The sequence below is a fragment of the Anas acuta genome, chromosome W (genome assembly GCF_963932015.1).
Source record: "Anas acuta chromosome W, bAnaAcu1.1, whole genome shotgun sequence".
In the NCBI taxonomy this organism is placed as follows: domain Eukaryota; kingdom Metazoa; phylum Chordata; class Aves; order Anseriformes; family Anatidae; genus Anas; species Anas acuta.
The window spans coordinates 22557023-22701201 of NC_089016.1; the positions used below are offsets into that span (position 1 = coordinate 22557023).

General features: G+C 45.9%; 2 protein-coding genes and 1 long non-coding RNA gene across 6 annotated transcripts; 1 reads left to right on the top strand and 2 right to left on the bottom strand.

The window, feature by feature from the left end:
* Window positions 1–8555: 8555 nt before the first annotated feature.
* On the bottom strand, window positions 8556–86721 carry LOC137847011 (zinc finger protein 131-like). Of its 4 annotated transcripts, none has more exons than XM_068665211.1 (7): window positions 85354–86721; window positions 31879–32017; window positions 30193–30294; window positions 29754–29898; window positions 23006–23694; window positions 18503–18633; window positions 8556–10749 (listed from the first exon to the last, which is right to left on the bottom strand). In XM_068665211.1, exons 1-7 carry the CDS (start codon window positions 85504–85506, stop codon window positions 10132–10134), a joined length of 1977 nt encoding a protein of 658 aa, XP_068521312.1. In that variant the 5' UTR covers window positions 85507–86721; the 3' UTR covers window positions 8556–10131. The 4 variants fall into 4 exon arrangements, with proteins under 4 accessions (XP_068521312.1, XP_068521314.1, XP_068521313.1 ...); XM_068665213.1 differs by lacking the exon at window positions 85354–86721 and adding an exon at window positions 37892–38938; XM_068665212.1 differs by lacking the exon at window positions 85354–86721 and adding an exon at window positions 34254–37459.
* On the bottom strand, window positions 80772–83324 carry LOC137847030 (uncharacterized). Its single transcript, XM_068665296.1, has 2 exons — window positions 82330–83324; window positions 80772–82290 (listed from the first exon to the last, which is right to left on the bottom strand). The coding sequence occupies exons 1-2, from the start codon at window positions 82515–82517 to the stop codon at window positions 81486–81488; spliced, it is 993 nt and encodes a 330-aa protein (XP_068521397.1). The 5' UTR covers window positions 82518–83324; the 3' UTR covers window positions 80772–81485.
* Window positions 86722–96601: 9880 nt separating the features above from the next.
* On the top strand, window positions 96602–97118 carry LOC137847065 (uncharacterized). Its single transcript, XR_011090773.1, has 2 exons — window positions 96602–96830; window positions 97053–97118. It is a non-coding gene; the product is annotated as an uncharacterized lncRNA (long non-coding RNA).
* The last annotated feature ends 47061 nt before the right edge of the window (window positions 97119–144179 follow it).

Consider the following 144179-nt stretch of genomic DNA (forward strand, 5'->3'; position numbering starts at 1 on the left):
GCCACTTCACTTCCCCCACCTGAACATGAAGCAGAGGAACAACGACCCCCCTCTCAACAATAGACTGCGCAGCCTCAGCCAGTTCAACAAGTCCTGATAAGCCGGAATTTGACTGCTATAAAACAGCAACCCTGGAAAGGGAAGTTGCGTGCTGTGGTGGAGCGGAGACTCCCCAGCCGCCCAGCGCTGTTTTGCTTGTGTCTGCTTACTTGATTAATAAAATAATTTCAATAGACCAGAAAATTGTGTGGTCTAACTTATAACAGCCTGTACAAAAAGAAAACGGGGGAATTGTTGGGAATTGGCATAATTGTTCGATCTAAGCTTGCTTTAAGCAACCAGGGGTAGGCCTTAGAAATCTCAGGGCCTGCTGTAACTGAGCAAACCAAGCTGCCAGAGTAACTGTGAGAAGCTCCTACTGCAATGACTCCCACAGTACCCAATTAAGGAACTCAGATAATACTGTTATCAGCAGCTGGCCTCAAGGACTAGGTCTACGCGACCGTTAAGCACAAAGGGGGTTGTTTTCCTAACTTCTAATCAAAAGGGGGGTTCTTTTCTTGCAGGTAATGTTATTTTCTTAACGGTTTTGTCTGGGTGCTTTTGACCAATAATCTTGCGTGAAACACTGTTCATCTCTGTAAAATTCACTATAAAAGTTGGGCTATTCGGGCAATAAAGTTGAAGCATGATCTGACTCTACTGGTGTCTGTCGTGCTTTCGGCCATGCTTCGCAACAGGAATCACTCCTGTGTATCTGTCAATATGGGGGTTTAAAAAGGTATTGACGCCTAAATAAATTCACTCTCCCCCTTCTTACCAAATTCTCAGGGCTCAAGCCCGAACCACCAAAGAAATGACTCTCTCCGTTCTACCGCTTTGATAATCAGTCAGCCCCCTTCCCCCCCCCCCCCCCGCCAGTACTTGGGAAACTGACCAAACACCGCAGCAAATACACCAACAGTTCTCAACTGTTAGTTACTTAGATAATGTTCCCACCTTTTTCTTGTCACACTCAAAGCATTTAAGAGCAAAAACAGGATCACAAGATACACCGCCAGGCCCATATATTAGGCACCACAACTCAAAACTTGGATAAAACAGCACTTCTTTTCGGTCTGTCACGCACTTCTTTTGTCTCCGCCCACTCCCCTCGCGGAGAATACGGAACCACGGATCAGAACTCCTCACTCGTTTTGCAGCGACGCTGCGTCTCACTCACAGCACAATCATGCAATCACAGAGAGAGGCCTCTAGCACATCTCACTCATACCACAAGAATATAATTTAGAATGATAACCAACCAAACAAGTATTATCTCTGACTGTGTTCTTCGTGGAGTGACTTATTCCACTTTGTTTCAAACCCTTACACTTACACAAATACTTTCAACACAAAATACCTGGACATTTAAGAATAAGACATGCAATTATTAACACTCCAGTTAGTATCCCTCCAGCAGCTGAAAACATACCGTTTGTCCGCAGCTTCAGGAGATCTTTGTCTGCTCCTGCGGTTAGCGGCTGAGAGTGGAGTCCCCTCTGAGCAAAACACTCAGGGTGCACCTAGGGGCATCTGCTCTGCAGCCAATCCCGCAGCTGAGCAGAGTGCCTCCTGCTTGGCTCACCAAAATGACTCACAGAAAGCTGACTCCACAATCAGTAAGAATGTAAAGTAGGTATGTTTACTCAGTTCTGGGTGGCACGGGGGGGGGGGGGTAGTCCCACCAAAGTCGTGCACGCCTAACGTGGCAACTTGCTTTGGTTATATCTAGTAAAGAGTTACATATACATGAAGTTTCCCAACACTCCTATACATATGCATAACCTGTTCCTTTGTGAACAGTCCTCCTTATCTCAGACCCCTTGGTTGAAGTCCGAATCATGAGGTTATTTTGATCTGGTTCTCGGGGTCCGAGGGGCTCCTGTTATCTGGAGGTCTAAGCGCAGCACAAACACAGTACATCACAAATGTAGCACATATTCATTCTTAATCAATTGCTCTCTAATTTCTAATTCCAATGTTTCAGCTGCAGCATACTTGCTCTCTTCTGGATCCACGGGTATTCTACTATTAACATTAATGTTCAAAGCCTGACAGACCCAGTCCTCCATGGACCCAAATATTGATCAAAATACATGGGGTCTTAAGGGTTCTTTTGGTCATTCTATCATATAATAATGGACCATTTTTAATTTACTCTTTCATTTTCTGGGGCCCCTATTGTTCCAATTTCTAATCATTACTCCTAATGGACTTTCTGGTAATTTGCTCCCTTTCTTCTGGTCCTTGGTCTTCAATTCTGTCTGACCCATCTAGGAATTTTACTATGGCAATTCCCACAGCCCTTGGTTACCTTAGTAAGAGTGTCTTGCAGGGGGTTTAGGACCTATCACCCACCCACAAATCCTATAGGAATCCCTTCCTTCACCGGCCAAATCCCTCACAGGAGATTGGAACCACGGTTAGAAGACCTCCACACTTGCTTCGGAACTAAGTTCCATCTCATTTACACTCTTACACACACAGGCAACCGAATCCCACCCAACCAAATGGTATACGCCTTAAAAACTTACGACTCCGTCGTCTTCGTTTGGATCTTCGCACGCAGAATTACAGGCAAAATACAGTGCTGCAGCCGGCAAGGGAGCTCATAACAAAATCAAAATATTTGCTTACCTTTATTCAGGTTCAAGATGGCATTAGTCCCGACCTGACTCAAACAGGAGCCACCAAATGGTGGGGCGCCTCTCCTAGATCAAATCAGAATTCAGGAATCAAAGCCATCCCAGACGAGCCCCCATTTGTAATAAATGGCTCAGTCTTCAAAATAGGACTATCATCAAAGTTTACAATTTATTAAAGGAATAGAGGTAAGCAAACAGCGCTGGGTGCGCCGGGAGTCTCTGCTCCACCAGGACTCACACCAGTTACATCAAGCAGCTGGTTTTTATGCTCCTAAGCTAATACATATTCATTACTACTTCTAAAAAAACAGGGTTATTATAATTAGTTTCCGGAATCCAAACCCTCCTACTGGAGCATGCGTATCAGTCTCTGGTGGTCCCTCTGGGGGTCTCTCGTGCTGGAGGCTCATAGTCTTCCTTCCTCTTGTCCTTCTCCTTTGTCCAACTTGGCTGTATGTCAGAGACTTGTGCAGCGTCCTCTGCAAGCTTTGTCTTTTAGTTGTTCTTCAGCTCTCCCCGTCTCCTTAATCTCCTGGCCAGATATCAGAGACTTGCATAGTGTCCCATGCAATAGTCATAATAGTTAGCAGTTATTCTGAAACCCCCCCAGATATCAGAGACTTCAAGGAAAAGCCTACAAATACATTTCCCTTCAAGCTCTCTATTGACAAGAGTTGCTAAAACATTCCTTTGCAAGATACAAGAACTATATACATTAACCACTCTTTTTAACCAGGCTTTTGACACGGTTTCCCATAGGATCCTACTGGACAAAATGTCCACCATACAGCTAAATAAAAACATCATACGATGGGTGAGCAATTGGCTAACGGGCAGGGCCCAAAGGGTTATGGTAAATGGGGCTGCGTCAGGCTGGCGGGCGGTCACCAGTGGGGTCCCTCAAGGCTCCATTTTAGGGCCGGTACTTTTCAATATTTTTATAAACAATCTGGATGTAGGAATAGAAGGTATTTTGAGCAAGTTTGCTGATGACACCAAACTTGGAGGAGTTGTGGACTCTGTTGAGGGTGGAAAGGCCTTGCAGAGGGATCTGGATAGGTTGGAGAGCTGGGCGATCACCAACCGCATGAAGTTCAATAAGAGCAAGTGCCGGGTCCTGCACTTGGGACAGGGAAACCCTGGCTGCACGTACAGACTGGGCGATGAGATGCTGGAGAGCAGCCTAGAAGAGAGGGATCTGGGGGTCGTGGTAGACAGCAAGTTGAATATGAGCCAGCAGTGTGCCCTGGCAGCCAGGAGGGCCAACCGTGTCCTGGGGTGCATCAAGCACGGCATCGCTAGTAGGTCGAGGGAGGTGATTGTCCCGCTCTACTCTGCGCTGGTGCGGCCTCACCTCAAGTACTGTGTGCAGTTCTGGGCACCACAGTATAAAAAGGACATGAAACTGTTGGAGAGTGTCCAGAGGAGGGCTACGAAGATGGTGAAAGGCCTGGAGGGGAAGACGTACGAGGAACGGCTGAGGGCACTGGGTCTGTTCAGCCTGAAGAAGAGGAGGCTGAGGGGAGACCTCATCGCAGTCTACAACTTCCTCGTAAGGGGGTGTCGAGAGGCAGGAGACCTTTTCTCCATTAACACCAGTGACAGGACCCGCAGGAATGGGGTTAAGCTGAGGCAGGGGAAATTTAGGCTTGACATCAGGAGGGGGTTCTTCACAGAGAGGGTGGTTGCACACTGGAACAGGCTCCCCAGGGAAGTGGTCACTGCACCGAGCCTGTCTGAATTTAAGAAGAGATTGGACTGTGCACTTAGTCACATGGTCTGAACTTTTGGGTAGACCTGTGCGGTGTCAAGAGTTGGACTTGATGATCCTTAAGGGTCCCTTCCAATTCAGGATATTTTATGATTCTATGATTCTCTGCTTTTCTTAGACTTGTGGTTATACAAGGCAATGTAAGACAGAAGGTCACATTCATCATACCATGCGGCCCTAGCATTGTTCCATACTGACACAAATCAGATGAACATATCTCACACCTCCCTCGACACGTCTAGGCACGTTTTGAATGTCTCCAGAGAAGGAGACTCCACAACCTCCCTGGGAAGCCTGTTCCAGTGTTCTGTCACCCTCACTGTAAAAAAGTTTTGTCTCATATTTAGGTGAAACGTCCTATGTTCCAGCTTGCACCCATTGCCCCTTGTCCTGTCATTAGATGTCACTGAGAAGAGCCTGGCTCCATCCTCCTGACACTCACCCTTTACATATTTATAAACATTAATGTCACCCCTCAATCTTCTCCAAGCTAAAAAGACCCAGATCCCTCAAGCCTTTCCTCGTAAGAGAGATGCTCCACTCCCTTAATCATCCTTGTGGCTCTGAGATGGACTCTCTCAAGCAGTTCCTTGTCCTTCTTGAACTGAGGGGCTCAGAACTGGATGCAATATTCCAGATGTGGTCTCACCAGGGCAGAGTAGAGGGGGGGAACCTCTCTCGACCTACTAAAGACACCTCTTCTGATACACCCCAGGATGCCATTGGCCTTCTTGGCCACAAGGGCACAGTGCTGACTCATGGTCACCCAGCTGTCCACCAGGACCCCCAGGTCCCTCTCCACTGCTCTCCAGCAGGGCAGTCCCCAACTTATACTGGTGTCTGGGGTTGTTCTTGCCCAGATGCAGAACTCTACACTTGTCCTTGTTGTATTTCATTAAGTTTCTCCCTGCACAATTCTCCAACCTGTCGAGGTCCTGCTGGATGGCAGCACAGCCTTCCAGCGTGTCATCCACTCCTCCCAGTTTAGTGTCGTCAGCGAACTTTCTGATGGTGCACTCCATTCCCTCATCCAAGTCATTGATGAATGTATTGACCAACACCGGTCCCAGTACTGACTCTTGAGGGACTCCACTAGATACAAGACTCCAACTCCACTCCATCCCATTAACCACAACCCTCTGGCTTCTTCTCTTCAGCCAGTTTACAGTCCACCTCACTACCCAATCGTCCAGACTGCACTTCCTCAGTTTAGCTGCAAGGATGCGGTGGGAGATGGTGTCAAAGGCTTTAAAGTAGCATTTTTATTCTCAATTGCAGTGGTGGGCATCCTGCAAGCAGAAGCACAGAGCAGAAGTGTATTATAACCTTATATCCCCTATTACCAATGCTTGATTCCTCCAATTTCCTCATTGGCTGAGTACTACAGGTTCACAACCTATTCAATACTTATTACTATACCGTATATTGTACAATTATATTTGACCAACCGTTAATTTCTCCTTTACATTTTTTTCCTTCTTCTCTCGTGACTAGAGAGCCCGTGATTTTTGTTTTTACTGATTTGACATTGCTTATCTTGTTTTTCTTAGCTATCCTCCTTATTTTGGGACAGTGGGACCTTCCTCTTATGTGCTTAACATACTCCCCACTGTCATGCCTGCACAATCACTTTTGAACATGCAAGGTTACTGGAGTTTTCCACTGCAAAAACACAACGTAATTCTCACAATTTGAGCTGGTGAATCAGAAAAAGGTTCCATTGTCTGTGAGAACTGCCTGAGCTGGCAACTGGTTGACAAAAACAATTGCTATAAAAAAAGTGTAGCTCCAAAGTTACAAAATATTTGTACATATAGCAGCAAACACAAGTCTAAGAACAAAGCTGTTAGCAACAACAAAGATCCAACTGCATATTACATTTTCATATGATAGTCCCTGTTGAGGAGATGCTTCAATCCTTAAAAATAAGCAACCAAATTAAACATCTATTATAAATGTAATATAAAAAATCATTTGATATAATAATCAATTACAGAATCTCTGTGACAGTACCATATCCCGCACCATTAGCTAGGTAAAAGTTCTACTGCAGATTCACAAACAAAAGCAGAGGCTGCAAGATCCTCTTCTAGTGACTGTTTTGCACAAGAATGACATTTGATTTCATCCTCATAAGTCTGCAGATTAAACTTTCTTTAGCTCAAGGAAACTGTTTTCCAAAAAAGCAACCAATCCTTTCTTATATTGTCTGAATAATTCAGCAGCTCTCAAACTGTTGATCAGCTCCCTTTCCCTTCCTTGCCCTACTTTCAGAAATAGTTTTTGGCTTTTCATGAGTATCACATATAAATCCTGAAGTCTACCCGTAACCTCAGTCTGAATTTAATGCTCACATTTTATAACAAAACACATTTCTGCCTCATTAAAAAAGGGACTTTTCAGAGTCCAGTGCTTGGCTGTTTCAAAGCCCTGCCAAGGACTTTCACTGAGACAGTTTCACAAAGTTGAACATATTTAATAAGGTGACAGATATAACAGATTTGGAATTGCTGTTGATAAACACACTTACTGCAATAGCACTGATATATGATAACAGTGCTAGCAGAATACTATCCCAGGTATTTCTCACCAAATGGTGAAGGCACAGAGCTTACCAAGACGTCCCTGTTTTGGTGGAGGAGAAAGGGCACAGCCTCTTTTAGTTTTCCAATTTCTTCTTTCTCCCCCCCAGCTCTTTTTTTTTTTTTCTCCTCACTAAATTCATCTTCTCTTTCTACTTCTCTCTTTTTTTTTTCTTTCTTCTTCCCCTATTTTTAACACTGACTCCTAACAGTCTTTTATATCCTAGCCTTATCTGCTCCCTCCCTGGGGTGACATTTTTCATGATTCGGATGAAGAGTTGAGTACTATAGTTGCATATGTTTAGCATCTACTTCTTTAAGCTCATTATCATATTCAGGGGTGCAAACTTAATATTCATTTTACACATAACAAAGCAAAAGGTTTCACTTGGGCACCGTGTATTCTCAAGATTCTGTTCTGCCTCCAAAACAGGGCTGTCCCACCAACACAAGACTCATAGCAATCTTAAGGACTTCCATCCACAAAGTTTGTATAAGAGATAAACAAGAACAAGCTGCTCAACTCCCATTTGCCCAAAGCTGGTGCTCATCAGTCACACTAACAAGTCTATTCTCCACAACCTCACGTGTTTCTGTTCATTCCGTCTTTTCCATTTCTCACTGCCTAAACCCCATTGCTTTATCTGATTAGTTTCATTCTGCATAAATTCAACTATTGACTCTATACGCCAAGACATACTGCAGACTGCAAGCATCAAGTGCTGCTGTATGCTGACCTGTTGCAAGCAATAGAACAATACAGGTCTCTGAGGATCAACAGTATATACGTATTTATAGGGAAGAACACCTATGGTGCTGGGTAGTTTGGAGAGGTCTGTGTGTCTATAAAGACGTTTGGGGTAGAAAGACCGTAGCAAAGAGACCACTACAGAGAGCAGCCACAACTTCTGATTCCCAAAAACTTCCCCCCCCCCCGCCAGTATCAGTTGCAGCATGGAGACATGGGGGCTTCCACTGGACTGACTCATGAGGTAGGATCAATTTGAACTTCAGACATTTGGGAAGGGAATTATAGGTAGGGAATTGGGATTTGCAAAGGGAAAAACTTTCCAGTGGAGTTATTGCTTGAAGAAAGCCTTTCACCCTGTCCCTAAGGCCTTCCCCCATGTTGAACCCAAACCCTTAACCCAGCATAGCCTCCACTCACACAGACAGGCACTGAAAGGCAAACTCTGCCTTGCTCAACACCTGGGAAAGGAACTCTATGGGTACAAATCACAGTTAGGATCTGAGACTGCTTTCATCCTGTGTAGAGGAGGAGCAATACAGTCAGCATCCTTCTCCTTTCTCCAGTAAAGGCAGAGATAATATGTTCCCTGCATGTTATCAAAAACTGGGCTTCTTATCAAAAGCCAACTATAAATACAATTACCAACGTTCACTTGCATGATTAACATTGGGCCACATTCTTCCCTTAGCACAGAATTACATCACATACTACTTGAATCTCAGGAAACACAACACGTCATTAAAAAAGAATGCAAGTTACATTAATCACATTGTTAAAAATTTTAATTGAGATCCGTGTTTGTTTTGCAACAATTTCTCAAAGGGTAAGATGAAACACAAGAATTGTTTTGAATGAGACTAAATAGAAGCACAGATTTGAGGAAATATTTCTACCTTAGGAGAAGACTGAATAGAAAAGCTTGATTTTAACTAAGATCTACAGGATTACTAAGTGCATTAGGGAACTTCCTTGCAAGAATTCCTCCCTTCAGTTAAGGCTTTGAAAAGAAAGTTTTTCATAAGTATGGAATGACTCTAATCTCAAGGTAATAATTGAGAATTAGAAGTCCTTAGCATGGCTGAAAACAGAGCCAGACCAATATTTTCTAAACAAACCACAGTAATGAACTATTTATCTCATTAAAATGAGATTGACTCTTAACACTGGGATCTGGCACTGTAATTGCCAGTCACTCAATTGTTCCTAGTTTATTGGATGAAGCAAATAATGAACATTTCATGGTTGGTATTGCTTTATTGTTTAATATCGATTAAAATATTTACTCCTACTTTTAATCCACAGTTTAGCACTCATACTTTTACTTCTATTTTTAGCGTGTCATCTTTTTTGTCAAGTGTCAGAATTTAATTTCAAAAAAACAGGAACCTGATACCATAGAAATGAGTCTTCTCAATTTGTTTAAACACATTCATTTTCAAAAATGAAGATTTATAAAAGAGTATGCTGATAGCTTTCTTCCAGCTCATGTTTAGCACAGATTCTACTGAGCTTTTCCTATTTTAATGTGTTCCTTTTAGAATGTCCTATTGCCTCCATATGGAATGTTTCCTCCCTCAACCTGCCTCATTCTAAATTTAATGCAAAAAAAAATCAGTAGTTGACAATTAACTTTAAGCAAAAATATAAAGTATTATGACATTACTTACATTGCCTTTTACTGAACTAGGTTCTTGAACACACTAGGACCTTTGTGGAAATTTAACCAGTCAGTGTTGAAAAGGCACAGGATTTTTGTGCTCCAGCAAAAATGGTTTTCTCCCATACTGAAAGTTCAGAAGTTCCAGCTTGATATAAAGCTTCTCAGATTAAAGAAATGCAGGGACTGCTGTTAGATACAACACTGCAGTTGGATGGCAAACAGCCCACCCAGAAAACTCACAGGTACCCCATTGGTCATTTATATTAGAACCCACCAGATTTTACTAATTCTTCTGCCACAGACACTCTGCAAATCTATAACAAGAGTTTGCTTCTATGGCAAGAAGAAAAGAGGTTACTCTTACATATACCCAAGGATGGTATAACAATAATTTGTGAAGATTATCAAAATCTTCACAAAGCCGTCCATCTCTATGGTATTTTGCTCTGTGTTATTACATGAGTGAGTTATTTTTCACATATGAGAGAAATTTAGTTGTACACAAAGAAAACTAACTTTGGTCCACTTGTCCATATTTCTAAGGAAATAACATCGGAAAGATGACCACTGATGGTTCAAAAGCCAATGTAAAAGTTAACAAATATAATTTGGCATTTCATTTGTAAACCTGCACAGTGTGGTTGATTGTCCTAGTCATCCACCTTTTCATTCAGTGTCCACTAATTGTCTTCAGCTTGTTCATGATCTTCCTTATCTACATCATCTATGTGACTGGATTTCCTTTTTTCTGCTTCTCCTTGATCAACACTTTCATATTCTACTTGTTCAAGGTTTGTTCCATCTATAAGTTCAGCCCGTACTTCTTCCATCTGTATTTGATTTACATGCTCAACATGCAACTCCTCCGCATGAACTTCAGCACCTTGTTCAGTCTGAATGTGCTCAACTTCCAAGTAACTAATTTGCACCTGTTCTTGCAGTTCATCCATCTGCATGCCTTTCACTCGATTGTCCTGTATGAGATCCTGGTGCATCTGTTCCACAGTTACCTGTGCAGGATCCACTTGTACCTGAATTACTGGTAGGACGTGGACTTGCTCCACCTGTTCTATTATAGTCATTGATGTTACTGGTTCAATATCCACAGCTTCCACTGGAAGAACCTCTTCTGTCACTAGTTGTTCTGAAATATCATGCATGTCTTTGAGATGCCTTCTAAGCTCACTGCCTTGCATAAACCACAAATCACATAAGGTACAGTGGTTGGGTTTGTCACCAGTGTGTGTTACCAAGTGATCTTTAAATTGATCCCAACTGTTAAACATGCTGTTACAAACCTGAAACAAAAGATACAGTATGTTAAACAGTGCCAACAGAAACATGACAAAGCATAGTGTCTATTTAAGACCACGGCTTCACATAGTGTAGCTTCTTGCCACTTAAATTAAAAAAAAAAACAACACCAACAACAAAACAAACATGTTACAGGTAAAAGCTCAGAAGTCAGTGCAGTGTCCTGCACTTGGATTGGGGTAATCCTAAACATGAATACAGGCTGGGTGATGGGTGGATAGAGAGCAGCCCTGTGGGAACTTGGGGGCGTTGATGGATGAAAAACTCAACATGAGCTGGCAACATGGGCTTGCAGCCCAGAAAGTCAACCATATCCTGGGTTGCATCAAAACAAGCAACTCGGCCAGGCACGCACAGGCCAAACGGTTCCTACAATGCACTGAAGACAATTTTCTGATGCAGGTGGTGGAGGAGCCGACGGGGAGGGGGGTGCTCCTTGAACTTGTCCTTACCAACAGGGATGGGCTTGTTAGGGATGTGAAGGTCGGGGGCAGCTTGGGATGCAGTGACTATGAGGTGGTGGAGTTCAAGATGGAACTTGGTGGAAGAAGTAAGGCTAAAAGCAGGATTGTAACCCTGGACTTTCGGAGAGACAACTTTGACCTCTTCCGGGACCTGCTTGGGAGTATCTCATGGGCTAGGTTGCTAGAAGGCAAGGGTGCATGTGAGAGCTGGGCTACATTTAAACAGCATTTCTTCCAAGCTCAGGATCGGTGCATCACTAAGAGTAGGAAATCGGGGAAGGGGGGCAGGAAACCCGCATGGATGAGCAAGGAGCTCATCAATAAGATCAAAAGGAAGAGGACGGTCTATGAAATGTGGAAAAAGGGCCTGTCCTCTTGGGAGGAGTATAGAAGTGTTGTCAGGGCCTGCAGGGACGCGACAAGGAAGGCTAAAGCCCACCTAGAGATGAGGCTTGCAAAAGAGATAAAAGATAATAAGAAGGGTTTTTTTAAGTATGTAAGCAGTAAAAGGAAGACTAGGGATAATGTGGGTCCCTTGCTGAACGAGGGGGGTGTCCTGGTAATGGGAGACGCTGAGAAGGCGGAGATACTAAATGCCTTCTTTGCTTCAGTCTTTGCTTCAAGGACTCCAAGGACTCCCCCCCCCCCCCCCCGGGACCCTGGACCCTGGAGGGAGGAGAAAGAGTCTGGGAAATGGAGGTCTCCCCCCTGGTTGATGAGGGAGTGGTTCGGGAGCGTCTGAGTGGGCTCAACGCACACAAATCCATGGGTCCCGATGGGATGCATCCACGTGTGCTAAGGGAGTTGGCAGAGGTGATCGCCAAACCGCTCTCTATCGTCTTTGAAAGGTCCTGGAGAACAGGAGAGATGCCTGATAATTGGAGGATAGCCAATGTCACTCCGGTCTTTAAGAAGGGCAAGAAGGAGGATCCAGGAAACTACAGGCCAGTCAGTCTCACCTCTGTCCCTGGAAAGGTGTTGGAACAGCTCGTTCTGGATGCCATCTCCAAGCAATTGGAAGAGAAGAAGGTTATGAGGAATAGTCAGCATGGAAGGGAAGGGGAAGTCGTGCTCGACCAACCTCGTTGCCTTCTATGATGGCATCACCAGCTGGGTAGATGAGGGGAGACCAGTGGATGTCGTCTACCTTGACTTTAGCAAGGCTTTCGATACTGTCTCCCATGACATCCTGATAGCAAAGCTGAGAAAGTGTGGGATAGAGGAGTGGACAGTAAGGTGGGTTGAGAACTGGCTGATTGGCTGAGCTCAGAGGGTGGCGATCGGCGGCGCAGAATCCGGCTGGAGACCTGTGACTAGCGGTGTTCCCCAGGGGTCAGTGTTGTGTCCAGTCTTGTTCAACATCTTTATTGACAGCCTTGATGAGGGAATAGTGTCTGCCCTCAGCAAGTACGCTGATGACACAAAGCTGGGAGCCAGAAGGCTGTACTGCCTTTCAGCAAGACCTGGACAGGCTGGAGAGCTGGGCAGGAAGAAACCAAATGAGGTTTAATAAGAGCAAGTTCAGGCGGGGGACGACCTGCTGGAGAGGAGCTCTGAGGAGAAGGACCTGGGGGTCCTGGTGGACGACAAGTTGACCATGAGCCAGCAGTGTGCCCTCATGGCCAAGAGGGCCAATGGCATCCTGGCATGCATTAAAAGGAATGTGGCCAGCAGGTCAAGGGAGGTGATCCTCCCCCTCTACTCTGGCCTGAGGTCAGGCCTCACCTGGAGTACTGTGTCCAGTTCTGGGCTCCCCGGTACAAGAAAGACAGGGATCTCCTGGAAAGAGTCCAGCGGAGGGCCACAAAGATGATACAGGGCCTGGAGCATCTTCCTTATGAGGAAAGGCTGAGAGACCTGGGTCTGTTCAGCCTGGAAAAAGGTAGACTGAGAAGGGATCTCATCAATGTGTATAAATACCTGAGGTGTGGGAGACAGAGGGATTTGGCCAACCTCTTTTCAGTGGTTTGCAGGGACAGCACAAGGAGTAATGGTCACAAGATAGAGCACAGGAAGTTCTGCACCAACACGCGAAAGAACTTCTTCATGGTGAGGGTGACAGAGCACTGGAACAGGCTGCCCAAGGACGTCGTGGAGTCTCCTTCTCTGGAGATATTTAAGGCCCATCTGGACACCTACCTAGGCTGCCTGCTCCAAGGAACCTGTTTGGCAAGGGGGTTGGACCTGATGATCTTTCGAGGTCCCTTCCAACCCTTTCAATTCTCTGATTCTGTGAAAACCTCTAATGAGCACACACCTTAAATACTGCGTTCAGTTTTGGGCCCCTCACTACAAGGACATTGAGGTGCTATAGTTTGTCCATAGAATGTTAACAAAGCTGGTGAAGGGTCTAGAGAACAAGTTTTATGAGGAGCAGGCAAGGAAACTGGGGTTATTTAGCCTAGAGAAAAGGAGGCTCAGGGAGATGTCTCTATAACTACCTCAAAGGAGGTTATAGCAGGGTGGGGGTTGGTCTCTTCTCCTAAGCAACAGGAGAAGAGCAAATGGCCTTAAGTTGTGCCAGTGGAGGTTTAGGTTGGATATTAGGAAAAATTTCTTCACCGAAAGGGGTGTGAGGCATTGAAACAGTCTGTCCAGGGAAGTTGAGTCACCACCCCTGGAGGTATTTAAAAGACACGTAGATGTGGTGCTTAGGGACATGGTTTAGTGGTAGTATTGGCAGTGCTACATTAATGGTTGGACTTCATGATCTTGGAAGTTTTTTCCAACCTAAGTGATTCTATGAAAAGATGCGTGACCAGCAGATAGAGGTGGAGAATGACCTCTCTCAAAAGGTACTAAGCTACTGTCCATCATATTTGAGAAATTATGGCAGTCCGGTCAAGTTCCCACTTAATGGAAGAGGGGAAACATAACTCACATTTTTAAAAAGAGAAAAAAGGAAGACCCAGGGAACTACGGGCCAGTCAGTCTCACCTCTGTGCCTAGCAAGATTATGGAGCAGATACTCCTGGGAACTATGCTAAAGCATGGAAAATAAGGTTATCAGTGATGGCTAACATAACTTCAGTAAGGGCAGATCACACCTGACAAATCTGGTGGCTTTCTACGATGGGGTTACAGTGTTGGTGTATAGGGGAAGAGCAACTGACATCACCTACCTGGACTTGTGCAAAGCATTTGACACCATCCCACTTGATATCCTTCTCTCAAATTGGAGAGACGTAGATTTGATGTGAATAGGCCACTCAGTGGATAAGGAATTGGCTGAATGGTCACACTCAAAGAGTTGTGATCAACTGCTCGACATCCAAGTGGAGATCAGTAAAGAGCAGTGTTCCTTAGGGGTCAATATTGGGGCCAGTGCTCCTTACCATCTTTGACACTGACATGGACAGTGGGATTGAGTGCACCCTCAGCACGTTGGTTGATGACACCAAGCTCTGTGGTGTCATGTGCAGTAGACAGGCTGGAGGGAAGGAATGCCATGCAGAGGTACCTGGACAGGCTTGAGAGGGGGGCCTGTGCAAACCTCACGAAGTTCAAAAAGGCCAAGTACAAGGTCCTGCATCTGGGTTAGGGCAATCCCAAGCACAAATACAGGCTGAGGGGAGAATGGACTGAGAGCAGCTCTGAGGAGAAGGACTTGGGGGTGTTAATTAAAGAGAAGCTCAACATGAATCAGCAATGTGAGCTTGCAGCCCAGAAAGTGAACCGCATCCTGGGCTGTGTCAAAAGAACCATGATCAGCAGGATGAGGGAGGTAATTCTCCCCCTCTACTCTGCTCTCATGAGACCCCACCTGGAGTACTACATTCAACTCTGGGGCCCCCCAACATAAGGTTGATCAGAGGTCTAGAACATTTCTTCTACGAAGACAGGCTGAGGGAGTTGGGGTTGTTCAGCCTGGAGAAGAGAAGGCTCCAGGGAGACCTTATAGTAACCTTCCAGTACCTAAAGGGAGCCTACAAGAAAGCTGGGGAGGGTCTCTTTAAAAGGCAGTGTAGCAATAGGACAAGGGTTAATGGTTTTAAACTAAAAGAGGGTAGATTTAGATCGGACATTAGGAGGAAATTCTTTACTATGAGGTTGGTGAGGCACTGGAACTGGTTGCCCAGAGAAGCTGTGGATGAACTCTTCCAGGGATGAGGCAAGACCAGGTTGGATGGGGCGTTGAGCAACCTGGTCTAGTGGGAGGTGTCCCTGCCCATGGAATTAGATGACCTTTAAGGTCCCTTCCAACCCAAACCAGTCTATGATTCAGATGAACAGAGCGTCTATTATTACTATTTAAGAAATAGTGCCATTTCATAGAATCATTAAGGTTGGAAGAAACCTTCAAGATCATCTGGTCCAACCATCACCCTACCACCAATGTCACCCACTAAACTATGTCCCTAAGCACCAGGTCCAACCTTTCCTTGAACACCTCAGGGACAGTGATGCCAACACCTCCCTGGGCAACCCGTTCCAACGCCTGACCACTCTTTCTGAGAAGAAATGTCTCAGAATTTTCAACCTAAACCTCCCCTAGAACAACTTGAGGCCATTCCCTCTAGTTCTATCACTAGTATCACTAGTTACCTGTGAGAAGAGACCAACCCCCAGCTCCCCACAACTGCCTTTCAGGTAGTTGTAGAGAACAATAAGGTCTCCCCTGAGTCTCCTCTTCTCCAGACTAAACAACCCCCATTCTCTCAGCCACTCCTCATAGGATGTGTGTTCCAAGCCCTTCACCAGCTTTGTAGCCCTTCTATTTATACATAAACAGGATACTTACTGAATTTATGAGTTTAGTACAGATTTTGAAATTTTTCTTATTTCAACCTTATGTGAAATTCACATACAGAAGCATGCCCCAATAAACATCTGTTACTAGAATTTTGAGCAGAAAACTGTATTTGTGTAATAATATTGCATGATGAAAGTATGATACAAATTGTCCTGTTACTGAAGTTCTAGATGTAGTACCACTAGCCCCCTTTTCCTCATCATCTTTATTTTGTTCACAGCAATGTGAGGTTTAACCAGCTAGAGTAAACTCTCCTATTCGGCTATTAAAAAAAATCTCAGTAGATAAAAATCTCTTAAAAACTCCATCCCTTTAAGTCTTCTCCACCTAGAAGTACTGCCTAGGCTGCAGAGGCACTATTTTCACAAAGCACTTGAGCACACTTTCATTTCTTCCCTTCAGCTGGCACTGACTGAGGTGAGTAGCCTGAAAATAATACACAGAAACACTGCAGAAACAAGGTGCCAGAGAGAGAAGAGTGGGATAAAGTCGTACTTGGAGTAAAGAAACAGACTCAGGAGTCTTTTTCAACAGAACTGTTCTCAGTTGCAGAAAGAAGCAAAGAACATGTTTCAACACTCCTTCACTGTCAGCAAGCATTTTTGAAACAGTGTTCCATCTCCTCTTAATTTTTGACAACAACACATAAGGATGATGGAGTAACTGACAGGAATTAACTCAAGGAACAGGTCATGTAATGGATCTGAATATCCCCATTTTACTGTTGAAGTCTGTTAAAAACAGGTTTATGATGCTAGTGCCAGGCTTCCTTCTGCCCAGACTCATGCTTTAGAAAGATCATAGAATCATAGAATCATAGAATATCCTGAGTTGGAAGGGACCCTTAAGGATCATCAAGTCCAACTCTTGACACCGCACAGGTCTACCCAAGTTCAGACCATGTGACTAAGTGCACAGTCCAATCTCTTCTTAAATTCAGTCAGGCTCGGTGCAGTGACCACTTCCCTGGGGAGCCTGTTCCAGTGTGCAACCACTCTCTCTGTGAAGAACCCCTTCCTGATGTCCAGCCTAAACTTCCCCTGCCTCAGCTTAACTCCGTTCCCGCGGGTCCTGTCGCTGGTGTTAATGGAGAAAAGGTCTCCTGCCTCTCGACACCCCCTTACGAGGAAGTTGTACAAGCATTTAAAATATTAACCTTATAAATAAACACACAAAATTACTTAGTCATATATAAAGGTAATAACTATTAATAATGTCCAAGCACATAATTACCACTCTTGTCACATGTAGCCTAGTTCAGTCCTCAAGACATACACTGAAAAGCAACAGAAGTGCTCATCAAGCAAGTACAATTTTGTTTTCTCCTCGTTCTGCAGTGAGCCAAGATTTTATTTATTGAATACTATTCAAATTTAGTTCTAAAGATAAAAAAAAAAAAAATCAAGAAAAAAATATCCAGGAATTACTGCTGCTGCTGCGGGCTGAAGTAACACTAATCTACATTTACAACATCTGTAAGAGAACATGGTATCAATTTAGAAAGAAAGAGCTATGACACAATGCAATTAAACCAAAGGGTTGCAAAGACAAAACAGTATATTCAGTCTGATGCTACTAGATATAACTTTGTGTTAATAGCAGTTCTCATGCTCAAAACAAACATCTTTAAAACATAGGTATGCTCACAGAAATTAACTTTAGACTAGCATAAAAACTAAATGATGCAACAGAATCAGTGAAACTTCTAATTAAAGTGTGAATTAATTGCGTGTTGCTAATCATTCATCTGCAGTATTCGCTTTCTGTGAATAAAAAATGTTCTCTTTTGAAACAAATAAAACCAATGTCCAGCAGTTTTCTTCACTACACAAGCCAAATTAACTTCAAACCACAGCTTATCTGTCAACTGAATAGGATGAGAGCCTTGTTGGGTGGGGGGTGGAGAGAGAAGTGTATTTGAGACTGTTGCAGAACTGAAGCAGCAAAATGGCAAATAAAAAAAAAATGCTACAGCCAACCTTAGTTCTCATATTATCTAGCTTTTAAAAGCTGATTCTTAAAAGTTAAGTAACTTTCTTCTGAACAGCTTTTTGAACCTCAGTTACATATAGTGACCAAGTACTTCTTATGTCTATCTACAGCATTTATATTTGCTTAAAAGATATGGATTGTCATCATAAGATAGAAAGACTTTATAGATCAAGTCAATATATTGGGTATCAAACAGAAGAATAACAAAATAGGAAAATAAAATAGTACTTCGTAATTTGGACTTTAGTGAAGCATGCTCACAAGCGGGAAAGGCCTAGGTCAGTGCATCATGAAAAGGAAGCAGAAAGTATTATGAAGATCTATATCAGTAATTCCATGTTTTAAATGGAACTACTTGGACAAAATAATTTATCTGCACGTTGTGGTTGAATATGATCCTTATATTTATTTTACTAATAGTAGTTCTTGGAGATATGAGCCCACTCTTATTGTCTTTCCTGTGTAGTATTCATTCCCTCAACACAGGAAGGAGGTATCTAACCTCAGACTGCAACTTCCATTACCCACCTGACATTCATATAGCTTCTTTCTTCCCTTTTTAGCTCCAGCTCCAGACTGACAGGCTGTCAAGTGACATTTGAGTGTGCTATTCCTAGCAAAACGTTCGCGGCAGTTTGGACATTCAAATGGTTTTTCACCTATCAAGACAAACACAGGGGTTTAAGTGTATAAAAAAAATGGTTTTCTGTCAGCTCTTCCTTTGTCCTCTCTCCATTTTGCATAGATTGATAGATATGCTGTAAAAACTTGGCCAACAAATATTCTACAGAAGAAAAAGACATTGCATGCAATCTTTATTTATGTAACTAAAAGGTAAAAAAACTAATGGGGAGTCATAATTCTCAATTAGACAATGACAATCTAATATAATTGCTAGTGCTGTTTAAAGTACATTCATTTTTTTTATGGAAGTTAGATTGCTATCCTGTCAAAATATCTTAATGAAATAGCAGCTATATAGTCTTTTCACCTGATAATATTTATACTTAAAGACTCAACATTAGAAATTATACAAAGTTACACATTACAGAAAGTATTAAAAAAAAAATACAGTTTTATTTTTAAGAACAAAAACAGCTCATGCTCAAGAGCTGAAATTGAGCTCCAGACAAAGAAGCTGGCACAGAATGACCTGCTGACCATGAAGTAACAATTCATCAGCATTTTAAAAACATGCAAAGAAAAAGCACAGAAGGACATAGATGGGCACAAGCAAGATAAAAAAATCTTTCTATTTAGTCACTTTCTTTCAAACGTAGTACCAAAAAGAAGAACATTTTCCACTGGGAAGCCAGCTAAGGACAACAGCAGGGAAGGCTGAAAATAGGTCCTGTTTTCTTTTTTTCATCCGAGGTAGTATATTGTTATTACTGTCATGAAGTAGTAGCCAAGTACAACTGGTGTCTGTTTACTAATTTAATCACATACATACACAATGAAATTCAAAGAAATTAAAGTACAAAAAATTAGGAACAGTATGTTTCTTCTGAAAATCTGATAATTAATCTGTGAAGGTACTGGCATCAATGTAACTACTGAAACAAACTGCTTAATGAATTCCAAAAGAGGATGAATTCCAAATAAGGATTATTTCAGTGAATAATATAAGAATATATTCTAACTAGATAAAATTTAAAAGCCTACATTTTTAGGAAGATGGTAGTTACGAACTGGGATGGAAAGCCAATAAACCTATATTTTCAGAAACACCCAACTAGCTTTTCAACAGAAATCCATAAGTAGCCTATAATTCTGGCTTACACACCTAAAGGCTATCAAAAAAAGTTAAATGGTATGAATATTCCCCTTAATGATTACAGAAGGCTATGTTTATAGAGACTGTTGTAAGGTAATACAGAGGATACTGAACTGCCACCAGTCTCTAATGTCAAAAATTACAGACTTTGCATGAGCAACCACATACAATGGCAAGCCAAGAAGATAAAACAGCACAAAACTCACACCGCAGAACTTCACCTGCCCTGTGATTTAGGCCATATTTAAATAGTTACTTGGAGTAAGCCACCACACAGTAAGGGACAGATTTATTCTATTCTTACTGAAATTCTTCAGTAATCTTCAACAGATTCTGACAAAAGTAACTGAAAGTGACAATTTAATGATAATGCTAGCAATATCCAAGGGCCAAAAGAACTCACGTGACTTCTTGCACAGCACAAATCAGCACTGTGACCCAAGTTGTACATCTCACAAGGGTGACAGAATGCATGCACGGCATGCCAGGCCGCCATTACCTTGAGAGAGGCATTGGCAATGTGAGCAGGGGGCTGAACGCCTCTACTAAAGATGACAGCCTGTTTCTCTTCTCCTGAGTATGATTCAGCTGCAAGTTTAACCTCATCTAATTGAGATATTCTAAAGAGGGAGGTTTTTGACTGGATCTAGTGTTGATCTTTTTTTCACTGTATGAAGAAGAATGAGATTTCCCTCACCAATTGTGAGTAACTCACAGGACAGAAATTCTGAGAGAAGACAGTCTGATATTGTGCTGGTCCCTTTGTAATCCTATAGCCACAGGAAGGAGATGGTCCAAAATAAATATTGTTAACCCAAAGAAATGTCTAACAACACTGATTTTTATTTGCCTAATGTGTAAGAAATACCAAGGAATACATCCCTAACTATAAAGCTACCACGTCATTATTTGTGTTTAGAAAGAAAGAATAAACCCAGCTTTTTATTTTTTCCCCCCACAAGTACCCCAAAGGTAGGCATTTATCAAACAAACTCTTTGCAATTATTTATTCAAGGTATTCAGAGTCCACTTATTCACAACTATGGAAGATGTTAAAGTACACTTCCTGTAAAAACATATTTTAGATTTACCACACAATAGCAAAGCCCTTATTTTTTTCCTAACAAGTTCGTATAATCTGTATACAAATCACTTCACTTACAGAGTTTTCAGACGTTTAGCTGCTTGGAGCACATCAAAACTCCCTCACTTCCATCTTCACTCATGTGAGCAAACTCATGCTCCATAAAAGTTAAAATAAATAAATAAATTTGAGAAATATTTAGAAGTCAAAATTCCCAGTAAAATCAGAGGAAATCAAAGCTGTCCAGTGTCTCTTTCTGCTAGGGGATATAGGCTTTCCAAAATACCAGGATTAGACAAGCATATCAAGAGCAATAGCTTCCTTCTAAGATTGACTTCTGTATGAGGAAATTGCTCTTCTTGTGCAAGACAAATTAGAGCTATTGACTTCAAAGGATATACATTAAACCTGGCAGAATTTCTGTCCTGTGAGTTACCTACAATTGGCAAGCAAATTCACATTGATTCTCATGCAGTAAATAAAGAATCATTACAACATGCAAAAAAATCTTCCTGTTTATAAATTCTGGAGATGACTTTGTTAGTATGTTCATGGGCACATTACATGCAAGACAATTTTGAGGTTGTTTTTTTTTTTTATGGTTTCTTAAGAGATTCAGAGGATTCTTAAGGCACTGTAGAAGTGTGTGAGAAAGAAGCTCCAAGGTTACCCTTCCTAATTTATTTTCTTGAAACAAGAGAACAGCTTTTGCTGATATCAAACTCCTACATCAAGAAGAATTACCAAAATTAATAAGGTGTCTATTTCTTCTGCACTTGTTACTTGAATGTCATTGCTGGTGCTGTGATTAAACAACAGCAGGATGAGATAGTTTGTAGGAAGTTTTCTTCATGGACTCTTCATTTTTCATTTTAGTATTCAACCAATGCTATACAGAAATCAGAGTTCAGAAAGTCTTTGGGCTCAACAGGATTTTTTCCACTGATCTTAGACCACAGTGAAATGGTAGTATCAGGTCTGATTTTAAGCTTAAGGCTTTCAAAATGCTAAACTAAAAGTAATTACATTCCATGTGTTATATTTGTATCAATAAATATTGATAAAGTACTATACATTGTTTGTGATATGCTAAGTTGCTTGGTCCCCAAAGTTCTTTGTCACAACAAACCACCACCACCATATGGTGATATTTGGTTTACTCTGTTAATCTGCCATAAACTTTTCTCTGAAAACGCTTTCATTACGTAGCTCGTAGTTGACTTAGCTATATTGAAGAAACACTTCCTACTTTATAGGGAATAAGGATTTGCCAAAGACTTTTTACAAATGCAACTTTAAAGGGGCTACTGGGATTAGACTGGATACAGCGTCATGTATCAATAATCAGGAGTCCCATACACAGATGCAAAGAAGTTCAAATAAAAGACTTTAACAACAAGCTGAGAAAGAAGAGGGATGCTACCCTCCATTAAATTCTTACTGATGACTCATGACTGACATATTAAATAAAAATATATGGAAGGATCAGGACCATATATTTTACATTCAAAGAGTTATCTATATAACACTAAGTATCTGTACAGACAGTAAAGACATTTCAATGAGATGAAGTAGCATGTTAACCTCCCACATTATAAGAAAGGAGCACAAGTAATTTTGTACTCAGAAGATGCTATTGTAAAATCTGCCTTTATGAAAACTGGATAACAAAAGTCTACTATAGTCAATAGAAATACTTTGTTGTGTTAGTTAACAAACAAAATCAAATCATGAGATGAGATGTTAAGAGCAAGGATAGGGGTGGTATTTCACCCTGACAAAATCACAGCTGCGAAAATAAAAGTAGCTACTCAGTTTGGCACTTTTTAAGAAGTAAACATGCCTTACAAAGTATTAAAAAAAAAAAAAAAAGTTTAACACACTTGAGAGAAGCTTCATTAGGATTTTCTGGTTTTAGGTGCCTATTTTTAACCACTTAAAAAAAAAAAAAAAAAAACTCGATTCCTCACAGTTTATATCAATGGGAAAAAAAATCAGCATAGAATCAACACCAAAATTCTATGATTTTAGTTGTAACTAGAAGCCAAGTATTTCTAGCATTTGGGACTTGCGTGTTCTCTTCAGCATATTCTCTACTTCCCCAAAATATGCAGAAATTCAAAGTGCTAGATTCAAAGCCACATGTACATGCCTATAGTATTACTCTTACCTGTGTGCTTCCGGAGGTGCTCTTTAAAATGTCCAAAGTGGTCAAACTGTTTTTCACAGTACTGGCATATATGTATTTTTTTGCCAGGTCTTTGCTTCTTGCTGGCACCACCTTCATCAACGTGGTAACAGGTGAGGTGCTGTTTCAAAGCACTCTCTCGTAGGTACCTTTTATTGCATATGTCACACTTGTAACTCTCAGTAGAATGTGTTTTCATGTGTTCTTTAAAATGGTAAAACAATTTAAATGAACAGTTACATTTCTCACAGTGGAATAAATTGTTCATGTGTGATAGCTGAAGTTCCACAATTTCAATACCTTCTACCTGTTTGCATAAGGGATCAGTTGCACTGTCACCTTCTTCTTGGATCTGGCATTTTCGTTCTCCCTGACGATACTTGCTGGTAATATCTGCCAAAAGAGCCAAAGCAGATTCATCTGATGTACCCGTTGTCTGTATGCACTTTATGGATTGCTCTGCAAAAGCTACTTCTTCAAGTGTCTTGACGCTATCATCTTCCATTTCAATTGTCCCTTCAGCAATCTCAACCTCAATTTCAATAGGCTCCGATTCTGCAGATGGCAGTGTTTCTGTTATAACATTAGAGGTCTCAGCTATCTTCCTCTTTTTCACTTTATCTTTACCTTGTATTTGATTTGATTCTAAGGGTGATGAATTTTCTTTGTTCCTGTAAAGCATTTGCATAAACATGGTTAAAATCCACAAGCACTTACGTAATAATTCCTGCCTGATAGTGAGTTTCTGCATTAAACATTTTCTAGGTATTTCTCAAAGAAATTGAATAATGAATGACCACATATCCTGTGTGTATTTCAGAAGCTAATCTGTCCTTAACTGATACTCCTTAGAGCTGTAAAATAGCAAGGTTAAAGCTGTAGAGCCTTTTACATAAGGTTACTGAAGTGTTTTAAAGTGCTGTGTCATGATTTTGGCTGGGATGGAGTTAATTTTCTCCATAGAGGCTCACACAATGCTGTGTTTTGGATTTCCGATAAAAATAGTGGTGATAACACACCAATATTTTTAGTTGTTGAAGAGCAGTGCTTACACAGAGCCAAGGACTTTTCTGCTTCTTATGCTGCCCTGCTAGCAAGAAGACTGGGGTGCACCAGAATGGCAGAGGGGACACAGCAAGGACAGCTGACCCAGATTGACAAAATAGATATTCTATACCATATGACATCATGCTCAGTAATAAGAGCTGAAACAAAGGAGGAAGGGGGGGAGGGGGTTGTAGTTGAAGTGATGGCATTTGTCTTCCCAAGAAGCCGATGAGCTCTGTTTTCCTGGAAGCGTCTGAACACCTGCCTGCCAATGGGAAGTAACAAATGAATTCCTTGTTTTGCTTGTGTGTGTGGCTTTTGCTTTACTTAGTAAGCTGTCTTATCTCAACCTATAAGTTCTTCCACTTTTACCTTCCCAGTTCTCTCCCCCATCCTACCTGGGGAGAGCAAAAAAGCAGCTGTATGGTACTTATCTGCCTGCCAGCATTAAACCACAACACTCTTGCTTGAATGACACAAAACACATCAATAAGACCAGTTTGGGCTAATGGTATAGGTTTATCTAAGAAACTTGTGAAATTCTGTACTTGGGAAAAAGATTTACCCAAAGGGTGGAGTTCCAACTCAAAAATAAGATTAAGACTTAGACTGAGGCACTGTATTACAATTCCTCCCCCTTATACTTTGGAGAAGAGTCTGACAGCAATACTCAAGTTTGCTTTTCTACCAAAAATCTTTCCTATGTTTCCTCCAGCTCTGTTCCTTTTGCCTCTGCACCAGGCACACACAACCCTCTTCCTCCAAGATGTCAGGGATAGGCAGAGCTGAGCGAGCCAGTGCTTTCAAGTGAGACCCTCAAGACTATCCACAGCACTTACATTTCAGTATTCAGTTTCAAAAATGGGCAGATGATCTTCCCCTCAAATCAGACTGAGGAGAGTATGCTTTTACTTTCCTCTGCAGCCTGATGAATCATTTCACTTAATCTAGTCCCTATCACTTCTGGGTCATCTAGTAATAGGCAAATATGGCTTCAAGTATTTATATGTCAAATGCCAGAAATATGTGGCTAATGACCTAATGCAGGATACAGCTTATCAAATTACACCTTACAATATCCATAGGAAGATAAAACAGTTAAACTTGCTGTTTCGTATACCCTGTATTTCTGTCTAGAAAGTGTCAAGTTACTTTGCACATTACCACAAGTAGCTCCAGAATTATATACCAAAAGAATCAACTGCTCAGGAAAGAGGAGACTAATATTCTTGAGCACACTGTGTGGTTCACGTGTGAAGCTTTGTATAAGGATACACACCATACAACTGCATTTTAAGGAATAACAGCTGGTTGTTTTCTTTCTAGTCTAGGTAGTAATGTCCAACTCTTGGATACATTATACAAGAGATTAGTGCCCTGGTTTTGGCCGGGATTTCATTTTCTTCCTAGTAACTGGTTGTAGTGGGTTTACGTGGCAAGGTTTTGGTAGCAGGGAGCCATAGGGGTGGTTTCTGTGAGAAGGATCTAGAAGCTGCCCCATGTTTGGGAAGGGCCCCATTGTTTTCCAGAGCTGAGCCAATAAGCGATGTTGTTTTTCACCTCTGTGAGAGCATATTTAAGACAGGGAAAAAAAAGCTGCGTCACACAGCAGCTGGGAGAGTGAGAAACAGCCTTGCAGGCACCAAGGTCAGTGTAGGAGGGGGAAGAGGTGCTCCAGGCGCCGTAGTCAAAGTCCCCTGCGGCCTGTGGTGAGGACCATGGTGAAGCAGGATGTCCCCCTGCAGCCCATGGAGTACCACGGGGGAGCAGGGTTCCATGCTGCAGTCCGTGGAGGAGACCACAGTGGAGCAGGTGGCCCTGCACCGACGGAGGCTGCCGCCTGTGGAAGACCCCTGCCAGAACAGATTCCGTGCCAGACCTGTAGCCCGTGGAGAGGAGACCACGCAGGAGCAGGTGACCTGGCAGGAGCTGCTGCCCGTGGGGGATCCAGGTTGGAGCAGTTTTCTCCTGAGGGATGGACCCTGTGGTACGGACCCATATCTGGAGCAGTTCTTGAAGAGCTGCTGCCTGTGGGAAGCCCACGCCGGATCAGTTCATCAAGGACTGTATCCCATGGGTGGGACCCCACAGCACAGGGGACGAGAGTGACTGAGAAGGAGCAGCAGAGAAGTGCTGTAGACTGACCATAACCCCCATTCCCCTGCACCGCTCGAGGGGGAGGAGGTGGAAGAGGGTGGATGGGGGGGGGAAGGTGCTTTTGGTTTCTTTCCTTTGTTTCTCACTTCTCTAGCTTGTTAGTAATAAGCAATAAATCTTACTATCTCCTTATGCTGAGTCTGTTTTGCCCGTTACAATAATTATTACGTGATTTTCTTGTCCTTATCTCAACCCTTGAGCCCTTTTCATCATATTTTCTCCCCATTCCTCTTTGAGGAGGGGGAGTGAGAGAGCGGCTGTGGTGGAGCTCGGCTGCCCACTCGAGCGGAACCACAACACTGGTGTGGTGCTGTGTTTTAGATTTAGGATGAGAATAATGCTGATAACACACAGATGTTTAGCTTAAGCACTGCTCTGCAACAACTAAGCCAAGAACTTCTCAGCTTCTCATATTACCCTGCCAAGGAGGAGACTTGGGGTACACAAGAAGCTGGGAGGGGCACAGCTAAGACCCCTGCTTGGGGTCTGGCTAGGCATCAGTCAGCAGATGGCAAACAATTGCATTGAGCATCACTTGCTTTGTATATTCCTTTATCATAATTTATCAACATTATTTTCCCTTGCTTCTCCCCCCCATCCCACTGCTGGGGAGCGAGCAAATAGCTGTGTGATACTCAGATACCTGCTGGGTTAAACCAAAATGGTTAGTTCAATTATCATTTCTACTTCAGCTGGGTTCTGAAGCTTATCCTTTTCAGTCAGAGTTTAGACCAAGACACTGTATTGCAATCCCCCCCCCTTCTACTGTGGAAGAGACTGACAGTGATACTCAAGTTTGTTTTTCTACCAAAACAACAACAAACAAACAAAATAACCCCCCCCCACAACCTTTGCAGTCTATGAACAATGGAAATAATTAAGCATATACTGGCTTGCATGCATCTGTTAAGCAAAACATTTAATTCTTACGTTACAAGGAAATACAATGTTTACTAGACGTAGATAACCAATGAACTACATAACATTACGTAGTAATGTGGAATAATTAATTGCAGACTGGACAGTTTAGCTTGATGGATTGATCCGAACCTTGTTTCAACAGCTCTACAGTTGGTACATACCAACTCAAAGCAATACCAATTAGAACACACTTTTTCAGTTTTAAGTTTCTTTTCAATTTCTCAAGCAGACTCCAAAGGTCTGCTTTTTTTTTTTTTTTTTAAAAATCAAATCTGGGGGAAAAAAAGAGAGTTATTTTGATTCTACCACGCTTAATCTTAATGTCAAAAAGAGATGTGTTGGTGTTGTTGGAGGGTAAGACCAGAAATGCACAATTCCACCTCTCCTATTAAGGAAAAAAATACCCATTTTCAGCTCAATTGCCAATCCCCAGAATAAGCACAGAATAAGTTAATTCAAAAACCAAAAAAATCAACACTGATGTTGAAAACCAAGTTTCCCATATCATGTCATGGAGGTGTTTTTTTTTTTTTCCTCTTATTTTTTAAAACAAAATGCTAATGGACTACTAGGAGAACTCTGGGCCAATGCCACTCCCCTTGGCTAACACATTTATGGGAAGATAAAGAGGAATCTTAGCCTTGATGCAAAGGCCAGTAGGTCTAGAAGAGAAAGCAAGGATAACCATAAGACCAGGAGACATTTATTGCCCATCCCTCTGCTTCATGATGAAAGAACAGAGGAGAACACAGAAGGAATGATAACATAACAGCACTCTGTGAAAGTAAAAGGGAAAGAAGGGCAAGAAAAAAAAAAAAAGCATGATGGGAATAGCACCTACTTTTCTCAGGTTGGAGTTCTGTGATGGCGCACAGTTACAGGTACTGGATAAAAGGTGCCATAGCAACATCTGATTATGTACTAATTCAGTATAAAACTTGTTATAACAATTATATTTCAGTTGACAAGGCAAGACCGACTGATGTCATCTACCGGGACTTATGTAAGGCTTTTGACACTGTCCCACATGGCATCCTGATTTCTACAGTGGAGAGAGATGGATTTGAAGGGTGGACCATTTGGTGGATAAGGAAGTGGCTTGATGGACGCACCCAGAGAGCGTCAATGGTTCTATGTCCAGGTGGAAGCTGGTGATGAGCGGTGTCCCTCAGGAGTCTGTCTTGGGACTGGTGCTTTTCAATATCTTCAACAGTGATGCAGATGATGAGACTGAGTGCACCCTCAGCAAGTTTGCAGATGACACCAGGATGAGCGGTGCAGTTGATATAACAGAAGGAAGGGATGCTGTACAAAGTGACCTGGACAAGCTTGAGAAGTTGGCCCACATGAACCAAAATGAGGTTCAACAAGTCCAAATGCAAAGTGCTGCACCTAGATTGGAGCAATCTCAGGCATGAGTACAGACTGGAAGAACTCCTTGAGAGCAGCCCTGCGGAGGGATTTGGGGGTTCTGGTGGATGAGAAACTCGACACGAGCCAGCAGTGTGCGCTTGCAGCCCAGAAGGCCAACCGCAGCCTGGGCTGCATCAAGAGAGGCATGGCCAGTAGGTCAAGGGGGGTGATTGTCCCCCTCTACTCCACCCTTTTGAGGCCCCACTTGGAGTACTGTGTCCAAGTCTGGGGCCCCCAGCACAAGAAGGATGTGGACCTGTTAGAACAGGTCCAGAGGAGAGCCACAAAGATGATGAGAGGGCTGGAACACCTCTCCTATGAAGAGAGAGCTGAGAGAGCTGGGGATGTTCAGCCTGGAGAAGATAAGGCTCTGGGGAGACCTCATTGTGGCCTTTCAGTACTTAAAGGGGACTTTTAAAAAAGATGGAGAGGGACTCTTTACTTGTGTAGATAATGATAGAACAAGGGGGAATGATTTTAAACTAAAAGAGGGGAGATTTAGATCGGATGTTAGGAAGAAGTTCTTTACTCAGAGGGTGGTGAGGCACTGGAACAGGTTGCCCAGAGAGGCTGTGGATCCCCCATCCCTGGTGGTGTTCAAGGCCAGGCTGGATGGGGCCCTGGCAAACCTGATCTAGCGGGTGGCATCCCTGCCTATGGCAGGGGGGTTGGAACCAGATGATCTTTAAGGTCCCTTCTATGATATGATTTACTCAAGAAGTTTGATATTTTGTATTTTCTACCAGGAAGCTTCAAAATCACTGCCTATTCTCTCAGAAGCAGCATAAAGCTGCATGAAATCAAATACTAGCCCATACTTGTTAATGTGGTCTAATTACCTAAGGCACACTGTCACCTGTACATCCAGCTCTCAATCAGGTATGGGCAGTCAGATAGCACAGACCTGGTATTAGTTACCACAGACATTATAGGGCTATGAATTTTTGGTGTTTACCAGCCATGTCACTTGCCACCAAGTTCCAGCTCAAAGAATGCAACATTCCTTTTTATTTCTTTTTAGCCTTTATACTCTTCTACTATAAGATATGGATCAGAATTATACAGCCCCCCACAAGTTCAGGAGGTTCCAGGATAAGGAACAACACTGCAAAATACTTGCAGCCAGCTCTGTTAAAAGGATTCTTAAGGCTATATTTAAGTGCTGGGAAGAAAAAGAGGCTTATGTGTTTACCTGATTTCAAGTGCTTTGATTGCTTCTAACATCTGTAAATACTCAGCTGCTTTCCAAACATCATTTGCTTCCTCCTCACCTTGGACCATTAGTTTTGCTGTATAGGTGAACTCTATTAGGTGACGAAATGCCATATTACTTACACCTGTTTATAAGCAAGGAAAGCAAGTTAGCACCTCAGAACCTCACACTCTCCCTTCTAAAAGGCTTAATTCAAAACTGACATTTTTCTTTTTGTTTTTATTTCAAGGGAAGCTTTTTCCAGTAGCAACAGCTGCCTCAGAACAATTCAAGAGCTGAGACATAAAAAATTATCTGGTATGACCAAGCATGCATATCAGCCTGTACCAAGGATATCACATTCATTTCAAGCTTTGATATACAACTCTTTTTTTTTTTTTTTTTTTTTTTGATTTTTTAACTGCATCAATCATACTACCTTCAATCTCCACTAAGGGCTCCTGAGTGAAATCTTGGAAGAATTTGTAGAAGAACTGGCTACAAGCAGCAAGAACAGCCTTATGAGCTTTGAAATGGTGACCTGCAGACAGAAAAAAATTTTGTTTAGGAGAACACTTTTCTTACTTATACTGCAGAATAAGTGACAATACACAAAACAGCTGTAAAACCCAGTCTACAAATCTACTCTAGCACCATACATTCACTTAATGTCTCCCTGTAACATGGGATGCTACTGCAGCTAGCTTATCTCATTCTCATACAGACCCTTGCTGACATCACTTACCTTGCTGAACTCCCAGGAAGAATGTCTGGAACTGACAATTAGACTACTAAAATTTCCTTAGACCCAATGAGTATCAACTATCAAAGTAGAAGGCTCAAATTGCACAAGAAGCGGTAACATATTAAGGTTTTGAAATTCTAAAGGGGCAGACAGTTAAGTACTGAAAGGAAGGAAGCTATTTGCCAACTCCCAGAATCTCTGAATGTTCATGAATTAAGGTCTTTCCTGGGAATGGTACTGTATGTGGATTTCCTCTGCAACTCAATCAGCTAAAGAACTCATTCACTTCAGAGTGTTCCTCTTTTCAGATATTTAAATCATGGCAAATCTTTGCATGAACTTTTTTCCTGTATGTCTTGAACTCAACTGCCAGGTTTTATCCAAGTTAGCTGTGCTTTTTGCCACTCTTACAGACTGATCTATTTTATCACCACTTCAGCTAGCATAAACATCCCAGCAGAACAAAAGCAGTTCTGCTCTGCTCTTCCTGTTTTCCAGGCTTTGTATTCCCCATAACTCTGTTGCCTTCTCCTTGGCACAGGCATGAACATTCATAAGTCTCCACAGGATAGAAACATTCACGCTAAGTTTTGTGCGAGCACTGTCAGTGAAACTATGGCAATTCCAGAACAGTCTTTTCTTCATTTGTTTCCTTTTTTCTAATCCAGACTCTATACAACTCTTTTACTTCAAATGAGTTATTGCTATCCTTTCAAGGGTCAGGTGGTATTCCTTTAGCTAAGTCTGTCCTACTGGACACTGCCTGTCTTCCTTGAAGTGCTCATTCATTCTAAGATACATTTGGGATAAGAAGCAATCTTAAGCAATCAGACACCCCCCCCTTTTCTAATGGGATACACCCCCTTTTCTAATGGGATAATAAGCACTTATCTCTGTCTTCCTTTTAAACTAATACTTATATCTCTAGAACACAGAAAAAGAAAAGTGAGTTCTTCTACCTTGTTTTAACTATGTATTAAGAATAGTAAGTAGATACTACAGAAGCAAGCTTTTGCTTTTTAAATAATATGTATACAAGTTCTCTGCATGCAAACAGGTTAAGTTAGAGAAAAACATTTTTTGCAGCATTTTGGAAATACTTAGATAACATTAAATAAGTATAGCAGTTACAAAGTGGTATACTATCTGAAAATATTTAGCCACTTGTTCAGAAAAGCAGAAGCACAATTATTAATCACTACTGGAGACTGTTTATCCCAAGACTTTAAAAGAAAATCTGCAAGCAACTCATAGACCAGTACAGAATAAAGAACTTGTTAGCAGCCCAGTTTGACAGCTGACCCATGACAAACCCACCATCTTCCCAGCACAGCTTTCAGAATTCTCTGTATACCAACTGGTCCACAGGCCTATACATACCATCCACAATCAGAGTGATGTCTGTGAACTGGTCCTGCTCACGTTGTTCATTCAGTCTATCCAAAATAACTTTATAGTGTTCTGGGAATTCCTGGATACATTCCATCATTTCTTCAGCTTCCATGGCCAAAGTAGTAGTCTGGGAAAGATGCATTAGCAAAGAAAGAATACTGAGTCGTTCAGTAAACACTATGCACAGTCAAGTTAGCATACAAACACAAATTAAATGGCACTTCTCAGGGACTATAAAAAACAATAGAAGCACCAAAATGTCATGGTAACTGGTTTATCTTATTTCAGCTAACAGGTAGGAAACATCAGGGTTAATGAAGTATGAGTATGGCCTTCTATATGTACACATCAAAGAACAGTCAAACTGTGTATTTCTTTATTCTACAGATTTAGCAAGGACCCACCTGCCTCAAAGTAAATAAAGTAGGGATGTAACATCTGCACATCTAACTATTTAACAGCATCTCATCAGCATAACATCAAAATCTTTATGCAGTCACTTCCTACAATTCTACCAATCCACTTAGTGGAAGAACAGTTCTTAACATTTCCTTATTTAACTCACATTTTCTATCTAGCGAACACAAGATGTTTAATTAAGTAAGGACTGTGAGAATCAAAGTTGTGTTTTTGCAGTAGAAAACTAACCATATATATTTAAAAGTAATTGTGCAATCATAACAAAGGGCAATGTTAAGCAGATAAGGGGATAGCAGAAGGTCTCATTGTTCCAAAATAAGGAGGATAGCTAAGAAAAACAGGACGAGCACTGCAAAAACAGTAAAAACAAAAATCATGGGCTCTCTAATCACGAGAGAAGAAGGGGGGAAAAAAGGGGAAAAGGAGAAATTAAAGGTTGGTCAAATAAAATTGTACATATATGGTATAGAAAAGCATTGAGTAGTTTGTGAACCTGTAGTACTCAGCCAATGAAGAAATGGGGGAGGAATTAAGCATCAGGTAATAGGGAATATAAGGTTATGATATACTTTTACTGTGCACTCCTGTTTGCAGGACGCCCACTATTGCAATTGGGAATAAATTCGCTTCACAGAAGACCCTGTCTGAGAAAATTATTGAGATATTTCTCACAGGATGTAATAAGGCAGTACTGTTCAGCTTCTGAATACATAGAAGCTGCCAGGGATTTAAAGTGTTACTACACTTTAGTAATTTGATGGCCCTTCCTCCCTTACTAATATAATAAAAATAGCTAGGGGTGGGAGTTGCAGAAGTTCTCAGACCTGAAGAGGTTAAGTAAAACTGTGCCCATGGAGAAGATGTAGATGTTAGTCTGCTGCTTATGCAGAACCACCTCTTGCTCCCTGACTCCTGGTACAGATTTTTGTGTGTGATTGGAATTGGAAAGTCCTGAGTATAAACCTGTCTTGACATGTATTAACTACATCTGAGCTGATGCCACCATGTGTACTAACTCCCCTGTGTGACTACATGAATTCTACCTTACTTCCAACAAATGCACATACTGGTATATGGTGTTTGACAGAAACAGAGAGGAAAAGAATGACCTGGTTATGATGAAGGCAAAAATTTTCTTATGACTAATATATCAAGTAAGGAAAATTGTGATTAAAACACAAATTTGACAAAAAACACTCTTCCTTGCATCTCAGAAAAACTGTCCCATGAAAAGGGAAAGGAAAAAAACAACTGCTTATGAAAGTCTAGTTCTACCTGCTACTAACGGTGCTTTGCCAAGTGGATGCTGAAATACATATCAGGCTCTTAAAGGGGACAGAAGAGACCAGTCAGTTGGGGTCAGGGGGAAGGTGAGGTGGAAGAGGAAGGACACTGCTGCTACCTTCACTTCACCTCATCTGTAATGAATCTTTGAACAAAGGCAGGAACTGCTAGTCATCTCTTCTGTTATCTGGTATTTCACATTAGATTTTATCAGCTATTTATTTCACTGTTTAATTCTTCCTACCCATTTTTGAGAAGTGGTACGAGGATAGATGACTTGCAGTTAAAAATATAATTCCCTAAAAATTAAACCAAACCAATTTGACCTCCAAATACATTAAAAAAAAAAACACACATGAAAAACATACAACTTAAAATATGTAAATCAGTGTCCCGAATTAACATGAAACTCAGTGATATTGAAAAAAAAAAAAAAAAAAAAGCCCAACATAACAGCATACGTTCATTGAGAGCATGAATATTCTTGAGCAAGAAGTGAAAGGCACAGTACCCAAAGAAAAAAAAAGAAAGAAAAAAAAACAGAAAACACTAAGAAAACAAGAAGCCAAAGAAGGCAGATAAAAGTGATCCAAGCTGATGGTTGGTTACATGCAAGCTCATAGATCAGCAAGGGAAAATTGACTACTTAAGCTGCTTACCTGCATTTTCTTGGAAGACTCGACCAACTATTGTCTTAACCTCACCAACTTGTGAAACGATACGCATCTCACATGATAAGCATACAAATGGCAGATCTATCCTTATAAATGTACCTCAATGAAACTATGTGATCCATAGAATCATAGAAATGTTAGTTTGTAAGGGACCTTAAAAACCATCTAAGTCCAGGCCCCGCAATAAGTAGGAACACCTTCCACCAGGTTGCTCAAAGCCTCATCCAGCTTGGCCTTAATCACTTCCAGGGATGGGGCATCCACAACTTCTCTAGGCAACCTGGTCCAGTGCCTCATCAACTGCAGTGGGTTTTCATAGCAAGGTTTTGGTAGCTGGGGGGAAGGCTGAAGGGGGTACCTTCTGTGAAAAGAATGCAGAAGCTGCCCCGTGTTAGAGAATGGATAGTTCCATCAGGCTCCGAAGGGACCCGATACTGCCCAGAGCAGAGCCAATAAGTGATTTTATTTGCATCTCTGTGAGAGCATATTTAAGAAAGGGAAAAAAAACAACAGCAGCGGGGAGAGTGAGGAGAGGGAAACAGCCTTGCAGGTGCCAAGGTCAGTAAAGAAGGAGGGGGAGGAGGTGCTCCATGCACCAGAGCCAAAATTCCCATGGGGCCTGTGGAAAGGACCATGGTGAAGCAGGATGTCCCCCTGCAGCCCATGGAGTACCACGGTGGAGCAGGGATCCATGCCACAGCCCGTGGAGGAGACCACAGTGGAGCAGGCAGATCTGCCCTGAATGAGGCTGTGGCCTGTGGAAGACCCCCACCAGAGCAGATTCTGGGCCGGACCTGTAGCCTGTAGAGAGGAGACCACACAAGAGCAGGTGACCTGGCAGGAGCTGCTGCCCATGGGGGACCCGGGTTGGAGCAGTGTGCTCCTGAGGGATGGACCCCATGGTGCAGACCCCTATTTTGAGCAGTTCTTGAAGAGCTGCTGCCTGTGAGAAGCCCACGCAGGACCAGTTCGGGAAGGACTGCATCCCATGGGAGGGACCCCACATTGGAGCAGGGGAAGAGAGTGACCAAAAAGGACCAGCAGAGAAAAATCATTATAGACTGACCACAACCCCCCTTTCCCATTTCCCTGTGCCACTCGAGGGGAGGAGGTGGAAGAGGGTGGATGGGGGGGAAGGCATTTTTGGCTTCTTTCCTTTGTTTCTCACTTCTCTAGCTTGTTAGTAATATGTAATAAATTATATTAATCTCCCTATGCTAAATCTGGTTTTCCCACGATGAGAATTGTTGAGTGATCTTTCTGTCCTTCTCTCAACCTGTGAGCCCTTTTCATCATATATTGTCCCCTTTCCCTTTGAGGAGGGAGACTGAGAGCAGTTGTGAAGGAGCTTAGCTACCCACCTGAGCAAAATCACCACTTCACCCTCACTGTAAAGAATTTTCTCTTAACATCTGATCTAAATCTACTGTCTTTTAGTTTAAAATCATTAACTCTTGTCCTATCGCTACACTCCCTGACAAATAGTCCCTCCCCAGCTTTCCTGTAGGCCTCCTTTAGGTACTGGAATGCTGCTATAAGGTCTCCCTGGAGCCTTCCCTTCTCCAGGCTGAACAACCCCAACTCCCTCAGCCTGTCTTCACAGGAGAAATGTTCCAGCCCCTTCATCATCTTCATGGCCCTGCTCTGGACTTTTTCTAATACTTTCACATCCCTCTTGTGCTGGGCACCTCAGAGTTAAACACAGTACTCCAGGTAGGGTCTCATGAGAGCAGAGTAGAGGGGGAGAATTACCTCCCTCATCCTGCTGGTCATGGTTCTTTTGACGCAGCCCAGGATACAGTTTGCTTTCTGGGCTGCAAGCTCACATTGCTGATTCACATGATCATAGAATGGCCTGGGTTGAAAAGGACCTTAAAAATTATCTAGTTTCAATCCCCCTGCTCTGGGCAGAGCTGCCAACCACTAGAGCAGGCTGCTCAGAGCCACATCCAGCCTGGCCTTGAATGCCTCCAGGGATGGGGGTATTCACACACTCTCTGGGCTACCTGTTCCGGTGCCTCACCACCCTCTGAGTGAAGAACTGACTCTTAATTTTTAACCTAAATCTTCCTGTCTTAGTTTAAAACCATTCCCCTTTGTCCTATCACTAATAACACATGTAAGCAGGCATTCCCCCTCCTGTTTATATGCTCCCTTTAAGTACTGAAAGGCCGCAATGAGGTCTCCCCAGAGCCTTCTCTTCTCCAAGCTAAACAAGCCCAGTTCCTTCAACCTTCCTTCATAGAGGTGCTCCAGCCCTCTGATCATCCTAGTGGCCCTCCTCTGGACCCATTCCAAGAGCTCCACATCCTTCTTCTGCTGGGGGCCCGAGGCCTGCACGCAGTATTTCTGGTGGGGTCTCACAAGAGCAGAATAGAGGGGAACAATCACCTCTCTCTCCCTGCTGGCCACCCCTTTTTTAATGCAGCCCAGGACACAGACGGCCTTCCAGGCTGCAAGCGCGCACTGCTGGCTCATGTCCAGCTTCCCACCCAGCAGGACCCCCAAGTCCTTCTCCACATTCATTTTGATTCATGTTGAGCTTCTCATTAATTAACACCCCCAAGTCCTTCTCCTCAGAGCTGTTCTCAATCCATTCTCTGCCCAGCCTGTATTTGTGCTCGGGACTACCCCAACCCAGGTGCAGGACCTTGTACTCGGTCTTTTTGAACTTCACGAGGTTTGCATAGGCCCCCCTCTCAAGCCTGTCCAGGTCCTTCTGCATGGCATCCCTTCTTTCCAGCACATCTACTGCGCCACATAACTTGGTGTCATCAGCCAATTTACTGAGGGTGCATTCAATCCCACCATCCGTGTCAGCATCAAAGATGCTAAACAGCACCAGTACCAATACTGACACCTAAGGAACATCACTCTTTATTGACCTCCACAACTTCTATGGGCAACCTGTTCTAGTGTCTCAGCACCCTCATAGCAAAAGATTTAGATTGGTTATAAGAAGGAAATTCATCTTCCTTTAGCTTAAAGCCATTTCCCCTTATCCTATCACTAGACTCCCTGATAAACCTTTCCCTTGCTGGAACAGAGGCCCATACACCCCCTCCCGGTACCACATTTCAGCTCCCTGCCACGCCACGCCCAGCCGACGCGCCGAGAAGTACCCCCCACAAACGATCGACACCGCTCGCGGAGGCTCCGCAAAACCAACTAGCAGTTGCGCCTGCCTCCTCTGAGCTTCAGTCCGCGAGCCCCGTGCCCAGCCACAGTCCCATTGGCGAACACTGATAGCAGTCAGCGCAAGCCCTGCCAATGGCAAAGCGGCGGCAGAGCCCGCCCCAGGCAGAAAAGCCAATGAGCGCCCGCCAAGTCCCAGGAACAGGAGAAAGCGGAAGGCCTACCCTACACTGAGCGTCCGCAAGGCACGGTCGCTCTAATAACAGTGCGGGCGGCCGCCGGTAAGCGCAAGTATTTCATGGGGGGTGTCCCTGACGCGGAGACCCAAACGACCGGTGTCGGCCCGAACCATGCGCCTGGGAACACCACCACCTCGTTAGCCGTTATTACGCCATCAAAGCTCGCATTAAATCGATCCGTTTTCAATTCCCGGCCAGGTTACACTCTAATAGCGCTCACGCACTTCGCGCAGTCCTCTCAGTACTCACCACGAAGAACTTTCGCCCTGCCGTTCCTGTTCGTTACCGCTTCGTGCTCCTCGGCTCGGTGGAAAGCGGGGCAGGCGCTGGCTAATCGCGACTCGTATTCCCAGCCTGCACCATGCGGTGGAAGTGACGGCATAATCACCTTTCACACAACAAAGGGCGAGGAGGTGGGGCTCGCTGGCCTGGTGCATTATTGTAGGTGTAGTCTGAGAGGGGCACTGCCATGAGAAGTCGCGGCCAGGACCTTTTGCGGAGCTTTCGGTCTGGACTTGTGTGGAATAATTGCCTAAGGTGACTCGGAAACTAAACTAATATTCACATTTTAAAGAAAATGTACAGCACTGAAGAAGCTTTAAGGGTGGAGTGTAGCCGCACTACCTAAGCGTTCCCTAGGCCTCCAACCTTAGATGCTATTGCGCTGGGGGAGCCTGGTGTGCTGACTCTAAGGAATAGTATGGAGTGCAGAGCGGAGTGGAGACACCGCGGCTAGGCTCTGTGGCCGGATGGGAACTTGATTGTTCTTGTGCACACCGAGACCAATAAGCTGTACTTTTTGCTACCCTGAGCCAACAACCTGTCATGTTTTCGACAAAATGCTGTACTCTAGTGAACTTTTGCTCATTATAATATCATTTTAATACCAAAACACACCTCCATCCCAAAAGCTACCTGCCCTCCAAGGTGCAACCACCCCTCACTGAGCACGCGCTCTGAATTTCTTGGAGCCTAGACCTTTAAATGAAAATGAGAAAACTTTGATAGTTGAAATGGTAGCACCAATAGTAGTTGAAAAGTCCTTGGCTTAGTGTAAGCACTGCTCTGCAACAATTAAAACATCAGTGTGTTATCAACATTATTCTCATCCTAAATCTAAAACACAGCACCATACCAGCTACTAGGAGGAAAATTAACTCTATTCTAGCTGAAACCAGGACAATGTCCTATTAGTGGTATCACAGTAACAGTCATGCAGATAATGACGAATTAATTTTGATAGAACCGGACAAGCATAGTGGTGTGATGGAATCAGAAGGGACTTCAGCATGCGACAATCCAACACCATCTGAAAGACTGTTACAAAAGATGGAGCCCAAAGTCAGTCAAAGGGGATGTGAGGGCCAGAGGGCAGACCCGGGAAACTACAGGCCTGTCAGTTTGACCTCAGTACCAGGGAAGCTCATGGAACAGATCCTCTTGAGAGTAATCACGCAGCACTTGCAGGGCAAGCAGGTGATCAGGCCCAGTCAGCATGGGTTTATGAAAGGCAGATCCTGCTTGACGAACCTGATCTCCTTCTATGACAAAGTGACGTGCTGGGTGGACGAGGGAAAGGCTGTGGATGTGGTCTACCTTGACTTCAGCAAGGCATTTGACACCGTCTCCCACAGCATTCTCCTCAAGAAACTGGCTGCTCGTGGCTTGGACTGGCGCACGCTTCGTTGGGTTAGAAACTGGCTGGATAGCCGGGCCCAAAGAGTCGTGGTAAATGGAGTCAAGTCCAGTTGGAGGCCGGTCACTAGTGGCGTCCCCCAGGGCTCGGTGCTGGGGCCAGTGCTCTTTAATATCTTCATCAATGATCTGGATGAGGGCATTGAGTGCACCCTCAGTAAGTTTGCAGATGACACCAAGTTAGGTGCGTGTGTCGATCTGCTTGAGGGTAGGAAGGCTCTGCAGGAGGATCTGGATAGGCTGCACCGATGGGCTGAGGTCAACTGCATGAAGTTCAACAAGGCCAAGTGCCGGGTCCTGCACCTGGGGCACAATAACCCCAAGCAGAGCTACAGGCTGGGAGATGAGTGGTTGGAAAGCTGCCTGGCGGAGAACGACCTGAGAGTATTGGTGGATAGTCGGCTGAATATGAGCCAGCAGTGTGCTCAGGTGGCCAAGAAGGCCAACGGCATCCTGGCTTGTATCAGAAACAGTGTGACCAGCAGGGCTCGGGAGGTGATCATCCCCCTGTACTCGGCTCTGGTGAGGCCGCACCTCGAGTACTGTGTTCACTTTTGGGCCCCTCGCTACAAGAAGGACATCGAGGTGCTTGAGCGGGTCCAGAGAAGGGCGACGAAGCTGGTGAGGGGCCTGGAGAACAAGTCCTACGAGGAGCGGCTGAGGGAGCTGGGCTTGTTCAGCCTGGAGAAGAGGAGGCTCAGGGGCGACCTTATTGCTCTCTACAGATACCTTAAAGGAGGCTGTAGTGAGGTGGGGGTTGGCCTGTTCTCCCACGTGCCTGGTGACAGGACGAGGGGGAATGGGCTTAAGTTGCGCCAGGGGAGTTTTAGGTTAGATGTTAGGAAGAACTTCTTTACTGAAAGGGTTGTTAGGCACTGGAACAGGCTGCCCAGGGAAGTGGTGGAGTCACCATCCCTGGAAGTCTTTAAAAGACGTTTAGATGTAGAGCTTAGGGATATGGCTGAGTGGGGACTGTTAGAGTTAGGTCAGAGGTTGGACTCGATGATCTTGAGGTCTCTTCCTGTTGCGAAGCACGGACGAAAGCACGACAGACACCAGCAGAGTCAGATCATGCTTCACCATTTTATTGCCCGAATAGCCCAACTTTTATAGTGAATTTTACAGGGGTGGACAGTGTTTCACACAAGATTATTGGTCAAAAGCACACAGACAAACTGTTAAGAAAATAACACCACCTTTTGATTAGAAGTTAGGAAAACAACCCCCTTTGTGCTTAACGGTCGCGTAGACCTAGTCCTTGAGGCCAGCTGCTGATAACAATATTTTCTGAGTTCCTTAATTGGGTGATGTGGGAGTCATTGCCGTGGGAGCTTCTCACAGTTACTCTGGCAGCTTGGTTTGCTCAGCTACAGCAGGCCCTGAGATTTCTAAGGCCTACCCCTGGTTGCTTAAAGCAAGCTTAGATCGAACAATTATGCCAATTCCCAACAATTCCCCCGTTTTCTTTTAGTACAAGCAGTACTTGGTTTTACATCAGATGTCAAATACATAACATAACACAACTATACAACTTAACCCTAATAACACCATAATTACTGTAAACACTTAATGGTAACACAATTTAATAGTAAGCAACACAACTTAATAGTAACACACTTAAACCTAATCACTTGATGGTGATCAAAGGCTGTTCTTGACAGTCCTTGAGGTGTCACAGCCCACGTCATTGTCAGATTATCAGGAACCTCTTCTTGGTCGTCTTCAGCGTGTGCAGATTCTAAAACTGCTTCAGTCCACTTTACAGTGATCCGCTGGATACCTGTTCCCAGCACCACTTCAAAATCCCTATAACATTTTGCAAATAACCCTTTAACCACATTTATCACAATACTACATGTAATGATGATTGATACCACAATGAACAGAATCCTTAATGCCCCTTTGACTAATCCCAGTAACCATCTATGCATTGTTTCAAACAAATCAGTGAACCATTGATTGAAAGGATTGATATCATATTGAATCTTTCTAATGAATCCATTTTTCTATGATTTTTGCCGGCACCAATTTCCCATGCTTTTAGCCTGCACTGTGGTTATATCTCAGGATCCTACACTATGGCAACAATAACCTGGACTATGGTTATATTCCAGAATCCTGCACTAGGGCAACAATAACCTGCACTATGGTTAAAATGTGCTCTCTCTCACACAGTACACAGTACACTCACACATACAGAACACAATCGTACACCCAGAGGCCTCTGGCACATCTCACTCTCAATCATACCACAACCTCAATCATACCACAAGAATATAATTTAGAATGATAAGCAAACAAACAAGTATTGTCTCTCATTGTGTTCCTCATGAAGTGACTTGCAGCACTTTGTTTTAAAACCTTACCCTTACACAAATACTTTCAACACAAAATACCTGGACATTTAAGAATAACACATACAATTATTAACACTCCAGTTAGTATCCCTCCAGTAGCTGAAAACCTACTGTTTGTCTGCAGCTACAGGAGATCTTTGTCTGCTCCTGCGGTGAGCAGCTGAGAGTGGAGTCCCCTCCGAACAAAACGCTCAGGGTGCACCTAGGGGCGTCCACACCGCAGCTGATCCCCGCAGCCAAGCAGTTGTTACGTGCGGCCACAGATGCCACTCCAAGCACTAAAATTGCCAATGCCGCTCTAGCTGCAACCCCACACAATTCAACATTATCATTGCAATCCCGTGCAAGCAATGCCCATTTATGTCTGGTGATTTCATGCAACTGCAACAAGCTAGAAGCAAATACAATGAGTTTATCTAAGTAACATGGACTTTTGATAGCATTTGCCGCGATACCTTGCCAGGCCCCATCCCCACAAATCAGAAGCACATCAGGAGGCAAGGCCAAAGCTGTACAATTGTTCCAAACACTGTAGTTGTTACCCCTCGTCTCCATGCTATGAACCCCTAAACCCTGCTTAGCAGTGTCATTGTAATCACAGGTGTTACTGGTATTTTTATACCCATATGGCCCTTTCCAGGTTCCTGTAGCAGGATTCATTTGATAGCCACAGTTATATTCACATTTGTAGCTACCTGTCAGGTTGATACAGATTTGACTACAGATACCAGGGTTTTGGCATTCATCGATGTCTCCACAGTTTCTCTTGTCTACAAACTCAAACCCAGCTGGACAGTCACATTCATTTATGTTGCATTCCTTCAGGGGCTCATCACCCCAGTCCTTGCAGTCTCTCTGCTGGTTACACACTTTATTGATATCTATGCATTCTCCACTTTTGCACTTGAATTTGCCAGGTCCTGAGCACTGAATAACATCGTTACAGTTTGCTTCATCAGTGCCATCCAGACAGTCTCTCACACCACTGCACTGCCTTCTTCCGTGGACACAGTTCCCATCTTCACATCTGAACTGGTCTGGCCTGCAGGTCTGAGAAGGGCAGTTAATTTCATCACTTCCATCCTTGCAATCAGGATCTCTGTCACAGTCTTTTTCACCTGAGCCGCACTGCACCTCACTCACAGAACACTTCACCAGAGGTGCAGGCTGGCGGCCACACTGCTCCAAAGATTCATCCGAGTGGTCGGAGCAATCATCTTGACCATTGCAGACAAAGCTTTTGGAAATACATTGCCCATTACTGCATGTAAATTCTGCTGCACTACAAGTCACAATGCCACAATTCTCTTCATCTTCTGCACTGTCACAGTCTCTTTCACCATCACATTTCCACGACACTGGGATACACTGGGTCGACTGAGGACCACAGCTGATTTCATTTACCCGGCATGTTCTCATATGACACAGCTCAGCACTCTCATCAGACCCATCTTCACAATCCGGATCCCCATCACACTGCCATCTGTTTGGCACACACTGACCACTGTTGCACACAAAGTCAGATTCAGCACACGTCTTCTTCACACAAGCACTCTCATCACTGCCATCTGAGCAGTCTTCATCACCATCACATTTCCAGGACACTGGTGCCCGCCGCCCCGCACCTGTGTCACTTATACTACTGCTATTACCCGTGCCGTCAGTGTCAGTGGCATCCTCCTGGTACCGTTTTTGTCTTTGCCGCCCCTTACTCTCCCCCTTTTCTTTTTGCCACTGACCATTCACCACAAATGGATGAGACACATGATTACTAGTTAGGAAAGAGCGTGTAACATCTGCTATACGGCTGCAGGCGATCTGCTGGTTTTGGTAATACTCTAGCTGCCTCTCTGCCAGGTCCATGCACTGCAGCAGGTTCTCAATGAAGTGCTGGAGCCTGGCTTTTCCCCGCAATTCTTTTTCTGTCTCCTTCTCGAACTCACTGAGGCGCTGCTTTAAGGCCGCGATCATCTCCACCGCCACGTCCACCTGCCTGCTGAGCACTCGCTCCCTCCGCTGCACCTCCTGCTGCTTCTGCGAGAGCTGCACGAAGGCCGCCCGCACCTCCAGCAGCTCCGCCGTCTTCTGGGCCAGCTCCCCGGTCAGCCTGTCGAGCCGCTTCTCCATCGTCTTGTCCACGGCCTCCACCATCCTGCTGAACTTCGCCCTGACATGCACGCCGCGGCCGAACCGGCCGCGCTCCCCGCAGCGCGGGCGGCGGGACGGCAGCGCCGGGCCGGCCACGGGCAGCGGCTCCGGCCACGGGAAGCCGCCCTGCTCCGCGCCGTCCTGCTGCATCCTCCGCCTCGGCGGGGCGGGCTTGGGAAACTTCGGGCACAGGGACCGGGACCGGCCCCAGCCGAGAGGTGGCCGCCCGCGGCCGCGCTGCCCCGGCCGGTGCCGGCGCCGGGGCCAGGGCCGGGAGCGGAGCGGCCACGGGAGGCATTTGCGACTCTTGCCGCTGTTCCGGCCGTTTCCCGGCATGTTGCGTCGACATGCCACTTCCTTGTGATTGTTCGACTGACAATTTGAGCACCATACTGCCCCAGCTTTGCAGTATCGTCTCATGTGTCCAAAAGCACCACAACGATAACATCGGCAGCGGTGTGGTAATTGGTTACTAGGGGGTGGTACTTGACCACCGGCGGTTTGCAAAGGAGCAAGAGCTGCAAGGACCTGACTCTGTGTAAACTCAGCATGCTCTTTCACAGCCTGTGCCTGCTCTCGCATGCTGTCACCTAATTGCTTTACTGCCTCTACTAACATAGCCTGTGGGCCTACTGGTACCTGAGCCATTCTTTCCAACCCTTCCTCAATTGTCCATGTCCCGGGTAAGGAAGCCAATATATTGCGAGTAGAGGGGTTACTATTCTGAATTGCGCACTGTTTTAATATCATGCCCTTGAGGTAATCGGGCACCCCTGCTGCCTGTATGGCGTTTGCTACACGATCAATAAAAAGCCCAAATGGTTCCTCTCTACCCTGTTTGATTCCCATGTAGGAAGGTATTCCCCCTGGCTCCTTTATCCGATCCAATGCTCTTCTGGCCGTTTTCATTGATTCCTTGGCTTTATCAGGTTCCAGCAATGCCTGTGCTTCTGTCCTAAAATACGGTCCTATCCCCATCAACTCTTCCAGTGTGACCCCATGTAAAGGGTCCCCCGGTGGTCTTATCACTGCGACTGATTCTTGACAAGCAGCCTGCCAATGGGCATTAAATAAGAGCTGCTGGTGTTGGGTCAAAATTAACTTCATTATGTTGCGTATGTCTCCTGGAAGCAAAATATTTGTTCCCCAAATGTAGTCCAGCATGTGTCTCGTAGGTTCACCTTTCAGACCTGAGTCATTTACTGTGGACCGCAGCTGAGTTAACAATTTCCAGTCCAAATTCACTAGATTAACCATAACATTACCCTGGGCGTTCGGTGGTGAGTATATTACCGGGAAGGCCTCTGGAACCAATTGTGCAGCTATCTCGTGTTCACCCTCACGTAGGGCCTCATTTGCTATTTGGTTCCACATCCTCTGCCTCTGTTGAACACCGTCTGTAAACGGGCTTGTGTTTTTTCTGTCTGGTTTTTGCTCTCTTATTTCCTCGTCCATCTGAGGGTTAACACTACCAGCTCTTCCTGGCAGTCCCAGTCGCTCTGTAGCGGCAGCAGTGACTCTCTGCTCAGCCTGATGTATAGCTAAGGCGTTAGTGACTGCTTTCCAAGGCTTCGATAATTTTTTAGCAGTCTTATTGTCATTAATAACTTCATCAAACAATTTGTCCCCAAATTTGCACCACTCTGCGTGTTCAAAAACTGTATCCGGATTGATAAAACAACCCTTTGTTACTCCATATGCTAATAATCCTGGTAAATCCTTTTTGCAGTCTATACCCTGCGTGCTGCGGTTTTCTAAAAAGCATTTGAGCAAATCATATGCCTCCATGCCGTTATTTATGCTGTTGCAGCCTTTGCGAGACACGACTGACAGGGACCCTCTATAGGTGCTCTCGGGTGCGGGGATTCCGCGTTTACGTCCCGTTACGTCCCGTTCACCTGTCAGAGTGCAAGTGCGGGGATTATCGTCCCTTTTACCTCTACCGCAATTACTTCAGTGTCTCGCGATTACTTCAATGTCCTGCGCGGTACCGTACCCCGCGTCTCTCACCGTGAGTCCCCGCGTCCCACCGTGTCCCGCGTCTCTCACCGGGAGTACCGCGTTTTCCGCGTCTCTCACCGGGAGTAGCGCGTCTCACCGTGAGTCCTGTGTACAGCGTGTGCGGCTCGGTGTCTGGTCAGCTGCAGCGCTGCTCCGATGTCCGCTCCGAAGTTCCGGCGGCACTCCCATGTCCCGCGCCGCTCCGATGTCTCAGTCTCGACGCTGTGACCCCGGCACTGGTCCCGGCGCCGCGCCGATGTCCCGGCGCCGCTGGTCCCGACGCCGCTGGTCTCCTGGTCTACCTGCGTTCGGATGTGCCGGCGCCGCTGGTGTCCCGCTGCGCTGCGATGTTTGCCCCGGCGCCGCTGCGATGTCCGTGCTCGGCTGCGATGTCTGCTCCGGTGCTGCGATGTCCTGCTCCGGTGCGATGTCTGTCCCGCTGCGATGTCCTGTTCAGGCCTTGTTCAGGTCTCAGCCTGTTCGGGCGCCATTTGTTGCGAAGCACGGACGAAAGCACGACAGACACCAGCAGAGTCAGATCATGCTTCACCATTTTATTGCCCGAATAGCCCAACTTTTATAGTGAATTTTACAGGGGTGGACAGTGTTTCACACAAGATTATTGGTCAAAAGCACACAGACAAACTGTTAAGAAAATAACACCACCTTTTGATTAGAAGTTAGGAAAACAACCCCCTTTGTGCTTAACGGTCGCGTAGACCTAGTCCTTGAGGCCAGCTGCTGATAACAATATTTTCTGAGTTCCTTAATTGGGTGATGTGGGAGTCATTGCCGTGGGAGCTTCTCACAGTTACTCTGGCAGCTTGGTTTGCTCAGCTACAGCAGGCCCTGAGATTTCTAAGGCCTACCCCTGGTTGCTTAAAGCAAGCTTAGATCGAACAATTATGCCAATTCCCAACATCTTCCAACCTAGAGATTCTGTGATTCTGTGATTCTGTGATATACCCATTCAGTGCTGTGCCTCTTGGCCTAGGAGGTGACAAGATTGTTTCAGAAGTGAATCCCATTGTTGGACTCAGTTCTCTCTGGTATACCAAGACACCACAGAACTTGCCTTTCCAGGCCCAAGATGGTGTTTCCGGTAGTGGCACGTAACGCTTGCCTTGGAGTGTCTGTGGGAAGACTCACCATATAGAAAAAATAGCCACCAGACCCCACTCAAAATACTTCATCTTTCAAGTCACTCGATATAGAGGACTCGCAAGCTGACTATAGCCAGGAACATGCATTCTTCAGAACCCCGCAAGGTCTAGGAAAGATTGTGTTTCCTTTTTGCTAGTTGGTGGAGACATAGCAGTTATTTTGTTGATCACATCCATTGGGATGTGGTGATGTCCATCTTACTATTCTACCCCCAAAAACTATTTCCTGTGCAGGTCTCTTGACCTTGCTCTGTTTAATGACAAAACCAGCTTTCAGGAGAACTTGGATTATTTTCTTCCCTTTTGTCCTGGTTTCAGTTAGAACAGAATTAATTTTCTTCCTAGTAGCTGGTGGAATGCTGTGTTTTGGCTTAGGATGAGAAGAGTGCTGATAACACCCCGATGTTTTAATTGTTGTAGAGCAGTGCTTATAGCAAGCCAAGGACATCTCAGCCTTTCGCTCTGTCCTGCCAACAGGCAGGCTGGGGGTGCAGTAAGAGCTGGGAGGGGACAGACCCAGGACAGGTGACCCAAACTAGCCAAAGGGGTATTCCGTACTATCTGACGTCATGCTAAACAATATATAGGGGTGGCTAGCCGGGGGGAGGGGGCCGGACTGCTCGGGGTTAGGCTGGGCATCGGTCAGCGGGTGGTGAGCAATTGCATTGTGCATCACTTGTTTGTACATATTATTATTACTTTCCTATTATCACCATTGTATTATTGTTATTATTATTTTGTTATTATTATTTTCCTGTCTTATTAAACTGTCTTTATCTCAACTCACGGGCTTCACTTTCCATTTCTCTCCCCCGTCCCAGAGAGGGAGGGGGGAGGGTGAGCGAACGGCTGCGTGGTGTTTAGCTGCCGGCAGGGTTAAACCACGACAGTCTTTTTGGCGCCCAACGTGGGGCTCGAAAGGTTGAGATAACGGCAGATCTGACCAGAGTGTGTTAAACTAAAATTGGTGTAAGTATTAGACCTGCTTAATAGTCACTTGTCATAATGCTGATTGCTTTAATCTCAAGTCTGCTGCGCCTGTTTTCCAAATTGAGTATTATAGTACATTATTTTCCGTATTTGCTCTCTGTCATGTTGTTTATCCTCTCCGGGCCCTGGTTTCAGATCATTATGGTACTGAGTGTTGTAGCAATGGCTTATGAGACGATGAGATATCTGGTCATGACTCTAACTTGGTACTTGTACTCAGTAACATCGTCGACTCTGTACTTTGGAAACTGTATCTTGGAATCTATTACAAATTATACCAATTGTTTTTTTTCCCATTAGGGAGTCAATCTGTGGAGGGGAAAGGGGAAGATATTTTTTCTTACTTGATTACTCTCCCTTTCTCCTTCACCACCCCTGTATCCTCCTGGATCACTCTGCCTTCCTCCTTCACCACCCTCTTATCCTCCGAGCTTGTTACAATAGCTCTCCAAGATATTGAATATTCTTGGGATACTCAGACCACCATAGTCTTGTTGTTCTGCCTCCTGAATGCACTTCAGATCCTGCTTAAAGTTAAACAACTACTTAGGAAGCTCATCCGGAAATCTGCCCGGAGGCAGTATAGTTGTGGGTGGCAGGGAGTATGGGAGGATATGGGCAGGCATCTAGAGCAGTTGGCACCCCCAGTGTTTTGGAAATTCACTCCTGAACAATGGCAAAATCCTCAAAAACTGGCAGAATGCTTGAAAAAAAGGTGTCATGATTCTGGCAGTTCCAAAGTAACACAAATCATTGTAACATGCTGGGGCCTGGCTCATGCCTATCGAGCTGCCATTGATACTGCTATCAACTTAGTGACAGACCCTGCGGCCACTCCAAGCCCTGTGACAGATCCAACGGCCACTGTGACCCCTACGGTGGATTCTGCAGCCGCTCCAGTTCCAGCTCCTGCAACTGCTCCAGCTCCGGTTCCTGCAGCCGCTCCAGTCCCAGCTCCTGCAGCTGCTCCAGTTCCAGCTCCTGCAACTGCTCCAGTCCCAGCTCCTGCAGCCGCTCCAGTCCCAGCTCCTGCAGTCGCTCCAGTCCTAGCTCCTGCAGTCGCTCCAGTTCCAGCTCCTGCAGCCACTCCAGTCCCAGCTCCTGCAGCTGCTCCAGTTCCAGCTCCTGCAACTGCTCCAGTCCCGGCTCCTGCAGCCGCTCCAGTTCCAGCTCCTGCAGCTGCTCCAGTTCCAGCTCCTGCAGCCGCTCCAGTCCCAGCTCCTGCCGCTACTCCAGTCCCAGCTCCTGCAACTGCTTCAACTCCAGTTCCTGCAGCCGCCCCAGCTCCGGTTCCTGCAGCCGCTCCAGCTCCTGCAGCCGCTCCAGCTCCTGTGGCTGTGTCAGAGAAACGAGCTGTAGCAGTGCAAGTTGACCCTGCAGGGGGTATTCCAACCCCTGTGGCAGACCCTGTAACATGGTCAGAAAAACGAGCAGTAGCAGTGCAAGCTGCCCCTGTAGAGAAGGTGAAAAAATGGTATAGAGATTCAGGTCGTTTAGAACGCAGAGAGTCTTCTGCCAAATCTAGGTATAGAGACGACGGAGATGACGACGATGCTGGGCCATCAAGGATTCAGGAGGAGGAAGATGAGGATGCCGTAAAATCAACAGTAACTACCCGAAGCCTAAACGAGCGTGAGTTACGAGATGTGCAAAAAGATTTTGGTCGCCGTATAGGTGAGCAGCTTGTCACCTGGCTGCTCCGGTGCTGGGACTCTGGAGCCAATTGTGTGGAATTAGATGGCAGGGAAGCCAAGCGGCTGGGATCCCTTGCTCGAGACGCCGGCATTGACAAAGCAATTGCAGATGGAGCACAATCTAACAGCCTCTGGAGACGTCTCCTCTCAGCTGTGAGGGAAAGGTATCCCTTCAAGGAAGAACTTTTATGTCTACCAGGCAAGTGGACCACTATGGAGAAGGGAATCCAGTACCTGAGGGAATTAGCCGTACGGGAAGTGATTTATGAGGATCCAGACCTCAGACAAACATCCAAAGATCCAGATGAAGTCAGGTGTACACGACCCATGTGGCGGAAGTTTGTACGGAGTGCACCATCATCATATGCCAGCTCATTGGCAATAATGGCCTGGAAAGAGGATGAGGAACCCACAGTGGATGAAGTGGCTAAACAACTCCGGCAGTACAAAGAAAGTCTCTCCTCTTCCTTACAGGCCTGCGTCTCAGCTGTGGAGAAACTTTCTGAAGAGTTCCACCAACTTAAAGAGAATCTATCTTCCCCCCCACCTGAACCAACCAGTGTCCAACGACCGAAAGAGAACACTTGGGAGAAACTTTCTGAAAAGTTTCACCAACTTGAAGAGAGATTATTCTCCTCCGCACCTGTACAAAGCAGTGTCTCAGCTATCAGGGGTAGGCGTTCATCCACACAAGGAAGACGATATGGTGGGTACTCACCCCGTGCCACCCTGTGGTTTTACTTACGAGACCATGGAGAGGACATGAGAAAATGGGATGGAAAATCTACCGCAACCCTAGAGGCACGGGTACGTGAGTTGCAAAAGAAAACAATCAAGAAAAAGGGATTCTCTGAAAAGTTTCCTGCTCCAACTTCCAGCAGACAGTCCTTCAAACACAGAAACGAAGAAGATTCTGACCAGGATTAGGGGGGCCCTGCCTCCAGCCAGGGGGAGGAAAGGGACAATCGAGTTTATTGGACTGTGTGGATTCGATGGCCTGGCACATCACGCGCACAGAAGTATAAGGCTTTAGTAGACACCGGTGCACAATGTACTCTAATGCCATCGAGCTATAACGGACCAGAGCCTATCTGTATTTGTGGAGTGACAGGGGGATCTCAGCAGTTGACTGTATTGGAGGCTGAAGTGAGTCTGACTGGGAATGAGTGGGAAAAGCACCGCATTGTGACTGGCCCGGATGCTCCATGTATCCTTGGCATAGACTATCTTAGAAGAGGATATCGCAAGGACCCAAAAGGGTTCCGGTGGGCTTTTGGTATAGCTGCCTTAGAGACAGAGGGCATTAAACACTTGTCTACCTTTCCTGGTCTCTCAGAGGACCCCTCTGTTGTGGGGTTGCTGAGGGTCGAAGAACAGCAAGTGCCAATCGCTACCACAACTGTGCACCGGCGGCAATATCGCACTAACCGAGACTCCCTGATTCCCATCCATAAGCTAATTCGTCAATTGGAGAGCCAAGGAGTGATCAGCAAGACTCATTCACCTTTCAATAGTCCCATAAGGCCAGTGCGAAAGTCTAATGGCGAGTGGAGACTAACAGTGGACTATCGTGGCCTGAACGAAGTGACGCCACCACTGAGTGCTGCAGTGCCGGACATGCTGGAACTTCAGTATGAACTTGAATCGAAGGCAGCCAAGTGATACACCACAATTGATATCGCTAATGCATTTTTCTCCATCCCTCTAGCAGCAGAGTGCAGGCCACAATTTGCCTTCACTTGGAGGGGAGTCCAGTATACTTGGAATCGGCTGCCCCAGGGGTGGAAACACAGCCCTACCATTTGCCATGGACTGATCCAGTCTGCGCTAGAGCAGGGGGAAGCTCCTGAACACCTGCAGTACATCGATGACATTATTGTGTGGGGTGACACAGCAGAGGAAGTTTTTGAGAAAGGGAAGAAAATAGTCCAAATCCTTCTGAAAGCCGGTTTTGCCATAAAACAAAATAAAGTCAAAGGACCTGCACGAGAGATCCAGTTTTTAGGAATAAAATGGCAAGATGGACGTCGTCAAATCCCAATGGATGTGATCAACAAAATAACAGCTATGTCTCCACCAACTAACAAAAAAGAAACACAGACTTTCCTAGGTGTTGTGGGGTTTTGGAGAATGCACATTCCAAATTACAGTCTGATTGTAAACCCGCTCTACCAAGTAACCCGTAAGAAGAATGAGTTTGAATGGGGCCCTGAACAACGACAAGCCTTTGAACAAATCAAGCAGGAAATAGTCCATGCAGTAGCCCTTGGGCCAGTTCGAACAGGACCAGATGTAAAGAATGTGCTCTACACTGCAGCCGGGGAGAACGGCCCCACCTGGAGCCTCTGGCAGAAAGAACCTGGGGAAACTCGAGGTCGGCCCCTGGGGTTTTGGAGTCGGGGATACAGAGGATCTGAGGCCCGCTATACTCCAACTGAAAAGGAGATATTGGCAGCATATGAAGGAGTTCGATCTGCTTCGGAGGTGGTCGGTACTGAAGCGCAGCTCCTCCTAGCACCCCGATTGCCGGTACTAGGCTGGATGTTCAAGGGAAGGGTCTCTTCTACACATCATGCAACTGATGCTACATGGAGCAAGTGGGTTGCACTGATTACTCAGTGGGCTCGAATAGGAAACCCCAGTCGCCCAGGAATCTTGGAAGTGATTATGGACTGGCCAGAAGGCAAATACTTTGGGATATCATCAGAGGAGGAGGTGGGTCGTGCTGAAGAAGCCCCACTGTACAACCAGTTACCAGAGAATGAAAAGAAATATGCCCTGTTCACTGATGGGTCCTGTCGTATTGTGGGGAAGCATCGGAGATGGAAGGCTGCTGTATGGAGTCCTACGCGACGAGTTGCAGAAGCTGCTGAGGGAGAAGGTGAATCGAGTCAGTTTGCAGAAGTGAAAGCCATTCAGCTGGCTCTAGACATTGCTGAACGAGAAAAATGGCCAGTTCTCTATCTCTACACCGATTCATGGATGGTAGCAAATGCCCTGTGGGGATGGTTACAGCAATGGAAACAAAACAACTGGCAGCGTAGGGGCAAACCCATCTGGGCTGCTGCATTGTGGCAAGATATTGCTGCTCGGGTAGAGAACCTGGCTGTGAAAGTACGCCACGTAGATGCTCATGTGCCCAAGAATCGGGCTACTGAAGAACATCAAAACAACCAGCAGGTGGATCAGGCTGCTAAGATTGAAGTAGCTCAGGTGGACCTGGATTGGCAGCATAAAGGTGAATTATTTATAGCCCGATGGGCCCATGACACCTCAAGTCATCAAGGTAGATGCAACATACAGATGGGCTCGTGATCGAGGGGTGGACCTGACCATGGACGCTATAGCACAGGTTATTCATGACTGTGAAACATGTGCTGCAATCAAGCAAGCCAAACGGTCAAAGCCTCTTTGGTATGGAGGACGATGGCTGAAATATAAATATGGAGAGGCCTGGCAGATTGATTACATCACACTCCCTCAAACTCACAATGGCAAGCGCCACGTACTTACAATGGTGGAAGCAACCACCGGATGGCTGGAAACATATCCTGTGCCTCATGCCACTGCCCGGAACACCATCCTGGGCCTTGAAAAGCAAGTCTTATGGCGACATGGCACCCCAGAAAGAATAGAGTCAGACAATGGAACTCATTTCTGAAAGAACCTCATAGACACTTGGGCCAAAGAACATGGTATTGAGTGGGTGTATCACATCCCCTATCATGCACCAGCCTCCGGGAAAGTTGAACGATACAATGGACTGTTAAAGACTACATTGAAAGCAATGGGCGCTGGGACATTCAAAAATTGGGATACGCATTTGGCAAAGGCCACCTGGTTAGTCAATACTAGGGGATCTGCCAACCGAGCTGGACCTGCCCAATCAAACCTGTTACGTACTGTAGATGGGGATAAAGTTCCTGTAGTGCATGTAAAAAATATGCTGGGTAAAACAGTCTGGGCTACTCCTGCCTCAGGAAAAGGCAAACCTATTCGTGGAATTGTTTTTGCTCAGGGACCTGGATACACTTGGTGGGTGATGCAAAAGAACGGAGAGGTCCGGTGTGTACCTCAAGGACATTTAATACTGGGTGAGAATAGCCCATGAACTGAATTGTACCATGTTAATTACTATATAATACTGTATGTTATCACTACTATGACTACTATAGGTGACTAATTAGAATGTATGGAAAACAGTGTAACCTGAGCATGACATAAATGGTATGGAATAAGGGGTGGATAGATGTCCTGGTTTCAGTTAGAACAGAATTAATTTTCTTCCTAGTAGCTGGTGGAATGCTGTGTTTTGGCTTAGGATGAGAAGAGTGCTGATAACACCCAGATGTTTTAATTGTTGTAGAGCAGTGCTTATAGCAAGCCAAGGACATCTCAGCCTTTTGCTCTGTCCTGCCAACAGGCAGGCTGGGGGTGCAGTAAGAGCTGGGAGGGGACAGACCCAGGACAGGTGACCCAAACTAGCCAAAGGGGTATTCCATACCATCTGACGTCATGCTAAACAATATATAGGGGTGGCTAGCCGGGGGGAGGGGGCCGGACTGCTCGGGGTTAGGCTGGGCATCGGTCAGCGGGTGTTGAGCAATTGCATTGTGCATCACTTGTTTGTACATATTATTACTTTCCTATTATCACCATTGAATTATTATTATTATTGTTATTATTATTTTGTTATTATTATTTTCCTGTCTTATTAAACTGTCTTTATCATAACTCACGGGCTTCACTTTCCATTTCTCTCCCCCGTCCCAGAGAGGGAGGGGGGAGGGTGAGCGAACGGCTGCGTGGTGTTTAGCTGCCGGCCGGGTTAAACCACGACACCTTTCTCAAAAACTTTTTCTGCTGTGTCATCCCACACAAGGATGTTGTCAGTATACTGCAGATGTTCGGGAGCTTCACCCTCTTCCAGTGCTGCCTGGATCAGTCCATGGCAAACGGTAGGGCTGTGTTTCCACCCCTGGGGCAGTCGATTCCAGGTGTACTGGAGGCCCCTCCAAGTGAAAGCAAGCTGTGGCCTGCATCCTGCTGCTAGAGGGATGGAGAAAAATGCATTAGCAATATCAACTGTGGCGTACTACTTGGCTGCCTTTGACTCTAGTTCATATTGGAGTTCTAGCATGTCTGGCACTGCAGCACTTGGTGGTGGTGTGACTTCGTTCAGGCCACGATAGTCCACTGTCTCCACTCACCATTAGACTTTCACACTGGCCATATGAGACTATTGAAAGGTGAATGAGTCTTACTGATCACTCCTTAGTTGTCCAGTTGACGAATTACCTTATGAATGAGAATCAGGGAGTCTCAGTTGGTGTGATATTGCTGCTGGTACACTCTTGTAGTAGTGATTGGCATCTGCTGTTCTTCGACCCTCAGCAACTGTACTGGGTCTGGCTAGGATGAAATTAACTTTCCCTACAGCAGCCCATACAGTGCTGTGCTCTGCACTTGTAGATAGAAGAGCACTTGTATCACACCAGTGTTTTGTCTACTGCTGAGCAATACTGGCACAGCATCAGGACTCTGTCTAACCACCCCCTCGCGAGAGCCAGCAGGCTGGGGGTGGCCAGGAGGTGGAGAGAGGACATCACCAGGGCAGCTGACCTAAAGCAACCAAAGGGATATTCCATACCATATGATGTCACACTCAGAAATAAAAAGTGGAAAAAGGGAAGGAGAGGGGAGGGGTGGGCTCTCATTATGAAAATGTCTGTCCTCCCAAACAACGGCTACATGTATTTGTGGTGGTTTTACTCAGGTGGGCAACCAAGCTCCAGCACAACCGCTCTCTCAATCCCCCTCTTCAAAGGGGAAGGGGGAGAAAATAACATACAAAGTGCTCAAGGGTTAAGATAAGGACAGGGAGCTCACTCAACAATTATCGTGACGGGCAAAAAAGACTCAGAGTAGGGAAACAGTAAGATTTATTGCCTAATACTAAGAGCTAGAGAAGTGAGAAACAGGAAAGAAACCGAAGATGCCTTTCCCCACCAACTTCCTGCTCCAACCTGGGTCCCCCACGGGCAGCAGCTCCTGCCAGGTCACCTGCTCTTGTGTGGTCTCCTCTCCACGGGCTACATGTCAGACCTGGAATCTGCTCCAGCGGGGTTCTCCACAGGCCGCAGCCTCCTTCAGTGCAGGTCCACTTGCTCCACTCTGGTCTCCTCCACGTGCTACAGCGTGGAACCCTGCTCCACCGTGGTACACCATTGGCTGTAGGGAGACAACCTGCTTCAGCATGGTCCTCACCACAGGCCGCAGGGGACTTTGACTCCAGCGCCTGGAGCACCTCTCCCCCTCCTTCTTCACTGACCTTGGTGTCTGCAAGGCTGTTTCCCACTCCTCTCACTCTCCCAGCTGCTGTGTGGCAGCAGTTTTTTGTTTTCTTTTGTTTTGTTTTCCTTTCTTAAATATGCTCTCACAGATGCACAAACAGTATCACTTATTGGCTTGGCGTTACAGTTTGCTTCATCAGTGCCATCCAGACAGTCTCTCACACCACTGCACTGCCTACTCCCATGGACACAGTTCCCATCTTCACATCTGAACTGGTCTGGCCTGTAGGTCTGAGAAAAGCAGTTAATTTAATCACTTCCATCCTTGCAATCAGGATCTCTATCACAGTCTTTTTCACCATCACATTTCCAGGACACTGGGATACACTGGGTTGACTGAGGACCACAGCTGATTTCATTTACCTGGCATGTTCTCATATGACACAGCTCAGCAGTGCACAGGCAGGCGGGGGCGAACAGCAGGCAGAGCGCCCCGCAGCGCAGCAGCGCCCACCGCCACCCCGCACCGTCACCTGTGTCACTTATACCACTCCTATTACCCATGCTGTTAGTGTCAGTGGCATCCTCCTGGTACCGTTTCTGTTTTTGTCGCCCCTTACTCTCCCCCTTTTCTTTTTTCCACTGACCATTCACCACAAATGGATGAGACACATGATTACTAGCTAGGAAAGAGAGTGTAACGTCTGCTATACGGCTGCAGGCAGTACCAGCTGCAACCCTAGAAGCTGTTTGTGAAAGAGCCTGCCGGTGGTCATTTGGCAGTGTAATCTGCGTCTCTGCACTCCTGCCCCGCAATAGAGCTAAGTCGTCATTAGTAATAGTTATAACACCGATCTGAGGACGAATAGTCTTTTTTGCATTGCAAGATAAACCTTTTATAAAAAGAATGCTAGAGTGAAGCAGCACAGCCGCTGCTGCCGCTGCCTCCATGGTTCCGTCAGACAGGCTGCAGGGTCCTGATGTCCGCCCCTCTGCTCTGTGCCGACTCGCCACACGGTGAGGGTCGGCTGCCGTTGTCCACTGACGCCTCTGGTCTCCCGTAGCAACTCGATCTCGGATGTCCCGCATCGCACCGCGATTATTTCAATGTCCCGCGTTTTCCGCGGCTCCTTTTCCCGCGTCCCTGCGCGGTTCCGTTTCCCGCGTTTCCCCGCGGATCTTTTTCCACGCTCCCCACGGTTTCTTTTCCCCGTGTCTCACCGTGAGTCCTTTGTCCGGGTCGGTGCTTGGAGTTTCTCAATGCCTCTCAGGTGTTCCGGCTTCTGTCAGGTCTCTCTGTGTCTCTCAGAGCCGTCCGTGGCTCTGCAGCGTCTCTCAGGGCTCTCTCCGTCCGGCGGTAGTCCCTCCGTGTGCCTCGGGTCTCCCGGCGCCGCTCCGATGTGCCGGCGCCGCTCCGATGCCCCGCGCCGATCCGATGTGTCGGTCCCGCGCCGATCCGATGTGCAGGTCCCGCGCCGATCCGATGTGCCGACGCTGCCGCTCTGATGTCCCGGCGCCGCTGCGATGTCTCGGTCCGCTGCTCTCCCTGGGCTCCCGGCGCCGTTGGTCTCCCGCTGCGCTGCGATGTCCTGTTCAGGTCCTGTTCAGGTCTCAGCCAGTTCGGGCGCCATTTGTTAGGAAGCACGGCCGAAAGCACGACAGACACCAGTATGGTCAGATCATGCTGCTCCATTTTATTGCCCGAATAGGCTAACTTTTATAGTGAACTTAGAGGGGCGGACAGTGCTTCACACAAGATTATTGGTCAAAAGCACTCAGACAAACAACTAGAAGAAAACAACCCCACCTGCAAGAAAACAACCCCCCTTGTGATTAGCAGTCAGGAAAACAACCCCCCTTGTGATTAGCGGTCACGTAGACCTTGTCCTTGAGGCCAGCTGCTGGTAACAATATTTTTCTGAGTTCCTTAATTGGGCAATGTGGGAGTCATTGCCGTGGGAGCTTCTCACAGTTACTCTGGTAGCTTGGTTTGCTCAGCTACAGCAGGCCATGAGATTTTCTAAGGCCTACTTCTGGTTGCTTAAGGCAAGCTCAGATCGAACAATTGTTCCACGGACTCATGTCCAGGCCCTGTATGCCAATTCCCAACACACGTTCTACTTGTCAAACACACAAGGCACACAAAATACACAGCAACAGTGTCATGATTTAACCCGGTTGGCAGCTAAACACCACACAGCCACTCACTCACCCTCCCCCCTCCCTCTCTGGGATGGGGGAGAGAAATGGGAAAGTGAAGCCTGTGAGTTGAGATAAAGACAGTTTATTAAGACAGGAAAATAATAATAACAATAATACTAATAACAATAATGATGATAATAGTACTACTACTAATAATGTGTACAAAACAAGTGATGCACAGTGCAATTGCTCACCACCCGCTGACCAATGCCCAGCCTAACCCCAAGCAGTCCGGCCCTCCTCCCCCCGGCTAGCCACCCCTATATATTGTTTACCATGATGTCAGATGGTATGGAATACTCCTTTGGCCACTTTGGGTCAGCTGTCCTGGGTCTGTCCCCTCCCAGCTCTTGCTGCACCCCCAGCCTCCCTGTTGGCAGGACAGAGCAAGAAGCTGAGACGTCCTTGGCTTGGTGTAAGCACTGCTCTGCAACAATTAAAACATCAGCATATTATCAGCACTCTTCTTATCCTAAGTCAAAACATAGCATTCTACCAGCTACTAGGAAGAAAATTAACTCTGTCCTAACTGAAACCAGGACAAATAGCTATATGTGTTTTCCTACATTTCTGCTCTCTGGGCTTTATGTATTCCCAGCTGCAAGGTCACTTGAGCATATTTACAATCCTCCTCACCAATCTTGCATTTTCAACCCATCCTCCTCACCAATCTTCTACTTTTAACCCATTCCTCCCAACATCTGATGACCAGATAACACACACTGTGGCTAACCCAGAGGACCAACCATCTGTGGTATCAGTCGCCTCCATAGTCAAAACAATGGAAACGGAAGTCAGCTCGTTTAGTAAGGGAAGAAGCTCCTCCTAAGAGGGAGGGAGAAGGGGAAAAGGCAGGCAGCTCTAAAGCAGAGTCATCACAGCAATAGCAGGAAGAAGATACAAATCATAAATGAGTCATAAACCACACAATTCCTGTCCCTGAGTGAGTTGTGAGATATACAAAAGGATTTCAGTTGACACCCAGGTGAGCACATCCTTACCTGGCTGCTTCAGTGCTTTGACACTGGGGCAGGTAGCCAGGAACTAGAAGGAAAGGAAGCCAAGCAGCTGGGATCCCTCTCTAGAGAAAGGGTAATTGACAAAGGAATTGGGAGAGAGTCACAGGTTCTCAGCCTCTGGAGGCGATGTCTGGCAGGTGTGAAAGAAAGGTATTCCTGCAAGGAAGATATTGTATATCACCTAGGCAAGTGGACCACCGTGAAGAAAGGTCTGTTAGGCATTGGAATAGGCTGCCCAGGGAAGTGGTGGAGTCACCATCCCTGGAGGTCTTTAAAAGACATTTATATGTAGAGCTTAGTGATATGGTTTAGTGGAGGACTTGTTAGTGTTAGGTCAGAGGTTGGACTCAGTGATCTTGGACGTCTCTTCCAACCTAGATGATTCTATGATTCTGTGAACTCGTGTGACAGGCCCCAAGGCTGGGCCAGGGAAACAGACTGTACCAGTGTCAATTGCACCCGTATCCAAGATGAAACAATCGATGAGAAAGGTTGTTTAGAAAGCAGCGGACCTCCTACTCATACTGGGGAGGAAGAAGACAATGAGGCAAGCTACTCCAAAGTGTCTGGGCCATCAGAGGAGCAGGAAGACAAAGAGGAAGATATCATAAGAGCATCAATAGCTACCTGAGGTCCATCCCAGCATGAGCTATGAGTTATGTCAAAAGATTTCAGTCATCGTTCAGGTGAGCACCTTGTCACCTTGAAGCACTTTTCAATTGGACCAAAAATGCAAACTATAGCAAACCAATTAGTATGAAAATGTCCTGTATGCTGTGCTAACAACCCCAAGATTCAGCCAAAACCACCACGAGGGGAGACAAGAAAAGTAATGAAGCCTGAGGAATATTGGCAAGTGGACTTTTCTGAATTCCCTAGGGAAGGACTGTATCAGTATCTTCTAGTACTGGTGGACACATTCACTGGATGGCCAGAGGCCTTCCCCTGCTGAACTAATAAAGCTAGGGAAGTTGTATAGGCTTTATTGAAAGAAATAATCCCATGCTTTGGAATACCAGAGGGATTTTCCTCAGACAATGGACCTCATTTTATATCACAAGTAGTAAAAGAAATATCAGGGCATTACATTTTAAGTGGGATTTGCATACTGCTTGGAGACCACAATCGAGTGGGCAGGTAGAAAGAATGAATCAAACACTAAAAAGACAGTTGACTAAAATTTGCCAGGAAGCTCAGCTAAAATGGCCAGAAGCCCTACCAATAGCTCTGATGAGAATTAGGATAGCCCCCAGAGCTAAAGAAAAAGTGATCCCATTTGAATTATTATATGGCAAACCATATCCAATAAATGAATTGTTGACAAAAGGGAGTCAAATGCATGTTGGGGGGGGGGGAGGGTTGGGTCAGACAATATTTGCTGTCTTTGTCTGCCATGTAGTCTTCTCTCCATAGATATGTACAGGAGCGATTATCAATTCCATTGGATGTTCCGGTACACCCATTCTGACCTGGACATCAGGTATTGATTCGAACCTGGAAAGACAAGCCTCTGAAGGAGAAGTGGAAAGGACCCTACACTGTCTTGCTCCACACCTACACTGCAATCAAGGCGGAAGGGATCAAGTCATGGATTCTCTGCACTCGTGTGAAGGCAGCACCACCACCAGAAGAGGAGAAGCAAGACCTACCATCAAAAGAAGCAAAAAAGACTTTGTGGCAAGTAGAAACGACCAAGGACTTGAAATTGCTGTTTAAAAGGACAAAATTATTTCTGTTCTGATTAGAATTTCCTTAACAGGGTTGACTTATAGTTCCAATGCTTGGACACAGAACTCTATAGTTCAGTTAGATTTAAATTTAACCCGTTTTGCAAATGCAAACCTCACCAAGTAATGTTAGAGAAACAAGATATACATGTAGATAATATAGAGTATTTCTTCAAGTTAGCAGAAATGGACAAGAACTATGTAGTGAGAACTATGAAGCCTAAAAGTGAGGTTAATAGTCTCAAAGGGGGGAAACTGTAGTCCCAAAGCTGGAGAAAAAAAGGAAACCTTGAAGAAAATAGGGAGGCCTGTAGCTTGTGTAGTCTTTCTATAGCCTGTGTAGTCTTTTATCTGAGAAAATAAGGAAAGAGAGAGGTAGCCTTGAGCTAGCAGAAGCAAGGAAGATATGGGATAAAAGGTAAAAAACAAGAAGGAGAAAAACAGCTCCAGAGTGACCTATGGTAACTTTTTGCTCATTAATGGTCATTAACATATTAAAATCCACACCCATCAAAATGCTAATGTATGCTAATGTGGGATTTGGTGTTCTCCCCCCACACTGTTCCTCTGTAATGTGCAAACTCAGTAGAGATAAGTTAGGTGAGCTGTAATAGCCAATCAAAAGTAGCCAAAGAGATAGTTTTCACAAGTTTGCTGTATATAAATGACGGTGACTCGAGTCAGAGGTGTGCTTGCTTTGTGAAACATTGCCAAGCACCTGACTCTGCGGAGTTATATAATTAATTAATTAAAAGACCGTTGTGTGGATTTCAAATTTGTGTGCTTATTGGTGCAGCGCACCAGACATGAACCTACGGACAACAGCTTTGGCAACTCAGATGGGACCCTTAAATTAGCCTTACCCATTCCACCTCAATGGTATCAGCTTTGGAGGGGAGCAAACCAGAGACCAAGCATGTACCGGTGATTTTATTGGGGTCTGGACTCGACCCTCCTAGAGTCCAGGGCCGGCGAGTGGTTGTAGTGGGTTTGCATGGCAAGATTTTGGTAGCAGGGGGCCATAGGGGTGGATTCTGTGAAAAGAATCTAGAAGCTGCCCCATGTTAGGTAAGGGCCCCGCTGCTGGCCAAGGCCAAGCCAATAAGTGATGTTGTTTGCGCCTCTGTGAGAGCATATTTAAGAAAGGAAAAAAAGAAACAAAAACTGCTGCCACACAGCAGCTGGGAGAGTGAGAGGAGTGGGAAACAGCCTTGCAGACACCAAGGTCAGTGAAGAAGGAGGGGGAGAGGTGCTCCAGGCACTGGAGTCAAAGTCCCCTGTGGCCTGTGGTGAGGACCATGCTGAAGCAGGATGTCCCCCTGCAGCCCATGGTGTACCACAGTGAAGCAGGGTTCCACGCTACAGCCTGTGGAGGAGACTAGAGTGGAGCAGGTGGACCTGCACTGAAGGAGGCTGCCGCCTGTGGAGGACCCCCACCAGAGCAGATTCTGGGCTGGACTTGTAGCCCGTGGAGAGGAGACCACACAAGAGCAGGTGACCTGGCAGGAGCTGCTGCCCATGGGGGACTCATGTTGGAGTAGTTTGCTCCTGATGTATGGACCCCATGGTACGGACCCATATCTGGAGCAGTTCTGGAAGAGCTGCTGCCTGTGGGAAGCCCATGCAGGATCAGTTCGAGAAGGACTGCATCCTGTGGGAGGGACCACACTTTGGAGCAGGGGAAGAGAGTGACCGAGAAGGAGCGACGGAGATGAAGTGCTATAGACTGACCACAACCCCCATTCCCCCGTTCCCCTGCACCGCTCAGGGGGAGGAGGTGGATGGAGGGAAGGCATCTTTGGTTTCTTTCCTTTGTTTCTCACTTCTCTAGCTTGTTAGGAATAGGCAATAAATCTTACTATCTCCCTACTCTGAGTCTGTTTTGCCCATCACAATTATTGTTGAGTGAGCTCCCCGTCCTTATCTCAACCCTTGAGTCCTTTGCATCATATTTTCTCCCCTTCATCTTTGAGGAGGGGGAGTGAGAGAACGGCTGAGGCGGAACTCGGCTGCCCACCCTAGTAAAACCACCACAGTGGTACAACCGCGCAACGGTCTGAGGAATCCACCAAATGTCTGGGGATCAAGGGGAAGTTACTGGACTGGTGAGTAGAATTTCTATCTTCCTATGGGTATATGGAGAGCAGATTGTCAGCCTCACATTTAGACGCTGTGATTTAGCAAGAACGGGAAATAGCCCCGTGAGCTACCAGGATAAAGCCGAGTGTGAGCAGCTGCTAGAGGAAATGGGAAGCAGTCAGTCCAGAACACCCCCTCCATTCTTCCCCCTGGGATGCATCCTCAGAAATTGGTCTAAAATTGGTGGTGGTTATTTGATAAAGGATAAAATGAGGCACTACTGTAATCAGGAGTGGACTCAGATTAGATGGTGGAGAACGATGGCCAGAAATTGGATCCTTTAAGTATGATACCATATGGTAATTGCTTTTATTTTGCCAGTGGGAAGGAAAATGAGATGAAGTGATGTATGTTAGTCCTTTCCTGTCACTGCATCGGGACTTGCAAAATCAGATGGAGTGCGGATTGTGGGAAGATCATGCTATGTTATGCGCTGAAAAGAAAGGGAAAAAAAAGAGAATTATAAACCCACTAAAATTTATCCAAGTCTAGAACAAGAATAAGTTCAGTTTTTGGTACCCTCAGCACTACCACCGCAGTGTGGACTAGAGGCTTCCCCTACCTCTGGGACTTCTGTGGGGACACCAGAGACTTCCCCTGGGAGTTGGATTTCTGAGGTCTCTACTAGGACATCGGGAATCTTCCCCAAAACTCAGACTGCAGGTGGTTAGGTGGTTCTGCAGAGGTTTCTGCAGGGACAGAGGTTTCTCCTGAAGCTGCGAGTATCTCTGTGGGCATGTCTGTGGGTATTTCTGCAGCAGGTATTTTGGCAGACGTTTCATCGGGGACATCAGGAATCATTCCTGGGGCTCAGACTGTAGAGGTCCCCACAGGGACAGAGGTCAGTCCTGGGACTCGGGCTGCAGAGATTCCTATGGAAACATCGGAGTCCTTCCCTGAGGCTCGACTTGCAGATGTTTCTGTAGGGACATCAAAGACCCATCCTGAGGCCCAGGATGATTAATTATAGCCCAGTAGCACTTCCAACCCGAAAAAGGGTAGGGCCAATTATCCAGGCTCTGTTAAGACAGGCAGTGGGACCAGAAGGAGAACCTATTTTTGTTCATATTCTGTTTACAACACTGGATTTGTTAAACTCTCTGTTGGACCTTATAGGGAGAATCTGTCAGAAATGTTGTTAGAAACTATTATGATTTCCCATAACCCTAACTGGGGGGATATGCAAGTCCTGTTAAACACATTATTGACTGTAGAAGAAAAGAGAATGGTCGTAGAGAAAGCTCAGGCAGAAATGAAGAACTTGTACCTGAAAGAGGATGTAGAAGAATTGTTACCTGTTAAGAAAGATGCTAAGTGGGACCCAAGTACTAGCAGGAGTCAGCGATTAATAGAACAATATCGACAATTAATCCTATATAGGATTCAACACAGAGTACCAAAACCAAGAGACCTCTCTAAATTATACGAGGTCCGCCAGGGCCTGGATGAGAATGCATCTGCTTTTTATGAACTCCTCTGTAAAACAGCCAGAAAGTGGACAGATTTAGATCCAGATGAGCAGGTGAATGATTGACTGTTTGCCATGCTGTTCATAGGGCAATCAGCCCTAGACATTAGGAAAAAGCTGCAAAAGATAGAGGAGGCGGATGGAAGAATGTCAATGTCACAGCTGATCGACAAAACCTATAAGGTTTATAACAGCCGGGAAGAAAAGGAAGACAGGGAGAGAATGAAAGTACAGGAGTCACTGATAGCAGTGGCTGTGAGAGATGGAGGTAGGAGTAGGGGTGAACGAGAGAAATTTTCAGGGAGGCAAGGGCAAGAAAAGGCAAGGGAGACACAGAAAACGACTTTCTTGGTCCCTAACCAGTGTGCTATCTGCAAGAAGGAGGGGCACTGGAAGAAAGAATGTCTGCTGAGGAAGAAAAAGAAAACAGCAGACAGTGAGAAACGAGAGCAGGTTTTGATTATGCTAGAGGACTCAGACTGAAGGGGACCGGGAGATGAATTTCCTGTCTCCCCAACAGATCCCCCGGTTCCAGTGAAGCTGGGGGGAAAATAATTTATTTTCTCTTAGATAGCAGAGCAACTCATTCAGTAGTAACAGATTACAAAGGACCCTTAAGTAAAACAAAAGTTCAAATTATAGGAGTGACCGGGAAATGGACTAAGACCCTTTTTACAGCCTATGGATTGTGAGATCGGAGGGAAGGTTTTGATACACCAGTTTTTATATATGCCTGAATGTCCTCTCCCTTTATTGGGAAGAGATCTGGTGCTGGTTGCTCTGATGCTGGGATAGCAGAGCCAATAGCCTGGAATTAGAGGGCAGGGAAGTCAGGCAGATGGGACCCCTTGGTAGGGAAGGGGGCATTGACAAAGCAATTGGAAAAGGAGCAGCCTCTGGAGGTGTGTCCTGTCAGGTGTGAAGGAAAGGTATCTGAAGGGATGAAAGACATGGACTCCTGATGGCTCTTGAACAGAAGGCATTTACTGCCCTTTTTTCTCCACTACATATACTTTCCCTGTAACCCCATGTGCTGTCCATTTGCCTGAATTGGTCATACAGTTGATTAGAGACCCTCAGACACGAGCTTCAAGCCATCCAGCAATTGGCCACTGCCCAAAGCTCATCTTTAACATTGTAGCCAAGTTAATTTATCGTGACCTTGCTCAAGTTCTTGTTTATAACTCTTATTTCTTCATTGTTTCTAATTCAGGAACGTGTGAAACAGCACAAAGCCACCTGCAAATTCCTTTCCTACAATTCCCCCTTTTTTATTTTCAACCAACCAAACGCTTTCTATAGATTTTTCTAAGCACCGCAGACATTGCAATAAGAAAGCAACAGAGTGAAAATCACAAGCAGAATTAAGATTGTAAAGTAGTGTGCCTACTAAAATCTACATCAGTCAACAAGTCACTAAGCTCTAGGGATGTTGCTTTGCAGCGATGCTGCATCTCACTCACACAGCACAATCACACAATCACGCAAAGAGGCCTCTTGCACTTCTCATTCATACCACAAGAAAATATCAATTAAAATAATTTGTCCACGGCTTCAGGAGGTCCTTCTCTACTCCTGCGGTGAGCAGCTGAGAGTGGAGGCCCCTCCGAGGAAAATGCTCGGGGTGCACCTAGGGGCGTGCGCTCCACAGTCGATACCACAGCCGAGCAGAGCGGCTCCTGGCGCAAGGAATGATGCTATTATGGTTCTGTATAATTACACCAAAGAGATGCATTGCGATAAGGAGCAAGTGTGGCGTTGATGATTTGTTTCATGGTTTGTTTTTTGCCCGAGCAACTGAACCTTACACATGCTGTTGCAGTTACACTTCCCAAGATATCTAATTCCTGTGGCTCTAGGGGTGCTTGCGGTAAGTAAACAGTCCAATCTTTGTTATCTGCCGGGATCCCCACCAAACATGTCACAAACAGGTCATTAGCACTAGCCAGGGACAGGCACAGTGCTTCTTGTCCTGTCATGTTGGCGAGAGTGACCCATACGTTGTGGTGTGGTTGGATGGAGACCCAGGGTTGGCAATAACCGATGACAGCAGTGTGAAATATGTTCATCTGATTCGTGTCAATATGGAACAGTGCTAGGGTCTCATAATGAAATGTGACTTTCTGTCTTACATACCCTTGTATAAATAACCACAAGTCCAAGAGAAACAGAGTGCTTAGTGTATATAGTTAGAATCATAGAATCATAGAATATCCTGAGTTGGAAGGGACCCTTAAGGATCATCAAGTCCAACTCTTGACACCGCACAGGTCTACCCAAAAGTTCAGACCATGTGACTAAGTGCACAGTCCAATCTCTTCTTAAATTCAGTCAGGCTCGGTGCAGTGACCACTTCCCTGGGGAGCCTGTTCCAGTGTGCAACCACCCTCTCTGTGAAGAACCCCCTCCTGATGTCAAGCCTAAACTTCCCCTGCCTCAGCTTAACCCCGTTCCCGCGGGTCCTGTCGCTGGTGTTAATGGAGAAAAGGTCTCCTGCCTCTCGAGGAAGTTGTAGACTGTGATGAGGTCTCCCCTCAGCCTCCTCTTCTCCAGGCTGAACAGGCCCAGTGCCCTCAGCCGTTCCTCGTACGTCTTCCCCTCCAGGCCTTTCACCATCTTCGTAGCCCTCCTCTGGACACTCTCCAACAGTTTCATGTCCTTTTTATACTGTGGTGCCCAGAACTGCACACAGTACTTGAGGTGAGGCCACACCAGCGCAGAGTAGAGCGGGACAATCACCTCCCTCGACCTACTAGCAATGCCGTGCTTGATGCACCCCAGGACACGGTTGGCCCTCCTGGCTGCCAGGGCACACTGCTGGCTCATATTCAACTTGTTGTCTACCACGACCCCCAGATCCCTCTCTTCTAGGCTGCTCTCCAGCATCTCATCGCCCAGTCTGTACGTGCAGCCAGGGTTTCCCCGTCCCAGGTGCAGGACCCGGCACTTGCTCTTATTGAACTTCATGCGGTTGGTGATCGCCCAGCTCTCCAACCTATCCAGATCCCTCTGCAAGGCCTTTCCACCCTCAACAGAGTCCACAACTCCTCCAAGTTTGGTGTCATCAGCAAACTTGCTCAAAATACCTTCTATTCCTACATCCAGATCGTTTATAAAAATATTGAAAAGTACCGGCCCTAAAATGGAGCCTTGAGGGACCCCACTGGTGACCGCCCGCCAGCCTGACGCAGCCCCATTTACCATAACCCTTTGGGCCCTGCCCGTTAGCCAATTGCTCACCCATCGTATGATGTTTTTATTTAGCTGTATGGTGGACATTTTGTCCAGTAGGATCCTATGGGAAACCGTGTCAAAAGCCTTGCTGAAGTCCAAAAAAATCACATCAGCTGGTTTCCCTTGGTCCACCATACGGGTGATCTTATCATAAAAGGAAATCAGGTTAGTTAGGCAGGACCTACCCTTCACAAACCCATGCTGGCTGGGACCAATGACTGCTTTGTCCCCCAGGTGCGCCTCAATAAGTTCGAGAACCATCTTCTCCATGATTTTACCAGGCACTGACGTGAGACTGACAGGCCTGTAATTGCTAGGGTCTTCTTTTCTGAAAATCGGCACAACATTTGCCAGCTTTCGGTCTACCGGGACCTCTCCAAATTCCCAGGATCTTTGAAAAATAATTGAGAGAGGTTCCGCGATGACGTCCGCCGGCTCTTTCAGCACCCGGGGATGAATCCCATCCGGACCCATGGACTTGTAGGGATCCAGGTGGAGTAGCAAATCCCGCACACGTTCAGGGTCGGTTGGGAGTTTGTCATCCCCACCGTCCCGGTCCTCCAGCTCAGGGCACCCTGGGTCCCGAAGCCCATCATCGGCATTGAAGACAGAGGCAAAGAAGGCGTTAAGCGTCTCTGCTTTGCCTATGTCATTGTCTGTGAGGAGACCTTCCCTATCAAGGAGCGGCCCTATGTATTCTTTAGTTCTCCTTTTTCCATTCACATATCTAAAAAAACCTTTTTTATTTTCTCTCACAGACACAGCCAGCTTCAACTCTAGGTGTGCTTTAGCCACACGAATTTTCTTCCTACAAACACGAACAGAATAGTTCTTGTATCTTGCAAAAGAATGGTCTAGCAGTTCGCGTCGATAGAGGGTTTGAAGGGTAAACCTTGAGACTCGGGTCTGGGAGATGAGAATAGGGGGGAGTTTTTTGATATAGCTGCTGACTATTGCACGAGACACAATTTTCTGACATCTGGCCCAGAGACTACTAATTAAGGAGAATGGGGGGAAGCTGAAGAGCGACTGAAGGACAAAGCCTGGGAGGAAGACTACGAACCTTCAGTACGAGCGACCCCCAGAGGGACCACCGGAGACTGATACTCATGCATCTGTGGGATGGTTCGGGTCCCAGGAAACTAATTATAATAACCCTGCCTTTTCCAAAAGTGGTGATGAATATGTATTAAAGGGAGTTTAAAGGGAGTGTCTACTATACGTGGGGCCATTGCCGGTTTTTATTTCCTTTGGGATGCCTAGAGCTGCGAAAGCGACACAGAAGTGAGCCTGGATATGGCAGCTAGTTTCACCCGCTGCGGCTGTCGCCCAAGTAGCATGAGAGAAAGTGTCTACCGATACGTGAATGTATTTCAAGAGACCAAATTCTGGAATATGCGTTACGTTGGTCTGCCATAACTGTAAGGACCGTAGACCTCTAGGGTTTACCATTAAAGACGTGGTTGAAACATGTTGCTGACAGTCAGGACATGTTTGGACAATCAATTTGGCGTCAATGATCGATATAGCGAATTGTTTCGCCAAGACTTTGGCGAATTGATGGAAGAAGGCATGGGATAACCATGCTTCCTCCTTAGGCACCTCAGGCACCGGGGCAGTCAGGGTCATATTAGTTAGCTGGTCAGCGTATGCGTTACCCTCTGGAAAAATACCGGGTAACATGGCATGGCTCCGCATGTAAATAATACAATACGGGTGCGCTCACTGCTCCACCAAAAATAACAGCTCCTTAAATTTTAGAAACAAGTTTTCTTTTGGGATATGTCTCAAATGTGCCCTCTCAATGCGCTGAGCATATTGCGAGTCTGATACAATATTCAAAGGTACTGTTGGCCAGCACTTAAAAGCCATTATAATAGCATGTAGTTCAACTATCTGTGGGGAACCGTGGATCCGCTCAATCTGGTGTTGCCACTTTCCACCTTCTTCCCAAGATACTACAGCTTTGCCTGTTTTTCCAGACCCATATGTAAAGACTGTCTGGCCATCCACTGGTTCCCATTGGCACAACGGCCGCTGTTCAATTTTTATATTATTATAAAAGGAGAATATTTTATGAGATGGATGGTGGGTATCAACCTGTCCGTTGAATCCCGTCAACACTATTTGGAGCTCTAAACTATTCTGCAAGCACCGGGTAAAATAGTCTTTTACTACAGGAATTATAATCAGATTGGGCTCTTCTCCCACTAATTCAAGTATTCTCTCACATCCTTTCTTTATTAGGACGGCGAACATTTCCAGCCATGTTGCAATAGCTTTTGAGGGTTGATGGGGTAAAAAGACCCATTCCAGGACCACTAAGGGGTCCTTACGGGAGGGGTCCCATTGCCCAATAATAGCCACTGGTTGTCGTTCTTGATTACAAATATATAATTGAAGGGGGAGGTTCTCACTACGACGATGGCATTACTGTGCTGAGATTCTTTCGTTAACCATTTGCAATGCTTTATGAGCCTCCTCAGTCCATCGCTTTGGGGCATTAATAACAGTGTTTCCCTTTAATAACTCAAAGAGAGGCGCTAATATCGAATTGTCTATCCCACATTGTAGTCTAATCCAGTTTATATTGCCTAGTAATTTCTGTACATCATTCAGTGTCTTAACATCTGCATTAATGGATATCTGCTGTGGTTGAATGGTTTGCTGTAAAATCTTCCACCCCAGATACTTCCAAGGTGCTTGGGTCTGCACCTTTTCAGGTGCAATTTGGAGTCCTGCTGTCTGTAACGCTTGTTTTAAGGTAGGCAGTGCCTCTTGGACCTTATCACTAGAAGGTCCAGCTAGTAGGATATCGTCCATGTAGTGGTATATGTATATCTCCGGAAAGCATTGGCGTACTGGTTGGATAGTTTTTGCGACATAGGTTTGGCACGTGGCTGGGGTGTTTTTTCATGCCTTGTGGTAGTACGGTCCAATGATATCGGTCCATAGGCTCCTTCCTATTGATCTTTGGTACTGAAAAGGCAAAACGAGGAGAGTCATCAGGATGCAAAGGAATTGTGAAAAAACAGTCTTTCAAGTCCATAACAACGATGTCCCAATTACAGAGTATCATTGTAGGTGAGGGTAATCCTGGCTGCAAGGAGCCCATGTCCTTGATCACTGCGTTGATTCGTCGCAAATCATGCAGTAATCTCCATTTCCTGCACTTCTTCTTGATGACAAACACTGGTGAATTCCATGGGCTGTTTGTTGGAACAATATGTCCTTGCTGGAGTTGTTCTTGAACCAACTCCTGCAATGCCGCAATCTTATCTCTTGTAAGCGGCCACTGATCCACCCGTATTGGTGATTCCCTTTTCCATGTGAGACAGAGTGTCGGTCGCTCATCAATGGCCGCTACTGAAAATTTTCAGGAGAGGAGATGGTGAATTTACATTGTCCCATCACATCTCGCCCCATCAGGCTGATGGGGATATTAGTAATGTAAGGGTGTGCTGTGCACGTAGTATCTTCTTGGGTTTTTATAGTAAGCGTCGTGGCACTCTGAAAGGTGCTTGACATTCCTCCCACTCCAACTAATCCACCTGAGGGAGTTGTCATGGGCCAAGCAGAGGGACAGTCTTTAATGGCAATTACAGTAACGTCCGCTCTAGTGTCCGCCAGCATCTTGCATTGACTGGAGGGTGGGTGCTCAGAATTATTCCAAAGGGTAACAGTAAGCATTGGCTGATGCTGGGCTATGTCGGCAGCCCAAAACATCTTGGGGAACCTGGTTGACCCGAAACCTGCTGCTCCCCTGATAGCATCCACAGCCTTTGGTACTACTGCTCAAAAAAGAATCAATTGAGCAATTCTAGTTCCCTTTGGTGTTGACAATGGTGGAGACAGTGTCCAAGCCATAGCTTGGATTTGTCCATTACAGTCGGCATCGATTATCCCTGGCAAAACAAACAATCCGGTCAAAGTTGTACTTGATCTTCCTAGCAGCAATGCACTACAGCCATTCCCAATTGGTCCTTTGACGTTCAATGGAATTTTATGAACGTGAGTACCCCACAAAGTGGCGTCTGTTACTGTAGAGACATCCACTCCGGCACTCCCTCTGGTTCTTGCTGAGCGGGTGTCCACGGTGGTAACCGTGGCAACGCGGCAGCAGGTGGCGCTGGACCCTGCGTCAGCATTGCATTTGGAGCCCTCCCTTGTGGGAGGTTCCTCCTTTAACCGGGAGGCGGGGGTGCTTGTGTCGTCGTGCGGCCCCGCCCCGCCCCGCACTCCTCCTCCCGTTTCCCTGCCGCGGCGACAGAGGCTGTCTTTCCGCGTTGTATTTAGAGCGGCACTGGCTCGCCCAGTGGTGTCCCCTCCCACATCCGGGATACAAAGTGGGCGGGACTGGAGGCGAGCTGCCCGCCCCCGCCCCCGCCCCCACCTGGGGCATGCAGAGACTAGGTGGTTCGGGTCTCTACACCGATAGCGTTTTATCTCCCCTGGGGGTCCTGACTGATGGTTAGTGCTGTTGCAAAAGCGGACGCCAGCGATTCGGTATGATGTTCGATACAACCCACTTGGTTACACGCCTCTATCATCTGAACTATTGTTGCATTCACGGACAGAGTCTGTAGCACCTTTTTACAGTCGGTGTTTGCGTTTTCTACCGCTAGCCTTTGTAGCAAGGCGTCTTTTGCTTCCCGATTGTCAATCTGCTTATCTAGTGCATCGCAAAGCCGATCAATAAATTCACAGAATCACAGAATCATCTAGGTTGGAAGGGCCCTCCAAGATCACCGAGTCCAAACTCTGACCTAACACTAACAAGTCTTAGGGACAAGTTTTAGGGACAAAATTAGGAAGGCCAAAGCTCATCTGGAGCTCAATCTGGCTACTGCCGTTAAAGATAACAAAAAACGTTTTTATAAAAACATCAACGCAAAACGGAGGACTAAGGAGAATCTCCATCCTTTACTGGATGCGGGGGGAAACTTAGTTACAAGAGACGAGGAAAAAAAGGAGGTGCTTAATGCCTTCTTTGCCTCAGTCTTTAGCGGCAAAACCAGTTGTTCTCTGGATACCCAGTACCCTGAGCTGGTTGAAGGGGATGGGGAGCAGAATGTGGCCCTCACTATCCATGAGGAAATGGTTGGCGACCTGCTACGGCACTTGGATGTGCGCAAGTCGATGGGGCCGGATGGGATCCACCCGAGGATACTGAGAGAACTGGCGGAGGAGCTGGCCAAGCCACTATCCATCATTTATCAGCAGTCCTGGCTATCGGGGGAGGTCCCAGTTGACTGGCGGCTAGCAAACGTGATGCCCATCTACAAGAAGGGCTGGAGGGCAGACCCGGGGAACTACAGGCCTGTCAGTTTGACCTCAGTGCCAGGGAAGCTCATGGAGCAGACCTTCTTGAGAGTCATCATGCGGCACTTGCAGGGCAAGCAGGCGATCAGGCCCAGTCAGCATGGGTTTATGAAAGGCAGGTCCTGCTTGATGAACCTGACCTCCTTCTATGACAAAGTGATGCGCTGGGTGGATGAGGAAAAGGCTGTGGATGTGGTCTACCTTGACTTCAGCAAGACTTTTGACACTGTTTCCCACAGCATTCTCCTCAAGAAACTGGCTGCTCTTGGCTTGGACTGGCGCACGCTTCGTTGGGTTAGAAACTGTCTGGATAGCTGGGCCCAAAGAGTTGTGGTAAATGGAGTCAAGTCCAGTTGGAGGCCGGTCACTAGTGGCGTTCCCCAGGGCTCGGTGCTGGGGCCGGTCCTCTTTAATATCTTCATCAATGATCTGGATGAGGGCATTGAGTGCACCCTCAATAAGTTTGCAGATGACACCAAGCCAGGCAAAAGTGTGTCGATCTGCTTGAGGGTAGGAAGGCTCTGCAGGAGGATCTGGACAGGCTGCACCGATGGGCTGAGGTCAACTGCATGAAGTTTAACAAGGCCAAGTGCCGGGTCCTCCACCTGGGGCACAATAACCCCAAGCAGAGCTACAGGCTGGGAGGTGTGGCCTCACCAGAGCCGAGTACAGGGGGACAATCACTTCCCTAGCCCTTCTGGCCACACTGTTTCTGATACAAGCCAGGATGCCGTTGGCATTCTTGGCCACCTGAGCACACTGCTGGCTCATATTCAGCCGACTACCAACCAATACTCCCAGGTCCTTCTCTGCCAGGCAGCTTTCTAACTACTCATCTCCCAGCCTGTAGCTCTGCTTGGGGTTGTTGTGCCCCAGGTGCAGGACCTGGCACTCTGCCTTTTGAACTTCATACAGTTGGCCTCAGCCCATCGGTCCAGCCTATCCAGATCCTCCTGCAGAGCCTTCATACTGTTATATATGGAGTGGTAATTCATGTCGAGAAAATGGTTGATATTAATAAAGAAGGGGGAGATTTGGGAGTGTGGCCATGGGGGTCAGAAAGCCTCGTGGTTGAGATAACATTAGACTCTTCATGATGAGGCCATCAGGAATATAAAAGAGTTTAGAGGGAACAAAGAAGGGTGATTCAGGAGACTCCATGCAGTCTTGGGTTGCTTGTTCTCCAGCTGGTTTCTTGTTCTCCAGCCATTAAGACATGGAAGCTTCTGCGTGTTTGCTGTTGTTGTTATATTCAAAGTTGTTTGACCAATTGTGGTGTAATTGCCTGAGGTAACTAGGAAAATAAAACTTAAAGAAAATGTACAGCACTGAAGAGGCTTTCAGGGCAGGGCATAGGTGCATTCTCTGAGCGTTCCCTAGACTTCCAACCTTAGATGCTATCGCACTGTGCTAGCTCTAAGGAACAGTACGGAGCGTAGCGTGGAGTGGAGTCTACACGGCTAGGCTCTGTAACCAGGTGGGGACTCTATTCTTCTTGTGCACACCGATACCGATAAGCTGCACTTTTTGCTACCCTGAGCCAAGGACTTCTCATGTTTTGACAAATGCTGTACCCTAGTATTATAAACGAAGTCTCAACTCAATCTGAATTTAGTAATATTTATACTTATAAAAGGTATAAATGGTATAAAAGCTATAAAAGGTATAAAAGGCAAGTAGACAGCGCTGGGTGTGCGGGGAGTCTACGCTCCACCAACAAGCACACACGAACATCAAGCATTCTAAATATACAGAACATTGCTTTACATACTAAACCCAAGTATGCCTATACATACATACAATCAGGAAAGAACAATCCTTTAAGTTCCATGACTTAACAGTCTCCATTTTCCTTTCCTTTTCTTGATTACTAACAAGTCTCCATTTTCCATTCCTTTGAACAATATGTCTCGCTTTAAGTTGTCAAGCAACTCAGTCTTCAGGCCTTATGTATCCCATTCTTCCCATATTGAAGGAAAGCATATCCATCTCCTTTTCAAGGCCAATGAGGCCTGGGTCAAAAGGCACGTCCAGGTCAGCAGGGGGCATAACAGCAAAAGACTTCGATGGCTGTAGCAGCAGAGGGGCTCTCAATTGAGTCTCAATCATCAATTTGGCCAATTGGTGTTTGTCTGATTCATTCTCTCGACTCGTTCAGAACTTTGAGTATGCCATGGCATATTATATTCCCATTTAATGCCCAGGGCCACAGTCAAAGCCTTTAAAACCTTTGAAGTAAAGTGTGTCCCCTGATCGGAATCAATGCTCCCGATTAAACCAAAGCGACGAGTAACATTCTCCAACAGGTTTTTAGCTACCACTGCAGTGGTGGCTCATGCTGCAGGATAAGCCTCTACCCAATGTGTTAGTTGATCCACAATCACCAACAGATATTTATATCTTCCTACTTTTGGTAGTTCAGTAAAGTCCACCTGTATGGACAAATGGTCGATATGCAATCCTTCGTCCTCCAGCAGGTGCTTGCCTAATCGCCTTCTTATTTACCTTTTGACACGTTAAGCATCCTTGGACGGTTTGTTTGGCTATCTCATATATTCCTACACACCCATAAAATTTTAGAAATTGATCACTCAGTGCTTTTGTTCAGTGGGTTTGTAGGTGTAGCTGTAAAAGTAGACGCCTAGTTTGTTCCTTTGGCAGTATTTCTCTTCCATCAGGCAGAATCCGTTTTCCTTCTTTCAGTTCTGCTCCTATGGTCTTTATAATTTTTATTTCTGCTTCTGTATACTTTTTCTCTTGTGTCCCTTTTCCGTTATCCGTTTCTTGTAGGGTTAGGACTACATCATGCTTCCTAAGAGCTGCTTCCCTAGCTTCTCTGTCCGCTAGGTTATTCCCTCTTATGTGGAAGCCAGTTCCCTTTTGATGTCCTCTGACATGTACCACAGCAATCTCCCTAGGTCCTCTCAATGCCTGCAATATTTGAGTAACTAAAGTTTGGTGAATCAGCCCTTTTCCCTGGGTGCCTATGAGTCCCCTTTCTTCCCAAATTTTCCCAAATGTGTGGACTATTCCATAAGCATATTTAGAGTCTGTATAAATAGTGCCACTTTTTCCTTTCAATAGTTCTAGGGCTCGTAATAATGCATAAAGTTCACATGCTTGAGCGGACCAGGCAGCGCTGAGTGGTCCTGATTCTATTAGGACCATATCCCCATTTACGATGGCATACTCTGATCTTCTTTTTCCATCTACTACTTTGGATGATCCACCAATAAATAATTTTTCCCCTGTTTCTAATTCTGTCTCCTTGAGATCGGGTCAGATTTTGGTTTGCAATTCAATCACTTCCATGCAGTTATGTTGTAGTTCTGTTAGGGGTTCCCCATATAGAAATTGCGCAGGACTCTGTGCAGCAGTTACTTTTAGTTCTAAATCAGGGGAGTCGATCAGGGTGGCCTCATACTTCAGCATCCTACTATCAGTTAACCATTTTTCAGCCTTTTGCTGGAGTACTCCCCTAACATTATGTGGAGTATATATCTTCAGAGGTGCCCTAAAAGTGACTTTTCTAGCTTCCTCAATCAGTAAGGCAGTAGCCACAATTGCCTGTAAGCACACTGGCCACCCCCTACTCACAGGGTCTAATAGTTTGGAACAATATCCCACAAGTTTCTTGATTCCTGCCCATTCTTGAGTTAGTACTCCATATGCAGTTTGGTTAGAAACATTTACAAATAAATAAAAGGATCTTTCTAAATCTGGGAGGCTCAGCACTGGAGCTTCTATTAATGTTTTCTTGATCAACCTCAACTTTTCCTCATCTTCCTCGTTCCACTTAATTTTTTCTCCAGTCAATTTTTCATATAAAAACTTTGCCTTTTCACTAAACCCTTCAATCCAGGGTCTACAATATCCCAAGAGGCCGAGCAGTTGCCTCACTTCTTCATTTTGGGTGATGATAGGGCTAAAATCCCAGATACCCTGTCAGGATCCAATTTTTTCTTTACTTGGCTAAGCCAATGTCCTAAGTACCTTACTTCCTTTTCCACAAATTGAAATTTAGATTTTGAGACCTTCAATCCTTTTTTCCCTAAGAAATTAAGTAATTCAATAGTGGTTCTCCGTGTATTTTTTTCAGTCTCCCCAGCTATTAATAGGTCACCCACATATTGCAACAATTTCACTTCCCCCTTTACCTCAAAAAGTTGTAATAATTTTTCTAAGGTTTGGCCAAATAAATTTGGGGATTCAGTAAATCCCTGAGGAAGTACAGTCCATCTAAGCTGTTGTCGCCTTCCTGTTTCGAGGTCTTCCCATTCAAAGGCGACGTAATTCCAAGACCCTTCACTTAATGGGCAGGTGTCAAATCTATTACACTATACCATTTATGCTGAGGTGTTAGGTGGTTTAATAAAGTATATGGGTTAGCCACCACTGGAAATTTGGTTATGGTTCGCTGATTCACAGCCCTAAGATCCTGAACCAACCTATATGATCCATCAGCCTTTTATACTGGCAAAATGGGGGTATTATGTGGGGACATACATGGTTCCAGCATCCCCTTTTGGAGCAACCTGTCTATAACTGGTTTGAGTCCTCTTTTCCCCTCCAATGGGATAGGATATTGCCTAATCCTTATTGGCTGTTGTGGATCCACTATTTCTACTACCAAGGGTTCCATATCTAATTTTCCTGAATCTCCCTCTTGATACCATACCTGTGGGTCTATTTCTCCCTCATCTTCTTGGGTTAGGGTATATAGCTGAATTTTTATTTCTCCCCCCTGGCTCTTGATTTCCAACCCTAATCTTATTATTAAGTCCATTCCTAATAGATTGTGCTCAGCCTCAGGCACCTTGTATCATTATGGTCCTAAGATCCCTCATATTTTGCCTCCCCTGAGCAGCCTGATGATCCCAGTTAGGGTTGATATTTGGCCATTTCTCATCCCCTGGAGGACCTCCCTGATTTTGTCTTTCCCACAGTTTCATTCCTGCTTGCCTGATCATTCCTCTTTCTTCTGTAGTGAAGAGGATTCCTAATATGGACTGCATTTCTTCCCAGGTATACGTGTTCGGACCTAGGAACTGGTCCAATCTTTCGGCAACTCCTAAAGGGTCATCTAAAAGGCTTCCCATTTCCTTCTTAAAATTTCTTACATCTGACGTGTTCAAAGGAACCACTACAAACCCTATTCCCCCCTGGTTCCCCCCAAGGGATACCTCCCTCAAAGGGTAAAGGCCTCTTAAATTGACAGTCCGGCCTCGTGTTTCACTTTCCTCCCTTTCTGTGGCTCTTATCTTACTTCTAGTCCTTCGTGCAGGAGGAGAGGGAGAGAGAACAGGTGCCGTGGGCAATCAAATGTCAAAATGTGGCGGTTCTGGTTGCCATGAATAGGGAGGGGGTATATTATCCAGAGGTTCCCATTCTTCCTTTCCCCTGTCAGTTCTTGTATTTAAAGTGAATATTTGTTTTGGGGGAAATGAGTTTGAGGCTCCAACCCATAGAGCCACGTAATCACTTTCTTCTTGGTTAAAAGGCTCCTTAGAGTTAACATAGTGGTTTAATGCCTGACATACCCAATCCTCAAAGGATCCAAAAACTGGCCAAAAAACATGTGGCCCTAAAGGTCATACAAAATCGAGCCATTTTCTCTTTATTTTTTCCTTTCCTCAATTCCCAAACATCCCAATATTTTAACATTATCCCTAATGGGCTTTCTGGTGGAATGTCTGGGCTCTCTGAGTCTCCCAGGTCAGAGAATCTACTTTCCCCCAGACCCATCCTGGAACCTTCAAATAACTTCCGAATCCCTGGAACCCTTAAAGAGGTTCCGAATCCCTGGAATCCTCAAAGAGGTTCTGAATCCCTGGCTGAATCCCTGGAAGCTTAAAATAAGTTCCGAATCCCTGGAAACCTTAAAGAGATCCCGAATCCCTGGCTGTGTTTGTGTAGAGGTGTCTTGCAAGTGGTTAACCCACCCATGAATTCCTAGACCAATTGCTTCGGTCCTTCACCAGCCGAGTCCCTTGCGTAAGATCGGAACTGCGGTTAGAAGACCTCCGCACTCGCTTCGGAACTACGTTCTGTCTCAGTCACACCCTTACACACAGTCACACAGCCGAATCCCACCCAACCGAACCATATACTCACAAATCCTCTTTGTTCAGGTCTTCGCGCGCAAGATTATGGGTCATTGACGAAGAGCTCTTTTTTTTTTTCTTTTTTTTTTTTTACTTGCCTTTTATGTTCGAAATCTTGTTGAACTCTAGCGCCGGTATCGGCAAGGACCACTAGGTGGGGCGCCTCCCTTTACCGGTCGCAGATCCAAAGTCCAAGAAGATCATGTGGGGGTCACCAATTTGTTATAAATGAAGTCTCAACTCAATCTGAATTTTGTAATATTTATACTTATGAAAGGTATAAAAGGTATAAAAGCTATAAAAGGTATAAAAGGCAAGTAAACAGCGCTGGGCGTGCGGGGAGTCTACGCTCCACCAACAAGCACACACGAACATCAAACATTCTAAATATACAGAACATTGCTTTACATACTAAACCCAAGTATGCCTATACAATCAGGAAAGGTAACAAACAATCCTTTAAGTTCCATGACTTAACAGTCTCCATTTTCAATTCCTTTTCTTGATTACAAACAACACTCTCCATTTTCCTTTTGAACAATACAAAAAACTACTCCGCAGCCGATCCTGCAGCCAAGCAGAGTGTCTCCTGTCTGGCTCGCCAAAATGACTCACGGAAAACTGACTCCACAATCAGTAAGATTGTAAAGAAGGTATGTTTACTCAGCGCTGGGCGGCACGGGGGGGTAGTCCCAACAAAGTCGTGCAGGCCTAACATGGCATTCTATCACAGATCACAGAATCACTGAATTTCTAGGTTGGAAGAGACCTCAAGATCATCGAGTCCAACCTCTTACCTAGCACTAACAGTCCTCCACTAAAGGATATCCCTAAGCTCTACATCTAAACGTCTTTTAAAGACCTCCAGGGATGGTGACTCCACCACTTCCCTGGGCAGCCCGTTCCAATGCCTAACAACCCTTTCGGTAAAGAAGTTCTTCCTAACATTCAACCTAAAACTCCCCTGGCGCAATTTTAGCCCATTCCCCCTCGTCCTGTCACCAGGCACGTGGGAGAACAGACCAACCCCCACTTCGCTACAGCCTCCTTTAAGGTACCTGTAGAGAGCAATAAGGATATCCATTCCTCTCCCAGTCTGTAGCTCTGCTTGGGGTTATTGCGCCCCAGGTGGAGGACCCGGCACTTGGCCTTGTCGAACTTCATGCAGTTGGCCTCAGCCCATCGGTGCAGCCTATCCAGATCCTCCTGCAGAGCCTTCCTACCCTCGAGCAGATCAACACACGCACCTAACTTGGTGTCACCTGCAAACTTATTGAGGGTGTACTCAATGCCCTCATCCAGATCATCGATGAAGATATTAAAGAGGACCGGCCCCAGCACTGAGTCCTGGGGAACGCCACTAGTGACCGGCCTCCAACTGGATTTGACTCCATTCACCACGACTCTTTGGGCCCGGCTATCCAGACAGTTTCTAACTCAACAAAGCGTGCGCCAGTCCAAGCCAAGAGCAGCCAGTTTCTTGAGGAGAATGCTGTGGGAAACGGTGTCAAAAGCCTTGCTAAAGTCATGCTAGACCACATCCACAGCCTTTCCCTCGTCCACCAAGTGCATCACTTTGTCATAGAAGGAGATCAGGTTCGTCAAGCAGGACCTGCCTTTCATAAACCCATGCTGACTGAGCCTGATCGCCTGCTTGCCCTGCAAGTGCTGCGTAATGACTCTCAAGAGGATCTGCTCCATGAGCTTCCCTGGCACTGAGGTCAAACTGACAGGCCTGTAGTTCCCCGGGTCTGCCCTCCAGCCCTTCTTGTAGATGGGCGTCATGTTTGCTAGCCGCCAGTCAACTGGGACCTCCCCCGATAGCCAGGACTGTTGATAAATGATGGAAAGTGGCTTGGCCAGCTCCTCCGCCAGTTCTCTCAGTATCCTCGGGTGGATCCCATCCGGCCCCATCGACTTGCGCACATCCAAGTGCCGTAGCAGGTCGCCAACCATTTCCTCATGGATAGTGAGGGCCACATTCTGCTCCCCATCCCCTTCCACCAGCTCAGGGTACTGGGTATCCAGAGAACAACTGGTTTTGCCGCTAAAGACTGAGGCAAAGAAGGCATTAAGCACCTCCTTTTTTTCCTCATCTTTTGTAACTAAGTTTCCCCCCGCATCCAGTAAAGGATGGAGATTCTCCTTAGTCCTCCGTTTTGCGTTGATGTATTTGTAAAAACATTTTTTGTTGTCTTTAACGGCAGTGGCCAGATTGAGCTCCAGATGAGCTTTGGCCTTTCTAATTTTGTCCCTGCACAGCCTCGCAACATCCTTATAGTCCTCCTCAGTGGCCCGCCCTTTTTTTCCAAAGATTATAAACCCTCTTTTTTCTCCTAAGCTCAAGATGCAATTCTCTGTTGAGCCAGGCCGGTCTTCTTCCACGCCAGCTCGTCTTTGGGCACGTGGGGACAGACCACTCCTGCGCCATTAAGATTTCCTTCTTGAAGAGCGCCCAGACTTCCTGGACTCCTCTGCCCTTCAGAACCGCCTCCCAAGGGACTCTACCAACCAGTGTCCTGAACAGTTCAAAGTCAGCTCTCTGGAAGTCCAATACAGCGGTTTTATTGTTCCCCTTCCTGGCCTTTCCAAGAATAGAGAACTCCACCATTTCGTGGTCACTCTGCCCAAGACAGCTTCCGACAGCCACATCTCCCACCAGTCCTTCTCTGTTTGTGAAGAGAGGGTCTAGCGGGGCACCACCCCTGGTAGGCTCAGTAACCAGCTGCGTCAGGAAGCTATCTTTCATGCTCTCCAGAAACCTCCTAGACTGCTTTGTCTGGGCTGTTTTGTGCTTCCAGGATATGTCTGGGAAGTTGAAGTCCCCCTCGAGAACAAGCGCCGACGATTTCGCAACTTCTGTCAGCTGCCCGTAGAACTCCTCATCTGTCTCCTCATCCTGGTTCGGCGGTCTATAACAGACCCCGACCAGGACACTAGCCTTGTTGGCCTTCCCGCCGATCCTAACCGAAAGGGACTCAACCTTGTCATTCCCAGCCTCGAGTTCCACGACATCAAAAGATTCTCTAATATAGAGAGCCACACCACCACCCCTTCTATTCTTCCTGTCCCTTCTGAAGAGCTTATAGCCAGTCATTGCAGCACTCCAGTTGTGAGAGTGGTCCCACCATGTCTCCGTGATGGCAACCAAGTCGTAGCCTGCCTGCTGCACGATGGCTTCCAGATCCTCCTGTTTGTTGCCCATGCTGCGTGCATTAGTGTAGATGCACTTCAGCTGGGCCATTGCCTTCTCCCCTGGCCTTGCCATTGTTCCCCCTGGCACAGCTCCAACAAGCCTTATTTCAGCCCCATCCCCCATCTTACCTAGTTTAAAGCCCTCTCAATGATCCTCGCCAGCTCCTGGCCCACGATCCGTTTTCCCCTTAGAGATAGGGATCCATCTGCGGCCATCAGGCCGGGTGCCGAGTAAAGCGCACCATGGTCAAAAAAAAACAAGATTTCTGTGCTGGCACCAGCCTCTGAGCCACATGTTTATCAGGTGGGCTTTCCGTGTCCTCTCTGAACCCCTCCCTGCCACCGTAGAGATGGACGAAAACACCACCTGTACTCCCGCTTCCTCCACTAATCGTCCCAGCCCCCTAAAGTCCTGTTTGATAGCCTTGAGGCTTCTCTCTTCAACGTCGTCACTGCCAGCCTGGACTATCAAAAGAGGATAATAGTCAGAGGGGCGAACCAGGTTGGGAAGCTTCCTGGCAACGTCCCTGACCCTGGCCCCAGGGAGGCAGCAGACTTCCCTACGGGTAGGGTCAGACCCTCTGTTCCCCTGAGAAGGGAGTCAGTCGCCCACTACAATCACCCTTCTTGGTGGAGGCAGTCCTGAGGCGTGGAGTCCACTTCCTCACCCAAGGCATCCTCCTGGGTACACTTACTACCTCATCCTCACCCACGGGTCTCTCAAGCTCCAGGGCCTCAAACCTGTTGTATAAGCGCACCTGGGAAGGCGGGGCTGGAAGGGGAGGGCATCGCCTGCGAGGTCGAGCATGGACCTGTCTCCATTCCTCCTCAACTCCCAGGTCCCCTCCCTCTGCCCGACGGCGACAGGGCAGGGGGTCCACCCCCATTTGGGATGTCTCACCCCGGTACCTCTTCTTGAGACCCTGCAGTGAGTTGCTCCACCAGTCTATCTCCCGCTCGCACTCCCTGATATCCCTCAACCTCTCCACCTCCTCCTTTAGCTCTGCCACCATGTGGACCAGGTAGTCCACCTGCTCACACCTCACGCACGCAGTGTCTCTGCCTCCCGCCAATGGCAGCAACAGGCTCAGACACTCCCCGCATCCAGTGACCTGAACTGCTGCGTTTTTGAACGGAGTAGTCAGTCTGGGTGTGTACCGTCTTTCTGGAGAGCGCACCGTGCCTGGTGGAGACCATTGCAGCCTAGCTAACGGCTGTCATTACAGGAGGTGTTCGTATGGGCGGGGGAGAGCGCTCTGCCCTTCCTGCTTGCCCTGCCTGCAGGAACTGACGTGCTAACTGCCGCGCCACTCCCTTCTGACAAGCCATGCCCTGTTTGCCCGCCCTGTTTGCTGCGCTCCTGATCGCTCGCGCTCCCTAGGGGCAGCTTTTGAACGGCCAGGGAGGGGGCCCTGCTGGCTCCGCCTACACCTCGCCAGCCTCTCTCAGGAGGGCTGCCGGGTCCTGGCGGCTCCCTCAAGTAGGCTCGATGCTGGAAAAATTAGCCCTGTCTGGCCCAATCCCCTGCTCCGCTGCAGAACGCGTCTGCCCCGGAGACGATTGCCTCGGCAAGTGGCCAATCATATAATACTGGACCATTTTTAATTTACTCTTTCATTTTCTGGGGCCCCTATCGTTCCAATTTCTAATCATTACTCCTAATGGACTTTCTGGTGGTATGTCTGGTAATTTGCTCCCTTTCTTCTGGTCCTTGGTCTTCAATTCTGTCTGACCCATCTAGGAATTTTACTATGGCAATTCCCACAGCCCTTGGTTACCTTAGTAAGAGTGTCTTGCAGGGGGTTTAGGACCTATCACCCACCCACGAATCCGATAGGAATTGCTTTGGTCCTTCACTGGCCAAGTCCCTCACGGGAGACTGGAACCGCCGTTAGAAGACCTCCACACTTGCTTCGGAACTAAGTTCCGTCTCAGTCACACTCTTACACACACAGACAACCGAATCCCACCCAACCAAACGGTATACGCCTTAAAAACTTACGACTCCGTCGTCTTCGTTCGGCTCTTCGCATGTAGAATTACGGGCAAAATATAGTGCTGCAGCCGGCAAGGGAGCTCATAAAAAATTAAGATCTTTGCTTGCCTTTATTCAGGTTCAAGATGGCGTTAGTCCTGACCCAACTCGAACAGGAGCCACCAAATGGTGGGGCGCCTCTCCTAGATCAAATCGGAATTCAGGAACCAAAGCCATCCCGGATGAGCCCTGAATTGTAATAAATGACTGAGTCCCAAATAGGATTGCAATTAAAGTTTACAATTTATTAAACGAATAGAGGCAAGCAAACAGTGCTGGGTGCGCTGGGAGTCTCTACTCCACCAAGACTCACACCAGTTACATCAGGCGGCTGGTTTTTATGCTCCTAGGCTAATACATATTCATCACCACTTTTGGAAAAGGCAGGGTTATTATAATTAGTTTCCTGGGATCCGAACCATCCCACAGATGCATGTGTATCAGTCTCCGGTGGTCCCTCTGGGGGTCGCTTGTACTGAAGGCTCGTAGTCTTCCTCCCAGGCTTTGTCCTTCAGTCGCTCTTCAGCTTCCCCCCATTCTCCTTAATTAGTAGTCTCTGGTCTGGATGTCAGAAATTTGTGTCTCGTGCAATAGTCAGCAGTTATCTCAAAAAACCTCCCCCCTATTCTCTTATCTCCCAGACCCGAGTCTCAAGGTTTACCCTTCAAACCCTCTATCCACGCGAACTGCTAGACCATTCTTTTCCAAGATACAAGAACTGTATACACTCACCACTCTGTTTCTCTTGGACTTTTGGTTATACAAGGGTATGTAAGACAGAAGGTCACATTTCATCATATCATGCGGCCCTAGAATTGTTCCATATTGACACGAATCAGATAAACATATTTCACAATCTGTAAGGTTACCAGGATATTTTTTGTTTCTAAGGACATATGATTCCCCATAGCACGCAACTGCTTACCTTCGGCCAGTGAGGGGCAGTTGTGTGCGCGGGTCTGCTTCTCTCAGCTTGAGGTTCTTTCCAGCTCCGGTGCACCAATTTCCAGCGACTTTCTCCACGAGCTTCTTTCTTCTCTACGAGTGGTGTGCTGAGTTCAGCTGAACCTATCTTCATGAGGTGATCAGTACCCCTGTTCCTGTCCTGGTCCCTGTTCTGCTAGCCTGTCCCTATTCATTCTTTTTTCTTTTTTTTATTTTTGTCCCTGTTCTGTTAGCCTGTCCCTGTTCCTGTTCTTCAGGTTGTTCCTGTTTCTTTTCTTCATGTCCCTGTTCGGTTGCCATTTGTGGCATAAAGACCACATGGACAGCAGGGTTCTTTTAGGATCAGTAACTGCTACTTCTTTATCGATGACATAACTTCAGCTCTCTCTTACCAAGGGCCTATCTTCATCTCTCATATTGAGGACATAACTTCATTATCTTGTTGCATCCCATGTTGAGGACAGGCTCCCTTCTTATACCCTTCGCCCCACTGCAGTACTTTTCCACTAACTATTCATTGGTCAAACAACTTTGCCCGGCAACCAGCAAACCCCCAGCAACTTCCATGCCTTAACTGCTGGCTGGGGAACAAGCAACCTGAGACAACAAGGCATCTCCTGAATCGCCCTTCTTTGTTCCCTCTAAACTCTTTACATTCCTGATGGCCTCATCGTTAAGAGTCTGATGTTATCACCAACCATGGGGCTTGTCGACCCCCATGGCCACACTCCCACAAGAGGACTCCTATCATCACAAGGGAAATCAATTCCAAGCGGTATATCTGCCTTCTGAAGTTGCCATTATGCATTGTAAAGGACATCAGACAGAGGATACTGATATTGGAAGAGGAAATAGATTGGCTGACTCAGAAGCCAAAGGGCTGGCAGAACAGGCATCTGAGACTCAAATTTTGGCACTAGTACCAGGAACAGAAAACAGGCATTAACAAAAGCCTTAGAAAATGAAGTAGAATGTTCTAAGATGATAAGCAATTAATTGAAGATGTAGACGCAAAGTGTTACCTACAGGTTTAACACAAATAAATGATGGGAGAATTGTGATACCATATTATATTAGATGGTAACTGGAGAACATAATAAAGCATGCTGGGGAGCTGAAATATTATAACAGTTTTTAAGTAGAAAATGGATAAGACCTAATTTGTATACCATTGTCAGACAGGTATCGAAACAATGTATGCAAATGAGGCAGGACGAATTGAGACTGATCTCAATAATAATAATAATAATAATAATAATAATAATAATAATAATAATAATAATAATTTGGAAAATACCAAGATCTTACATAAGCTAGTTCAAGATGACACCTTGTGGGTTTTTCGAGAATTATGGAACAAACTGACCTCTTGGTTACCCAACTTTTCTTGGCTTAAGCAATTGTTTATAGGAATACTGATCTTGCTTTTACTAGTATTCTTAACCTGTGTATTAGTACAGTGTGCATTTCGGTGCTGTATGAAAGGACTAGATGATTATGAAACCTGTAAGTGTAACTGAATCAAGCACCATGTAGAAACTGGTAAGAATTTTATGAAAACTTTGAATCAAGGAGTTGAATCATTGGGATTAGAAATTAGAGAGCGATTGATTAAGAATGAATAGGTGCTATATTTGCGATGTACTGTGCCTGTGCTGCGCTTAGGCCTCCAGATAACAGGAGCCCCTCAGACCTCAAGAACCAGATCAAACCAACCTTATGGCCCAGATTGTGACCAAGGCCTCAGAGAGCATGTGCAAAGAGATGAGATGAAAAGTTCAACCCTGTTGAAGACGTCTTACTTCATCCCCACGACCCTCAACGCCCACCACCACAAGGCACTGAGCAAGCGCAGACAAGAAGAATTTATGGAAATGACTTCTTGTAGCTAATTTTAATACTAAGCAGGGACAGGTTATGCATATGCATATGTTATATATGGAGTGGTAATTCGTGTCGAGAAAATGGTTGATATTAATAAAGAAGGGGGAGATTTGGGAGTGTGGCCATGGTGGTCGGAAAGCCCCATGGTTGATGATAACATTAGACTCTTAACGATGAGGCCATCAGGAATGTAAAAGAGTTTAGAGGGAACAAAGAAGGGTGATTCAGGAGACTCCATGCAGTCTCTGGTTGCTTCTTCTCCAGCCATTAAGGCATGGACCTCAGTACCAGGGAAGCTCATGGAGCAGCTCATGACCTCAGTACCAGGGAAGCTCATGGAGCAGATCCTCTTGAGAGTCATTACGCAGCACTTGCAGGGCAAGCAGGTGATCAGGCCCAGTCAGCATGGGTTTATGAAAGGCAGGTCCTGCTTGATGAACCTGATCTCCTTCTATGACAAAGCGACGCGCTGGGTGGATGAGGGAAAGGCTGTGGATGTGGTCTACCTTGACTTCAGCAAGGCTTTTGACACCGTCTCCCACAGCATTCTCCTCAAGAAACTGGCTGCTCTTGGCTTGGACTGGCGCACGCTTCGTTGGGTTAGAAACTGGCTGGATAGCTGGGCCCAAAGAGTCGTGGTGAATGGAGTCAAGTCCAGTTGGAGGCCGGTCACTAGTGGCGTTCCCCAGGGCTCGGTGCTGGGGCCGGTCCTCTTTAACATCTTCATCGATGATCTGGATGAAGGCATTGAGTGCACCCTCAATAAATTTGCAGATGACACCAAGATAGGTGCGTGTGTCGATCTGCTTGAGGGTAGGAAGGATGTGCAGGAGGATCTGGATAGGCTGCACCGATGGGCTGAGGTCAACTGCATGAAGTTTAACAAGGCCAAGTGCCGGGTCCTCCACCTGGGGTGCAATAACCCCAAGCAGAGCTACAGACTGGGAGATGAGTGGTTGGAGAGTTGCCAGGCAGAGAAGGACCTGGGAGCGATGGTTGATAGTCGGCTGAATATGAGCCAGCAGTGTGCTCAGGTGGCCAAGGAGGCCAACAGCATCCTGGCTTGCATAAGAAACAGTGTGACCAGCAGGGCTAGGGAGGTGATTGTCCCCCTGTACTCGGCTCTGGTGAGGCCGCACCTCGAGTACTGTGTTCAGTTTTGGGCCCCTCGCTACAAGAAGGACATCGAGGTGCTTGAGCGGGTCCAGAGAAGGGCAACGAAGCTGGTGAGGGGCCTGGAGAACAAGTCTTATGAGGAGCGGCTGAGGGAGCTGGGCTTGTTCAGCCCGGAGAAAAGGAGGCTCAGGGGTGACCTTATTGCTCTTTACAGATACCTTAAAGGAGGCTGTAGCGAGGTGGGGGTTGGTCTATTCTCCCACGTGCCTGGTGACAGGATGAGGGGGAATGGGCTTAAGTTGCGCCAGGGGCGTTTTAGGTTGGATGTTAGGAAGAACTTCTTTACCGAAAGGGTTGTTAGACATTGGAACAGGCTGCCCAGGGAAGTGGTGGAGTCACCATCCCTGGAGGTCTTTAAAAGACGTTTAGATGTAGAGCTTAGGGATATGGTTTAGTGGGGACTGTTAGTGTTAGGTCAGAGGTTGGACTCGATGATCTTGAGGTCTCTTCCAACCTAGAAATTCTGTGATTCTGTGAAGTTTCTGGGTGTTTGCTGTTGTTGTTATATTCAAAGTTGTTTGACCAATGAAAAGTTTTGAAAAGAACTGCTGTGGAGAGAAGGGTATAAGAGGGGAGCCTGCCCTCAAGATAAAAAAAGAAAAAAAGGCAACACAATGAAGTGATTAAGTTATGTTCTATATATTTAGAATGTTTGATGTTCGTGTGCGCGTGTTGGTGGAGCATAGACTCTCCGCACACCCTGCGCTGTTTACTTGCCTTTTATAGCTTTTATAGCTTTTATAGCTTTTATACCTTTTATACCTTTTATAAGTATAAATATTACTAAATTCAGATTGAGTTGAGACTTCATTTATAACACAGGGCAGTGCTTGCACAAAGCCAAGAACTTTTCAGCTTCTCATACTGCCCTATCAGCAAGGGGGCTTGGGGTGCACCAGAAGCTGGGAGGGGACAGAGACAGGACAGCTAACCCAAACTGGCCAAAAGGATATTCCATTCCATATGACATCATGTTGGACAAAAATAGTGGGAGGGTCGTCCGGGGGGAAACCACTGCTCAGGGACTGACTGGGCTTTGTTTGGCAGGTGGTCAGCAATTCCGTTGCACATCACTTGCTTTGTACACGTTACTATTATTATTATTATTATTATTATTATTATTATTATTATTATTATTATTATTATTATTATTATTATTATTATTCTTTCTGTGATATATGGAGTAATAATTTGTGTCAAGAAGATGTCTGATGTTAATAAAGAAGGGAGAGATGTGGGAGTGTGGCCATGGGGGTCGACAAGCCCCCGTGGTTGGTGATAACATCAGATTCTTAACAATGAGGCCATCAGGGATGTAAAGAGTTTAGAGGGAACAAAGAAGGGTGATTATGATCCTGAAATATGGGACCAAACTTGGTGAAGGTGTGGGACTCTGCAACTAAAAACGACAAGGTTGTGGTGGGATTGCTCGGCACCTGGCGAACAGTCTCTGAGGCCTTAAAGAGCCAGGTGGGACTGCAATCAGAAACAGTGTGGTTTGCCAGATAGTGAGGGAGCTGCGGACTCGTCCACCGATCCTTCTGCTACACCATCGGCCCCCGCACCACTACTGCCATCGCAGGCCTTTGCTGTTACGCCCCCTGCTGACCTAGACGTGCCTTTTGACCCAGGCCCTATTGGCCTTGAAAAGGAGACTGTCCTGGTTTCAGTTAGGACAGAGTTGTTTTTCTTCCTAGTAGCTGGTGGAATGCTGTGTTTTGGCTTGGGATGAGAGGAGTGCTGATAACATGCTGATGTTTTAATTGTTGCAGAGCAGTGCTTACACCAAGCCAAGGACGTCTCAGCTTCTTGCTCTGTCCTGCCAACGGGCAGGCTGGGGGTGCAGCAAGAGCTGGGAGGGGACAGATCCAGAGCAGCTGACCCAAACTAGCCAAAGGGTTATTCCATACAATCTGACGTCATGCTGAACAATATGTAGGGGTGGCTAGCTGGGGAGAGGAGGGCTGGACTGCTCGGGGTTAGGCTGGGCATCAGTCAGCAGGTGGCGAGCAATTGCATTGTGCATCACTTATTCTGTACACATTATTATTAGTAGTACTATTATCATAATTATTGTTGTTATTATTATTGTTATAATTATTTTCTCTGTCTTAATAAACTGTCTTTATCTTAACTCACAGGCTTCGCTTTCCCTTTTCTCTCCCCCATCCCAGAGAGGGAGGGGGGAGGGTGAGCGAACGGCTGTGTGGTGTTTAGCTGCCAGCCGGGTTAAACCACAAGTGAGACAGATCTGTTTCCCTTTGATCCGGGAAGAATAGGATACATAAGGCCCGAAGGCTGATTTTCTTGACAACTTAAAGTGAGACGTATTGTTCCCATGACTAGCCCTGGAATTTTCCAGTGTTTGTAATCAAGAAAAGGAATGGAAAATGGAGACTGTTATATGATCTGAGAAAAGTTAAAGAAGTCATGGAAGATATAGGAGCACTTCAACCAGGATTATCAACTCCAACTGTGCTCCCCTAGTCATGGACATTAATAGTAATAGACTTAAAGGACACTTGTCTTTCAAAGCTTTGCCATTTTTATGTTTCAATTGATACCTTTTCTGATTGTACATATGTATAGGCATACTCGGGTTTAATATGTAAAAGCAATGTTCTGTATATTTAGAAAGTTCCATGTTAGTGTGTGTGTGTTGGTAGAGCGTAGACTCCCCGCGCACCCAGTGCTGTTTACTTGCCTTTTATAAATATTACTAAATTCAGATTTGTTGAGGGATTTTTGAAACAGCAAGGAGGCCATGACTTGCTGCAGCTGAGCAAACCAAGCTACCAGGATGACTATGAGAAGTTCCCATGACAATGTTCCCACATCGCCCAAGTGAGGAATTAAAAAATATTGTTGCCAGCAGCTGGCTTCAAGGACAAGGTCTACGTGACTGCTAATCACAAGGGGGTAGGTTTCTTGCAGGTGGGGTTGTTTTCGCAGTTGTTTGTCTGAGTGCTTTTGACCAATAATCTCATGTGAGACACTATCCGCCCCTGTTAAGTTTGCTATAAAAGTCAGGCTATTCAGGTAATAAAGGTAGAACATGATCTGACCATACTAGTGTCTGTCGTGTTTTCAGCTGTTCTTCCTGCAACAAATGGTGCCCGAACACGGTGAGACCCGGTGAGACATGGAGAGACGTGGAGAGACGAGAGACGCGGAGAGACACAAGACGCAGAGAGACACTGAGAGACCTGAGACACCTGAGACGCGGGACGCAGAGGAACTTGGAGAGACGCAGAGAGACGCAGAGAGACTAGGAACAGAGACGAGGTAACACGCGGGACGCGGAGACACTCGGAGCACAGACCCGGACAGACGTGGACAGACGCGGTGAGATGCAGAGTGGTGTTGGGGTTGAGACACGCAATAGTGTCGCGGTGAGCTGCGGAGTAGTGTCGCGGTGAGACGCAGAACAGTGTCGCAATGAGACGTGGAGAAGTGTCGCGGTAAGACGCGGAATAGTGACGTGGAGAGATGCGGGACATCCGGGGCCGAGTTTCTACCGGAGATCGGAGGCGTCAGTGAAAACGGCAGACGAGCACCACTGTGAGGCGAGTTGGCACACAGCAGAGGGGTGGAGATCACGACCCTGCAGCTCGTCTGATGTAACCATGGAGGAGGAAGCAGCTATCCAGCTTCTCTCTAGCATTCTCTCTAAGACCGGTGTATCTTGCAATGTAAAAAAGATCAAATCTTTGGTGCGCTGGGCTCAGAAGGAGGGTTTTCTGAAGGAAATCCCTCTAATGTTTAGCCCAGATGAGTGGCGGCACGTAGGAGATCACTTATGGGATAAAGCCATCTCAAGTGGAAAGCTAGATAAAGATGTAAGTGGGACGTGGTGCACAGTGATTAATGTGCTGTGCATCATGAAAACCGAACAGCAGCTGGCGATGGTGGTGGCGCAAGCTTTGTCAGTACCGTCTGGGACTGACAGAATGCCGAGTGCAAAATCTGAGACCTCAGAAACGTGGTGGGCACGATTCTTTTCGTCGGTTCCTGCACCCACCCTGGTTCGGGGTATGACCTCTTCAATAAAGGAATAATCGGCAGAAGTAACTAAGGGACTATCGGAGCAGAGTGCTGATGGGGAGTGAGGGCTGCCCTCCCCACCCTCTGCGCCGAAAAATCTTGATGAAGCTGCGCTGCCAGCATCCGTGCCGCTGCCAGGCAGCAATACATCCACTCGGGATGCTTCGCCAATGAGAGGTGCAGCAGCAGCTTGCGAAAATCGACCTTCAGTGGAGGAGCTGTTCCAAGAACTCTTAGAGAAATTGGAGAACTTAAAAACTAAGGATTCGGAGGAGCTTCCTTTCTCGTCTGCCCCACCGGAGCCAACTCCCTCATTATCCGTCGCTACAACACTGTCGGCACCAAGGAGGGACAGGTGCTCCAACGTCATACGTCATACCATCATAGAAGGGCATTGGCATGCTACATCCTTGGCCTGCCCTATTATTATCGACCCTGTGCAAGGCACTGTGTCGTGGTAGCCGCATGACTGGAAGCTTTTACAACAAGCTCAAAAAACGGTTATGGACTACGGTTTACAATCCCAGGCGTCTCGACAGATAATTCAATGGATTTTTCAGGCAGAACTAATGTGTCCACTTGACTGTCAAAACTTGGTGTGTTTATTGTTAACTCCTTCCCAATTGTTATTGTTTGAAAGGGAATGGTTGCAGTTGGCGTAGGCGAAAGCGAGTCGACTGCGTCAACCAAGGGAACCTCTGTATGGGATTACTGCAGAGATGTTAACAGGGACAGGTCCTTATCTCAATACCCAGGTTTAGCTGCAGTTCCCTGTGATTATTCACCAAACAGCTGCACAGCTCGCACTGAGGTCTCTTCTTAGTCTCCCAGGGGAAAAGAAAGCACCTCCATTCGTATCAGTATAACAGGCCCCTGGGGAACCATATGCTAAATTTATCGATCGGTTGTGGGCAGCAATTCCTGATCATCCTGATCTAACAGTGGCGTCTAAAAGCAGTATGTTTAAAATGCTTGCGTTTGATAATGCAAACCCAAAAATTCAAAACATCTTAGTTACACTGCCAAAAACCACACCCGTAGAAGAGATGTTGGAAAGAGTAGACAGAGTTGATCAGTCCAGGTAAGCGGATAGTGTCCAGGAGACACTATCCGCCCCTGTTAAGTTTGCTACAAAAGTCAGGCTATTCAGGTAATAAAGGTAGAACATGATCTGACCATACTGGTGTCTGTCGTGTTTTCAGCTGTTCTTCCTGCAACACAGATTGAGTTGTATCTTCATTTATAACATTTCTTTTCTGTCCTAATGTCTTAATCTCAACCCACAAGCTTTTACTTTTTTTTTTTTTCCTGATTCTCTCTGCTATCCCAATACGGGGGAGGAGGGGTGAGTGAACAGGTGAGTGAATGGCTGTGTGGTGCTTAGCTGCTTGATGAGCTAAACTGCAACAGCCAGCTAAGTTTTGTTTATTTTATTCAGATCTCACAATACTGCACAATTATTTAGCATTTTTTTTCACAGTTTTGAAAGAATTTTACTTCTTTTATAAAGCTGTTAAAGAAAATTTAACTTTACTCTTGCAAGACAAATAAAGAGCACTCAGTCTTCGTTTGGGTATTGTACGTAGTAAGGAATATATATTGTGGCACTAACACATCTTTTAATAAACAGATACAAACAGGGAATATGTGATGTTGCCATAACAGTACATATAGGCACACAGAAGCCTATCATAGAATTGTAAAATCATAGAATCATTTAGGTTGGAAAAGACCTCTAAGAAAGTCTCCCCCATCCCACTGGGTGTGTGTGTGAATGAATGGCTGTGTGGTGCTTAGCTGCCTGCCAGATTAAACAAGAACAAAAGACCATTTACAGTCTACATTAAAAAAACTAAAGAAATTAACAGTCAGGTTCACTATATCTGTAAATAGTACTATAGCATTAAATTGCCTTTTCTTAATGATATTAGAACATGTGCGAGGAAAAAAAGGATCACTTGTTTTGTACATATATATGTATATAATAATATTAATAATAATTAATATTACTATTATTGTCCCTGATTTGCGCCAATCAGACTCTATAACCTCGGAATAGTTATGAAGCATGTATGTTTATTCGGCACTGCACACACACGCCGGGCACAAGGGAGATAACTCCACTGAGCTTGCGCACCAAGGGTTACTGGCAGTGCGCTTATATTAGTGGGATAAATACGTGTTCATTTCATCTCCCATAAATCTCTTACATATTCATCAGGAATCCGAAGAACCATTTACGTAGGTTCCCGCCCCTATTCGCATGCGTACTGGAGTCCTTGGGTTGTCACCGGCATACTCTGGTGGTCTTTTGATGACAGAAGTCCTCCTCACTGCTAATCTTCTGGCCTTTCCTGTCTTTGACAGACTTCAGCAGTCAAGCCAGTTCTTGCTGGTTCCATTATCTATGCATACAGTCTTTTACTCCCTTATCTTTGGAGTCGTTAACATACAATTGTGCTAGCTAAGGCCTACAGAATCAAAATCCTTTATCTTGTTCCCTGTCTCGAGTCCCCCTTTTTCTTTATCCTAAGCAAATTCTTTTGCTTATAGCGCTCTGACTCATGGTAAACTAACTCCACATTCAGGAAGATTGTAAAGTAGGTATGTTTATTACAGGGGTAGTCCCAACAAAGAAAGTCGTGTGCGCCTAACGTAGCAACTTGCTGCGGTTATATGCAGTAAAGAGTTATATATGCATGAAATTTCCATATACACCTATATGTTATAAATGAAGTCTCAATTCAACCTGAATTTAGTAATATTCATAAAAGAAATATTTATAAAAGGTATAAAAGGCAAGTAAACAGCACTGGGTGTGCAGGGACTCTACTTTCCACCAACATACACACACGAACATCAAACATTCTAAATATATAGAACATTGCTTTTACATACTAAACCCGAGTATGCCTATAAATACGTACAATCAGAAAAGGTAACAAACAATCCTTTAAGTTCCATGACTTAACAGTCTCCATTTTCCTTTCCTTTTCTTGATTACAAACAAGTCTCCATTTTCCATTCCCTTTGAACAATATGTCTTGCTTTAAGTTGTCACGCACCTCGGTCTTCAGGCCTTATGTATCCCATTCTTCCCGGATCGAAGAAAAACATATCCATCTCCTTTTCAAGGCCAATAGGACCTGGGTCAAAAGGCATGTCCAGGTCAACAGGGGGCATAACATCAAAGGCCTGCGATGGCAGTAGCGGTGCAGGGGCCCATGGTGTATCAGAAGGATCAGTAAAGGAGCCCGCAGCTCCCTCACTATCTGGCAAACCACACGTTTCTGATTGTGGCTCCACATGGCTCTTTAAGGCCTAAGAGACTGCTCACCAGGTGCCGAGCAATTCCACTGCAACCTTGTCATTGTTAGTTGCAGAGTCCCACACCTTGACCTCAGTTTGGTTCCATGTTTCAGGATCATAAACTGTCCGATTGTTAATAAGGAGAATGAGCTGTAAGGTTATCAGGACAGTCTTTGTTCCTAAGGACGTATGACTCCCCATAATGTGCAACTGCTTACCAGCGAGGGGCAGTTGTGTGCGCAGGTCCGCTTCTCTCAGCTTCAGCTTCTCTCCAGCTCCAGTGCGCCTATTTCCAGAGACTTTCTGTACGAGCTTCTCTGAGCAGTTTGCTGAGTTTGGCTGAACCTATTTTCATGAGGCAATCAAAGTGCCTGTTCCCGTCGTGGTCTCCATTCTGCCAGCCTGTTCCTTTTCATTCCTTCTTTCTGCTTCTTTATTGATGACATAACTTCATCACATCATGTTGCCTTCCTTTTTTATCTTGAGGGCAGGCGCCCCTCTTATACCCTTCTCCCCACAGCAGTTCTTTTCAAAACAAATGTAGCAGACATTTTAGAGGGTTGGCCTATAGACTAAGGGAATGATATTTGTGTTTATATATCAAAAGTCTAGAGAAGAGAGTTCAGAAAACCCTCCTTCTGAGCCCAGCGCACCAAAGATTTGATCTTTTTTACATTGCAAGATACACCGGTCTTAGAGAGAATGCTAGAGAGAAGCTGGATAGCTGCTTCCTCCTCCATGGTTACATCAGACGAGCTGCAGGGTCGTGATCTCCACCCCTCTGCTGTGTGCCAACTCGCCTCACAGTGGTGCTCGTCTGCCGTTTTCACTGACGCCTCCGATCTCCGGTAGAAACTCGGCCCCGGATGTCCCGCATCTCTCCACGTCACTATTCCGCGTCTTACCGCGACACTTCTCCACGTCTCATTGCGACACTGTTCTGCGTCTCACCGCGACACTACTCCGCAGCTCACCGCGACACTATTGCGTGTCTCAACCCCAACACCACTCTGCATCTCACCGCGTCTGTCCACGTCTGTCCGGGTCTGTGCTCCGAGTGTCTCCGCGTCCCGCGTGTTACCTCGTCTCTGTTCCTAGTCTCTCTGCGTCTCTCTGCGTCTCTCCAAGTTCCTCTGCGTCCCGCGTCTCAGGTGTCTCAGGTCTCTCAGTGTCTCTCTGCGTCTTGTGTCTCTCCGCGTCTCTCGTCTCTCCACGTCTCTCCATGTCTCACCGGGTCTCACCGTGTTCGGGCACCATTTGTTGCAGGAAGAACAGCTGAAAACACGACAGACACTAGTATGGTCAGATCATGTTCTACCTTTATTACCTGAATAGCCTGACTTTTATAGCAAACTTAACAGGGGCGGATAGTGTCTCACATGAGATTATTGGTCAAAAGCACTCAGACAAACAACTGCGAAAACAACCCCACCTGCAAGAAACCTACCCCCTTGTGATTAGCAGTCACGTAGACCTTGTCCTTGAAGCCAGCTGCTGGCAACAATATTTTTTAATTCCTCACTTGGGCGATGTGGGAACATTGTCATGGGAACTTCTCATAGTCATCCTGGTAGCTTGGTTTGCTCAGCTGCAGCAAGTCATGGCCTCCTTGCTGTTTCAAAAATCCCTCAACAAATCTGAATTTAGTAATATTTATAAAAGGCAAGTAAACAGCACTGGGTGCGCGGGGAGTCTACGCTCTACCAACACACACACACTAACATGGAACTTTCTAAATATACAGAACATTGCTTTTACATATTAAACCCGAGTATGCCTATACATATGTACAATCAGAAAAGGTATCAATTGAAACATAAAAATGGCAAAGCTTTGAAAGACAAGTGTCCTTTAAGTCTATTACTATTAATGTCCATGACTAGGGGAGCACAGTTGGAGTTGATAATCCTGGTTGAAGTGCTCCTATATCTTCCATGACTTCTTTAACTTTTCTCAGATCATATAACAGTCTCCATTTTCCATTCCTTTTCTTGATTACAAACACTGGAAAATTCCAGGGCTAGTCATGGGAACAATACGTCTCACTTTAAGTTGTCAAGAAAATCAGCCTTCGGGCCTTATGTATCCTATTCTTCCCGGATCAAAGGGAAACAGATCTGTCTCACTTGTGGTTTAACCCGGCTGGCAGCTAAACACCACACAGCCGTTCGCTCACCCTCCCCCCTCCCTCTCTGGGATGGGGGAGAGAAAAGGGAAAGCGAAGCCTGTGAGTTAAGATAAAGACAGTTTATTAAGACAGAGAAAATAATTATAACAATAATAATAACAACAATAATTATGATAATAGTACTACTAATAATAATGTGTACAGAATAAGTGATGCACAATGCAATTGCTCGCCACCTGCTGACTGATGCCCAGCCTAACCCCGAGCAGTCCAGCCCTCCTCTCCCCAGCTAGCCACCCCTACATATTGTTCAGCATGACGTCAGATTGTATGGAATAACCCTTTGGCTAGTTTGGGTCAGCTGCTCTGGATCTGTCCCCTCCCAGCTCTTGCTGCACCCCCAGCCTGCCCGTTGGCAGGACAGAGCAAGAAGCTGAGACGTCCTTGGCTTGGTGTAAGCACTGCTCTGCAACAATTAAAACATCAGCATGTTATCAGCACTCCTCTCATCCCAAGCCAAAACACAGCATTCCACCAGCTACTAGGAAGAAAAACAACTCTGTCCTAACTGAAACCAGGACAGTCTCCTTTTCAAGGCCAATAGGGCCTGGGTCAAAAGGCACGTCTAGGTCAGCAGGGGGCGTAACAGCAAAGGCCTGCGATGGCAGTAGTGGTGCGGGGGCCGATGGTGTAGCAGAAGGATCGGTGGACGAGTCCGCAGCTCCCTCACTATCTGGCAAACCACACTGTTTCTGATTGCAGTCCCACCTGGCTCTTTAAGGCCTCAGAGACTGTTCGCCAGGTGCCGAGCAATCCCACCACAACCTTGTCGTTTTTAGTTGCAGAGTCCCACACCTTCACCAAGTTTGGTCCCATATTTCAGGATCATAATCACCCTTCTTTGTTCCCTCTAAACTCTTTACATCCCTGATGGCCTCATTGTTAAGAATCTGATGTTATCACCAACCACGGGGGCTTGTCGACCCCCATGGCCACACTCCCACATCTCTCCCTTCTTTATTAACATCAGACATCTTCTTGACACAAATTATTACTCCATATATCACAGAAAGAATAATAATAATAATAATAATAATAATAATAATAATAATAATAATAATAGTAACGTGTACAAAGCAAGTGATGTGCAACGGAATTGCTGACCACCTGCCAAACAAAGCCCAGTCAGTCCCTGAGCAGTGGTTTCCCCCCGGACGACCCTCCCACTATTTTTGTCCAACATGATGTCATATGGAATGGAATATCCTTTTGGCCAGTTTGGGTTAGCTGTCCTGTCTCTGTCCCCTCCCAGCTTCTGGTGCACCCCAAGCCCCCTTGCTGATAGGGCAGTATGAGAAGCTGAAAAGTTCTTGGCTTTGTGCAAGCACTGCCCTGTGTTATAAATGAAGTCTCAACTCAATCTGAATTTAGTAATATTTATACTTATAAAAGGTATAAAAGCTATAAAAGCTATAAAAGCTATAAAAGCTATAAAAGGCAAGTAAACAGCGCAGGGTGTGCGGAGAGTCTATGCTCCACCAACACGCGCACACGAACATCAAACATTCTAAATATATAGAACATAACTTAATCACTTCATTGTGTTGCCTTTTTTTCTTTTTTTATCTTGAGGGCAGGCTCCCCTCTTATACCCTTCTCTCCACAGCAGTTCTTTTCAAAACTTTTCATTGGTCAAACAACTTTGAATATAACAACAACAGCAAACACCCAGAAACTTCACAGAATCACAGAATTTCTAGGTTGGAAGAGACCTCAAGATCATCGAGTCCAACCTCTGACCTAACACTAACAGTCCCCACTAAACCATATCCCTAAGCTCTACATCTAAACGTCTTTTAAAGACCTCCAGGGATGGTGACTCCACCACTTCCCTGGGCAGCCTGTTCCAATGTCTAACAACCCTTTCGGTAAAGAAGTTCTTCCTAACATCCAACCTAAAACGCCCCTGGCGCAACTTAAGCCCATTCCCCCTCATCCTGTCACCAGGCACGTGGGAGAATAGACCAACCCCCACCTCGCTACAGCCTCCTTTAAGGTATCTGTAAAGAGCAATAAGGTCACCCCTGAGCCTCCTTTTCTCCGGGCTGAACAAGCCCAGCTCCCTCAGCCGCTCCTCATAAGACTTGTTCTCCAGGCCCCTCACCAGCTTCGTTGCCCTTCTCTGGACCCGCTCAAGCACCTCGATGTCCTTCTTGTAGCGAGGGGCCCAAAACTGAACACAGTACTCGAGGTGCGGCCTCACCAGAGCCGAGTACAGGGGGACAATCACCTCCCTAGCCCTGCTGGTCACACTGTTTCTTATGCAAGCCAGGATGCTGTTGGCCTCCTTGGCCACCTGAGCACACTGCTGGCTCATATTCAGCCGACTATCAACCATCGCTCCCAGGTCCTTCTCTGCCTGGCAACTCTCCAACCACTCATCTCCCAGTCTGTAGCTCTGCTTGGGGTTATTGCACCCCAGGTGGAGGACCCGGCACTTGGCCTTGTTAAACTTCATGCAGTTGACCTCAGCCCATCGGTGCAGCCTATCCAGATCCTCCTGCACATCCTTCCTACCCTCAAGCAGATCGACACACGCACCTATCTTGGTGTCATCTGCAAATTTATTGAGGGTGCACTCAATGCCTTCATCCAGATCATCGATGAAGATGTTAAAGAGGACCGGCCCCAGCACCGAGCCCTGGGGAACGCCACTAGTGACCGGCCTCCAACTGGACTTGACTCCATTCACCACGACTCTTTGGGCCCAGCTATCCAGCCAGTTTCTAACCCAACGAAGCGTGCGCCAGTCCAAGCCAAGAGCAGCCAGTTTCTTGAGGAGAATGCTGTGGGAGACGGTGTCAAAAGCCTTGCTGAAGTCAAGGTAGACCACATCCACAGCCTTTCCCTCATCCACCCAGCGCGTCGCTTTGTCATAGAAGGAGATCAGGTTCATCAAGCAGGACCTGCCTTTCATAAACCCATGCTGACTGGGCCTGATCACCTGCTTGCCCTGCAAGTGCTGCGTAATGACTCTCAAGAGGATCTGCTCCATGAGCTTCCCTGGTACTGAGGTCATGAGCTGCTCCATGAGCTTCCCTGGTACTGAGGTCCATGCCTTAATGGCTGGAGAAGAAGCAACCAGAGACTGCATGGAGTCTCCTGAATCACCCTTCTTTGTTCCCTCTAAACTCTTTTACATTCCTGATGGCCTCATCGTTAAGAGTCTAATGTTATCATCAACCATGGGGCTTTCCGACCACCATGGCCACACTCCCAAATCTCCCCCTTCTTTATTAATATCAACCATTTTCTCGACACGAATTACCACTCCATATATAACATATGCATATGCATAACCTGTCCCTGCTTAGTATTAAAATTAGCTACAAGAAGTCATTTCCATAAATTCTTCTTGTCTGCGCTTGCTCAGTGCCTTGTGGTGGTGGGCGTTGAGGGTCGTGGGGATGAAGTAAGACGTCTTCAACAGGGTTGAACTTTTCATCTCATCTCTTTGCACATGCTCTCTGAGGCCTTGGTCACAATCTGGGCCATAAGGTTGGTTTGATCTGGTTCTTGAGGTCTGAGGGGCTCCTGTTATCTGGAGGCCTAAGCGCAGCACAGGCACAGTACATCGCAAATATAGCACCTATTCATTCTTAATCAATCGCTCTCTAATTTCTAATCCCAATGATTCAACTCCTTGATTCAAAGTTTTCATAAAATTCTTACCAGTTTCTACATGGTGCTTGATTCAGTTACACTTACAGGTTTCATAATCATCTAGTCCTTTCATACAGCACCGAAATGCACACTGTACTAATACACAGGTTAAGAATACTAGTAAAAGCAAGATCAGTATTCCTATAAACAATTGCTTAAGCCAAGAAAAGTTGGGTAACCAAGAGGTCAGTTTGTTCCATAATTCTCGAAAAACCCACAAGGTGTCATCTTGAACTAGCTTATGTAAGATCTTGGTATTTTCCAAATTATTATTATTATTATTATTATTATTATTATTATTATTATTGAGATCAGTCTCAATTCGTCCTGCCTCATTTGCATACATTGTTTCGATACCTGTCTGACAATGGTATACAAATTAGGTCTTATCCATTTTCTACTTAAAAACTGTTATAATATTTCAGCTCCCCAGCATGCTTTATTATGTTCTCCAGTTACCATCTAATATAATATGGTATCACAATTCTCCCATCATTTATTTGTGTTAAACCTGTAGGTAACACTTTGCGTCTACATCTTCAATTAATTGCTTATCATCTTAGAACATTCTACTTCATTTTCTAAGGCTTTTGTTAATGCCTGTTTTCTGTTCCTGGTACTAGTGCCAAAATTTGAGTCTCAGATGCCTGTTCTGCCAGCCCTTTGGCTTCTGAGTCAGCCAATCTATTTCCTCTTCCAATATCAGTATCCTCTGTCTGATGTCCTTTACAATGCATAATGGCAACTTCAGAAGGCAGATATACCGCTTGGAATTGATTTCCCTTGTGATGATAGGAGTCCTCTTGTGGGAGTGTGGCCATGGGGGTCGACAAGCCCCATGGTTGGTGATAACATCAGACTCTTAACGATGAGGCCATCAGGAATGTAAAGAGTTTAGAGGGAACAAAGAAGGGCGATTCAGGAGATGCCTTGTTGTCTCAGGTTGCTTGTTCCCCAGCCAGCAGTTAAGGCATGGAAGTTGCTGGGGGTTTGCTGGTTGCCGGGCAAAGTTGTTTGACCAATGAATAGTTAGTGGAAAAGTACTGCAGTGGGGCGAAGGGTATAAGAAGGGAGCCTGTCCTCAACATGGGATGCAACAAGATAATGAAGTTATGTCCTCAATATGAGAGATGAAGATAGGCCCTTGGTAAGAGAGAGCTGAAGTTATGTCATCGATAAAGAAGTAGCAGTTACTGATCCTAAAAGAACCCTGCTGTCCATGTGGTCTTTATGCCACAAATGGCAACCGAACAGGGACATGAAGAAAAGAAACAGGAACAACCTGAAGAACAGGAACAGGGACAGGCTAACAGAACAGGGACAAAAATAAAAAAAAGAAAAAAGAATGAATAGGGACAGGCTAGCAGAACAGGGACCAGGACAGGAACAGGGGTACTGATCACCTCATGAAGATAGGTTCAGCTGAACTCAGCACACCACTCGTAGAGAAGAAAGAAGCTCGTGGAGAAAGTCGCTGGAAATTGGTGCACCGGAGCTGGAAAGAACCTCAAGCTGAGAGAAGCAGACCCGCGCACACAACTGCCCCTCACTGGCCGAAGGTAAGCAGTTGCGTGCTATGGGGAATCATATGTCCTTAGAAACAAAAAATATCCTGGTAACCTTACAGATTGTGAAATATGTTTATCTGATTCGTGTCAATATGGAACAATTCTAGGGCCGCATGATATGATGAAATGTGACCTTCTGTCTTACATACCCTTGTATAACCAAAAGTCCAAGAGAAACAGAGTGGTGAGTGTATACAGTTCTTGTATCTTGGAAAAGAATGGTCTAGCAGTTCGCGTGGATAGAGGGTTTGAAGGGTAAACCTTGAGACTCGGGTCTGGGAGATAAGAGAATAGGGGGGAGGTTTTTTGAGATAACTGCTGACTATTGCACGAGACACAAATTTCTGACATCCAGACCAGAGACTACTAATTAAGGAGAATGGGGGGAAGCTGAAGAGCGACTGAAGGACAAAGCCTGGGAGGAAGACTACGAGCCTTCAGTACAAGCGACCCCCAGAGGGACCACCGGAGACTGATACACATGCATCTGTGGGATGGTTCGGATCCCAGGAAACTAATTATAATAACCCTGCCTTTTCCAAAAGTGGTGATGAATATGTATTAGCCTAGGAGCATAAAAACCAGCCGCCTGATGTAACTGGTGTGAGTCTTGGTGGAGTAGAGACTCCCAGCGCACCCAGCACTGTTTGCTTGCCTCTATTCGTTTAATAAATTGTAAACTTTAATTGCAATCCTATTTGGGACTCAGTCATTTATTACAATTCAGGGCTCATCCGGGATGGCTTTGGTTCCTGAATTCCGATTTGATCTAGGAGAGGCGCCCCACCATTTGGTGGCTCCTGTTCGAGTTGGGTCAGGACTAACGCCATCTTGAACCTGAATAAAGGCAAGCAAAGATCTTAATTTTTTATGAGCTCCCTTGCCGGCTGCAGCACTATATTTTGCCCGTAATTCTACATGCGAAGAGCCGAACGAAGACGACGGAGTCGTAAGTTTTTAAGGCGTATACCGTTTGGTTGGGTGGGATTCGGTTGTCTGTGTGTGTAAGAGTGTGACTGAGACGGAACTTAGTTCCGAAGCAAGTGTGGAGGTCTTCTAACGGCGGTTCCAGTCTCCCGTGAGGGACTTGGCCAGTGAAGGACCAAAGCAATTCCTATCGGATTCGTGGGTGGGTGATAGGTCCTAAACCCCCTGCAAGACACTCTTACTAAGGTAACCAAGGGCTGTGGGAATTGCCATAGTAAAATTCCTAGATGGGTCAGACAGAATTGAAGACCAAGGACCAGAAGAAAGGGAGCAAATTACCAGACATACCACCAGAAAGTCCATTAGGAGTAATGATTAGAAATTGGAACGATAGGGGCCCCAGAAAATGAAAGAGTAAATTAAAAATGGTCCAGTATTATATGATTGGCCACTTGCCGAGGCAATCGTCTCCGGGGCAGACGCGTTCTGCAGCGGAGCAGGGGATCGGGCCAGGCAGGGCTAATTTTTCCAGCATCGAGCCTACTTGAGGGAGCCGCCAGGACCCGGCAGCCCTCCTGAGAGAGGCTGGCAAGGCGTAGGCGGAGCCAGCAGCGCCCCCTCCCTGGCCGTTCAAAAGCTGCCCCTAGGGAGCGCAAGCGATCAGGAGCGCAGCAAACAGGGCGGGCAAACAGGGCATGGCTTGTCAGAAGGGAGTGGCGCGGCAGTTAGCACGGCAGTTCCTGCAGGCAGGGCGAGCAGGAAGGGCAGAGTGCTCTCCCCCGCCCATACAAACACCTCCTGTAATGACAGCCGTTAGCTAGGCTGCAATGGTCTCCACCAGGCACGGTGCGCTCTCCAGAAAGACGGTACACACCCAGACTGACTACTCCGTTCAAAAACGCAGCAGTTCAGGTCACTGGATGCGGGGAGTGTCTGAGCCTGTTGCTGCCATTGGCGGGAGGCAGAGACACTGCGTGCGTGAGGTGTGAGCAGGTGGACTACCTGGTCCACATGGTGGCAGAGCTAAAGGAGGAGGTGGAGAGGTTGAGGGATATCAGGGAGTGCGAGCGGGAGATAGACTGGTGGAGCAACTCACTGCAGGGTCTCAAGAAGAGGTACCGGGGTGAGACATCCCAAATGGGGGTGGACCCCCTGCCCTGTCGCCGTCGGGCAGAGGGAGGGGACCTGGGAGTTGAGGAGGAATGGAGACAGGTCCATGCTCGACCTCGCAGGCGATGCCCTCCCCTTCCAGCCCCGCCTTCCCAGGTGCGCTTATACAACAGGTTTGAGGCCCTGGAGCTTGAGAGACCCGTGGGTGAGGATGAGGTAGTAAGTGTACCCAGGAGGATGCCTTGGGTGAGGAAGTGGACTCCACGCCTCAGGACTGCCTCCACCAAGAAGGGTGATTGTAGTGGGCGACTGACTCCCTTCTCAGGGGAACAGAGGGTCTGACCCTACCCGTAGGGAAGTCTGCTGCCTCCCTGGGGCCAGGGTCAGGGACGTTGCCAGGAAGCTTCCCAACCTGGTTCGCCCCTCTGACTATTATCCTCTTTTGATAGTCCAGGCTGGCAGTGACGACGTTGAAGAGAGAAGCCTCAAGGCTATCAAACAGGACTTTAGGGGGCTGGGACGATTAGTGGAGGAAGCGGGAGTACAGGTGGTGTTTTCGTCCATCTCTACGGTGGCAGGGAGGGGTTCAGAGAGGACACAGAAAGCCCACCTGATAAACATGTGGCTCAGAGGCTGGTGCCAGCACAGAAATCTTGGTTTTTTTTGACCATGGTGCGCTTTACTCGGCACCCGGCCTGATGGCCGCAGATGGATCCCTATCTCTAAGGGGAAAACGGATCGTGGGCCAGGAGCTGGCGAGGATCATTGAGAGGGCTTTAAACTAGGTAAGATGGGGGATGGGGCTGAAATAAGGCTTGTTGGAGCTGTGCCAGGGGGAACAATGGCAAGGCCAGGGGAGAAGGCAATGGCCCAGCTGAAGTGCATCTACACTAATGCACGCAGCATGGGCAACAAACAGGAGGATCTGGAAGCCATCGTGCAGCAGGCAGGCTACGACTTGGTTGCCATCACGGAGACATGGTGGGACCACTCTCACAACTGGAGTGCTGCAATGACTGGCTATAAGCTCTTCAGAAGGGACAGGCAGCACAGAAGGGGTGGTGGTGTGGCTCTCTATATTAGAGAATCTTTTGATGTCGTGGAACTCGAGGCTGGGAATGACAAGGTTGAGTCCCTTTCGGTTAGGATCGGCGGGAAGGCCAACAAGGCTAGTGTCCTGGTCGGGGTCTGTTATAGACCGCCGAACCAGGATGAGGAGACAGATGAGGAGTTCTACGGGCAGCTGACAGAAGTTGCGAAATCGTCGGCGCTTGTTCTCGAGGGGGACTTCAACTTCCCAGACATATCCTGGAAGCACAAAACAGCCCAGACAAAGCAGTCTAGGAGGTTTCTGGAGAGCATGAAAGATAGCTTCCTGACGCAGCTGGTTACTGAGCCTACCAGGGGTGGTGCCCCGCTAGACCCTCTCTTCACAAACAGAGAAGGACTGGTGGGAGATGTGGCTGTCGGAAGCTGTCTTGGGCAGAGTGACCACGAAATGGTGGAGTTCTCTATTCTTGGAAAGGCCAGGAAGGGGAACAATAAAACCGCTGTATTGGACTTCCAGAGAGCTGACTTTGAACTGTTCAGGACACTGGTTGGTAGAGTCCCTTGGGAGGCGGTTCTGAAGGGCAGAGGAGTCCTGGAAGTCTGGGCGCTCTTCAAGAAGGAAATCTTAATGGCGCAGGAGTGGTCTGTCCCCACGTGCCCAAAGACGAGCTGGCGTGGAAGAAGACCGGCCTGGCTCAACAGAGAATTGCATCTTGAGCTTAGGAGAAAAAAGAGGGTTTATAATCTTTGGAAAAAAAGGGCGGGCCACTGAGGAGGACTATAAGGATGTTGCGAGGCTGTGCAGGGACAAAATTAGAAAGGCCAAAGCTCATCTGGAGCTCAATCTGGCCACTGCCGTTAAAGACAACAAAAAATGTTTTTACAAATACATCAACGCAAAACGGAGGACTAAGGAGAATCTCCATCCTTTACTGGATGCGGGGGGAAACTTAGTTACAAAAGATGAGGAAAAAAAGGAGGTGCTTAATGCCTTCTTTGCCTCAGTCTTTAGCGGCAAAACCAGTTGTTCTCTGGATACCCAGTACCCTGAGCTGGTGGAAGGGGATGGGGAGCAGAATGTGGCCCTCACTATCCATGAGGAAATGGTTGGCGACCTGCTACGGCACTTGGATGTGCACAAGTCGATGGGGCCGGATGGGATCCACCCGAGGATACTGAGAGAACTGGCGGAGGAGCTGGCCAAGCCACTTTCCATCATTTATCAACAGTCCTGGCTATCGGGGGAGGTCCCAGTTGACTGGCGGCTAGCAAACATGACGCCCATCTACAAGAAGGGCTGGAGGGCAGACCCGGGGAACTACAGGCCTGTCAGTTTGACCTCAGTGCCAGGGAAGCTCATGGAGCAGATCCTCTTGAGAGTCATCATGCGGCACTTGCAGGGCAAGCAGGCGATCAGGCTCAGTCAGCATGGGTTTATGAAAGGCAGGTCCTGCTTGACGAACCTGATCTCCTTCTATGACAAAGTGATGCACTTGGTGGACGAGGGAAAGGCTGTGGATGTGGTCTACCATGACTTTAGCAAGGCTTTTGACACCGTTTCCCACAGCATTCTCCTCAAGAAACTGGCTGCTCTTGGCTTGGACTGGCGCACGCTTTGTTGAGTTAGAAACTGTCTGGATAGCCGGGCCCAAAGAGTCGTGGTGAATGGAGTCAAATCCAGTTGGAGGCCGGTCACTAGTGGCGTTCCCCAGGACTCGGTGCTGGGGCCGGTCCTCTTTAATATCTTCATCGATGATCTGGATGAGGGCATTGAGTACACCCTCAATAAGTTTGCAGGTGACACCAAGTTAGGTGCGTGTGTTGATCTGCTCGAGGGTAGGAAGGCTCTGCAGGAGGATCTGGATAGGCTGCACCGATGGGCTGAGGCCAACTGCATGAAGTTCGACAAGGCCAAGTGCCGGGTCCTCCACCTGGGGCGCAATAACCCCAAGCAGAGCTACAGGCTGGGAGAGGAATGGATATCCTTATTGCTCTCTACAGGTACCTTAAAGGAGGCTGTAGCGAAGTGGGGGTTGGTCTGTTCTCCCACGTGCCTGGTGACAGGACGAGGGGGAATGGGCTAAAATTGCGCCAGGGGAGTTTTAGGTTGGATGTTACGAAGAACTTCTTTACCAAAAGGGTTGTTAGACATTGGAACGGGCTGCCCAGGGAAGTGGTGGAGTCACCATCCCTGGAAGTCTTTAAAAGACCTTTAGATGTAGAGCTTAGGGATATGGTTTAGTAGAGGACTGTTAGTGCTAGGTAAGAGGTTGGACTCGATGATCTTGAGGTCTCTTCCAACCTAGAAATTCTGTGGTTCTGTGATTCTGTGAAAGCTGCCTGGCAGAGAAGGACCTGGGAGTATTGTTTGATAGTCGGCTGAATATGAGCCAGCAGTGTGCTCAGGTGGCCAAGAAGGCCAACAGCATCCTGGCTTGTATCAGAAACAATGTGGCCAGGAGGGCTAGGGAATTGATCGTCCCCCTGTACTCGGCTCTGGTGTGGCCGCAACACCAAGTACTGTGGGCAGTTTTGGGCCCCTTGCTACAAGAAGGTTTCATGGTTCCACTCAAGTGGGCAGCTGAGCTCCACCACAGCCGCTCTCTCACTCCCCCTCCTCAAAGTGGAATGGGTAGAAAATATGATGAAAAGGGCTCAAAGGTTGAGATAAGGACGAGAAGATCACTCAGTAATTATTGTAAAGGGCAAAACAGACTCGGCATAAGGAGATAGTAAGATTTATTGCTTATTACTAACAAGCTAGAGAAGTGAGAAACGAAAGAAACCAAAAGCACCTTCCCCCCCATCCTCCCTCTTCCACCTCCTCCCCCCGAGCGGTGCAGGGGAATGGGGGAATGGGGGTTATGGTCAGTCTACAGCACTTCTCTGTCGTTCCTTCTCGGTCACTCTCGTCCCCTGTGCTGTGGGGTCCCACCCAAGGGATGCAGCCCTTGATGAACTGATCCGGCGTGGGCTTCCCACAGGCAGCAGCTCTTCAAGAACTGCTCCAGATATGGGTCCGTACCACAGGGTCCATCCCTCAGGAGAAAACTGCTCCAACCGGGCTACCCCATGGGCAGCAGCTCCTGCCAGGTCACCTGCTCCTGCGTGGTCTCCTCTCCACGGGCTACAGGTCCGGCCCGGAATCTGCTCTGGCAGGGGTCTTCCACAGGCGGCAGCCTCCGTCGGTGCAGGGCCACCTGCTCCACTGTGGTCTCCTCCACAGGCTGCAGCGTGGAACCCTGCTCCACCGTGGTACACCATGGGCTGCAGGGGGACATCCTGCTTCACCATGGTCCTCACCACAGGCCGCAGGGGACTTTGACTCCGGTGCCTGGAGCACCTCTCCCCCTCCTTCTACACTGACCTTGGTGCCTGCAAGGCCGTTTCTCACTCTCCCAGCTGCTGTGTGGCGCAGCTTTTTTTTCCCTGTCTTAAATATGCTCTCACAGAGGCGCAAAACAACATCGCTTATTGGCTCAGCTCTGGAAAACAATGGGGCCCTTCCCAAACATGGGGCAGCTTCTAGATCCTTCTCACAGAAACCACCCCTATGGCTCCCTGCTACCAAAACCTTGCCATGTAAACCCACTACAGAAGGACATTGAGGTGCTTGAGTGAGTCCAGAGAAGGGCAACAAAGCTGGTGAGGTGTCTGGAGAACAAGTCCTACGAGGAGCGGCTGAGGGAGCTGGGCTTGTTCAGCCCGGAGAAAAGGAGGCTCAGGGGCGACCTTATTGCTCTCTACAGGTACCTTAAAGGAGGCTGTAGTGAGGTGGGGGTTGGTCTGTTCTCCCACGTGCCTGGTGACAGGACGAGGGGGAATGGGCTAAAATTGCGCCAGGGGAGTTTTAGGTTGGATGTTAGGAAGAACTTCTTTACTGAAAGGGTTGTGGAGTCACCATCCCTGGAGGTCTTTAAAAGACGTTTAGATGTAGAGCTTAGGGATATCCTTTAGTGGAGGACTGTTAGTGTTAGGTCAGAGGTTGGACCCGATGATCTTGAGGTCTCTTCCAACCTAGAAATTCTGTGATTCTGTGATCTGTGATAGAATGCCATGTTGGGCCTGCACGACTTTGGTGGGACTACCCCCCCGTGCCACCCAGCGCTGAGTAAACATACCTACTTTACAATCTTACTGATTGTGGAGTCAGTTTTCCGTGAGTCATTTTGGCGAGCCAGACAGGAGACACTCTGCTTGGCTGCAGGATCAGCTGCGGAGTAGTTGTTTGTATTGTTCAAAAGGAATGGAAAATGGAGAGTGTTGTTTGTAATCAAGAAAAGGAATTGAAAATGGAGACTGTTAAGTCATGGAACTTAAAGGATTGTTTGTTACCTTTCCTGATTGTATAGGCATACTTGGGTTTAGTATGTAAAGCAATGTTCTGTATATTTAGAATGTTTTATGTTCGTGTGTGCTTGTTGGTGGAGCGTGGACTCCCCGCACGCCCAGCGCTGTTTACTTGCCTTTTATACCTTTTATAGCTTTTATACCTTTTATACCTTTCATAAGTATAAATATTACAAAATTCAGATTGAGTTGAGACTTCATTTATAACAAATTGGTGACCCCGACATGATCTTCTTGGACGTTGGATCTGCGACCGGTAAAGGGAGGCGCCCCACCTAGTGGCCCTTGCCGATAGTGGTGCTAGAGTCCAACAAGATTTCGAACATAAGAGGCAAGTAAAGAACCAAGAGCTCTTATTTTGTGACCCGTAATTCTGCGCGCAAGACCCGAACGAAGATACCGTTCGGTTAGGTGGAATTCGGTTGTGTGACTGTGTGTAGGGGTGTAACTGAGACAGAATTAAGTTCCGAAGCTAAGAATTCATGGGTGGGTTAACCACTTGCAAGACACCTCTTGACACAGGCAAAGACAGGGATTCGGAACCTCTTTAAGGGTTCCAGGGATTCGGAACTTATTTGAAGCTTCCAGGGATTCGGCCAGGGATTCGGAACATCTTTGAGGATTCCAGGGATTTGGAACCTCTTGGAGGGTTCTGGGGATTCGGAACCTCTTTTTGGATTCCAGGGATTCAGAACCTCTGTAAGGGTTCCAGGGATTCGGAACTTATTTGAAGGTTCCAGGATGGGTCAGGTGAAAAGGGACCCATAACAGGAATGTGACATATATCAGGGCATAGCTACCCCTGTTGGATGCTAATTGTAGCGATCAAAATAATAGGTGGGAAATATACCTAGAGGATTGGTTATCTAATTTGGTCAATTGAATTTGATGTATGTGATGCTGCTGGTGACGATTATTGTACATCCTGTGGAACAATGAGTTGGGTGAAATATTCTATATATGGGATTCCAACCATTGCTAAAAACTTGTTTATAAATCTTGCAGAGAATATTGTGAAAGCATTCTCTTGTGGTTCAATTGGCCTTTGCCAAATTTGAAAATAAGACACGAATTAATGATATTCAAAAGAAGAGGAGTTATTGTTACATATGGAGTAGTAATTCGTGTTGAGAAAATGGTTGATATTAATAAAGAAGGGGGAGATTTGGGAGTGTGGCCATGGGGGTCAGAAAGCCCCATGGCTGAGACAACATTAGACTCTTAACGATGAGGCCATCAGGAATATAAAAGAGTTTAGAGGGAACAAAGAAGGGTGATTCAGGAGACTCCATGCAGTCTCTGGTTGCTTCTTCCAGCCATTAAGGCATGGATTTTTCTGGGTGTTTGCTGTTGTTGTTACATTCAAAGTTATTTGACCAATGAAAAGTTGTTTGGAAAAGAACTGCTGTGGAGAGAAGGGTATAAGAGGGGAGCCTGCCCTCAAGATAAAAAAGGAAGGCAACGTGATGTGATGAAGTTATGTCATCAATAAAGAAGCAGAAAGAAGGAATGAAAAGGAACAGGCTGGCAGAATGGAGACCACGACGGGAACAGGCACTTTGATTGCCTCATGAAAATAGGTTCAGCCAAACTCAGCAAACTGCTCGGAGAAGCTCGTACAGAAAGTCTCTGGAAATAGGCGCACTGGAGCTGGAGAGAAGCTGAAGCTGAGAGAAGCGGACCTGCGCACACAACTGCCCCTCGCTGGTAAGCAGTTGCGCATTATGGAGAATCATACGTCCTTAGGAACAAAGACTGTCCTGGTAACCTTACAGCTCATTCTCCTTATTAACAATCGGACAGTTTATGATCCTGAAACATGGAACCAAACTGAGGTCAAGGTGTGGGACTCTGCAACTAAAAATGACAAGGTTGCAGTGGAATTGCTCGGCACCTGGTGAGCAGTCTCTTAGGCCTTAAAGAGCCATGTGGAGCCACAATCAGAAACGTGTGGTTTGCCAGATAGTGAGGGAGCTGCGGGCTCCTTTACTGATCCTTCTGATACACCATGGGCCCCTGCACCGCTACTGCCATCGCAGGCCTTTGATGTTACGCCCCCTGTTGACCTGAACATGCCTTTTGACCCAGATCCTATTGGCCTTGAAAAGGAGATGAATATGTTTTTCTTCGATCCAGGAAGAATGGGATACATAAGGTCTGAAGGCTGAGTTGCTTGACAACTTAAAGCGAGACATATTGTTCAAAAGGAATGGAAAATGGAGACTGTTAAGTCATGGAACTTAAAGGATTGTTTGTAATCTTTCCTGATTGTACAAATGTATAGTCATACTTGCGTTTAGTATGTAAAGCAATGTTCTATATATTTAGAATGTTTTTATAACACGGGCGATGTGGGAACACTGTCATGGGAACTTCTCATAGTCGTCCTGGTAGCTTGGTTTGCTCAGCTGCAGCAAGTCATGGCCTCCTTGCTGTTTCAAAAATCCCTTAACAACCCCTGATAGCTGAGACACTGGTTTGTACAGGTGGGGAGGAAGATAAATTCTCTCTACGTTGGTGGACCTCTTGAGAAAATTTCTCCAGAGTATTCTCTTTGTTATCTTTGAATTGGTAGAACTCTTGAGAAAGATTTTTCCACAGCAGAGACGCAGGCCTGTAGGGAAGAGGAGAGACTTTCTTAATACTGCCAGAGCTGTTCAGGCAATTCATCCACCGTGGCTTCCTCATGCTCTTTCCAGGCCATTACTGCCAATGAGTTGGCATATGGTGATGGTGCACTCTGTACAAACTTCTGCCACATGGGTCGTGTAGACTTGACTTCACCTGGATCTTTGGATAGTTGGACATTGTCTAGGTCATCATAAATCACCTCCAGCATGGCTAATTCCCTTAGGTACTGTATTCCCCTCTCCTTGGGGGTCCACTTCCCTGGCTGACATACAAGATCTTCCTTGAAGGGATACCTTTCCTTCACACCTGACAGGAGATGCCTCCAGAGGGTGAAGATTTCTGCTCCATTTCTAATTGCTTTGTCAATGCCTGCATCCCTAGCAAGGGATCCCAGCTGCCTGGCTTCCCTGCCCTCTAATTCCAGATTTTGGCTCTGCTGTCCCAGCACCGGAGCAGCCAGGTAAGAAGGTGCTCACTTGGACACCGACTGAAATATTTTCCCATATCTCGTAGCTCATGCTGGTATAGGCCTCGGGTAGTTATTGATACTTTTATGATATCTTCATCTTCTTCTTCCTGTTCCTCTGATGGCCCAGCCACTTTGGAGTAGCCTGCCTCATCTTCTTCTTCATCCTTACTCTGGGTAGGAGTTCCTCTGCTTTCTAAATGACCTGACTTCTTCATTCATTCTTCATTCATCTTGGGCACAGGTACAATTGACACTCATACAGTCTGTTTCCCTGGCTCAGCTTTGAGGCCCATTATAGGGCTTGGAGTGGCTGCTGGGCCTTTCTCAAGGGTTGAAGTGGCTGCAGGGTCTCTCACTCGGGTTATAGTAGCATCGATTGACGCTCGGTAAGCATAGGCCAAGGCCCACCATGTTGCAGTGATTTGTGTCTCTTTGGAATTGCCAGGGTCATGACACACCTTTCTCAAGCATTCTACCAGGTTTTTAGGATTCTGCACTTGTTCAGGAGTGAATTCCCAAGGCATTGGAGGTGCCCACTGCTCTAGATGCCTGCCCTTATCCTCCCACACTCCCTGCCACTCAGGGAACTCTTAACAATGAGGCCACTACTTTTCCTGAAGTGATTGTCTCTCTGGGACATTGATTTATAGCTTTGTCAGTAGCATGCATTAAACAGGTATCTTTCTAAAATGGTGTTTTCCCCTTAGGCAGAAGAGATCTCAGTACATTGAAATGCATTTGCGATACTCTTTGATGAAAATGACATAGAAGACCTTGAACAAGCAGTCCTGTATGCATTTATTTATTTATTTATTTATTTATTATGTAGGAGATAAAGCTGTCTCTTAACAGAGACTTAACTCTGTCCTAGGTGAAACCAGGACAACAGCTGACCCAAACTGGCCAATGGGGTATTCCATACCATCTGATGTCATGATGAACAATTAAAATGGGGGGGCAGGCTGGGGTGGGGGGACCAGCTGCTTGGGGATAGGCTGGGCATTGGTCAGCGGGTGGTGAGCAATTGCGTTGTGCATCACTTGTTTTGTACACATTGTTATTAGTAGTACGATTACCATTATTATTATTGTTGTTGTTATTGCTATTGTTATTGTTATTATTATTTTCCTGTCTTAATAAACTGTCTTTATCTCAACTCACGGGCTTCACTTTCCCGTTTCTCTGTGCTGTGCTCTGCACGCATAGCTAGAACACTATTGGTATCACACCAGTGTTTTGTCTACTGCTGAGCAATACTGGCACAGCATCAGGACTCCCTCTAACTTCCCCCCCTCCCCCCAGGAGCTAATAGGCTGAGGGTGGGCAAGAGGTGGGGAAGGGACATCACTGGGGCAGCTGACCTAAACCAACCAAAGGCATATTCCATACCATATGATGTTACAATCAGCAATAAAAAGTGGGAAAGGGGAAGGGGGTGGGTGGACTCTCATTATGAAAACATTCATCCTCCCAAACAACGGCTATGCATATTGAGGCCCTGCTTCAAGGACATGATCAAGCATTGCTTGTTGGTGGGAAGTAGAGAGTACTTTCTTTCCTCTCTCTCTGTGATTCCACAGGGCCTTTGCTTGTTCCCTGCCCCCCCCCCCCTCCTTTTCCCTTTAGTTAAATTATTTAATTTTCCCTTAATAATAATTTTCTCTTAATAACTATTTTTCCTTTAATTAAATTATCCTTTTCTCAGCCCATGAGTTGCTTTTTTCCTTTCTTTCTTCCCCTCCGCTTCTGAGGAGGAGTGAGAGAGCGGTTGTGGTAGAGTTCAGCTGCCTAGCAAGGTAAAACCACTACAATCTTCTATATGCAGCTGGAAGTAGCCTCACAATCACAGGCTCTGGTTCCCATGGGGGACTTCAACCACCCTGATATCTGCTGGAAAGACAACGCAGTTAAGCACAAACAGTCCAGGAAGATCCTGCAGAGCATTGCTGATTCGCATTTGTCCTGGTTTCAGTTAGGACAGAGTTAATTTTCCTCCTAGTAGCTGGTAGGGTGCTATGTTTTGGCTTAGGATGAGAAGAGTGCTGATAACATGCTGATGTTTTAGTTGTTGCAGAGCAGTGCTTACACAGAGCCAAGGAATTTTCAGCTACTCATTCTGTCCTGTGGGCAGGCTGGGTGTGCAGCAGGAGCTGGGAGGGGACAGACCCAGGACAGGTGACCCAAACTGACCAAAGGGGTATTCCATACCATCTGATGTCATGCTAAACAATATGTAGGGGTGGCTAGCTGGGGTGGGAGGCCAGCTGCTTGGGTATAGGCTGGGCATTGGTCAGCAGGTGGTGAGCAATTGCGTTGTGCATCACTTGTTTTGTACATGTTATTAGTAGTAGTACGATTACCATTATTATTATTGTTGTTGTTATTGTTATGATTACATTCCTGTCTTAATAAACTGTCTTTATCTCAACTCACAGGCTTCACTTTCCCGTTTCTCTCCCCCATCCCAGAGAGGGAGGGGGGAGGGTGAGCAAACGGCTGTGTGGTGTTTAGCTGCCAACCGGGTTAAACCACAACAGCATTTTTCCTTACAAATTACAGAGATGCAACATTGTTTACTTCTGCAACTTAGACATATACAGAGATAGCAAGGGATTTGGCATCAGGGCTTTGACAAACAACTCTCATGAGGCTTTTATTCAGTGAATCCCTTCATCATTGTTTTCTTAATTTGGAAAATAAGGATGTAAATGCTTACCTAAATATAGGTAAACAGAGTTTTTTAAAAGATTAATTACTTTATATTTGGACAGGGTTACCAAAGCTTTAAAGTGTCTTAAATTCATCAAAGTTCTTGTTTGGTACATGTTGAAAACAATGGTCCAAAACCTTCCGTTTCAACACTTCCTTAATTTCAAAATCTCAAATGGAAGCTCTTAAGATGTGAATTTGTCTGCAACTAATAGTTTATTTCATTTTTGCAAATATTCTGGCCTCTTTGAAAATGTAAATGCATTAAAACACAGTCAGAAATTAGAAAAACTGGAAAGAAAAAAAAATTACATCCCAAAGAACGATTTTACAGCATCATTTCTCTTCTATTCTTCAGTGTTACTTTGTATACCATGAAACTAATCCTGCTGTCACAAAATGTAAACTGGGAATAATTCCATGGAAATCAGCAGAGTCATTCTGGATTAACAGTCACAAAGAGAAGAAGCTGAAGAATTCAAGTTAAAAATCCACAGCATCCTCTAAAAAAAAAAGCAACAAATGACTTGTCATGAACCAAAGAAAATATGTGAAGTCTGCTGCTTAGCAATCTGCCCTATATTTTTCACTTACTCCAGTATGTATGTTGTTAACCTAGTCTTTTATGTACCATCCTGCATAATAGGCCTTTAGCGATTAACATACTACAACCAGCACTTCAGGACTACTGCCCAAGCTTCCTTTCCATAGCTTTGCAAATGTAAACAAATTAAGATTTCTGAACAGGACCCTGAACAGAATGAATGTATTTCATTCATACTGTGGCAAACTTAGGCATCTGAAGTAGCAGGTGTTGAGGAAATTGGGAAAATGGTGCACCTCTGTAGTGGGTTTATGTGGCAAGGTTTTGGTAGCAGGGGGCCATAGGGGTGTTTTCTGTGAGAAGGATCTAGAAGCTGCCCCATGTTTGGGAAGGGCCCCATTGTTTTCCAGAGCTGAGCCAATAAGCGATGTTGTTTTGCGCCTCTGTGAGAGCATATTTAAGACAGGGAAAAAAACGCTGCGCCACACACAGCAGCTGGGAGAGTGAGAGGAGTGAGGAAAAGCCTTGCAGGCACCAAGGTCAGTGTAGAAGGAGGGGGAGAGGTGCTCCAGGCGCCGGAGTCAAAGTCCCCTGCGGCCTGTGGTGAGGACCATGGTGAAGCAGGATGTCCCCCTGCAGCCCATGGTGTACCACGGTGGAGCAGGGTTCCACGCTGCAGCCTGTGGAGGAGACCACAGTGGAGCAGGTGGCCCTGCACCGACGGAGGCTGCCGCCTGTGGAAGACCCCTGCCAGAGCAGATTCCGTGCCAGACCTGTAGCCCGTGGAGAGGAGACCACGCAGGAGCAGGTGACCTGCCCGTGGGGGAGCCAGGCTGGAGCAGTTTTCTCCTGAGGGATGGACCCTGTGGTACGGACCCATATCTGGAGCAGTTCTGGAAGAGCTGCTGCCTGTGGGAAGCCCACGCCGGATCAGTTCATCAAGGACTGCATCCCGTGGGTGGTACCCCACAGCACAGGGGACGAGAGTGACCGAGAAGGAGTGGCAGAGAAGCGCTGTAGACTGACCATAATCGCCATTTCCCCGTTCCCCTGCACTGCTCGGGGGGAGGAGGTGGAAGAGGGAGGATGGGTGGAAGGTGCTTTTGGTTTCTTTTTTTTGTTTCTCACTTCTCTAGCTTGTTAGTAATAAGCAATAAATCTTACTATCTCCCTATGCAGTGTCTGTTTTGCCCGTTACAATAATTACTGCGTGATTTTCTTGTCCTTATCTCAATCTTTGAGCCCTATTCATCATATTTTTTCCCATTCCTCTTTGAGGAGGGGGAGTGAGAGAGCGGCTGTGGTGGAGCTCGGCTGCCCACTTGAGTGGAAGTATGACAATGAGGCAATCAATGTGCCTGTTCCCGTCCTGGTATCCATTCTGCCAGCCTGTTCCTTTTCATTCCTTCTTTCTGCTTCTCTATTGATGACATAACTTCATCGTGTTGATAACTTTTCATTAGTCAAACAACTTTGCGTATAACAGCAAACAACAAACACCCAGCAACTTCTATGCCTTAATGGCTGGAGAACAAGCAACGCGAGACTGCATGGAGTCTCCTGAATCACCCTTCTTTTTTCCCTCTAAACTCTTTTACGTTCCTGATGGCCTCATCGTTAAGAGTCTAATGTTATCATCAACCACAGGGCTTTCCAACCCCATGGCCACACTCCCAAATCTCCCCCTTCTTTATTAATATCAACAATTTTTGCGACACGAATTACGAATTATGGGCCCGGTTGGATTTAGGGTACTGAACTGTCACAATCACAGATTTCACCAATAACCCATTAACCGTTAGGGGTCCAGTTGGATTCACCAATAACGCATTAACCGTCTGGGGTCTGGTTGGATTCAGAACACTGAACTATCACGGTCACGGATTCACCAATAATGTATAAACACCCTTACCCTAGTCACGCTTAATGAGAGCTATAACAATGCAATCAAGTGTGATTTATTACAGGTACACAGGGTACAACAGGTTCTTTGGGTTGCCGGCGATAGTGACTGCAAAAGCAAGCTAGCATGCATGAAATACACAGGTGTTACAAGTGTTACAGGTGCGCAGCCTAGAAATTAGCGCATTAAAAGGATCAAAGACTCTAGAAAGATTTATAACCAAGTGTTCAAATCTCACCCAAAGGCGTCCCAATGGGGGGGAAGAGAGGCTCAGCCCGTCGACTGATCCCAGGAGTCAGGAGGTCCTAAGGATGTTCTATTCCCTTGGGATGGTATCTCCCCTGACGGTGGTATCTTCCCTAACATCCCCTCTCTCTTAGGCCAATTTATATTATTTTCTATCTTTTAGGTGGAGCTAGAGTTGCTCTAGTTAAGCATATATTAGTTATTATTGGTAAAAAGTTCTCCCGTCTCCGTTTAAAGTAATAGGCTCCGAGAAATTCAGAGTGCATGCTCAGTGAGGGGTGGTCGCACCTTGGAGGCGGGTAGCTTTTGGGATGGAGGTGTCTTTTGGTATTATAATGATATTATAATGAGCAAAAAGTACACTAGGGTACAGAATTTGTCAAAACATGACAGGTCGTTGGCTCAGGGTAGCAAAAAGTGCAGCTTATCGGTCTCGGTGTGCACAAGAACCCCCAGGGCTCGGTGCTGGGGCCAGTCCTCTTTAATATCTTCATCAGTGATCTGGACGAGGACATTGAGTGCACCCTCAGTAAGTTTGCAGATGACACCAAGCTATGCGCATGTGTCGATCTGCTCGAGGGTAGGAAAGCTCTGCAGGAGGATCTGGATAGGCTGCACCGATGGGCTGAGGTCAACTGCATGAAGTTCAACAAGGTCAAGTGCCGGGTCCTGCACCTGGGGCGCAATAACCCCAAGCAGAGCTACAGGCTGGGAGATGAGTGGTTGGAGAGCTGCCAGGCAGAGAAGGACCTGGGAGTGATGGTGGACAGTCGGCTGAATATGAGCCAGCAGTGTGCTCAGGTGGCCAAGAAGGCCAACGGCATCCTGGCTTGTATCAGAAACAGTGTGACTGACCAGCAGGGCTAGGGAGGTGATTGTCCCCCTGTACTCGGCTCTGGTGAGGCCGCACCTCGAGTACTGTGTTCAGTTTTGGGCCCCTCGCTACAAGAAGGACATCGAGGTGCTTGAGCGGGTCCAGAGAAGGGCGACGAAGATGGTGAGGGGCCTGGAGAACAAGTCCTACGAGGAGCGGCTGAAGGAGCTGGGCTTATTCAGCCTGGAGAAGAGGAGGCTCAGGGGCGACCTTATTGCTCTTTACAGGTACCTTAAAGGAGGCTGTAGTGAGGTGGGGGTTGGCCTGTTCTCCCACGTGCCTGGTGACAGGACGAGGGGGAATTGGCTTAAGTTGCGCCACGGGAGTTTTAGGTTGGATCTTTGGAAGAACTACTTTACTGAAAGGGTTGTTAGACATTGGAACAGGCTGCCCAGGGAAGTGGTGGAGTAACCATCCCTGGAGGTCTTTAAAAGACATTTAGATGTAGAGCTTAGGGATATGGTTTAGTGGGGACTGTTAGCGTTAGGTCAGAGGTTGGACTCGATGATCTTGAGGTCTCTTCCAACCTAGAAATTCTGTGATTCTGTGGTTCTGTGATTCTGAGATTTCTAAGTTTTCCGGGGAGGAACTTGGTATAGCAAAGTGTTCAAATCTTACCTAAAGGTGTCCCAATGCGGGGGAAGAGAAGCTCAGCCTGTCAACTGATCCCAGAAGTCAGAAGGTATCTTTCCTTACACAATGGTATCTTCCCTAACATCCTCTCCCTGTCGTGGTTTAACCCGGCCGGCAGCTAAACACCACGCAGCCCTTCGCTCACCCTCCCCCCTCCCTCTCTGGGACAGGGGAGAGAAATGGAAAGTGAAGCCCGTGAGTTGAGATAAAGACAGTTTAATAAGACAGGAAAATAATAATAACAATAACAATAACAATAACAATAACAATAACAATAACAATAACAATAACAATAATAATAATACAATGATGATAATAGTACTACTACTAATAATATGTACAAACAAGTGATGCACAATGCAATTGCTCACCACCCTCTGACCGATGCCCAGCCTAACCCCGAGCAGTCCGGCCCCCTCCCCCGGCTAGCCACCCCTATATATTGTTTAGCATGATGTCAGATGGTATGGAATACCCCTTTGGCTAGTTTGGGTCACCTGTCCTGGGTCTGTCCCCTCCCAGCTCTTACTGCACCCCCAGCCTGTCCGTTGGCAGGACAGAGCAAGAAGCTGAGATGTCCTTGGCTTAGTATAAGCACTTCTCTGCAACAATTAAAACATTGGGGTGTTATCAGAACTCTTCTCATCCTAAGCCAAAACACAGCATTCCACCAGCTACTAGGAAGAAAATCAACTCTGTTCTAACTGAAACCAGGACACTCCCTTAAGCTAGTTTATATAATTTTCTATCTTTTAGGTGGAGCTTGAGTGGCTCTAGTCATGCATACCTTTTTTTTACAATTGGTGCGAAATTTTCTCGCTTTGCTTTTAAAGGTATAGACTAGAAAAATTTAAAGCACAAGCTCAGTGAGGCATGGTTGCACCTTGGAGGCAGGTAGCCTTTGGGATGGAGGTGTGTTTTGGTATTATAATGATTTTATAATGGGCAAAGTTCACCAAAAGGACAGAATTTTGTCAAAAACATGACAGTTCACTGGCCCAGGATAGCAAATATGTGGTGTATCAGTTCCAGTGTGCACAAAAAGTTCCCATCTTATCACAGAGCATGGCCACAGTGTTTCCACTTCACACTCCATACAGTTCCTCTTAGAGTCAGCACACTAAGTTCCCCTGGTATGGTCAACATCTAAGACTGGAGGCCTAGGGAACTTCTGTGTAGTGAAGCTATACTACACCCTAGAAGCTTCTTCGATGCTGTACCTTTTCTTTAAAATGTGAATATAAGTTTAATTTCCAACTCACCTCAGGCAACTATTCCACAACAGGTCACCCATGAGTGTAAAACTTGTGTTGCAATCAAGTGAGCCATGAGGGTAAAGTTTCCTTGGATAGGGGTTGGGGTGACTAGGATTTCGATATGGTGAGCCCTGGCAAACTGACCATATTGGACCACACCCACAAATGCGCCAAGGCAAGCACTACATACTCACCATGGTAGAAGCAACTACTGGGTGGCTGGAAACACACCTAGGAAACCATGCCACTACCTGAAACACCATCTCGGGCCTGGAAAGGCAAATTCTATGGTGTCATGGTACATTAGAGAGAATTGATAGTGTTCTGGGCAGTGGCAGGGGGCACAGGATATGTTTCCAGCCATCCGGTGGTTGCTTCCACCATTGTAACTACATGGCGCTTACCGTTGTGGGTTTGACGGAGTGCGATGTAATCAATCTGCCAGGCCTCTCCATATTTGTATTTCAGCCATCGTCCTCCATACCAAAGAGGCTTTGACCGTTTGGCTTGCTTGATTGCAGCACATGTTTCACAGTCATGAATAACCTGTGCTATAGTGTCCATGGTCAGGTCCACCCCTCGATCACAAGCTAATCTGCATGTTGCATCTCTACCCTGATGGCCTGAGGTGTCTTGGGCCCATCGAGCTATAAATAATTCACCCTTATGTTGCCAGTCCAGGTCCACCTGAGCCACTTCAACCTTAGCAGCCTGATCCACCTGCTGGTTGTTTCCATGTACTTCAGCAGCCCGATTCTTGGGCACATGAGCATCTACATGGCGTACCTTTACAAGCAGGTTCTCTACCCAAGCAGCAATAACAGTATAGAGACAGAGATGTGGCCACTTTTTTTCGTTCAGCAATACCTAAAGCCAGCTGGATGGCTTTCACTTTTCAAACTGACCCCATTCACCTTCTCCCTCAGCAGCTTCTGCAACTCATCATGTAGGACTCCATACAGCAGCCTTCCATCTCCGATGCTTTCCCACAATACGACAGGACCCATCAGTGAACAGGACATATTTCTTCTCATTTTCTGGTAGTACTTGTTGTACAGCACGGACCACCTCCTCTTCTGATGATATCCCAAAACATTTGCCTTCTGGCCAGTCCATAATCACTTCCAAGATTCCTGGTTGACTGGGGTTTCCTATTCGAGCCCGCTGTCCTGGTTTCAGTTAGAACAAAATTAATTTTCTTCCTAGTAGCTGGTGGAATGCTGTGTTTTGGCTTAGGATGAGAAGAGTGGATGAAGTGGCTAAACAACTCCGGCAGTACGAAGAAAGTCTCTCCTCTTCCTTACAGGCCTGCGTCTCAGCTGGGGAGAAACTTTCTGAAGAGGTCCACTGCAGCCGGGGAGAACGGCCCCACCTGGAGCCTCTGGCAGAAAGAACCTGGGGAAACTCGAGGCTGACCCCTGGGGTTTTGGAGTAGGGGATACAGAGGATCTGAGGCCCGCTACACTCCAACCGTAAAGGAGATATTGGCAGCATATGAAGGAGATCGATCTGCTTCGGAAGTGGTCGGTACTGAAACGCAGCTCCTCCTAGCACCCCGATTGCCGGTACTAGGCTGGATGTTCAAAGGAAGGGTCCCCTCTACACATCATGCAACTGATGCTACATGGAGCAAGTGGGTTGCACTGATTACTCAGCGGGCTCGAATAGGAAACCCCAGTCGCCCAGGAATATTGGAAGTGATTCTGGACTGGCCAGAAGGCAAATACTTTGGGATATCATCAGAGGAGGAGGTGGGTCATGCTGAAGAAGCCCCACTGTACAACCAGTTACCAGAGAATGAAAAGAAATATGCCCTGTTCACTGATGGGTCCTGTCGTATTGTGGGGAAGCATCGAAGATGGAAGGCTGCTGTATGGAGTCCTACACGGCGAGTTGCAGAAGCTGCTGAGGGAGAAGGTGAATCGAGTCAGTTTGCAGAAGTGAAGGCCATTCAGCTGGCTTTAGACATTGCTGAACGAGAAAAATGGCCAGTTCTCTATCTCTACACCGATTCATGGATGGTAGCAAATGCCCTGTGGGGATGGTTACAGCAATGGAAGCAAAACAACTGGCAGCGTAGGGGCAAACCCATCTAACTTTCAGTTAGAACAGAATTTTCTTCCTAGTAGCTGGTGGAATGCTGTGTTTTGGCTTAGGATGAGAAGAGTGCTGATAACACCCCGATGTTTTAGTTGTTGCAGAGCAGTGCTTATACCAAGCCAAGGACATCTCAGCCTTTTGCTCTGTCCTGCCAACAGTCAGGCTGGGGGTACAGTAAGAGCTGGGAGGGGACAGACCCAGGACAGGTGACCCAAACTAGCCAAAGGGGTATTCCATACCATCTGACGTCATGCTAAACAATATATAGGGGTGGCTAGCCGGGGGGAGGGGGCCAGACTGCTCGGGGTTAGGCTGGGCATCGGTCAGCGAGTGGTGAGCAATTGCATTGTGCATCACTTGTTTGTACATATTATTATTACTTTCCTATTATCACCATTGTATTATTATTGTTACTATTGTTATTATTATTTTGTTATTATTATTTTCCTGTCTTATTAAACTGTCTTTATCTCAACTTACGGGCTTCACTTTCCATTTCTCTCCCCCGTCCCAGAGAGGGAGGGGGGAGGGTGAGCGAAGGGCTGCGTGGTGTTTAGCTGCCGGCCGGGTTAAACCACGACACCCGCTGAGTAATCAGTGCAACCCACTTGCTCCATGTAACATCAGTTGCATGATGTGTAGAGGGGACCCTTCCTTTGAAAATCCAGCCTAGTACCGGCAGACAGGGTGCTAGGAGGAGCTGCGCTTCAGTACCGACCACTTCCGAAGCAGATCGATCTCCTTCATATGCTGCCAATATCTCCTTTACGGTTGGAGTGTAGCGGGCCTCAGATCCTCTGTATCCCCTACTCCAAAACCCCAGGGGTCAGCCTCGAGTTTCCCCAGGTTCTTTCTGCCAGAGGCTCCAGGTGGGGCCGTTCTCCCCGGCTGCAGTGTAGAGCACATTCTTTACATCTGGTCCTGTTCGAACTGGCCAAAGGGCTACTGCATGGACTATTTCCTGCTTGATTTGTTCAAAGGCTTGTCGTTGTTCAGGGCCCCATTCAAACTCATTCTTCTTACGGGTTACTTGGTAGTGCTGGTTTACAACCAGACTGTACTTTGGAATGTGCATTCTCCAAAACCCCACAACACCTAGGAAAGTCTGTGTTTCTTTTTTGCTAGTTGGTGGAGACATAGCTGTTGTTTTGTTGATCACATCCATTGGGATTTGACGACGTCCATCTTGCCATTTTATTCCTAAAAACTGGATCTCTCGTGCAGGTCCTTTGACTTTATTTTGTTTTATGGCAAAACCGGCCTTTAGAAGGATTTGAACTATTTTCTTCCCTTTCTCAAAAATTTCCTCTTCTGTGTCACCCGACACAATAATGTCATCGATGTACTGCAGGTGTTCAGGAGCTTCCCCCTGCTCTAGCGCAGACTGGATCAGTCCATGGCAAATGGTAGGGCTGTGTTTCCACCCCTGGGGCAGCCGATTCCTGGTGTATTGGATGCCCCTCCAAGTGAAAGCAAACTGTGGCCTGCATGCTGCTGCCAGAGGGATGGAGAAAAATGCATTAAAATATAAACTGTGGTGTACTACTTGGCTGCCTTTGATTCCAGTTCGTAGTGGAGTTCTAGCATGTCCGACACTGCAGCACTCAGTGGTGGTGTGACTTCATTCAGGCCACGATAGTCCACTGTTAGTCTCCACTCACCATTAGACTTTCGCACTGGCCATATGGGACTATTGAAAGGTGAATGAGTCTTGCTGATCACTCCTTGCCTCTCCAATTGACGAATTAGCTTATGGATGGGAATCTCGGTTGGTGCGATATTGCCGCCGGTGCACAGTTGTGGTAGCAATTGGCACGTGCTGTTCTTCGACCCTCAGCAACCCCACAACAGAGGGGTCCTCCGAGAGACCGGGCAAGGTAGACGACTGTTTAATGTCCTCTGTCTCTAAGGCAGCTATGCCAAAAGCCCACCGGAGCCCTTTTGGGTTCTTGAAATATCCTCTCCTGAGGTAGTCTATGCCAAGGATGCACGGAGAATCCGGGCCAGTCACAATGTGGTGCTTTTCCCACTCTTTCCCAGTCAGACTCACTTCAGCCTCCAATACAGTCAACTGCTGAGATCCCCCTGTCACTCCACAAATACAGATGGCTTCTGGCCCTTTATAGCTCGATGGCATTACAGTACACTGTGCACCGGTGTCTACTAAAGCCTTATACTTCTGTGCGTCTGACGTGCCAGGCCATTGAATCCACACAGTCCAATAAACTCGATTGTCCCTTACCTCCCCCTGGCTGGAGGCAGGGCCCCCCTAATCCTGATCAGAATCTTCTTTGTTTCTGTGTTTGAAGGACTGTCTGCTGGAAGTTGGAGCAGCAAACTTTTCAGAGAATCCCTTTTTCCCGATTGTTTTCTTTTGCAACTCACGTACCCGTGCCTCTAGGGTCGCGGTAGATTTTCCATCCCATTTTCTCATGTCCTCTCCATGGTCTCGTAAGTAAAACCACAGGGTGGCCTGGGGTGAGTACCTACCATATCGTCTTCCTTGTGCTGCTGAACGCTTACCCCTGATAGCTGAGACACTGCTTTGTACAGGTTGGGAGGAAAATAATCTCTCTTCAAGTTGGTGAAACTTTTCAGAAAGTTTCTCCCAAGTGTTCTCTTTTAGTTGGTGGACACTGGTTTGTTCAGGTGGGGAGGAAGATAGATTCTCTTCAAGTTGGTGGAACTCTTCAGAAAGTTTCTCCACAGCTGAGACGCAGGCCTGTAAGGAAGAGGAGAGACTTTCTTCGTACTGCTGGAGTTGTTTAGCCACTTCATCCACTGTGGGTTCCTCATCATCTTTCCAGGCCATTATTGCCAATGAGCTGGCATATGATGATGGTGCACTCTGTAAAAACTTCTGCCACATGGGTCGTGTACATTTGACTTCATCTGGATCGGTGGATGTTTGTCTGAGGTCTGGGCCCTCATAAATCACCTCCCGTATGGCTAATTCCCTCAGGTACTGGATTCCCTTCTCCATAGTGGTCCACTTGCCTGGTAGACATAAAAGTTCTTCCTTGAAGGGATACCTTTCCCTCACAGCTGAGAGGAGATGCCTCCAGAGGCTGTGAGATTGTGCTACATCCGCAATTGCTTTGTCAATGCCTGCGTCTCTAGCAAGGGATCCCAGCCGCCTGGCTTCCCTGCCCTCTAATTCCACACAATTGGCTCCGGTGTGCCAGCACTGGAGCAGCCAGGTGACAAGCTGCTCACCTATGCAATGACCAAAATCTTTTTGCACATCTCGTAGCTCGCGATGGTATACGTTTCAGGTAGTTACTGTTGATTTTTCGGCATCCTCATCTTCCTCCTCCTGAATCCCTGATGGCCCGGCATGGTCATCTCTATACCTAGATTGGGCAGAAGACTCTCTGCGTTCTAAACGACCTGAATCTCTATACCATTTTTTCACCTTCTCTACAGGGGCAACTTGCAGTGCTACAGATTGTTTCTCTGACCCAGCTACATGGTCTGCCACAGGGGTTAGAATACTGTCTTCAGGGTCAACTTGCACTGCTACAGCTCGTTGCTCAGCTGCAGCAAGTCATGGTCTTCTTGCTGTTTCAAAAATCCCTGAACACATCAGCAATAGGTAATAAATTTTATTAATCTTCCTATGCTAAGTCTGTTTTGCCTGCAATGATAACTGTTGAGTGATCCACATGTCCTTATCTCAGCTCTTGAGCCCTTTTTCATTTTTCAAGGGCTCTCAGTGGGACTAGGTTTCTGAGAAACCCTGACTTCCCTGTTCTGAATTTATAATAGCAAACAATCTCTCCTCCTTCTTCCTCTCCAGATACTCCTAATTGAAGAGGCCAGCATGGCCATCTTCTCAAAGCTTGTCCTTGCTAGGATTTAGGCTGCAGCACAGGTAGCTTTCCTTGCCTGCCATTTCTTCAGCTCTCTTCCTCTCCCATCCTGGGCCTGACTTCCCCTGAAAGTTTTCTTCCTCTGTCTCCAACCCTCTGCCTCACTACCTGGTCCACTGTGAAGACCATTAGTTTCGCACTTTGCTTTTCCCTCTGATCTCCCCTCCTGACATACATCTTCTGGACCTCTCACAGGAAGGCCTCCAGTGACTGTTCACTCCATCCTCCCACCTTCTGTAGCTTTTTCTGTATATCCGGTCAGGCTTTAATCACAAAATGAACTTTCAAAAGCCCTTGCGCTACTGGGTCCTCAGAATTCATTCCCGAGTATTATCTCATTCTGACCCTAAGTCTCTCATATGATTTCTGTGTTGTGGGTTGTTATTATCCCAGTTGGATAAGCAGATATTTCTGCTCTGTCAGAATTACTCCTGGTCCGGGGGGGTTAGTTTTTTTCCCATTCTTGAACAGCTGCCTCTGAATCATTCCCCTCCTAAACATTCTTCTCCAGTGAATAACATACTCGAGATGTACCCCACCCCCCCGGAATATAAATTAGGCCTTAGAAACTGATCTAACTGTTCTGCGAGTCCTATAGGCTCCTTAGTTAAAGACTGAATTTCCTTCTTAAAACTCCTAACCTCTCTACTGTTCAGGGGGGAGTTCACATAACCTATTTGACTTTGTCCCACTGGAACCTCCCTAAGAGGATACACAGTTAGTGTTAGTACTGTTAGTATCAGGGAAGGCAAAGTTCTCAACATCTCTTCTACATTGTTCTAATTCTTGCCAGCGCCTAGAGTGCACTCTTCCTCCAGGGACAGTGTCAATTGCAGTCCCTGTCTCCCCTCCTGGAGCAGCTGCTTCCACCACTGGTGCAATATTAGGATTAGAGGGAGCATAACTTGATTTCTCCCCTGAAAAAGGAGTCTTATTGTTTACTTATAAATTTAAAGCCTGAACTTTCATCAGACCCATAGGCCACACAATTACACAAAATCTAACCTTTTTATTTTTTATTTTTTATTTTTTATTTTTATTTTTATTTTATCTTTTCCCCTGGTTTTTGGTTGTGTTTCCAGTTCCTTATCTTTCTTTGCAAAGTACTATATTTAGGCACAGTTTTGGGGTCTCCATCCCCATTCTACTGATACTTGGAGCCCTTATTCCCCATCTCTTCCTGACGCGCTGCTGCGGACTTCACCACCCATGGGGGTACCACATGCCTGTACCTAGGATAAGGAGAGAGATGGGTTGTACTGTCAAACACTCTACCATGCCTGGGGTACCGTACACCTAAAGGCTCATAATTCCTCCAGACTCTCTTTAGCCCTTCTATCTTTTGCTTTGTCCATCTCCAGCTGCACCCCTTGCGGGACTATGGAACTGCAGATCAGGACTCCACACTTGCTTCGCACTAAAAGCACTTCTCATTCACACTCCACACGAGTCTCCCTGACCTCCCAAGGCAATACAGTAAAGCTTGTCTTACCTTAGTCCGTGTCTATTTCAATAACTGTGCCTGTACCTACTGTTGTCCCTTCTCCCTAGTGTTTCACAGAACCTGTTTTCAGTTTAACAGTCTCAGTTCTTTGTCAGCCATCCCGAGACAACCCACCACCCCTGACAGGACTGCTGAAATCAGTAGGGTGCACCTTCCTGTCTGTGGTGGCAAGAACTCTCCGGTAGGCAACAAGATCCTGGATGAACCCGCAAATTGTGAGAAAAATCTCAATAATTTTCTTCAGACAGGATCTTCTGTGAAGCTATTTTATTTGCGATTGCAATGGCGGGCGTCCTGCAAGTAGGAGCGCACAGCAAAAGTATATCATAACTTTATATTCCCTATTACCTGCCGCATGGAAGTGGAATTTCCCACTGCAAAAACAGAACTTTGTTTCTCACATAAGTCATGTGAGCTTGTGTTAAAAAAAGCGTGTTTAAATTCATATGAAGCTCAGTGCTGTTGGTATTTTGTGTGTCTTTCATTTTAGATTTCTAAACTCTGTTGTAGATTAAATAGAATATAAAACTGTCAACAGGGCTTCTCAACCTCCATCCCCTTCCTCTGGAAAACAATTTTTGGCTGTACAGGGTGGTGACTTGTGGAAAACAGACTCCACAATCAGTAAGATTGTAAAGTAGGTATTCAGTGCTGGGCAGCACCACGGGGGGTAGTCCCACCAAAGTCGTGCATACCTGACATGGCAACTTGCCTTGGTTATATGCAGTAAAGAATTACATATGCATGAAGTTTCACACTACGCCTATACATATTCATAACCTGTCCCTGCCTCGTATTAAAATTAGTTTCAAGGAGTCATTTCCATAAACTCCTCCCATCTGCGCTTGTGCAGTGTCTCCTGGTGGTGGATGAAGATTGATGACTTCCTCGTCACCGCTAGTTGACCTCTTGTCTCTGTGCAGACTCAGTTGCTCCTTGGCTCTTGTCCATCTGCAGGACCGGTTTCTTAAGATAGGCTCACACTCTTATTAGGAGACTGACCTTGGTAAGGGGCCCAAGGCTTTTTGCTTTAGTTAATTTGCACAATGCACCATAGTTAGCAAAGATACTAAGTAGCATCCTAGTTTAATGCCGTCAGCGCTCTATCTCTACTTGATAAGATTCTCCTAACTCCCTCTCTCAGTGGCATGGCTTGGCTGGATTTAATGGTTATTTCTGGTGGTTTGGAATAATACAATAAAATAAAGGATCAGGCTGCAAATTATTAAAGGGATTTTGGACAGATGAGATACAATAGGTCCTTTTAGGAATCTGTCCATTTCTTTAATCTTCCTTTAAAGATCATAGTTGGTTAAGGTGAGTTGAAAGTAAGCATTATGAAAATCAGTTTTGTAATTTCCAGGCCATAAAGATACCACAAAATATCACAAACCGTAGTGTTTTTATATACCCTTGCTTCTTTTTGCTCCCAGGTAACCTTTTGCATCCCTTGTTTCAATCATTGTTCTTACAGTCAGTGAGGACTTATGGGGCTCTTTGGGGACTTACCTGGAGTTGTTTCCATCAGGCTGAGATAGTGCAAGTGCAAGCTGGTTCTTGCTGGAGGAGGGCAGCATCCTTCAGGATGTGCTCAGTGTTGTGCAGGATTAGGCTGGCAAAACACTACCTTTAGTTCTGTCTTTAGTCACTCAAGAGTTTTAAGAGAAGTTTGGGATTTATATACTAAAATTAAGGCCATTTATATAAATTTGAGGCTTTGGTTTAGAATATGTTTTTGTGAAACTTCTACTTTCTATATTAATGAAAAAACAGAATGCCCAAGAATCCAGCTTCCAATATCTTTAGAATGGCTTTTACCAGATTATTTTCAGATTCTATTTTTTCTTTATTATTTTTATGCTTATATTTTTATGTATAAGGGAGAAAGCAGCCTAGCAAAATTATAGATATTGAATCATTCTAAACCAAAAACTTTTACATACCTTAATATCTTTACGTACAAATCTTTTATATACCTTAATAAGGGTTCTATTTCTCCATTTTGAATTAATTTTAAAATAAGAGGGAAAAAAAAAGTTCTTTATGGATTGCAGTTCTCTCTCTCCATTGTTTGTCATCTCTTACTGCAGCAATATCTAACAACATGTCAGTAAAGGTGGCTTGTAGAATTTCTTTTCCAAAGCTGGATGAGTATAGGAGGTAATGAAGCGTAAAAAATGATGAACAGTGCAGAGAACTTAAAAAACCTTATCAGTACTGATGTTAAAAGCATATTTAGCTTGTTATGCTTGGAAAATCTATTTGAAATCTGTCCTTTAAAAAGTGAAGCTCTGACTGTATTAATTTATCGTTTATGTGCACTTCAAATGGAGAAAAATTCATAGACGTTTGAAAGCCATATGCCTATGCTGCAGTACACTGCGATGGGAATACAATCTATTAATAGACACCGCATTTAATAATTATAATAATACCTCAGGAGCAAACTGCTCCAACCTGGGTCCCCCATGGGCAGCAGCCTTTGCCAGGTCACCTTCTCCTGAGTGGTCTCCTCTCCGCAGGCTACAGCCTGGAATCTGCTCCAGCAGGGGTCTTCCACAGGCCGCAGCCTCCTTCAGGGCAGATCCACCTGATCCACCGTGGGCTCCTCCATGGGCTGCAGCATGGAAATCTGCTCCTCAATGGTACACCATGGGCTGCAGAGGGACAACCTGCTCCACCATGGTTTTCTCCACAGGCCTCAGGGGAACTTCTATTTCAGTGCCTGGAGCACCTCCTCCCCCTCCTTCTTCACTGACCTTGGTGTCTGCAAGGTTCTTTCTCACTCCTCACTCTCCCAGCTGCTGTTGAGCAGCAGTATTTTTCCCTTTCTTAAATATGTTCTCACAGAGGTGCAAACAACATCACTTACTAGCTCAGCTCTGGGCAACAGTGTCCCCCTTTGGAGCTTGCTGAAACTGGCATTTATCTAACATGGTGCAGCTTCAGGATTCTTCTCACAGAAGCCACCCCTGCAGCTCCCCACTACTAAAACCTTGCCACGTAAACCCATTACAACATCTTGGGATATATTCATTTCACACTGATACATTCCCAAATTACAGTAGTATAGTGTTGGCTATAAGAATGGCTCAAAGAGCAAGGGCACGGGTCCCTAGAGGAATTGTACAAGCAAGGCAATGAAAATACAGAGTTTATAGCTATGGAGTAGGCTGGATGAGAAGCAGTTTTGTGAAATATGCAAGGAGCAGTCTGTCCGTGAGAGAGAGAGAGAGAGACGACTTAGGCAGAACTGAGGCCCGGGAAGATAAGGAAGTAGCTTATGCGCTGTAACCGCAAGTAGGAGGAACAGTATCTTTGCAACACTTCTAGGCTTAGCAAATAGGATAGTGACCAGTAGGCATAATTATCTCTGTGTGTATAAATATACAGATATCTGCGCAATAAAGTTGAAGCTTGTATTACCACTCATATTGAGCTAATCACTTGCTTCCCCGCGCCGAACTCGGTGGGTCCCGCACCTGCAGTATAGTGCTTTTGCAAATGAAGAAGACAGGCAAATCAGTCCACCAGTTCACCACCAGTGACAAAACTAAAGCATTTATTTGTGATATCCTAGATTCTGGCTGAACTTGGATTGCATTATATTTGTGGCAATTCTTCTCCATTTTTTTTGTAAAATTACCCAGCAGCAAGCTTTTATCAAAAGCTTCTTTTAATGCATCTGAAAATTTCTTTGTTGTCATAGTATGTACATTCTGAGAGTATTGCACTCCTTGGATATGAATGCTTGGAATAGAAGATCAAAAATGATTATTTTTGCAAGAGCTATGATACTTCTTTGTTTCTGAATGAACAAGAAATGTTGTAAGCCACTGTTGTAGCAGTAATGTTGCTGCTTCGGAAGAAATCTGAAAGTAAAACGTTCACAGGAATTAAGAATAATGAAGACCAAAGGTAGCCAAGCTGTTTGAATGTCTTTTAAAAAGAAATCTTTACATTTTGTTTCAATTCTGGGAAAAAAAAAAAAAGGTAGGCCCTTTTAATAGCTCTTTTTTCACACACACCACACACACATATTTATCATCTCTCTCAGGATGGCTACAACCTGGACAGCTTTGTCCTACTCCTTCCATCAATACATTTCTTTCTTGCCCACTCTGAACATTGAGCTGTATAATAATACAGAGCTGACACCTCTGAGAACTCAGAATTGAACCTTTCCTCACAATTTGGTTTTGTATTATAAATGCATCATTTTCATGGAGTACCAGGAAGGAAGAAGAGAGCCCACGGCTGTGGCACCTAGCACAGCTGGATCCAATCTTTGCACTACCATAACTTTTCATGGTCCAAAATCATATATACTTGTCCATATTTCAGTTTCCCTATCATTGTAAAGGAAACAGCATTTTTCTTTCTGTTGATTGATTAACCTTATAATACTGCTACAACTGTAAGGTGCTCAGATGCTGTCATGTGCAGTGTAAACCATACTTAATGGTACAGCTAGCTGAAAATTTGGAATTCAGATAAACTGTATAGAAATGACTGCAGAGAGTATATGGAAACTTCTGCAACCAGAGATCATTCATCTGAGGAATGTCTGTGTTCAGAGATCCAAAATTTGTCCCCAGATTTGATAGGGCCAGCCCCAACATGGAGACATACCCTATATGGCTTTTTAGAGTGGAAGACATTTTAATTTTGCTTATGGTTAGAAAACATTTTCAGTAATTAAACTTTGGAAAGAAATACTCAATATAAGTGAATTGAGTTACTAGAGTTACTCTTTCATCTGGGAGCACTCAGACACATGACCTGGTGGCTGTGGCTGAACGCTAATATCCAAGGGCTTCCAAGAAAGTGTTATTGCCTAGCACCTCTAAGTTTGTGTCCTTTCAAAAAGTTACATTTCTGCAATGAGTAGCAATATGCAGCAGCAAGAATGCCCCTCTGTGGTTGTTTTACTTGAGTGGGTGGCCAAGCTCCACTTCAGCCGCTCTCTCACTCCCCCTCCTCAGAGGGAAAAGGGGAGAAAATATGATGCAAATGGCTCAAGGATTAAGATAAGGACGGGGAGCTAAAAAAACTAAATGGCCACTTTATGGATCAATCAACTATAACACTATCTTGCAATTAATGATGTTTTTGAGGAGAGAAGGAAAATAGGATGAAATGTGTTATACCAATATGTTGTTTCAGCATCTTAGAGGGAAAAGGAGTGGAATTAAGTTGGCCCCTGACTTAGCCTTTGGTGTTGGCATGAGAAAAGTACAGGCTGGAGAAAAATAAAGGAAGCGTTAAAAGAGTTGTTGAAGGTGTGACATGTTGAAGGTGTGGCATGTAGTATTTAACAGAGCTGTTTGAAGTTGAATGAGCAGGGAAAGAGGATGTAGGAATGTTAATAGTTCTGCCTCAATAGGAGGCTGTGATCTCAAAATCACCGGTGTGAGCCCTCTGGGGCAGAGGGACCATGAAGGGTCCGAGAGAGTTGTCATGGAAACAGAAAAGCAGTTAACTCTTAAAACAACCTGAGTTTATGAGTGAGCTCAGATTGCCAACGGGACCGCTCAGGGAACTGTTGACAATTGCATCCCCCTGACCGAACCCACACTGAGACCATAGTCACCCTGGAAATAATGAACGGTAAATACCAAGATCTGGTTAAATTGGGAATTGAGAAGCTGTTCCAGCAAGGTCCAAAAGAAACCCCTATGGAATTTTTGGACCGACTATGAAATGCAATGGAAAACAAAACAAAACAAACAAACGAAACTGGAGAAAATAGGGGCTAAATTAGAACAAGGAAAATGGACACTGCCAGACAGGCGAGAGATATTGCCAAAAGCTTATGTGAAGCAAATATTGGGATGTTTCCATGCACAAACACATTGGTGTACAAAGGTGTTAAGTGATCATTTACTAAAAAAATTTGGATGCATTGTGGGTTTTTTTGAAATAGAAAAGCAAATTACATAACCGTTGCTTAACTTGTCAGAAGATAAATAAGAAAGTGTTTCAACAAGCAGCCACGGGAGGGAGAAAAACAAAACAAAACAAAACAGCTTATAGGCCTTTTGAGAAAGTACAAGTTGGTTTCACTGAATTGCCCAAAGTAGAGAGGATGAAATATCTATTGGTAATAGTAGATCATTTAACACAATGGGTAGAAGCTTATCCCGTAGCACGAGCTATGGCACAAATGGTGGTAAAAATTCTATTAGAACACCTGATACCTAGATATGGGATAATCCAGTACATTGATTCTGATCAGGGCACACACTTTACTTCTAAAATAATAAAATTATTATGTCAGTCATTAGGTATTCAGTGGGAATACCATACTCCGTGGCACCCACAAAGCTCAGGGAAAGTAGAAAGACTGAATCAAACAATAAAACAACAATTGCCTATGTTAATGATTCTTATATATGGAGTGGTAATTTGAGAAAATGGTTGATATTAATAAAGAAGGGGGAGATTTGGGAATGTGGCCATGGGGGTTGGAAAACCCCATGACTGAGATAACATTAGACTCTCAACGACTCTTAACAACGAGGCCATCAGGAATATAAGAGTTTAGAGGGAACAAAGAAGGGTGATTCAGGAGACTCCATGCAGTCTCCGGTTTCTTGTTCCCCAGCTGTTTCTCTTGTTCTCCAGCCATTAAGGCATGGATTTTTCTGTGTGTTTGTTGTTGTTGTTACATTCGAAGTTGTTGACCAATGAAAAGTTGTTTGGAAAAGAACTGCTGTGGAGAGAAGGGTATAAGAGGGGAGCCTGCCCTCAAGAAAGAGGAAAAAAAAAAAAGAGAGAAAAAGGCAACACGATGAAGTTATGTCTTCAATAAAGAAGCAGGAAAAAGAAGTGAAAAGGAACAGGCTGGCAGAATGGAGACCAGGACGGGAACAGGCACTTTGATTGCCTCATGAAGATAGGTTTGGTTAAACTCAGCAAACCCCTCAGAGAAGCTCGTATGGAAAGCTGCTGGAAACAGGCGCACCGGAGCTGGAGAAAAGCTCAATCTGAGAGAAGCAGACACGCACACACAACTGCCTCTTGCTGGTAAGCAGTTGCGCATTATGGGCAATCATGCGTCCTTAGGAACAAAGACTGTCCTGGTAACCTTACAGCTTATTCTCCTTATTAAGAATTGGACAGTTTATGAGCCTGAAACATGGGACCAAACTGAGGTCAAGGTGTGGGACTCTGCAACTAAAAATGGCAAGGTTGCAGTGGGATTGCTCGGCACCTGGCGAGCAATCTCTGAGGCCTTAAAGAGCCTTGTGGGGCCACAGTCAGAAATGTGTGGCTTGCCAGATAGTGAGGGAGCTGCAGGCTCCTTTACTGATCCGACTGCTATGTCATGGGCTCCTCTGCTGCTACAGCCATCGAAGGCTTTTGCTGTTACGCCCCCTGCTGACCTGGACGTGCCTTTTGACCCAGGCTTATTGACCTTGAAAAGGAGATGGATATGCTTTTCTTCGATCTGGGAAGAACGGGATACATAAGGCCTGAAGACCGAGCTGCTTGACAACTTGGAGCGAGACATATTGTTCAAAAGGAATGGAAAATGGAGACTTGTTAGTAATCAAGAAAAGGAATGGAAAATGGAAACTGTTAAGTTATGGAACTTAAAGGATTGTTTGCTACCTATCCTGATTGTACATATGTATAGGCATACTCGGGTTTAGTATGCAAAGCAATGTTCTGTATATTTAGAATGTTTGATGTTTGTGTGTGCGTGTTGGTGGAGAGTAGACTCCCCGCACACCCAGCGCTGTTTACTTGCCTTTTATACCTTTTAGAAATACTTGTTTTATAAATATTACAAAATTCAGATTGAGTTGAGACCTCATTTATAACATGGGGAACTGAAACTTAAGCTAAGGAAGAACTAATATTCTGGCAACGGGGCTCTGCATGAAGTAAGGATGCCAAATAAAGGGGACATCTTTGTATCACTTGGTATCACTTCGTCAAGTATTGACTTGATTAGAAAGGAAAACACGAATCAATGCCATGAAAAAGGAGATGGGGGATTGTGAGATATGTTCATCTGATTCGTGTCAGTATGGAACAGTGCTAGGGCCGCATGGTATGATGAATGTGACCTTCTGTCTTACATACCCTTGTATAAGCACAAGTCTAAGAAAAACAGAGTGGTTAATGTATATAGTTATTGTATCTTGCAAAGGAATGTTTTAGCAACTCGTGTCAATAGAGAGCTTGAAGGGGAATGTATTTGTAGGCTTTTCCTTGAAGTCTCTGATATCATATGTTTGAAAGCCATATGCCTATGCTGCAGTACACTGCGATGGGAATACAATCTATTAATAGACACCGCATTTAATAATTACTTATAAAAATTTTGTAGTCATATAGCTGTTATTGAAAACAAATATATTGAGGGTGCACCTTAATTCCTTTTTAATTGAGAGACTAAGTTTTCAGAAACTGCATAAAGCAAAGCAAACCACTCTACCCCCCTGCCCCCAGAAATAGGCATATGGAGATCATCTTTCTTATATATCTATTATTAACCATAACATTATAGAATCATAATGCACTTATAGGAAAGGAGCCATGAAAATCTATTATCAATATGCGTTTTTTTTTAATTTACCTGGAAGAAAATGACCTGTATTGACTGATGATTGTCAACAGCAGTTATAGCTGAAACAGTTAAATATATTTAATACCAGTTCAGCTACTCTTGTTCCTGACAGTCTTGAAGAACAAATTTTAGGTCAATATTCCTTAGTTCTAAGCAGGGCCTGAAGAAACAATATTTTTTTTTTACAAAACTATGAGAAAGTAGAACAAAACAGACACAAGACCCAAGTAATTTGTAAACACAGTGAAAGATCATAATCTCTAAATGGTGTGACTTGAGCCAACCTTTTGCTAAGCCTACTGGTCCTGATCCAGTAAGATACTTAGATGACTTATTTTAAGGAGAACCTAGGGCTCAGATTCTGGACTTGTTAAAAACAGTGGCAAAACTTCAGTGGAATTAGCATTTCACCAGTATAGAGTACTTTAGAGAACATATGCTAAGGATGAAAAGAACTTTAATTCAAGCATTTTCCTTCCTTTTTTAAGTTTGAAGAGGAGGGATATTCTTGAGGTCTATTAGTCCATCATTTGATTTATCTTTGACTTGGGGCCTTGCTTGGATCCCAAGCATTTTCCTATTGTTTGAAAACTGAATATGTTGAGGCAAGAGGAAGTTGAGATTGAATATTTTAGAGCGGTGCAGAAGATTCCATATTTAAATGTATCTGCATAGTAGTTCCATGTGCAAAACAGTGACAGCTGCAATCACTACAGAATCTTGTACTAGATTCAGTACTTCACTATATACGTTTTTCCGATGTATAATTAAAAGAAGGACAATACATTAATCAAAGTTAGTCCTTTGATGAAACAGAATCACAGTGAAATGGTAGCACTTCTAAGCTTCTTATGGAAGAATCTACTGATAGACCTTTAATTGGGGCTGGACAAGATATTTAATTATTTTTTGTCTTGTTTTTTTTTGTTACGACAACAGAAATCTTTTGGGTTTAGATTAAAAAACTATCTTTTTTTTCTTTTTTTCTGAACCATACATATACAAATAATTAGGGCCATATTAAGTAGATATTCTGTGGATATCCTATATTACACAGTCAGATGCTGTATTCCATATGGAAGACCATATCAGGCATGACTTTTGCCTATACTTTTGCAACAACTGTCTGATTTTCTAAATGCAAGCCTGCACAGTGAGCGTATGCAGATAAATTATGTGCATACTGGGCATGTCAGATTTATTGGACATGCATGGGAGACTTTTAACAGCATGTGTCATATGATGGACTTGCTAAACATGTCTGAGACTCTTAGGTCTCAGCCTTTAAAATCTGTGAACTGTGAAGCAAAGACAATTGGCTGGCTATTCTCCTGCCAGCAATGGAGAGCCCACTTATTCTAGGAAGTGATTCAGAAGGCCTAAATTAGATTCCTACTATTAATTATTGGATGCAAGCATCCCCTTCTCTCTAAAATGACTATAAGGAAACTTTGGGGGCTTAGTTCACCAAGTGGGAAAAGCAAGACCTTCCCTCTAGCGAACCGCATCATGCTGTGGAGTAAGCTGCTTGTGTGGTCCAAACCAAACCATTTCATCAGATTATGTGCAGAATTGCTCTGCTTGATTCAGAGCATGGGTTTGAACCAAGGTCTTCCATGTCAGAATCTTAACTACAGACCTATATGACATACAGGTGTGGATTTACCTTGATGCTTTCTGTCAGAGTTTCACAGAATTTCACAGAATTTCTAGGTTGGAAGAGACCTCAAGATCATCGAGTCCAACCTCTAACCTAACACTAACAGTCCCCACTAAACCATATCCCTAAGCTCTACATCTAAACGTCTTTTAAAGACTTCCAGGGATGGTGACTCCACCACCTCCCTGGGCAGCCTGTTCCAGTGTCTAACAATCCTTTCAGTAAAGAAGTTCTTCCTAACATCTAACCTAAAACTCCCCTGGCGCAACTTAAGCCCATTCCCCTCGTCCTGTCACCAGGCACGTGGGAGAACAGGCCAACCCCCACCTCACTACAGCCTTCTTTAAGGTACCTGTAGAGAGTGATAAGGTCGCCCCTGAGCCTCCTCTTCTCCAGGCTGAACAAGCCCAGATCCTTCAGCCGCTCCTCGTAGGACTTGTTCTCCAGGCCCCTCACCAGCTTCGTCGCCCTTCTCTGGACCCGCTCAAGCACCTCGATGTTGCCTCACATCATGTAGGATATTTAAATATACTTTCAGGTCAGAGAGCAGGAAGCAGGACTGTGCTTAGTTAAGTGATTGTGATTCTTATTTGTGTAGTGAGACAACTGGGACCTGTTTCTGCTCCACTGAATGATCAATTACAGCAAAAATTATAACAGCATGAAGAGTTAAGGCTGAGATTGCTCTCAGATTTCTTTATAATAGGGTATATTTTGGGAGACTGGGATTATATTCCCTCAGGAACAGGAAAAAATTGAACCTGGTACTCCTGGATGAACGTTGTTTCTAGAATTTCCTCCAAATATGTGGTCTTCTACCTCATGTAGATGTGTCTTTTTCTTTGAAAATCTTTTTTAGATGAGCCGAATTGGTGAATATGGGTCTATTTAAGGAAAGCAAAAAACTCATTTATGGATAGGGAGGTGAATAATCTATTGCTACTTCATTTCCTACTGCCCCCTCAGTCTTCTCTTCCTAATTTTTAAAAAATAGTTTTGAAATAGAATATGCATACTGTGATGCTTAAATTGTAAAAACATACATGGAATTCTACTAGGAGCAGTTCTGATGACTTCTGTGAAATACGTTCATCTGATTCGTGTCAGTATGGAACAGTGCTAGGGCCGCATGGTATGATGAATGTGACCTTCTGTCTTACATACCCTTGTATAAGCACAAGTCTAAGAAAAACAGAGTGGTTCTTGTATCTTGCAAAGGAATGTTTTAGCAACTCGTGTCAATAGAGAGCTTGAAGGGGAATGTATTTGTAGGCTTTTCCTTGAAGTCTCTGATATCTGGGGGGGTTTCAGAATAACTGCTAACTATTATGACTATTGCATGGGACACTATGCAAGTCTCTGATATCTGGCCAGGAGATTAAGGAGACGGGGAGAGCTGAAGAACAACTAAAAGACAAAGCTTGCAGGGGATGCTGCACAAGTCTCTGACATACAGCCAAGTTGGACAAAGGAGAAGGACAAGAGGGAGGAAGACTATGAGCCTTCAGCACGAGAGACCATCAGAGACCCCCAGAGGGACCACCAGAGACTGATACGCATGCTCCAGTATGCTCAGGAATCCAGGGTTTGGATTCCAGAAACTAATTATAATAACCCTGTTTTTTAAGAAGTAGTAATGAATATGTATTAGCCTAGGAGCATAAAAAATCAGCTGCTTGATGTAACTGGTGTGCATCTTGGTGGAGCAGAGACTCCCGGCGCACCCAGCGCTGTTTACTTACCTCTATTCCTTTAATAAATTGTAAACTTTGATGATAGTCCTATTTTGAAGACTGAGCCATTTATTACAAATGGGGGCTCGTCTGGGATGGCTTTGGTTCCTGAATTCTGATTTGATCAAGTAGAGGCGCCCCACCATTTGGTGGCTCCCGTTTGAGTCGTGTCAGGACTGATGCCATCTTGAACCTGAATAAAGGTAAGCAAAGATTTTGATTTTTTTTATGAGCTCCCTTGCCAGCTGCAGCACTGTATTTTGCCTGTAATTCTGTGCGCAAAGATCTGAACGAAGACAACGGGGTCCTAAGTGTTTAAGGAGTATACCGTTTGGTTGGGTGGGATTCGGTTGCCTGTGTGTGTAAGAGTGTGACTGAGACGGAACTTAGTTCCGAAGCGAGTGTGGAGGTCTTCTAACCGCGGTTCCAGTCTCCCGTGAGGGACTTGGCCGGTGAAGGACCGAAGGGATTCCTATAGGATTCGTGGGTGGGTGGGTCCTAACCCCCCTGCAAGACACTCTTACTAAGGTAACCAAGGGCTGTGGGAATTGCCATAGTAAAATTCCTAGATGGGTCAGACAGAATTGAAGACCAAGGACCAGAAGAAAGGGAGCAAATTACCAGAAAGTCCATTAGGAGTAATGATTAGAAATTGGAACGATATGGGGCCCCAGAAAATGAAAGAGTAAATTAAAAATGGTCCATTATTATATGATAGAATGACCAAAAGAACCCTTAAGACCCCTTGTATTTTGGCCGATATTTGGGTCCACGGAGGACTGGGTCTGTCAGGTTTGAACATTAATGTTAATAGTAGAATACCCATGGATCCAGAAGAGAGCAAGTATGCTGCAGCTGACACATGGAATTAGAAATTAGAGAGCAACTGTGCTACATTTGTGATGTACTGTGCCTGTGCTGCGCTTAGACCTTTAGATAACAGGAGCCTCTTGGACACCGAGAACTAGATCAAAACAAGTGAGAAAGAAACATCACCAGGGCAGCTAACCTAAACCAACCAAAGGGATATTCCATACCATGTGGTGTCACACCCAGCAATAAAAGGTGGAAACGGGAAGAAGATGGGAGGGTGGGCTCTCGTTGTGAAAACGTCAGTCCTCCTCCCGAACACCAGCTATGTGCGTTGAGGCCCTGCTTCAAGGACGTGGTCAAGCATTGCTCATTTGTGGGAAGTAGAGAGTAATTTCTTTCCTCTGCACTTCCACATAGCCTTTATTTGTTTTTGGTTTTGTTTTTTTTTCCCTTTTTTTGCTTTCCCCCTCCCTTTTCCCCTTTCCTTTTTTTTTTTTCCTTTAGTTAAATTGTTTACTTAATAATAATCTTTCCTTAATAATAATAATAATATTTTTTTCCCTTTAATTAAATTATCCTTATCTCAACCCGTGAGTTCTTCTTTCCTTTATTTCTTCCCCTCCTCATCTAAGGAGGGGGAGTGAGAGAGAGGTTGTGGTGTTTAGCTGCCTAGCACGGTAAAACCACCACAGAGGTATTCTGAAAAAATATCAGTATGTGCTTGCTCCATGCTTACATGATTCCTCAGGCACATACTTTAGGCCACTGTCAGAGGCAGGGCACTGGATGGTCATTTGGCTGGACTAGCATGACTGTTCTTGTGTTCTTAGTTATTCTTGTTGCACACAGGAAGGCTGGAAAGGAGAGAAACTTTCCTTCTCTTTGTCTCCTAAGCATCCTGTTGCTCTTGTGAAGATTAGTATAAAATAAGTACACCTAACTTTATTTTAGCAAAGAGCAGTTTGGAATTTGTTATACTTGATTTAGGGTAAAATCCTGCCCTAATTCACCAGATAATCTAGCATGAGTGCAGGGGAACTGGAAGAAATATTTTTTCCTTTCACTCCTCAGAAAAGCAACCTATACCTTTCTTTCACACGTGATGTATGCTACAGGATATATACCATGCACAAGAGGAGCATGATCACAAATCTACCAAGGAACTGAGGAACTGAGGTGGGACTCAGGGAGACCTGGGTTTTGGTTCTTCATATCCTCATGTAGTGGGTTTACGTGGAAAGGTTTTGGTAGTAGGGGGGGTTACAGGGGTGGCTTCTCTGAGAAGAATCCCGAAGCTGCCCCATGTTAGATAAATGCCAGTTTCAGCAAGCTCCAAAGGGGGACACTGTTGCCCAGAGCTGAGCTAGTAAGTGATGTTGTTTGCACCTCTGTGAGAACATATTTAAGAAAATAAATAAATAAATAAATAAAATGCTGCTCAACTGCAGCTGGGAGAGTGAGGAGTGAGAAAGAGCCTTGCAGACACCAAGGTCAGTGAAGAAGGAGGGGGAGGAGGTGCTCCAGGCACTGAAATAGAAGTTCCTCTGAGGCCTGTGGAGAGGACCACGGTGGATCAGGTTGTCCCCCTGCAGCCCATGGTGTACCACGGAGAAGCAAAAGGACCTGCCCTGAAGGAGTCTGCGGCCTGTGGAAGACCCCTGATGGAGCAGACTCCAGGCTGGACTTGTAGCCCGTGGAGAGGAGCCCACGCAGGAGCAGGTGATCTGGAAGGAAGCTGCCACCCATGGGGGTCCCAAGCAGCCTACTCCCAACGGTTGGCTCCACAGCACAGACCTACACCTGGAGCAGCTCCTGAAGAGTCGCTGCCTATGGAGAAACCCGTACAGGACCAGCCCTGTAGGGACAGCACCCTGTGGGACGGACCCTACGCCAGAGCAGGGAAGAGAGTGACCGTGAAGGAGCAGAACAAATGAAGCACCATGGACCGAACAGAGCCCCTACTCCCTGTCTGCCCCCCTTACACCGCTCAGGGCAGGGAGGATGTGGAA

Excerpts from the sequence above, each read along its gene's own strand:
- LOC137847030 (XM_068665296.1), bottom strand. The coding sequence starts at position 82,517 with ATGGGGGATGGGGCTGAAATAAGGCTTGTTGGAGCTGTGCCAGGGGGA. Across the intron at positions 82,291-82,329 it reads TTGGTTGCCATCACGGAGAC|TGGCTATAAGCTCTTCAGAA; the intron begins ATGGTGGGACCA and ends TGCTGCAATGAC.
- LOC137847011 (XM_068665211.1), bottom strand. The coding sequence starts at position 85,506 with ATGAAGATAGGTTCAGCTGAACTCAGCACACCACTCGTAGAGAAGAAA. Across the intron at positions 18,634-23,005 it reads GCACCTCCGGAAGCACACAG|GTGAAAAACCATTTGAATGT; the intron begins GTAAGAGTAATA and ends TTGTCTTGATAG. Across the intron at positions 10,750-18,502 it reads AGAAGCTATATGAATGTCAG|GTTTGTAACAGCATGTTTAA; the intron begins GTGGGTAATGGA and ends CTTTTGTTTCAG.